This window comes from Calypte anna, chromosome 2 (assembly GCF_003957555.1).
Source record: "Calypte anna isolate BGI_N300 chromosome 2, bCalAnn1_v1.p, whole genome shotgun sequence".
Lineage (NCBI taxonomy): Eukaryota > Metazoa > Chordata > Aves > Apodiformes > Trochilidae > Calypte > Calypte anna.
This window is the reverse complement of record NC_044245.1, coordinates 143,896,590-144,023,970: the sequence shown is the minus strand read 5'-3', so window position 1 is coordinate 144,023,970 and position 127,381 is coordinate 143,896,590. Positions and strand designations below refer to the sequence as shown.

At 38.1% G+C, this 127,381-nt stretch overlaps 1 protein-coding gene across 1 annotated transcript; it reads left to right on the top strand.

Moving 5' to 3' along the window:
- The first annotated feature begins 19,589 nt into the window (after nucleotides 1-19,589).
- ZFAT (zinc finger and AT-hook domain containing) lies at nucleotides 19,590-102,097 on the top strand. The gene is made up of 16 exons (XM_030445099.1): nucleotides 19,590-19,922; nucleotides 33,796-33,966; nucleotides 42,936-43,196; nucleotides 50,466-50,639; nucleotides 54,077-54,227; nucleotides 54,494-55,962; nucleotides 57,104-57,336; nucleotides 65,626-65,713; nucleotides 69,524-69,673; nucleotides 71,575-71,748; nucleotides 76,162-76,250; nucleotides 78,658-78,796; nucleotides 83,543-83,661; nucleotides 85,168-85,294; nucleotides 87,309-87,439; nucleotides 100,551-102,097. The coding sequence occupies exons 1-16, from the start codon at nucleotides 19,904-19,906 to the stop codon at nucleotides 100,788-100,790; spliced, it is 3,735 nt and encodes a 1,244-aa protein (XP_030300959.1). The 5' UTR covers nucleotides 19,590-19,903; the 3' UTR covers nucleotides 100,791-102,097.
- The last annotated feature ends 25,284 nt before the right edge of the window (nucleotides 102,098-127,381 follow it).

Below are 127,381 nucleotides of genomic sequence, written 5' to 3'. Positions count from 1 at the left end.
GCCAGAGGCCAGCAGTGACCTTGTGGACACAGAGTTGGTAAATTTGGGTGGCTGTGCTGTACGTATAAGTGCAACACAGAGCTACCTTGGCAGAAGGAAGGTGGGGAGGAATACAGAGATCCTCACTTCCTGAGCTAGTGGAGTGGCTGTGAGCTACTGTTTGGGGTCTGCATTAGTTGCCTATGGTTTTGCTCTGGCTGGTTTTTATGACTTAAAAACAATACATCAAAGTCCTTGGTGACTTCAGACTGCCCTCTGTCAAGTGCTGTCTTCTCTTGCTCTGCATTTAGCAGAGAAGCTTGAGATGGTGTTTTCCTTCATATAAAGAACAACTGTTAAACACCTGGTGGGCTTCCCTCCCTCCTCTGTGTATGAAATCGTCAGCATCAGTGATTCCTTCTCCCCAGTAAATCTGCAAAACACTTGTTCAGACAAGAAGGCTGAGACTTGACCTGTTGGCTGATCGAATTTATTGAAGTGTTATTATTTGCTGGACTGATGAGATCATCTTTGAGACTGCAAGCACTAAGGTAAACCACTAATCTGTAAAATCTAAGATGTTGAAGCTAAAGTAAGTGTTCTGCTCTCTTGCTGTTACAAGGACTTCTGAGTAACTAAATCCATGTGGAGGGAAATAAGAATGAAAAAGACTGAAATACTAGAGTACCCTTAAAAATTGCTGGAGAAGGAATGGGAATCAGTTTAAGAAAATGCAACACAAAGAGGAAGACATACAAATGTATCAAGAAGAGCTGTTAAATTTATCACACTGATGAAACTGTTGAAATGTTCAACACCACAAAGGTTTATCTTTGTTTAAACAGGTTGGAAATGACATCTATGAGGAGTGTTACTCAGTTTGTACCACCCCATAAATCTTCCAGGTATATTTCGATGTTGAGTTTGTTTTAACAGTTACTTGAATTTGAAATTTCTAGAAGGTTTCTACCCTGAGCATCAAGAGCCTTGGCAGGTAAGTGCTGATATGCTGACTGCTGCTATGCACAGGCTGTGAGAAACTCAACTCCTGTTTTCCTTCTTACACCTCTAAACCAGCAGGGACTGTATGTGTATATTTCTGTGCTCTGATATTTAGAAAATCAAATGTTAAAAATAGGTGTTCCAAGTTGTTCATGTCAGTAAGGTTTCATATGTGTTGCCTGTGCCTTGTGAGTTATGCAAATTGCAGCTCACACAAAATGTTGAAGTGTATCTGTGCAGATTCATTTTTTGGTATCTTGAAAGCCAATGGTGTATTTATATTGTTAAACTAGTTTTTAGTTCCTGTAAACATCCTACACTCAGCTATAACAAGTGGCAGGGCTGGGGGGTGGATGTTTACTTCAACTGACTTGGGAAGGCAGCTTTCTGCAATGATCAAGTGACATATTGGCAAGAATGGAATACTATTTTTCAGTAGTATTCAAATAAGTTTATTGTGTTGTAAATACTCCAATTCCTGTGGAAGCATTTCTATAAATGTCTTAATACTCAAATTATGATTTATACTGACTGTATAAAGGCACACGTGTTTATTGTGAAGCAGGCATTACCTGATTGAAGTCTGTATCTTTTTCTAGCTGCAAATAAACTGTGACAATATATCTTGGTCTTGAAAGGTAACTTCTGATGTCCCTAGCAGACTTAGGATACCTTGCTAATAGAGAAATAATCATAAAATCTGACACTGAATATTCAATTCTAAATTGCAGCAGTGATTTATTACTTATTTACTTGCTTGTTGTCAAAGGAAGAACAGATATATTGGATAATGCTGAAAAAAACTCAAACAACCCAAGCGATCACATCATTAAAGTAGCAAAACTACTAGATTTAACCCTTTCTGTTGGCCTTTATATCTAATAAAATGAGAAATGTGCCATTTTGATGGGGAAAATCTGGATAGGAGAGCAAGGAAGAAGGTGAGCACATCTCTCTTTCCTTGTGACTCTTCTTATATTCTTGGAATATAAGAAGTATTCCATCACTCTTGGAATTACATTCCTGCTAGTGATGGATGTGTCATTAAATGAATTATGGCTTCAGAATTTGGAGAAATTAAGTACCACATTTATCTGTTAAAAAACTCAACTATTTTTATTCTAATGGAAAAATAAAGGATTTGTAATCATTGTGAACCATAACCTGGTTTCTTGATGATTATTTTTACAATTTTATATCCCTGTGAGTATAGGAAAGGTTCAGACTCTGGCATGTAACACATTTCTTACTTGAAAGGCCAAATGTTTAAACAGCCAAAAATGTAAACAAAAATTATCAAGATGATTTTTCCTCATTTCAGTTCATACACCTTTTTGTATAGCTAAGCTTTTTGCCATGCTTTTGTTTTTCCTTCCAAACTGAGGGCATCTTCTTAATTTGTAGAAGTCCTTGTTGGTAGGACATACTGAAAATATGGCACTGCAAACAATTTCAAGAATATGCATCAATTCTGTATTTAGGGATAATTCTAGTGTGAACACTGTGTTACAACCATGTATTTGCTGTTCCTGCATGTATATATTCTAAATTTTGATTTGGTTTATCTGTTTAATTGGCACAAAACTCTGACTTCTGCAGTTGGGGTGAACTAAAAATTATGAGGGATGTGAGTTCTCCTCGGGGGACATCATGTCATTAAAAATAACTCCAGAAAAGAATCTGCACATCTTCCTAGTCTGTTCCATTCCCCAGAGTTAGATGCCCTGTGGCATCCCTATATCTGAGAGGACCTCAAGTCACTGTATCCTCTCCATCCTAAAAAAAATCATCCTGCCATGGGTTGCTGAGAAAACCAGATTTTGACTGTGGGCAGAAAGCACAGAGAAGGCAATGAGAGGTGGGAAGGGTGTAACTGTGAAGCTGTAACCTGGAGCAGCTCTGCTGTCATCTGTAATGGGGTGAGTGATGCTGGAACCAGCTCCTGACCTATCTCACTAATGGTTTCTGCCCTTGCTTCTGTGAAGGAGCACAGAGCACGTGCACATCTCTGTCCCAGCACTCAGATCTCAGTGAAATGCAGTTGCTGTTCTTTTCCCATCTGGATCAGTCCCATTGCTTGCTTTATTGTGCAGTGCCACGTGCTGATGTAGCCAGGGGATAGTGCAGTAACAAAAACCACAAGGGTTTGATGGGAGGAAGGGGTTCTCAGATCAACATCACCACCAACCAGAAGATGTAAAGGTTCATCTTTTCAGCAAGTGCTGATCTAATCGGTAGCATAGATAGGGGGTAAACAATCTGAGCAGATCAGGTGCAGGTGTATATCTGGTGTTTCAACAGGTTTGTTTGAAATGTGCTTGAAATACAGAATTCAATTTAAGGATGAACCAAACTAGAGTTACAGTTGTTTGATTAGGGAAAGGACATTTGTGACTACTTTTGGTGGGATACTAGGTAGGAGTGAAATGTTAAAATTAGTAAAAGCAAAGAGGCTGTTGAAGCTTGAAGTTTAATTAACATATTTTGAATAGTTGAAAGTTTACAGGAGTTTGTGTTCTACAGTGGTTTCAGGCTTGGGAGGTAAAGCTTTGTTTAACTACTCCTTGGATAAATGGGCAGTGGAATAGTGTCATGACATGAAATTTCTAAAGGGAAGCTGAACTTGGGGGTATTTGTTTGTGCTTGGTTTCTGTGTTTGTTTTTAGAGAGGATTTGATAGTATAGTGAGCTTTGTGTCAGTGTGCATGGTCCTGTGTGCTTATCTGCACATGTGGGTCTTTTAAAAGTATAAGCCACTAATTTGCTTTACTTTCTGTCAAAATATTATTTTGACAAGTAAACAGACTAAATCTGATACAATTCTTCCTCACCCACATTTATTGGGTATTGTTTGTCATTCCAGTTTCTGATAAACTAAAAAAACAACAAACAAACATTAACTTTTAACCTAGAATATGTGTTCAAAGATTCCAAGCATAAAACAATACTGCGGAATAGGAAGCTCTGTTTTAAATCACATAGTTTGCTTTTTTTTTCTTCGATTGTTTTGGTGCTTTTTAAACAGCTAAGTCAGAATCCCATGGTGCCAGTAAAAGCATCAATGAAATTAGATAAATATCTGGGAAAAGGATACAATGTGTGTGATTTATAAGATTGTCTGGAATTTTGCATAGAAATCAAAGTTAAGGTAAATCATTTAACATCAGTAAAAAAATGAAATTTCTCCTGAAAAGCACATTGGCACATGCATTTACTTTTCTGTCTAATTCCTGGGGTTTTTTTAATGCTAAGAATCCAAAATCTTACTTGAATAGTAGTCCACTGATACCCATTTTTCTTGTCCATTGCCTTCACTAGGATTGTTCTTCCTGTAATTCAGTGCCCTCCCTCTTAACCAGCTATGCCAGTTCTTAACCAGCTTAGTTCACATTTTTATAGGGGTTCTCTGTGTGTAGTGAATCAGGGCATATTAAAACTTCCATGTAATACTCTTTACTCACTGTTGAATCCACATGTTTCTGTAGTAGCTAAGTATGAGTAGTAAGAGTCTTAACTCTAATGCTGAAATCTGTCCAGACAGCTCAGGAAAACTCTCAAGTTGTTTGTTTTTTGTTTTTTTTTTCCTCTGTTAAGGAATAGGAGAATGTAGGAAATGTAATTTATGTCAGTCTGGATCATTTCTTGCCTGATAACAGAGGACTGATTTCCTGTAAACAGTACAGCTTTATCTATCTTAAAGATCTGCCATCTTAATAAAGTGAAAGATTATTTTTCCAAACTTTATACAGTCCTTATCTGTCTGACAGGAAAAAAGGGAGGTGGCAGGGATGAAAGATGCTTTGTGAAATGAACTCTCTTGACTTAAGGTTATGGAAAACATGTTGAAAATGTATTCTTTAAATGCATAGATAGTGCCTTTTTATAAACATATCTCCCCAAATATAACAAAATCAGTTGAACTAACTACCAACTAGTAGAAAACATGATATATGCATAATATCTTTTTTTTTTTTTTAATATATATTTCATGCTTAAAGTCTAAGGAATTTGTTAGCTAGAAAATCTCTCCTTAACCTGAATTCCAATTGAGGATCAACAGAAATGTTACAGCTGAGTGTGGTTTCATGAAATACCAGATCATTGGTGCCCACTACACACAAGGCTTTGTCTACAGTATTAACTGTGTGCAGTACCTACTACAGGTTCCTTCCTTCCTCCCACCTGCACTGGATTTGCAGCAAACCACCAGAATTTCCACTTGCAGCTCCTCTGGCTCTCCAGGCACAGGCACTTCTCACTCCATCACATCCCAAGGGTTTCACTGGTTTAGCTCTGACACAGACTCATCCAGTCTCTTCAGAGAGGCATTAATGAAATCTTTTATTATTCTATTAAGCAAATAACCCCTTCTTGCATCACTTAGTCTTATAAAAAAAGCTGATGTTGTGGGATGGAGGCAGGAAAACATGAAGCAAAGGGAATTTCATTAAAAGGAGGAACCTTCGTGAGGAGGGATGGAAAAGGAAATTTAATGTGTGTGTGTGTTTGTGTGTCTCTGCGTGTGTGTGTGCATGCTGTTGGTGCTAGAGGCAAGGCCAAGACAACATCTGTTACCTTCTACAAGATGCCAAACTAAGTGAAGTGAAAGCTTCAGGTATGGCTGAGACACAAGCTCTGAAAAATCACTTCATAGCTTTCGTTTGTAAAGCTGAAAAATGGAAAAAAGCATCCCAGGATGTCCATCTTGGTAATCTGCTCAGTTTCAGAGAACTGAGGTATTCTCCTTTGTATCTGAAATTTATTGCTGCTTCCCATTTTATTTGCTAAAGCTGATTTTAAAACCAAAGAAAAGCTAAAAACCAAGCAACCAAAAAGAAACAAACCCCCCCAAACCCCTAACAACAAAAAACTGCATTTTTAAATGTGTAGAGACTCATTTCCTAGAAAAGTTCCTTCCAAATAAGCAACATAGTGTAGGGAAGCCCAAGTGCTAAAACTGAGGACTAAATGTTTTGAAAATCTTACATGCAACCTGTCAGTTTCAGTATTGGAGGTGACAACATTTTTATCCTCTTTTTGATGTCTGTTAACAAAATTCAGCTTTTTAAGGATGAAATAGGTTGTTTATAATTCCAATCCAGGAGCATTTTGGGTAATATGCCTGCTCTGTATTCTCAATAATGATTTAAGAAGATTTCTTAAATCTTTGCTTGCAAAGCCAAGCCCTGATTCTCAATAATGTGAGTAAATGCTTAGTTTCTACAAGGGACATTAAGTGTAAGTAGAATTTATTTATACTGTTAGTATATTACCTCTGTAAACAATGCTGTTGAAGCCACTTTAAGCTCCAGGTAGAGCAGAATTGGGTTTCTACTTTTGTCTTCTTAGGATGACATTAAAATGCTGAGCTGTCTTCTGTTTTATTAAGTTTTGCATTTTCTTTTCCATTCTTAGTGCCTGAATACCACTGTTCATGCAATGTGTGCTGCTAAAGAATAAGTAGGTGTCAGTGTGATAAGAAATTTATTTTACTTGCACATCATGCTTCATATTGACCATTGGGGCCAAGAATGGTTCTAGAATAACTTCATATGCAGTTATGCCCAAAGTGAAAGTATTTTAACCTAAATGGAAACAAGATGCTCATTTTCTCATGTGCAGTTAACCAGGAACAGCAAGGGGTTTTAACTAGTAGGAAATACACTTTCAAGTGCTACTGATGTTCATTCTCTTGTATTGTTTGTTTACTTGAAATTTTCTGCAATACTTAAAAGCAGCTGGCAGAGAGAGAAGTAATACATTTTTTACTGGGAAAAGGGCTAAAACTAAATTTCTTTGAGATATCTAAGAATCGGTATTTGACCATACTATAAACTGATATTTCTGATGCAAAAATGGAATCTAATTTTATTGAAATACAGATTTAAAAAAAAACAAAACCCTAAATAAAAACTAGCAGTTGTAGACTTTATTTTTCTGTTTTCAACTGAGATACTAAAAAATGTCAAAAATTATCCTCCTTCCCCCCAAGAAAAGAAATAACCCCATGCACAAAGTGAAATTCCATATTTATGTTCTAGTAAATCATGATGTGACAACCTACACAAGCACCCATCTGTATAATGTCATTATTTACTGCCCCTGTCCTGAGCACAGCTGCTGTTTGGGGTTGCTCCCTAAACAACAGATGATTGTGGGGAGCAAACATATGTTAAAAATGGACTCAAAGCTCTTGAAAACCTTCATTAAAACTTTCTCTTGTGTCAGATCTGATAAGGTTGATGTTTTCCATTAGGCTTAGGTATGTTCTGAGAGTTGCCTCATTTTTATGGATGCTTTCTCTTTAACACTCTATTGTAAATGGTGTGGGCTAAAGACCCTTTTTAACTTCTTTACTTATATTCTTTCTTTTCTGCAGGACTTCTAACAGCTACCTGGCATCTTTTAGTAATAAATATATCTCTATGTTTATTTCTGGCTTCCTTCCAATAGAAAAACTCAGTGAACACTAATTTAAGAAGGAGTGAGGAAAGTTTTCCACAGGTATTCTCTACAGTACAGATCTATTCTTCTTGAGCAGCTAAATTGATTGGTCTTCTGTGAGCTTTTAGTGCAGCACAGACTTCCCAGATTTCTAAATTTTTGCAGCTTTCTGAACCCTTTTGGTTTTTTATTACTGCATTTAAAAGTTCCTAATTTTAATCAGTGAATTCAGCAAATAGAGACTTTGGTGATTTCACATAATAATTTTTAAAATTATATGGGATGATGTTTCATGGCAAGAGTAAAGTTTTTGGTATAGTTTTCATTTTTTAGCAACCTGGTCTAGTGGGAGGTATCCCTATCTATGGCAGAGGGTTGGAATTAGATTATCTTTATAGTCCCAACCCAAACCATTCTGAAAATTCTGTGATTCATCAGTTGAAGTAGTAATAAGTTAATGTTACCATTCAGAAATTATGCACATAAGTCTCACACACACACACACACACATACGCACACACATACAGTCTTTATGGAACAGTACAATAAATTTGCACTTTAAGCAGTCAAAATAATTAGAAGAAAAAGTTAAAATAAAGATCTGTATGGAAATTATTTTTGATTGTTCGACATGCAATAAACTTTTAAAACTTGAAAGAATCATAGAATGGTTTGGGTTGGAAAGGACCTTAAAGATCATCTGGTTCCAACCCTTTGCATGGGCAGGGACACCTTCCACTAGACCAGGCTACTCAAGGCCCCATCCAGACTGTCTCCAAGCACTTCCAGGAGGGAGCATCCCAGGCTTCTCTGGGCCACCTGTGCCAGTGTCTCACCACCCTCACAGTGAAGGATTTCTTCCTAATGTCTGATCTAAATCCACCTTCTTACAATCTGAAACCATTCCCCTTCATTCTACCACTCCATGCCCTTGTAAAAAGTCCCTCCCCAGTTTTGCAGAAGCCCTTTCAGATACTGAAAGGTGGCTCTAAGGTGTCCCCAGAGCCTCCTCCAGGCTCTTGCAGCCTGTTCCATAGCAGAGGTGCTCCATCCCTCTGATTATCATGTGGCCTCCTCTGGACTTGCCCCAACATCCCTGTGTCCTTCCTGTGCTGGGGGCTCCAGAACTGGACACAGTGCTCTAGGGAATCACCTCCCATGACCTGCTGGCCATGCTTCTTCTGATGCAGCCCAGGATATTGTTGGCATTCTTGGCTGGCAGTGGATATTGCCAGTTCACATCCAGCTTTTCATTAATCAACACCCTCCAACTCCTACTCAGGGCTGTTCTCCATCCTTTCTCCTCCCAGCCTGTTATTTGTGCTTGGGATTGCCCTGACCCCTGAGTTCACACTAAACTAATAGCTTCCCATGCCTTGTTCTTAGTGATAGCTCACCTCTAGTCATTGGGTTTGAGGGTTGTTTTTATAGCACAATAGTAGTGCTGGCTTGAGAGATTTAATCAGTCTGTAGTTGTGACTGAAGACCAGATTGTGACTCCATTAAATTCCGTTGCATCTGGGTGAATTCACTGTTTTCTAAGGTATTTTCTTCTGTCTTTCATTAATATGAATATTTATTATAAATAGGTATTCAGTTGTTATTCTGAACATATTCAGTTTAAAGTACATGAGGAGATATTAAATAGGAGCAAAAATAAACAGTCATGAAAGGATGTGAAGTGGGTTTGATTATAAGCAAGTTTTGCATATTGATAGTTGAGGCATGACAGGGGTGACCTATTTATTAGCATAGCTCCACTCTCTGTCCATGAAAACCCAACTCTTGCATTTTTATTAGATATTTAAGTAAGGGTGTCTGTCTTTAAAAAAAAAGAAAAAACAAACCCAAAAAAACAAACCTTGATGTGGTGTACTAACAAAAGCAGACTGAGCAGATGGTTTTTAGGGCTGCACCTCATGTATTATGCAACTGTACTGTTTTCCCAGAGAGAGAGAAATTTAGCTTAAGCTTTTTACTCATTGTTAAAATAAAACAGAAAATTACCTGAACACCCACCCCCACTCACTTAATAGGGAAAATACTCAGGTGTGCAAGCTACAAAATTTACTTTCTAATTAGAGCAGTTTATGTCATTAGACCACTGGAGTTACAAATTAAAAAGACTCTACAAGGTTTTAATAGGTAGGAGGGGAGGGACCATTTTTGAACCAGGAAAATTGGTAGCAAGGCCAAGAGAACAATTGTAGATATTACAATCGTAGCAAACAGCTGCTTGCTTTTGAGCTGTAATTTTGTGGTATAATCTCTAAACTACCTTCAAAATTCATCTGTAAGAGAGAGAGAGGGCATTTGGTTAAATTTCCAGAAACACAGGGTTGTGTATGTGTTTTCCTCCTTGTAAAGAGCAAAAAACTAATAGGTAGGTGGTGACTGAACTTTTTGCCAGCCGAGCAATACTGCTCTGAAAAAGGAGTTGTTTACAGCTCTTCCTCTTATATGGATTTTTTTCTGTCATCAATATTTATTTTGCCAGAGTGTTAGGATTGGGCTGTGATAATTGTGAAGCTGTAATGTTAATAATATGTGAAGACTAATGAGTGAATTGATTATATTGACAGTGCCCAAGTTAGGTAAGATACCTTAAATTTTTTTTACCTTGTTTCATGAGGGGGCATCTGCTCCTTTAAAGTGCAGTCCCATCAGTCTCCTGCTGCAGTCAGTGGGAAAGTCTGGATGCTTCTGAAGACCTCTAGAAGCTGTAGACAGACAAGCTTTGGAGAATTTTGCTGCAGAAGTTTTTCTGTATATATTTGCATGCTTAACCATCAGATTTGAGTGTATCATGTTCTATTTAAGCCTATTTGAAAACAAACAACAAAAATCCACTAGCAATAAATAAAGTCTGAGATATGCATTTTAGTAGCACAAAGTAAATGTGTGAAAGAGAATGTGGGTAATTGGGTGTGCATGTAAAATATATATATATGGATGTATGCATTATTTAACTGGAGAAGCTAAAATTATTTAGGTAGGAAGTGGTGGTGGTTCTCACTTTCTCAGGAAGGAAATTAAGGTATGAATATTTAATCACATGCTAATCTTGCAGAAAATTGATGAAGACTAAGAATAGAACAGTGGATGCTGAAGCCAAACATATGATGCAATGTCTAATCAAATAAAAATCATACAAATCATGTAGGAACTGTCAGATTTGTATAGTTTGCAGTTTGGATATGTCGTGGTTGTCAAATTCTTACAGCAGAGTTAATAAATCAAACCTAGCATGATTGATGCTGTTTTTCCTCTCTGCTTTACTATCCTATAAATAGCTTGCTCTGTTCAGTGAGAGCTGTGGCAACTTTCCCAGTAGGAAGAGGATAGCAAAGATGTCTTTCTTCTACACCTATCTTTGTGCCTTTTCCCATTCCCCTGTTTCTCAGTGGTGTTGAGAATGTGCTTTCTTATAGCGTGAATTTACTTTTTCTAGTTGGTGCCATATATTTCCTCTTTCCCTGAACCACTGTAAAGGTAATAAAACAAGAGTGCTGTTTTGATTGTCATGCTGTATTATTTTTATACATAATCACACATATATAAAAATTCTTCTGTTTTGACAGTGCTAAATTCTGAAAAGCTTCTGGTGAAACTGGTTTTCTTGCAAGCATTTCTCTCAGTCCCTCTGCACGTTTTTCATTTTGTACTAGGCTGAGGAAACAGCACATAATAACAGTTCTTAACTTCCATTTTTTAAATATAATTTGTTGTCTTGGAAGAGCCTGTGTAAGAAAGCAACCCCCAATCAAAAAGTCCTTAAAAGAACAAGGAAAAACACTACTTGAATCTGCAGTGTTCCAGCTGTGCTGCTGTCTCCAGAAAGTCTGACATCACCCACCAAAGCAAACCCAATCTGTACAGCTGTAATAGGATTAAGCAGTATAAACCTGCAAGCAGAAATGTGATTAATACAGGGTATTTCTAAGTCCTGCAGTGATTATATTGCTACACTGAGAAAACTAGAATCCGTTTATTAGAAGCATTTTCAGTATGTACATATATTTTTTTCTGAAGTTAAATTTATAATTGTTGCCTTTCTCTCAGGCCTGCAGGAGGTAATTTTTAAATTAACCATGCAGTGTAATCAGTATGAGTAGACTATACAATCCTGAGGTGACAAGAATTATGATAAGCCTCATACTAAGCACTGGAGAGATTTGTAAGTATGCAGTTTGCACTGACTCATTTTTATTAGCATTTTCATTATAAAGTTGTTACTGGGAGCATAAAGTTAATGTTCTGTGAAAACAAAGCAGCAATTACGCAGTTCTAAACACAGACATCCACATTAAACATAGCAGATAAAAATAACAAGCAGATACAGTTACTCCAAATAGATAATGTGGAAAAAAAAAGTAAAGTAAATTGTACAGTAAAGCAATGACAACTTTTCTTTCTTAGGCATAAAACTAGTTGCAAAAAAACCTCCTATAATTTCTGAGCATTCATGGCCTTTACATTTTCAAGTAAGACTTCCAAAAGTGCACAGCATCAGCTTGAGTTGTTTTCCCTTTGAAAGCAGTGGAAAAATAAAAGGGAGGTAAAAGATGTGCTGAACAGCTTTGAAAATTTTTCTTAAACCTGTATTGTGGTGCATTGACTCCTGACACACAGATGATCAAACTGGTTGGATAGGGATAAGAGGCTGAATTATTCACAAGAAGGTGAAGGTGAATTCACTTTAAATACCTAATGTTTTATTTAATATAATGCCTTGAGTGTCTCTTTGGAGGAATTCATGGCTTTATTCAGATTTTTTTAAAAAACACATATACCCTAAATTAAAAATGTAAAACATTTTTAGAGTGCTCTCCTTCATCTTTCAGGACCTATCTTTAAAGGACACCTGAATACCTTTACAGCTGCAAATCTGGCAAGAGTTTACCTTTAGTGGATAAACATTAAAACTGTAACACCTTGGGCTGCAGAAGTTAAGGTAGGAATTAAGTGTCCATATCTTAAGTGGCAGGACTTGTGGCTGAGGAACTGGTATGTCTGATTTCAGGTCTGTAAAGTGGGCATTACTCTAGAGCATGTTTTAAGGGTGTAGTTTGTGCATTCCTGGGCTATATGGAGGCTAATAGGGTTCAGTGCCTGCCCACTGTCACTGTGTCCCTACTGCATCCAAAGAAGCATGGCCAGCAGGTTGAGGGAGGTGATTCTCCCCCTCTGCTCCACTCATGAGCCCCACCAGGATTGCTGTGTCCAGTTCTGGAGCCCCCAACACAGGAAGGAGATGGGGCTGAGCACAGAGTGAGCCACAAAGATGATGAGAGTGCTGGAGCAGCTCCTGGAGCAGCTCTCCTGTGAGGAAAGGCTGAGAGAGTTGAGGTGCTCAGCTTGGAGAAGAGAAAGCTCCTGGGAGACTTTATAGTAGCTTTCCAATACCTGAAGGGGCTTTGGGAAAGCTGGAGAGAGACTTTTACAAGGGCATGGAGTGATAGGATAAGGGGGAATGTTTTCAAACTGTAAGAAGGTGGGTTTAAATTAGACATCTCAGAGAAAATAATTTCTTTGTAAATGGCCCAAGTTTTCCAGAGAAGCTGTGGCTGCCCCCTACCTGGCAGTGTTCAAGCCCAGGTTGGATGGGGCTGTGAGCAACCTGGTCTGGTGAGAGGTGTCCCTGCCCATGCAGAGGGTTGTCACTACATGATCTTTAAGGTCCTTTCCAACCCAAACCATTCTGTAATTCGAGTGTCCTGGTGTAACTGCTTGGGCTAAGCTCTGGCGAAATAGTTCTAGTCTGCAGTGAGCACTGTGTCTTCAGAACACCCCAAGGGAAGTCTAGAAATATGAACTGCAGTGACACAAGAGGAATACAAAATATTTATGGAATGGTGCTACTGGCAAACTGGAAAATATTTTTGTAATTTTTTTTTTTTTTTTTGGCGTGCTTCAAGCATTCAGTATGGGGGGAAGAGTAACCTTTTGCTCTAGCAATTAAAAAAATACTAAATTCCAGAAGTTTGTGTTTTTTTTTAAAGCTCACCAGTAATAAAAATGCATTTTAAAGGAGGAACATGAAAATGTGGCTTCAAGTAATAAAGAATTAGTGTTAACAAATCAGTTAAAAAAATATCAAAGATCAGTTCTATTAATTTAAAATATTTTAACTACATGAAAGCATAACAACTTCATTTATCAATGTTTTATGCTTTAAATAACATCAGATAAAATGCTTATCCTTAGAGAAAAAAAATCCTACTTCCTGACGTGCTAATCAAAAGGAGGAAAAAAAGTATACAAGTAGTGCTGTTCATAAGATTTCCTTTCTGAATTATCTGATTTAGTTCATAACTGTCCCGTGCTGCAGTGCCCTTTGACATGGGAGATGTGGGAAAATCTTCACACGAGTTTGTTCTGGGATTTCATCTGTTAAAAGAATGTACCTATTGTGCTGATCTACAGCTGGTTATCTACCACTGCTTTTTGGTCAAACCGCTCTTCTAAAAATATAAAATCTTTAGGAAAAAAATATTACCACTGTGATTTCAGACTTATCCAAAAATTGCCTGCAAGCCAATGCAGTAAAGTGCATATGCACTGTAGTGTGTCTTGTGTCAGTAAAGAAGCCCAAACAATGTCAAGGTTGGTTTCTTCAATTCTACAGCAAGCTTGCACAAAGTTGAGGATTTCCTGCAATATTTATTCTCTCATACTGCTCATTTCTGCACTTCTCTGAGAGTGCTTTATTAGTTCTGCTTTATAAAATGCTAAAGGTTTTCTCTATTGTAAAAACACTAACATTAAAAATCAAAAAGGTTAGAAAGTCAAGAACTGGAAGCTCACTAAGTGTCAGGCTCAAGACTGTTGGCATACTTTTGTTTTTCTCTTCTTGCTGATATTTTTCATTGCAGATTCTTAGGTTTGTGATCACATATTTTACAGTTTTCTCTCACAGGGCTACTCCTTCATATATGCAATTAAATATCCTATAGAGAGATTTGCATCTTCCCTGTAGCTTAATTAATTGTCTTAGGTGTGTGTACGGGATATTGCCAATACTTTGCTTCATCAGTAAAATCAGCTTTTCACAAAATGCTTGTGGGGAAAAAAGGTAAAGTAATGCACTGAAGTTTAGAGTTAGGGAAGTCTCACATTTAAGGACAGATACTGAGTATTTCAGCTACAGAAATACATGTCACTTTTCAAAGCACACTGAAAGATGCCATGGTGAGCAGCCAGAAAAGGAGGAAGACACAATTACTGAACACCATTTCTATAACATGAAGGTACGTTTTGAGGAAAGTATCTTCCTCCTGAAAAATCTGTTCCTAATTTCCCTTTGTAAAACTTCGTGTTTGCTTCTCAGTACTTCCCAAATTCTGTAATAAATGAGGCAGAATCTTGTTTTACAGACACAACCTCCCCAGGCCCCTCCTATGTGGCCCTGGTTCATATCTAGGTCAGATCCATCACCAATGCTAAATGAGTCAGAGATCCTGCACAAAGGCAGGGTAGGCTGTGATGCTGAAGTTCCACAGAAGTAGCTTATGCAAAACCAAATGGAAGTGAAAGCTGTAAGACAGTATTAATGCTGACTTCTTGTTGATTTCATTGCTTTAATTCTGTGGGACCACTCACAGGGAACAGGTAAGCAAGGTGAACTCTCATTTGACACTTATGAAAACACATTTTTAGTTAAGTGTTTTTTATTTGCTTGTGAATAAAGCCAAGCCACCTGACTGGGAAAAAGAGGACTTAATATCTGCTGTGCCCTCAGTAAGGACATCTGCACTCTCTTCATGGATTCCAGCTCCAGAAGGAAACAGAAGACCTATGCAATACTTGATTTGCTCTATATGTGAACTTTGCATCCTCCAGCAATTTAACTGGGTTCTTCAAGATTATAAGAGAGTTGGTTAAGAAGAAGTCAACAAATACTGGATAGACACCAAGGGAAGAATGAGGAACTGTTCAGTGGACTGAAGAGAGGAAATCAGTAGATGTATTTGATGAACATTTGTTTGTGCAGGAGCTTATCTGTGTGTTGAGACAATAACTACAGAAAATAACTGGAAAGAGCCTTTGAGGAAAGAAATTCCCGTGAAAGAAAACTGGAACTGGGAGCAATAAAAGGCAGTTAAAGAGGTTAGACAAGGAGATACACCGAAAATATTGGGAATGCACAAGTAGAGAGGGGACCTTGAATTTTGTTGGGAAACTAGGACAGAATGAGATGAATAAGCAGACTGGGATCTAATTCTCTCTTGAGGTGAGCAAAGGATTCAGTGTATCAAGACCATACTGCCCTAAGGAGCTGGACTCAAGATGCTTGAACACTCTTACCCCTGTGTTTTGAAAAGACACCAGTGGAACTCCTGTATATCTTGTCATCTGTGTCCATGCCCGTGGCAGAGGGGCTGGAACTAGATGTTCTTTTAGGTCCCTTGCAATGTAAACCATTCTGTGATTCTATTTTCCATTGTTGTCTGCTTTGAGAGGGTACAGACAATTGATGGTAGTTCCCCTGTTGGCTGGGTGTGGGGAATCTGAATTCACGCTGGTGATGAGTTATATGGGTTAATTATGATGGTATGTGGTGGGATTTCTGGAAGAACCTGAGGATATTTTTGTTTAAGATGTGGAAATTATGATTCAGACTTGCAAAGACTTGGCTTTACTCTGGCTCTGTGACCTGGTCAGGCATGCCAGCAGTGAGCCTTTCTCCTTCTCTTCTGCCCTCCAACAGGCAGAGCTCCTAGAACATTTTGATAAGGTCACAGAGTCAGACACCCATGCTCAGAGATTCTGAGCTCTGACTTTTTGGCCTTGGCACAGGACATGCTTTTATTAATGTGACCTTTTACACAGGGTTGTGATTGTGCAAAGCAGAACTGGATGCAATAATTCTGTGTGAAAAGCAGCAAGCCACGTGTCATTGATACTCAACCAGTGGGTCCTAACTGTGTGAAAGATTTGGAACAAGCAATTTTCTTAGTAGGAGAATCCACCCTACTTGCTGCAGTGAGGCCTGATGATTCAAAGAGCAGAGAATGTTCTTTCAAAGCCAAGGTAAGGTTGAGCATTAATCACATCCTAAAAAGAGCACAATCCCTTCCTTTCATGGGTGGTGTGAGTCAAGCACGTGTATGCTTTCATCTTATTGTTCCTAGTAGAAAACATTCTCCAAAAGATGGTAGATGCAGTAGCAAGCAGGGGGGGCATGAGGCAAAAAGGAACACTAAAAATAGGAGTCCAGAAAGTGAAATGGGTCAGTCAAGGCAGCAAGCTAAAGGCAGGTTCCTAAATACTGCTTCTCATCAGGTCAGAATATCCATGCATAACTCTGCTGTAATGTTGCTTTGTCATTAAATCTAATGAGACAAATTAAGCAAATTATCAGAGAGTGTGACCATAGCCTCTGGAAAGGTCTGGTCTTCCTCCCTTTGTTCCTTGTATTTGTGTCCCCAGTATAAATTCTAAAGAACATATTGTTGTGCAAGATGTCTCACGTCCATCTGATTCTGAGCAAGAGGAATCTTGGTGGGGTGAATCTTGGCAGATTGCAGCTTCTCAGTCAGTGTCTTTCTGCTGGGGCCCAAGTCTGGCTCTGGCCCAGCTGTCCTCCTGCATCTGCAGCAACTCCTGAAGGCAATTAATAGACGACTGATGCTTCAAGGAGTGCAGCAGAGCAGAAGGTGACAGCTGGGAGGGGTGATTTTGTTTTACACAAAAGATTTCACTTTCTCACCTTTTCACACACCTAAGCACCAAGGATGTTTGCTCAGACAGTCCTGACAGAATTACTTGTGCAGACAACCAGAACAAGGGCCACTAAACCCCATCAAGCTTGGGTTTCAGGTGGGTCTTTTGTGCTGTTTAGGAGCTGACAGTGTTCACCTTCTGTGTGTTCACCTTGCCCCACCTGGGGAGCCATTAGGCAGCACTGCTCATTTTCTGTCTTTTGAATTCTCTGACTGCTCTCTGCTTTCCTGATCTGAGGAGCTACACCTACACATGCCACGGAATCAACAGCCTTCTGAGCACACACCCTTCCTGCTGACACATTCACACTTCCACTTGTACTCATCTTAAAGTGTGTCTGAGAAACCTCTGTGCCCCCACCACTGCTGGTTCCTCGGCTGCTGCTTCCCAAAAAGTGAGATGGCACAGAGCCACCTTTCTGTTGGCTGAGCAAGAGTTTGTTCAATGTCTTCTTTCGTATCTAATCTAAGGTTGTTTGCTTCAATGAGCCCTTACACATGATGGATTCTTCTGTCCAGACCAAAAGACCTAAAAAAAAATAAAGGGGTAAAACTGTGAGGCTGGCTGGTTATTTCAGCATCTGGCAGAAATGGCCAGAAAATGAGGAAAATTCCAGATGAGGTGCAGAGAGATTGGGTCTGCCCCAGCAGGAAGTGCACCAAAACTGCACTGATAAGGTGACACTGGAATAGAGCAGGAATGGCCAGAAAACGCCCAAGGCGTGGCAGAGGTGGCTCAGTGCCAGTGCTGAATCTGGTTTGAGGCTCTGGAGCCAGTATTTATGATGTGGGACATCATAAACATTTTTTCTAGGTTAAAACCTGTGGTCTGACTATGAAATGTCTAGTTTCTGTGGCTGGCTGCCTGCAGCTTTATTTTACTGATCACAATGTTATCAACAGTGATGTTTAAAAAAATATTTATACAAGCTATTTCTCAGTCAATAGGTATGCATTCATTACAACAGGAAATTACATTAATTACTGTAATTAATACTGAAATCTTGTTTTTAGAATTTTTATTCTTGAGTACATCTGCAGTATGACAAAAAAACCCCAAACATAATACTGCTGTTTATGAAGGGTAATGAGATTCCTACACAGTCATCTGGATGGAAATTAACTTTGGTGACAGGCATTACAGAATTCAACACTATGTTTGTTAATACTTAATAAAAACATCATTTAATGATGATTTAAGAGTGAAAGAGACAAAAACTGTATTCACAGGTTTAATGTAGAAAAATAAAAAGGAACAAAACTGGAAAACAGGAGACATATGTGGGTGTTTATGAATCATAGAATCATAGAATTGGCTGGGTTGGAAGGGACCTCAGAGATCATCGAGTCCAACCCTTGAACCACTACCGCTGCAGTTACCAGACCATGGCACTGAGTGCCACATCCAGTCTCTTTTTAAATATCTCCAGGGATGGAGAAACCACTACTTCCCTGGGCAGCCCATTCCAATGTCTGATCACCCTCTCCGTAAAGAAATTCTTTCTAATATCTAATCTAAACTTCCCCTGGCACAACTTGAGACCATGCCCTCTTGTCTTGTTGAAAGTCGTCTGGCAAAAAGAGACCAACCCCCACCTGGCTCCAACCTCCTTTCAGGTAGTTGTAGGGAGTGATGAGGTCTCCCCTGAGCCTCCTCTTCTTCAGGCTGAACACCCCCAGCTCCCTCAGCCTCTCCTCATAGGGTCTGTGCTCGAGTCCCTTCACCAGCCTAGTTGCCCTCCTTTGGACCTGCTCCAGGATATAGTCCAGCAGCACTCATGTTGCATCAGTACCTGTCTCCTGGCACCTGCTAAGAAAAAGAACCAGAAAAAAAAACCGTAATGTCAAAATTCGTAACTTAAGAACTAATAAAAAAATCAGGGTGATTCACCAGGCTGTTGACACCCCTTGATATATATATAGCTCCCTGGGGCAAATGTAAAACTTTTGAAGCGCTTCAGTTAAACTTGTACAACACTCATGGCTTTAGCTACGCGGCTCAGCAGCCATCTGGAGTCACAAGTCTTCACGGACACCTTAATGCGTCGGAAAATATATTTTCCTTCGAACTTTTCCAAACGCCCTGTAGCGAATGGTGGGCTGAGACACATCCGTAACCACAAACGGCTCCGGTCAGCGCGGGGCCTGCGCGTCCGAACCTTCCGGACTCTGGGGCAGAACCGAGGCTGCTCCTAAAGCGGCACACGGAGACTTCACCCCAGCAGCCAGAGCCTGGCGTCACCTATGGCTTGTTGGGAGAGGGGGGGGGGGAGGGCGGTTCTCTCGCTGCTCTCCACGAAGCCCGGCCCGGCCCGGTTCGGTTCGGATCCCCGCCCCGAGCCGTTCCGGTGCCTGAGGTAACCGCGGCCACGCGAGGACGCAACTGCGCACGCGCGCGCTCCCTCCCGCCCTCCCCGCGCGCCCCTCCCTGCCCTCGCGCTCTCTGTGCGACGTCGCCGAGGAGGAAGAAGCCGCCGTGTCGGACGCGGCAGATTCGCCATAACCCGCCGCTCGGTCTGGCTTTCCCACCCGTTAAAATAATTTATTATTTTTATTTATTTTTATTTTTTTTTAACCGCAAGAAAGCCTCAGCTCTTCAGCTGGCGCGGAAGTGATTTTTAGTTTTTTTTGTTTTTTTTTTTTTCCCCCTTCCCCCCTCCCATTTTATTTCTAACCCAGGCCACGGCGCTCGGCCCTCCCTCAGCTCCCCCGCTGTCCCCCTCTCTTCCCCCCGCCCCATCCCCGCCGCGGTTATGGAGGCTGCGGCTGCAGGTGAGCGGGGCGGCGCGGGGCCGCCCGCAGGCGGCGGGGCCGGGGCAGGCGGGGGAGCGCGGAGGGATCCGCTGGCAGCTGGGCAGCTGCTGACGGCGGAGGGGCGGGGGGCAGAAAGTAGTTCCGGCTTGTCAGCTGCTTCGCTGCATCCGCAGGAGAAATAGTTCCGTCACAAGCTGCCCGGTTGCGGGTCGCCCCCTGCCCCGAACCTCATCGCGCCCTCGCTAGGGGCAAAGCGGGGGTTTTGGGTCTCCCTGGGGGATTTTGGGACTCTCTGGGTGTTTTGGGGCTGCCTCTCCAGGGGAGCTCGGGCCTAGGCCGCGGGCAGCCGTGTGGCCCTGGGTAGGCGGCGGGGCTGCTCCTGCGGGGTCCACGCGTGGAGGAGGCGGCCAGAGACCCCCCGAGGGCTGTCCGTGGGCACGGACTCCGGGTGGTGCCAGAGAGGGCTGCCTGTCCCCTCATAACTGTGGGAAGAGGGTGTCAGAGAACGCCTGGGAAGGAGCAGCTGCCAGGCTGCTTGCTGATGGTGTGGAAGTGAGGGACATCTGGAGGTAAAAGCGCTCCTGCTGTCCTGTGGCGGCTTGTGTGGAGCTGAAGAGTTAAATTCAGCTGCAGAAGGGAGATGACAAAGTTGGATGCTCCCACTGCACTGTTACCTCAGTCCTTATGTCCCTTTCTTACTTTCAGGGGGTTTGCAAGTGCAAGTAAAATCACGCAGGCACCATCGCCCCAATAGTACCGTGGAAGTGCTTCTGCGTTTCACAATCCCCGGGTGTTCCTTGCAGTACAGGTTTATGAAGTGGTGTTGCAATAATTTAGCTCTAGTTAATTACCTGGTGTACTTGGATTTTTGATGTCACTGCCTGAGATGCTTGGGTTTTTAGAATCAAGTTATTTCTAGGTTTTCTGTGGAGTATTTACATAGATAAGTTCCCAGCTCAAATGGGATTTTACACCAGAGAGAGCAGCACTATGAGTACAAAGCTTGCATCTAAATAGCAAAAGATCTAACAGGTGTTGGCTTCAGTTACAACAACCCCATCCAGCGCTACAGGCTGGAGACAGAGTGGCTGAGAGCAGCCAGGCAGAAAGGGACCTGGGAGTCTGGATTGACAGGAAGCTGAACATGAGCCAGCAGTGTGCCCAGGTGGCCAAGAAGGCCAATGGCATCCTGGCCTGTATCAGGAACAGCGTCGCCAGCAGGTCTAAGGAGGTGATTCTGCCCCTGTACTCAGCACTGGTGAGGCCACACCTCGAGTCCTGTGTCCATTTCTGGGCCCATCAATTTAGGAAGGATATCTAGGTCCTGGAGCAGGTCCAAAGGAGGGCAACCAGGCTGGTGAAGGGATCTAGCACAGTCCTGTGAGGAAGGGCTGAGGGAGCTGGGGCTGTTCAGCCTAAAGAAGAGGAGGCTCAGGGGAGACCTCATCGCTCTCTACAACTCCCTGAAAGTAGGGTGTAGCCAGGTGGGGGTTGGTCTCTTTTGCCAGGCTACTTTCAATGAGATAAGAGGGCATGGTCTTAAGTTGTGCCAGGGGAGGTTTAGGTTGAATATTAGAAAGAATTTCATCACCGAGAGGGTGATCAGACATTGGAATGGGCTGCCCAGAGAAGTAGTGGATTCTCCATCCCTGGAGATATTTAAAAAGAGACTGATGTGGCACTCAGTGCCATGGTCTAGCAACCGCAACGGTGGTTCAAAGGTTGGACTTGATGATCTCTGAGGTCCCTTCCAACCCAGCCAATTCTATGATTCTAAAAGCATTTCAGGACTGCTTTATATTCCCTGGTCCGACTTTAGATGAGAAACAAATTCAGGTACCACTACTGCTGCTAGTAAATCCACGTTTCTTCAAGCACGTTTGTCTGCTCGACAGCAGTGTTAACACTTAAAAAGTGTTCTGGGGCAGCTGATCCCAGAACTGTCGTGTTGTATCTGCAGAACTGTCTCTGGCTACAGATGCATTTCTGCCAAGTGTGCTGCCAAAAATCAGGTCCAGAGCATTTCTACCAGGGCATCCCGATGCCTGTGGCTGATCACAGTTAATTCTTTTGAGAGGTGCCAAATGTTTTGGGTATCTGGTAGCGTGGGTTGGGTTACGATACTGTCTCATGGTGTGTTTTAGTGGTAACTCCGGCAGTGTTGCATTTAGCCACATGAGGGCGATCTTAGTACACTAAAAACCAAAGTCTTTTTGTAAGTGTATTTTTTTTTTTTAACGAGAAGATACTTCGTATGTTTGACAAACCGATTATTCTAAACTTCTGAAGATAAATTAAACTAGTAGTTATCAGAACATAGTTTTGATGTGTGTTTAGGCAGTGCTTTCTTTTGAAGAACTTAACTTTTTCCGGGAATATTTGTGAAGTTGATGTGTGTAAAAGAAAAACAAAACAAAACAAACAAAAACCCCCACCAAAAACAAACAAAAAACCCCCCAAACAACAACATAAGCTTTTTACTTGCTTGCATCAGTTAAATTTCAGGAGTTTAAAATTCAGCTTTTGACAGTCTAGTAGCAGACTTGGCAAATACAGTACACTTGGTTAAGTAGAGAGTGAGGAGATGCTTCAGACAAATTAAGGAGATCAGAGCCTGCCAGAAGAGCTGTTTTGTCATGGGGAATGAGGCTGGGTCTGGTTTCTGATAACACCTTATAGGCAAAGCTGAAGTCAACAAGTCAAGGAAGTCTCCCAGTAATTCAGGTTAATCATCTAAAATTGATGTTCCAAAAAGCAGAACACTAGCCCATTATTAGCCTGTTTCTCTGCCTTTGTATTGGAGATGATGTCTTTATGTCAAATATTTGGAGATTTTCAGAGGTTTTGTGTTATGTTGGTGAAATACTATAAATTTTTAATGCTGTATTTAACTGAGCTGTCTTAAAGTCTGTATTGTGTAGCTTTGTTGCGACTTGGAAGCAATCTGAAAAAGCATAAATAATCAGAGTCTTAATTTTGTGCCCTGCCTGACACATCATGTCTCTAAAAGTGGCTCAATGATGGAGGAATAGAGAAGAGTAACAACAGGGCAAGTGTGCAGTGGTATTTGTCCAGAATACTCTTGCAGAACTTGCTGAGTCTCAAGTAGTGAATATTCACCTACTAGATCTTCATGGACTTCCCTTCCAAGAATTTCAACTCCAAGTGGATGTGTTCTCGTGTTCTCTGCTTCTTCCAGAGCAGGGAGAGATCAGGTGAAAGGAGCAGACAGGGGCTTCAGGGGGATCCATGACACATGTCATTTCATAGTTCTGCATTTTACTCTTGTCTTTTTCTCCATCCTTTGGCTCCATCCTTCCCAGGCAGCAAAATTCAAATTTATTTAACTGTTGCTGGTGTGGAAGTTTGCTATATTGTTGGTTGTCCTTATCTTTGTACTTGGTAAGGACTGGTTTTGAATGATTATTCTTATAGTTTTTTAGTTTTTCAAGTTAGAGGAACAATATCCAGAGGTGTAAGCCCAGTGTAGACTTTTGCAGAACTAATCTTCTGGTTTTTATAGGTCTGTGTGTTATCAGACCATCTGTTTTATAGGACTGTTTGTTTATTATAATTGCTTTGTGTTAGTATTTGTATTTGAGTAATGGAGATTTTTGTTTTGAGGCTGTCTTTAAAGTGTTTGCCAGAACTGAGAGAACCTTCCCAGAAAACCTTTCATAGGAACCTTATAAAGGGACAGAAAATTGAAAAGCTTGTTTTGCTACAGCCTCACTTTCTTTGAAGGGTCTTTTCTTACTTCCATAACTTTTTGCTACACAGACTCTTGGGCAGGCCTGTTACTCTTGAGGTATTAAAAAAACCTGTCTGCATTCTGCTTTTTATTTTTCAAGTTGATAAAATCATCCTTATTGACCAGCCCCCTTATATTTTTACATCTAATTTGTTGCAATTTCCAATATTTTCCTGTTTCTAGTTTGACAGCATCTTATAAAGATCTTCTGCTGGAGCTTCCACCCGCTAGTATTTAGCTGTGCTGTGTTTTTCTTCTTCCACTTTCTAAAATCTTCTTTTGATGATTAGCATCAAATGTGATGCTTTTAAATAGTTTTTATGCTGCTTTCAAGGATTTAGCTCTTCTTGAAACCTTTTTATCCTTTTTGTGGTTTTGTCTTGTTAAAGGTGCTTTTTATCATGATGTAGTTCACATTGTTGAAGTTAAACACAAACATTTGGCTCTTTATCACTCTCTTAAAAGATTGCTGCTTTAATTACAGAGTGACAGAGTGTGTCACTTTGAATGGGGTCCTATGCTTTACTTTAAAGACAAGAACTGTTTCTCCTCCTGTGGTTTCCCTGACTGCTTGCTGGGTGAAGCAGTCATTAAGAGTGTCTAAACACTTAATCTTGGCATCCTGTCCTGGCTTGACATTTAACCATTTAATACCTACAGTATTTTATTGTTTCTGTCTTTGTAACTTCTTTTATCCCCATCAGTGTGTCACAGTCATTCTTACCATTGTGGTGAGACTGTTGCTAATGTGGTCTGAGCACTGTGCTTTTCTGTGCAATTCAAATATTTCAGTCTTCAGGGATCCTGTTACTTGTTGGAAAAGTCTGTTAATCAGATTTAACCTTAAGCTGCTTGTCGCAGATGGCACTGCTTCACAAACAATACATCCTACTTTCTATCCTCAATATTCTGATGTGTCCCACTGGCATTGTGATAATATTTTTCAGAAGCTTTTTTGAATGCATTTCTGCCAATTTCCTCGTCTACAGATAGGCCTTCTCATTTTAATGCCTCATTAGGTTTGCATTATTATACTAGATTTGATTAATTTTTTAAAAGCAACTACAAAGAAATAGAAAACAAACCCAGCAATTTGTTTCAGCTGTTCTTTGTTGTTTGTTTCCCGTTAAAATTTTACTTTTTTGTCATCCCTCATTTGAAAATAGTTTTCATGATTTTACCACTTCAAGAGGAGTGACTTTGATCTTTGTGTAGTTTTGTACTTGTCATCTACTCTTCAGTCTTTTAATTTTAAAACATTTTCACAAGCTTTTAATTTGGTTGAAGCCTGTTGCTCCTCCGTATTTTTTCTCCCTTAGGTTTATACAAAGCTATCAACTTAGTTCTGCTCACAGCAGCACCCTCATGCATTCATATCCCAAGTACATTAAATAGTGGCTTTTTTTCCTGCTTTTGTTTTCTCTTTCGTAGTATATTTGAATTGTGTAGATTTTTAAATGCAGTTAATTTATTAATCAGAAACATTCCCAAACATCAGTGTAATTTACTCTCATACTCCCTGTAAATTACTCCCTGTAATTTCTGAGAGCCTCTCTAGATGTAGTTTAGCTTGCAAACTAAAATTTGAGCCCTGTTAGAAAAATATTGAATGTATATTGATAGATTTTCCATAATACCATATTAAACAGAATCATCTTTTAGTTTTTGCATCTGATATCAGCATTGCCATAACTTTCTCAATTTTAAAATTAAAAATGTGTGGCATTTGAGTAATGAATGATGAGTAAATTGTTCTGGTTTTAGTTAGAAACTGGAAGTGAGAACAGACATGGTCAGGTGCTTCTTTTCCCTGACTGAATTGTGTATTGAGGGTTTTTTCTCAGTGAGCAATAAAAAACATTATTCCTCTCAGTGAACAATACAGTTACTTAATATTCAGAAGTGTTCAGGTTCAGAAGAAGGAAGCCCTAAAATAGCTTGCTAGTCTCTTTGGTGTAGTACTAAACTGCTTTTAGTGCAGTTGATTTGTTAGTTTTGAGGATGGGATTCTTGTGATGCTGCTGCTCTAATGGTAGCAAATAGTAGCAGGCTTTATATACTTTTTTTTAATGCCTATTGAGGATAATAATTTTGGAGATATGCCATAATACTGCATGTTAATTTCTTGTTGAATCAAAATAGAGAAAATAGGAAAGGAAAAAGCTATTGATTTTTTTTCTTTTTTTACTCTATAAAATGAAGAAGAATAAAATTAGTTTATATCGGCTTCTTTATTAAAATGGTAACTAAGATGTTATAAGGACAAAGTCTAGGCAATAAACAGATGGCTAAGTATAGTCTTTTGACGTTTGAGTGCATCTAATCAAAACTTGCATTCATTTAAAGCTCTTTGCTCATGACAGAAAAATGCATCTGACAGTTAATTACATATTATATTTTACTGAAATTCTGAAATAGCACTGATTACCTGAAGGTATTAAAAGAACCATAACCATGCATTTTATAGTATTTTAAAAAAGATGTATTTTTAAATAAAGTGAAGTATATTCTAAGTAAAAAACCACAACAAAGAAGTCTTCCTCCAGTGAAGCATTAATGATCAGAGTACATTAAAACATTTTTGAAAATATGTATTTGAAATACCATTGAAAACAAAAATCTCTAGGATGCACAGAGGAGTAAGATCTGATATCTAAGAAAAATATTTTTAATGTATTTGACAAAGGATATCAATTCATTGTACTGTATCCACCAGTTGTTTCCAGCTTAGTGGAAACCATTTCTTTGGCTCAGAAATAATATTGTATTAATCACAAATTACTGGTGTTGCTCTAATAATAACTGTTGCTTCATGATTCCAATACTTTTACCTTAAGAAGCTATCAAAGAAAAGTCTTTTTTATTGTTCTTGGGCACTTCAGTATCTTACATGCTCAATATTTGTGTATGAAGAGTTCTTTAATAAAAATAATAGTTTTCTTAGAAGAATTATTTCCACTTTTTATTGCACTTGAGTTTTGAACAGAAAGCCCTCTGTTTTCCCAGGAATTCTTGTGGTAGTTTATTACAATGGTATTATAATACATTGGTATTATAATGGAAAATCGATCTCCATTGAATAAAGACATCTGGTAGTTAATAGTTCTGTGATCTGCTAATTGCAGATACCAAGATAACATAGTGCAGGGGCAAAGCAGTGGGAAGATGGTGAGGAAGTCACTTTCTGAATAGCATAAATATCTTTTTTACAAGCTTGCTGGAGAGCAGTGCAGTGTTAAGCTTTGGTAGAAACTACACCTTGGGGCCAGCTGTAACTTGCTCTGTCTGACACGAGGGCAGCTCCTGATGTCTGCTCACAGGAGCCACCCCTGCAGCCTGCCCTCCACTACCAAAACCTTGGCACTTAAACCAAATTCACATAGTCCCACAGACACTCCTAAAGTGTCCCAAATCTCCCAGTGTCTCTTGTTTCTCTTTTATTAGTAGCTACATAGTCCACCTGGCCTTCTCCAACACTGTGCCTGCATTTTCCTGGTGTCCCATCAATTAATAAGTGGCGGTGACCTTTGGTCCTTGGCATTGTCAAATATCTCTTGTCTGACAGCTTTGTGTCTCTGTGTATTCTTGTTCATTTTTCCCATTAACTTATTGACCTCCTTTAAACTGAAAATACCATGGATCACATAGCTTGATGAATGAAGCACTCTCACCTTCCACATACCCTTATAAATGTGAAGACTAAAATCTTATTTAAGAAGTTGACATTTCTCATGACATTCTTGTCTCACTGCATTGTTTCCTGGCAGTGCTGTTGTATACACAACAGAAGAAGGACTTTAATTCAGGTTTTAAAAGAGCTTTAATACAGATTTATGTTAGACATTAGGAAGAAATTCTTACATTTTGAGGGTGGTGAGATGCTGGCAGAGGTTGCTCAAGGAATTTGTGGCTGCCCCCTCCCTGGAAGTGTTGGAGGCCAGGATGGATGGGGCCTTGAGCAGCCTGGTCTAATGGGAAGTGTCCCTGCCCATGCAGGGGGGTTGGACCTAGGTGATCTTTAAGGTCCTTTCCAACCCAAGCCATTATGTGATTCTATGATACAGATAATGTTAGAAAACCAAAATACATTTTCCACCTAGTAATTGAATTTGCAACAAGTGGTGTGTGCTGTGTCATGACTTACTCCAGAGCTGGAAAACCTGAGTGGTGAAGAGGAAGTGATTGGGTGAACCTGCACATCAGGCTGAGTGACAGCATCTGGGCTGCTGTGTGCTCTCTGCTTCTCTCCCTGTTGTTAGCTCCTGCTGAGCTGCTGGTGAACTGGAGCAGGGAGGTAAGTGACCTGTAGCAAACTGGAAGTGCAGCCAGAGACTGGAGAAGAATAGACCCAAGGACATGATTCTGAGCTGAAGTCATGTGTTTTGTGTTTCTCATAATTCTAGCAGGTTCTGTTAATAACACCACCAAAACGCCTTTCTCTGCAGCCTTGATGTGCTTGTACATAGGAAAATAGAAGCAAATGGAATTTAGGATCCAAGGGTATGAGAAGCCCCATCTGCTAAGTACCTGGAGGTCCTCTAGGTGATTTGCTGGAGTAGAAAATGTCAAATCACTTTCTTAATTTATGTCTTTACGGGATGAGGTACTGCTGGAGTACCAAGCATAGTGGGTTTTTTTCTGTGGTTTAACTGGGTGTTAACCCTGGAAATAAAGATACGTGTCTAACACCTGAATTTTCTGACAGGATTCAGTAAGTGTCTGCTGGTGTATGGTACAATATGCATAGTGAAGTACAATATGCACTGTCCAAATCTTGTAAAACCTGAAAGTTATGTTTACCTCTGAGACTTTAATCCAGGAACGAGTACTTTTGGATTACAACCAGGTCTCACCAGAGGGGGGCAGAGTTCTTGTACCTGCAAGAAACGTGTGAAATAGAAGTACAAATTTACATGAGTAGTTCTTTTGAAAGCTTGGAAGTGTGTACTAAGGAACAGGAAGAGAGAAGACAGTCTGGTAGAGAGCGTGGAATGAGAGATGCAGGACACAGAAATGGAAAGTTTAAAAATGCATGATTTGCCCCTCTGCTCTGCTCAGCTCTTGTGAGACCCCGTCTGGAGTACTGTGTCCAGTTCTGGAGTCCTCAGCATCAGAAGGATATAAAGCTCCTGGAAGGTGTCCAGAGGAGAGCCACTGAAATGATCAGAGGGTTGGAGCACCTCCCATGTAAAGAGGAAGCTGAGGAAGTTGGGGTTGTTCAGCTGAGAGAGGAGGAGGCTCCAAAGTCACCTTATAGTGGCTTTCCAGTATCTGAAGGGGGCCTACAAGAAATCTGGAGTAGGGGTTTTTATATAGATGTGTAGCAAGAGGACAAAAGGAAATGGTTTAAAATTTGAAGAGGAGAGATTAAGGTTAGACCTGACAAAAAACAATGTTAATTTAAGTGATCTCTCCAATTTAAGAGCTTCCTCCTCTCTCTTCTCTCTTACACCTTCTGTGTTTAAAGTGAAGCAGCTCGGGTGATGTTTTCTGCATTGTGAAGGGGGCTGGGAATAAGGGAAACTGCTTCCTAGTCTGCAATTTGCTACTTGTTTTAGTAATCTTTGATGTGTACACATCATGGCTTAATCCCAGTCAGCAACAAATCCCCACACAGCCAGTGGCTCATTCTCAGAGAATCAGAAGGGCAAAAGAGAGAGAATTTGTGGACTGAGATTAAGACAGTTTGATAGGTAAAGGACAAGCCATGTGCAAGCAGAGCAAAATAGGGAATTAATTCACTACTTCCCATCAGTCTGCATGTGTTCAGCTGTCTCCAGGAGAGCAGGGCTCCATTGTGTGTCATGGTTACTTGTGAAGACCATCACTCTGAACATCCTACCCCTTCCTTCTTACTCCTTTGTATGCTGAACATGATATCCTATGTCATGGAACATCCCTTTGGTCAGTTGGGGTCAGCTCTCCCAACTATGTCCCCTCCCAGCTTCTTGTGCACCCCCAGCCTACTCATTGGTGGGGTGAGAAGCAAAAAAGTCCTTGAGCTGTGTGTAAGCACTGCTCAGTGATAATGAAAACATCCCTGTGTTATTAGTGATGTTTTGATCGCAGATCAAAACCAGCCCCATACCTGCTACTGTGAAGAAATTTAACTTGAACCCAGCTAAATCCAGCAGAATATTCTTCTTATAATGGAAAAAAACAAGACCAAAAACAAACCCAAAAAACAAACAACAGCCACTCATTAAGAAATACCATGAGATCTTTGGAAGAATTAAAAAAAAAAAAAATTGAAATTGCTTCACTTTAAGTTATAGATTGATTTGCCACTTTTCTACTTGAGAAGAAAGTAACTGGTATTATTTATGTCTGTGTACTCTTAGCACACTTTATATGGGTAAACTGAAGATAATAAATTAATACAAAGCATGGTTAATGAACGGAATGTTCCAAATCGGTTTTCACTGAAATTTCTGTGGTTTGTTTACCTGCACCCTTGATTATTGTGTCTTTCTTTCTCTGCATATTTAATTGCTGTCTAATTAATTGCTCTGCTGAGTTTCTATGTAATTAATTATTCACTAATTAATCATTGATTCCCTGCATAGTTAATTAACTTATTGCTTCTTTGCTTTTTACACTGGATTGATTAAAATTCATTACTCTATTGCTAAACCACCTAATTAGTAACTGGTTAATCAATTATTGTTTGCTTACTCCTAATCTAATAATTTAGGCCTCTGATCAGTGTGATTTATTCTCTGCTTCATGTCTTACTTTTCCAGTCAGTCTTACAGAATAATTTCTTCACTCAGTTTTGTTTCCATCTCATCTCTGAGCAAAGCACATGCATCATCTGGGGTCACAGTACTGGTGAACAGGGGGAGAGCAACTGATGGAATCTACCTGGTCTTGTGCAAAGCATTTGATGCTGTCCCTCACAACATCCCTGTCTCTAAAGTGGAAGCACCTGGACACAGGGACTTGATGGATGGACCACTTGGTAGATAAAGAATTGGCTGGATGGATTGGTGTCCAGCTTGGTGTCCAAGTGGAGACCAGCAGCGAGGGGTGTTCCTCAAGGGTCTGTGCTGGGACTGGTGCTGTTTAACATCTCTGTCAGCAGCATGGGTGGTAGGACAGGATACACCCTCAGTATGTTTAATGACAACACCAAATTGTGTGGTGTGGTCGACATGCTGGAGGGATGGGATGTCATCCAAAGGCTTGAGACATGGGCCTGTGCAAACCTCATGAAGTTCACTGAGGCCAAGTGCGAGGTCCTGCACCTGATTTGGGGCAATCCCAAGCACAGATTGAGGCTGGGCAGAACTGATAAAGAGCGGTCCTGAGGAAGAGGACTTGGGGGTGCTGGTTGATGAGAAGTGCAATGTCCACTTGCAGCCAACCTTATCTTGGGCTGCATCAAAAGAAATGTGGCCAGCAGGTCGAGGGAGTGATCGTCCCCCTCTACTCCAGTCTTGTGAGACCCCAGCTGCAGTCTTGTGTTCAAGTTCTGGACGTAAGAAAGACATCAAGCTGTTGGAATGAGTCCAGAGGAGGACTACAAAGATGATCAGGGAGCTGGAGCACGTCTGCTGTGAAGACAGGCTGAGAGTTGGGGTTGTTGAGCCTGGAGAAGGGAAGGTTCAAGGGGAGACATTCCAGTGGCCTTCCTGAACCTGAAGGGGGATACAGGAAAACTGGGGAAGGACTTTTGACAATAAAATATAGTGATAGGATGAGGGGTAATGGTTTCAAGCTGAAAGAGGGTAGATTTAGATTTGACATTAGGAAGAACTTCTTCCCTGTGAGGGTAGTGAGACACTGGACAGGTTGCCTAGGGAAGTTGTGGATGCTCCCTCCCTGGAAGTGTTCAAGGCCAGGTTGGATGAAATGTTGAGCAGCCTGGTCTGGTGGGAGGTGTCCCTGCCTGTGGCAGATGGTTGTAAGTAGATGATCTTTAGGGTCCCTTCCAACCCAAACCATTCTGTGATTGTGTGATTCTATGATTTACATTTAGAGAGAAGTTTGTCATCCACTGGGTAACATTTTTTGTTGTTTTTTTGTTTTTTAAGAATGTTAACTAGAGCAGGACTAGTTCAAAGGAACATTTCCTTTATAAATGTACTGCAGTCAAACAGAAATGTGTGTGTGCTCAAGACAGCCAAATGCCTGAGAAGGAACCCTACTGAGCTCCTAAGAGCATGAGAACACAAACAGTATTTGTTTTGCTTTTCAGAGATCTTTTAGAAGAGATGAAGGCATACACTGCCTTTTATTTTTTAGATAGTGTTATTATTTCTGAAGATGAGGTTGCTTTTCCTTGGATGGGGTGAACCATTTGATTATTATGAAGGAAGGAAAATAATGTTGAATAGGGGTAATGGTTTTGGCTGGCATGGTTTTGAAAAGAGGTCCCAAAACACAGCCTCTTCTTTTGCCCCCAAATTCACCTCAGAGTTCATACCTTTATTTCTGTACTTATTTGGCTAATCCTTGGTTTGGTTTGTACCTCAAATAGCATTGTTTTTTCCACTTTGATTGCAGTGTGTTTAATTTTCCTTAGGGAGGCAGAGGAGCAATTGAAACCAATCTCTGGGCCAGGAGTTTATATATAAAGAACAAGTGTGCTGTTAAAATTGGTTCCTGGTTGCTGTTAGTGTTCATGGGACACTGAGGGGAGCAGGGACATCATTAAAACAAAAGACAGCAGTTTTAGAAAGCAGACAGGCCTCAGAATTATCTCTCTGCCAAAAGTTTGTGAGCTTCTTTTAACTGGATTTTTCTGAATTATTAGCTTTCTGTTAACTCTTCTTCATTGTTACTTACTCTCCTGTGGTTTTGCTTTAACATCACACATCTGGTACCTGTGGACTGAAAAAAAACCTCCAAACATTATGTTTTGTCTAAAAAGTACTGCAAAAATTCTGTTTATAAGATTGACCAAGGAAAATTTTAATTGAAATTTGTTTGTTGCTGCTTCAGAGGCCCTTAGTTTATTGGAATTTTTTTGTTTTGAATCAACAGGAATTTTTCATAGAATTTGTGTCGAAGCATACTAGAGGTTTCCTGTTAATGTCAAATGTTAATATTCCTTCTGAAGCTGATATATTGTGTTTATTTTTTGAGCAAAAATTTTTTTCCCATCCCGCTCCGTTCCTCTTCCTTCAGTAGATGAGCTGAGTTGAAGACAATTTATTTTCTTTTAATTTTTTTTTTTTCAAAACATGGACATAGAAGAAGAAAAACAATTATGTACAGCTCTGAAGTTAATAGCCAGGAGGACAAAGGAAGAGTGTGTGATTGTATAGCTTTAATTGTCATATGATGCAGTGTTTTGTGGTCTGCAGCACTGGATGTTTTGACCTTCTTCCTCACTCTTTCATCAGTGGCAGGGCCATATAATGGCCCCTGGAACCAAGCACAAGCACTTAACATTTATAACTCACAGTGTATGCTCATGGTAATGGGCAAATGCAAAATGACACATCAGAGGATACATTTTTGTGAAACATTTATTTCCTATCAAATGTCACTATAGTGAAGGCAAAGTTTCCTTTTATATTTTATGGCATTTAATTTTTCCTTCTTTTGTTTCTAGCACTTGCATGGGTAATTAGAGAGGTAGGCTTGCTTAGGTGAGGTAAGTAGAGAGGTTAAATACTTGTAGAAAAGAACAGTGAAGTCTGTGAACATAAATTAGGGTTTGGGGTCCAGCTTCTCTGTATATCAAAGCAACTTTGTAAAAGAGAAAATGTTTTACGTTTCTAGCAAGGTGATATATGTAAATCCTGGACAAATGACTTAAAACCTTAGATGATTTTATCAGATCTTTGAAAAAATATGAAATTGTAACTTTGAGTCTGGAAGGGAAAAAAAATTGGTTTTAATCTCTCCTGTTTCCTATTCAGTATTGTTATTTCTAGGATCTGAGCCAGAAGAAATTTTTTACCCTGTGAAGATCTGGGTAGAAATTTAACTGTTTTGTAAATGAATTAAGTTTGAGATTTATTGTGAGTGTCTTCATGTAATGGTGTAACATTCTTCCTTCCAGCTTATTACTTTTTGTTAAATGCTTTGAGATAATTCATCCTTACTGTGCTACCTGAATCAAAATCTAAATTAATAGTGGAAATCTAAATAAAAACCTTAACTTTTCTTTTTAAACTTGTTTTTCAGGAGTCAATTCCATCTTCATGTGTAAGCTGTGTAACTTATTTTCACCAAATCAATCAGAACTATTATCTCATGTCTCTGAGAAGCATACGGAAGAAGGGACCAATGTGGACGACATCATTATTCCACTCCAACCTCTGACAGTACCCACAAACAGAAACAAGGAAGGAGAAGGTACCTTCATTAATTTAGAGGGATGTAATTTGCAAAGTAATTTTTTTTAAAAAGCAATTATTACTGTACAACTACTAACCTGAATTTCCTTCAATGCATTATAGACAGATGTGAATAAACTCAGCATGGGATAGAGGATGATGACATTCATCCATTAATGTAAATGTGAAGTAGAGCAAAGTCTGCTTCCTACAGCTTTGAGCTGTGTAATAGCAGTGGGAAGCAGCCAGGGCAGCAGGTAGGAGCATGTCTTGTGCCTTAGGAATGGTGCTGTACTTTTTGAGTTGTTTGTTGTGATTCAGAGAGTATTAATCTTTTTATTCCAAAAAGAAAGTGGCATGATTCATAATTTATAACTGTGCATTGATATTGGCACTGGGAAATAATGCACTCAGCTCAAAGGTTGAATTAGATACAGAGAATAATTTTACCCTGCAGTGTAAGAATTTACATTCATTCAGTTTTTAACTGATTAGAATTGTAATCTCTTGTAATATTAGTAATGGGTTGAAAATGATTTAGAATCTTCTTTTAGATCCTCACTGAGCAATGGATTTATATTGTTGGGAAACCTCTTAACAAAACTACGAGGATTTTCCAGTCATGATTTGTGGATTTTAGAAAATATGTGCTTATGAATAAAAAATAGTTTAATATGATACTTCAAAAAATTTCTTTGAGATATGTGTGTGATATTTCTTTATTTATCAGCAATAATTCAGCAGTTATATTACATTCATCAGCATAAGAAGATATTTCTAATATGCTTACACAGTATTCTGCTATAGCTGCCATCTCCTCAGATGGTTGGTGAAGAAAATAGCACCAGTTAATTATTTTGTATAATGCCTGAAATAAAGATCAGAAAAAGATGAATAATTTTCAGTTCTACGTCAAGCTTCAGAATACCATGCTAACTTTATTTTAATTGTACAAAATAAATTTCTTAGTCATGCAGAATGCATCTTCCTTTCTGAATAATATTTCTAAGCACAGTGAAACTGGTGCTTTCTAACATTCTTATTCCTTTTGGTAAAAAGGCTCTTCTGTAAACTTCTTTCTGTATTTGAGTAAGGGATTATCTGTAGTTTCTGTGTTTTATATTGTTAGCATGTATTGTACATTTATGAGAATAGTATGTAATTATTATGTTCTGAAGCAACAGAAGTTAGGCACATATTTTTAGAAAAGAACTTCAAATCTTAATTTTCTTTATTACATAAAGTATAGCATTTATATGTTAAGTCATGTACTCATAAGGTATGTTTTTAATTATTCTTGGTGAATGCTCTTCATCATTTGATATGATCATACAGTGCCACTTTTTCAGATTATGTAGCCCAGCTCTTTGCCATCTGCTGTCAAGAATGTCAAGGTAGATTACTTTCACATAGATTTCAGCTGATATTCTAGACATCCTTTAATATTTCTTCTTTCCTATCACAGAGATTGATCAGAGAACAGTTTGTTCTGAAGTCTTATTCAATTATTTCCTGTTTTCTGCTTAAAAAATAAAGTATTTTGCAGTTGAACATAGGAATTTTAAGAATTCTTTCAACGCATAATTTTTTTCCTCCTATTATGGAATCTAAAGCAGATAAAACTTGAAAAGTTTATAATACAGACTTTTTTCTCAGTGTAATATGCTTTGTAATAATCCTAAATTGTCACTAAAAGGACAAGATGAATAACAGTACTAGAAATTACAACTTCCTTTTAGTAATTGTTGGCATCTTTTTGTCCTTTGAAAGCTTTGTCTCCCAAGTTCTGGTAAACACTGAAGCTACTCTAGAATTAGTGCAGATGAGTGAGTGATAAAGTAGCAATTTTATAAGTACTGTGAACAAGTGAAATGCTAGGCAGATAATATGTGTAATATTACTCTAATGTTATTTTATTGGCAGTTCTCCTTAATGATTTGTATTTAGTCACACCACTTACCCCTTGCAAGGTCATTGTATGTTTAGAGTTGATTTGTCCTAACCATTTCAGTAGGATGCTAGAATTTTTTTATCAAAGAGAACCAATGATTCTGGGCAGATGCTGCTGTTAGGCAAATTATGCATAGGTCACATTTACCCCAGGGCTGGAGTGTGGCACCTTTGTGTGGGAAATGACTGGTATTTGCTGGTTGCCTACAGTCACTCACCCTCCACTTTTGCATGGGGTTTCCATTCATAAGTTTTGACAATGATCTCTACCTCTTTCAAAGTGCTTGTCAAAACTCTCTGCTTACACTTGCTCCTCTACTTAGTTAATGATTTGAGAGACAGATTCATCTGGTCAGAATATTATGACTATTATGTGATCCAGGAGGGAACAGTTAGCAACCTGCTGAACCACTTGGATCCTCACAAGTCTATGGAACCAGATGGGATCCATCCCAGGGTGATGAGGGAGCTGGTGGAAGAGCTCCCTAAGCCGCTCTCCATCATTTACCAACAGTCCTGGCTCACTGGGGAGGTCCCAGATGATTGGAAGTTGGGGAATCTCACACCAATCCACAAAAAGGGATGAAAGGAGGACCCAGGAAACTCCAGGCCCATCAGCCTGATCTCAGTGCCTGGCAGGGTTATGGAGCAGATCATCCTCAGTGCAATCACACAGCACCTACAGGGTGGACAAGGGATCAGACCCAGCCAGCACAGGGTTAGGAAGGGCAGGTCCTGATCTCTTTTTATCATCAGGTGACTGCCTGGTGGATGAGGGGAAGGCTGTGGATGGAGTCTGCCTGGACTTCAGCGAAGCCTTTGACACCGTCTCCCATAGGATTCTCCTGGAAAAGCTGTCAGCCCAGGGCTCAGACAGGAGCACTCTGTGCTGGGTTAGGAACTGCCTGGAGGCCACCAGAGAGTGGTGCTGAATGGTGCTGATCCAACTGGTGTCCCCCAGGGATCAGTGCTGGGCCCAGTTCTGTTTAATATCTTCATCGATGATTTAGATGAGGGGATTGAGTCCACCATTAGCAAATTCACAGATGACACCAAGTTGGGGGGGGAGTGTAGATCTGCTGGAAGGCAGGAGGGCTCTGCAGAGGGACCTGGACAGACTGGAGAGCTGGGTTGATTCCAATGGGATGAGGTTCAACAAGGCCAGGTGCCGGGTCCTGCACTTTGGCCACAGCAACCCCATGGAGAGCTCCAGGCTGGGCACAGAGTGGCTGAGAGCAGCCAGGCAGAAAGGGACCTGGGAGTCTGGATTGACAGGAAGCTGAACATGAGCCAGCAGTGTGCCCAGGTGGCCAAGAAGGCCAATGGCATCCTGGCCTGTATCAGGAACAGCGTGGCCAGCAGGTTCAGGGAAGGGAAGGTCCAGGGAAGCGCTGGTGAGGCCACAGCTTGAGTCCTGTGTCCAGTTCTGGGCCCCTCAGTTCAGGAAGGATATCGAGGTCCTGGAGCAGGTCCAAAGGAGGGCAACCAGGCTGGTGAAGGGACTCCAGCACAAGTCCTGTGAGGAAGGGCTGAGGGAGCTGGGGGTGTTGAGGCTGGAGAAGAGGAGGCTCAGGGGAGACCTCATCACTCTCTACAGCTCCCTGAAAGGAGGTTGGAGCCAGGGGGGGGGGGGGGGGGGGTCAGGCTCTTCTCCCAAGTAGCTTCCAGTAAGACAAGAGGGGATGGACTTGAGCTCTGCCAGGGGAGGTTTAGGTTGGATATTAGGAAGAAATTCTTTACAGAGAGGGTGATCAGACATTGGAATGGGCTGCCCAGGGAGGTGGTGGATTCTCCATCCCTGGAGGTTTTTAAGAAGCGACTGAATGTGGCACTCAGTGCCATGGTCTGGTAACCACAGTGGTAGTGGATCAAGGGTTGGACTTGGTCTCTGAGGTCCTTTCCAACCTGGATGAATTTGTGATTCTGTTTTTTCTGTGATTATCTGCTGCTGGATCATAGCTCATTAAGGTCACTTGCAACTGTGGCAAATGCATCAGCCTCATCTGTACTGAACACAGGATGCAACTAGAGCATTAATTCAGGCTTGGGGCAAAAAGAAGCGTTCCAAGAAGTGTTCCTGGGTGCCATGATATATATATGCCTAACAGGAAGTCTGTGCATGAGAAGAATTTGCATATATTTGTATGACAAGATGTGCAGAAGGTTTGAACAGCCATATGCTGTTGTAATTGACTAAATAAAATACAAGCTTTTCATACTGACATTTGAGGAAGGATTCATGTGGTATAATGCATCTAGTGGTTAAACTTTGATCAGAATGATTAAGGGAACACAGGCGCAAGTGTTTTGTGATTTTTGACAGCTTTTGTTTGAGTTGTACAAATGCCAGTACAACTGGCAGTATGGTGACTGTATTGAGCTACTCACTTGTATAGGTTTGGAGAAAAAGGACCATTTAACATGGTTGTCTTGTATCTTCTGTACTTCTAGAGTCAGATATTTGTCCTACTAGAGGATTAAAAGGGTTTATTGAAGATGTTTCATGCACAGGTAACTGTAATTATAAATGCTGATTTAAGGGGGAGTGGTAGAAAGCCAGAGGGGAAAATTCTGCGATACACTTACAGTGTGTCATCTCAACCATTTATTGCATTTTCCTGCACATAATAAATTAATTTTGGAAAATCCTACCCTTCAAGGGTGTTGTCCTTTAGTGAATTAGTTTTTATAAAGCTTGCTTTTAGGCAAAAACTGCTGATAATCATTAAGTTGGATCATAGCTCATCAGTGCTGATGTGCCAGGATCTACATGGTCTACAGCCTAATCTATGATGAGTTAAAAATACTGAAAAACATGTTACTGTTATTTTAATGTTATGTTGCCTTTTTTTCAACTTTATTTTAAAAACGAACTTTTAAAATGTTATCTGAGCCCTTGTGTTCTAGTGTTCTGGTTGTGGACCTCTATTTTTATGTAGTATGATCTCAGATGAGAAATCAATGGGAATGATTACAGACCTCAGTACAATTCAATTGAGATGTGTGTGTGTGTGTATTACTTAGCTAAAGTTTAGGGCACTGGTAAATGTAATGCTGCTGCATAGCAACACGAATGCTTCATAAAAGTTCTGTTTTACTTATGTTCTAAATGGAGTGATTTGGAGAGAATGATTCCTGTGAAGGAATAGCATATAAACAGACATGTAGTTTATTTCATTATTGTCTTTTTGAAGTGTCTTTTTATTTCTTTTGAGTACATAATTATATAACATGGCAAAGAGTGTCTTCCCCAAATCATGCCATTGCTCATCCAATAGCAGTCAACATAAAGGTTGCTTTCAGTAAGTCTGTGAGTGTAAAATCCCTGTAAACAACTAAATTGGTCTTAGGGGAACAAGATTTTACTTTTAAAAACTTTTTAATGATCAATTTAAAACTTCTGACTAAGCATCCTTGAAATATGTGTGGGGTTTTTTTTGTTGTTTTTTTTAATTTATTTAAAATATTAATTTTTTTTTTAAGCAGTTAACGGGTTCTTTTTTTCTTGCAAGTGATGATGTTTCTTTATGACTTGGTTATGTGGTGACATAGCAATGACAATGTACTATTCAATAACTGGGCATTGTTAACCTTAGAAGCAGCATTGTACTATGATGAGTTCAATCATAGGTGATGGTTATGATTGGTATAATGCAGCATGAATCGTTTGCTGGTAGCGAGAGACATCTGGAATTTATGGTGAAATGCATCATTAAAAATTTAATTCTGGAACTGCTATCTTAAAGCCCATGTGAGTCATCCTCTTCCTGTGGATGTTGCTACCCAGCACAGGCCACCAAGCTGTAAATTATCCTCCTGGTAGGCTCATTTGCAAACAGTAGTGAAATTTACACATTCTTTGTATGTTTGCCACACTATTAGTAGACACAGTATCAAGAACTACAAGTTTGTATTCCATAGATGAAGGATATCTCTGACTCTACCTGATTTCTTTTTGTTGGGTAATCTGATTGTTGCATTGCAAAAGAATGCAAAGACTATCATGCACTAGGAATATGGTGGCTGAATTTACTCTTAATTTTGTGGTAACCTGAGCAGTAGCCACATCTTTATTCCTCATGTTGTGTTTGACCCATTGGCAAACTGTGACCTTTTTACAGGTTGACATGAAGATGGATAATGTTTGTTTTCTTGTTTTAATTGCATGTTAATTTCTTTGACTCAGGGCACCAAATACTGATTGCTGCAATTAATTGATGGGTAGAAAATGAATGTGAATTGTGACAAAGAGAAGTTTCAAGAACACAGAAATCCCCCCTCTCTTTTTGGCTGATAGTTGACCAAACTACTTGCACTGGAGTGCAATAGCACAGAAGCTCAGAACACTGCTGGTGGAGGGTTTCAAAAACTTATATGAAAGGATTGCTTTTCTCCTACTCATAGTGAGGCTTTTAGTGTTCTTAATACATTATAATTTTCCAGACAGATATTCAGTCAGCCCTATAACAAGATAAAATGCATTCTTTTTCACTCGATGCTACTAATCAACTCAAAACTATGGTCTCTGCATGTTGGTTTCTTTTTGTCTGGTGTACTTAAGGGAAATGTTGAGCAGATTTTGAATAAGATGGTGCCACAACTTCCTGTTCTCTTGCACCATGTTCAGTTAAGGTTCCTTGAGGTCATTTCTTTTTCCATATGCTGTAATTCAATCAATTTGATAAGGTCTTTGGGCACATTTCCTTGAATTTTATTCAGGGTTTTTTTGGGGGGTGTGGTTTTTGTGTTTGCTTGTTTGTTGGTGCTTTATTTGTTTCTCTCTTTTTTTATATTCTCACAATTTTTCAGACTTCTACATTTTAGGTCTCAATTGATCAGACAGAAGGTAGGCTAATGGCTTGATGAGTACTTGAGAAAAAGCTGTAGCAGCTCTTAACCTTTATGCTTTGTACACACTGGCTTTGGTGAAAGTTTCTGGAATAGGAGCAGAAGAAATGTAAGTTTTTCATAAGAGGCATAATTTATGTATAGTAGTTATATTCTGGTTTTGCTTGAATAATCTCAAGCTACTTTTAAACAGCAACAGTTGCTTAATTACTGGACATTTTTTTCTTTGAACCCAGGAGTCATATTTCATACTCCTTCCATCTGTGCTGTGCAAAAAAACCCCAAACCCACAGTGAAAGTATGGCATTCTAAGGAGAATAATTTTATTTTTATTTCTGCACAAGTACCAAAGTTTGGAAATGTATTAGTGTAAGTGATCTTTAAGGTAGCTCTTTGCCATGACTACCATAAGCTGCGACATGCACGAAGTTTATTTTTGCTTTTTCTTTCAGAACACTGAAAACTAGGGTTCTTTGCAAATTTTACCATGTGCCAGTCCTTTGACTTTTTTGAGGATCTTATAAAAGCTGGTGGCTGGCAGGTACTTCATACTTGCATAATTTCACTTAGCACATTTTAATAGACATTATATTCTGGAATTTTTTTGCAATTATGAGACCATATCCAGCTCTCTTACCTTTTGATTCTGAAAGCTGGAATTAACTACACATAACTGAAGGTTCTTCAGTTCAACAGGATGACCATAAGCCAGCAATGTGCTCTTATGGCATCCTGGGGTGCCTCAAGAAGAGTGTGGCCAGCAGGTGGAGGGAGGTTACCTTCTCCCACTACTCTGCTCTGGCAAGGCCCCATCTGGAATACTGCATCCAGCTCTGGGCTCCCCAGTTCATGAAGGAAAAGAAACTACTGGAGAGAGTCCAGCACAAAGCATTGAGGGTACTGGAGCATCTACCACATGAGGAAAAGCTGAGGGAGCTTGGTCTGTTCAGCTTGGAAAAATCTAAGGGGGGATCTTATCAATGCCTACAAATATCTAAAGGGTGGGTGCCAAGAGGATCCAACCAGACACTTTTCAGTAGTATCCAGTGACAGGACAAGGGACAGTGGTCACAAACTGAACACAGGAGGTTCAACCAAAACATAGGGAAGAACTTTACTGTAAGAGTAACAGAGCAGGGGAACAGGCTGCCCAGAGATGTGGAGTCTCCACATTGAATTGAGACATTTAAAACCTGCTTGGATGCTCTCCTGTACAACCTACAGTAAGTGAACCTCATCTGGTGTGTGTGGGGGGTGGGTTAGGTGATCTCCAGGAGTCTCTTCCAACTCCTAACATTCTGTTTCTTAAACGGTGAGCTTGATGCAGAAGACCATTCAAGCCTCATATGATCTGAACTGTGCTCTGGTCAACAAAGGCAACTGTTCTCTCAGTGGGTGAGTGATAGCAAGTTGGCTTCTGAAGTAACTACAGCAGTGGTGAGAGGAATCTTAAGCAGGAAATACAAGTGTGATGTTTTATAGGTTAGAGTACGTTTTTATGCTCACCACATCTCATTAATTTTATCAGTGTTTCCTCCACAGAACTAAGGAAATGTAAAATTATGTTGTATTTATTAAGAATTGTTGATGTCTCCCGATCTTAACTGCTTGAAATAGTCATTAAGGAAACATTTTTTTGCATGACTTCTTGAATTTATTTGTTGCCAACTGTTTTTTATACAATCTTTTGCCTAAAAAGTGCCAGCAATAAAGAACCGTGGGAAAATATTAGAGTAACAGTTCAATTTACTAAAATGACAAAAAGCTTTTGATTTTAAAAGAGAAACTGTTATTTTTCTGCATCTTAATATTTAAGCAATTTCTTTGAGAGTGATTTAAATTGAAAAGGCTTTTTGTAGAGTGTCTGAACACAGCAGAGCAACTTTCTATAACTCTATTAGCATAAATTCTACAACAATTTAAAAAGAGTTCTTGCAGTTTAATTTCTGTAAAACTGTGGCACTTCGACATCTGTCGATCTCAGTAACACAAATCTTACTGATTTGCAGCTTGCAGAAGTGCCAACAAATTGGTTAAAAATAATTTGGTGTGAAATTATTTTTAAGGTTTAGGGACAGAAGGTCTTGAACTTCATTTGATGTTCCTGTTTTTCGAAGATCAAATGTATGTTAGCTAATTACCTTTGGAATTTAATTATTTAATAATTCTATCTTTAAATTTCTTTTATAGAGCTTATTGTAGTGAAGAGGAAAAGGGGCAGACCAAAAGGGTCTACCAAGAAGTTTTGTATAGATGAGGATGGAGCAGAAAATAATCCTGTTCAAAGTGAAGAAACTCCACCTGGGACAGAAGAAGGACAAGAACTGTCTGAGGTCTCACCAGGAAGCTTGGAATGTAGGAAATGCAGTCGGAAGTTCTCCAACACTCGTCAGCTGAGGAAACATATCTGTATTATTGTTTTAAATGAAGGAGAGGAAGAAGGAGATGGAGGTAAGAAAAGATCCAACAAAAATAACATGAAGCATGTTGTAAGGCAGTGTGTTTCTATACTGTAACCTGATTGATAACAGCTTGCAATCCCTAGTGTCTAGTGTGTCATTATTGTACACAACTAGAATGACTACTTTACCTTCAGTGAGATGTAGGGATTAAGTTTTGTGTCAAGAAATAATTAAAATGGGCTTCGAATATTTTGACAGAGCACCTAATTCTTTCTTTGATAAAATACGTGTTGGTTTTTGGTTTGGTTTTTTTTTGCTGTCATCAGTGATAGGATTTTTAAACTCTACATGATGGCCTTTACTCCCATTGTCTTATCTCTGACGTCCCAGGTGTCTGTATGCTTTGCTCTTTGTATATGTTAGGTATTATGTTAAGTTTTGGCAATATTGCCTTTTCTAATAACCATTTAAAGTAAAATCTCAGATCAGAGTATAAACTCATCTTAAATGTTCTTGACCTGCTGGCTTATTAGATCTACTAAATCTTATCTTGATCTGTTTTGGAACAAAACATACTGGGAGATTATTCAAAGTAAATGACTTATCCTTTTCCTTCTTTAAAATGAAACCAGCCTAAATTTTGGGCATATAGAACATTTGTTATTTATTCTCTGTCAAAAGCAAACCAATCAGGCCAAGTAAATCATTCTTAACCAGCAAGTAACAAGGGCTTCCAGTTGCTAGTGACTAGTGCAGATAGAATGTCTTCATCTCTCAAAACTTTCTACTTTGACCACAAACTATGAAGGTATTTCAGTCTGTTTTTATCCTGAAGGGATAATTCTTCCTTGGAATACATTTAGGAAACTCGGTCTTTATCCATCTACTGATTACAGGAAAAATTTTTACTCTTGACTTTACCATATGAACTACTTTGGGACAAATTTTCTGTTTGTGAACATGTAGATGAAAGTAGCTCATGCATTATTATTATCCTTTAAGAAATGCAATTACATTGAGTAGCTTCAAACTTTGTGAGGAGTGGACAAGAAAAATATGGTCTGTGCCTATGATTGTTTTTCGTACTTGTGTTGCTTTACCAGCTCAGAAAACATGTTTGAGCCCTTGGATTTCAATTGCTATCAGATTCAATTTACATTATGAAGAAAATTTTAAGGGTAATAGGTGAAACTTCTAAATGCAAGTAAAAAATGTAACATTGAAAAGGCAAGCAAATAATGAAATTGTAAATATATTTTTATCTGTTCATGTAATTCTATAAAGACCTTTTCATAATCTGGAAAAAAGACCCACAGCACTTACTGACCCAAATGCACCAAGATTCTTAGTTGTCAGAGTTGTTGACAGAGTCTACACAAAACTGCAACTCTTACACCAGGTGTTTGTTTTGTGTGTGCATACTATTTGTTGAACATCTCAGTTACTTGAGCAGATGTGGTTGGTACCAATATATTCTAAAGCAAACTACTCCTGAGACCAAAACTTCTTGGAATCACACTTAGTTTGGTGTTGATGAGGAGAACTTAAACTTCTAATTTTATGAGATTTGTCCATTGCTGAAATTCCTGGAGCTAGATGGAGAATTTTAGTAAAGGTTTTTGAACCTTCCAGAGTTGCAATATGTTTTCAAAGACAGAACAAGAAAAATTTGCAAAGCTCTTTGACCTCTTACTTTGTACATACAAGTTGTTTTCTCCCCCTTTTTATTGATGGTTTTCCAACTTGAAAATCCTTTTACCTGTTTTCCTAATGCATCTGGGACTTCTTTGTAGTATTTTTTTAATACTTTCTCCTGTTTTTAATTTCTTTCAAAGTTCAGCATTGTGTGGACATACTAATTATCAAGTATGTTTTCACTGGGCGTGGAGTCTGTCTGGGATAGCATTAATTTCTCTTTAGCAGCTCATATGATGTGGTGTTCTGATTCATGACCAAAATAGTGCTGATAACACACTGATATTTTAGTTATTACTCAAATATTACTAAAATAAGTTGCTTATTTAAGCAGAGCTGTATGTACAACTATTTCTTGTTTTCTTTGGTTAAACCAAATTGCAGGTTTTGACTTATGATTTGGATTTGGCTGGATGCAGGTACTGCCATCCATTCTTTTTATCCTGGCACAAAACCAGAAGAGTTGAGAATCTTCCTGAACCACCCTGTTGTCTTCACTGTGGTTGCTTCAGGCCAGAAAATGGAACTTATTTCAGCCCCTGCCACTGGGATGGCTTTGGGGATTTTGCCTGTTACTTTTTTGGATTAGGTCCCCATCAGCTGCCTCTGAACTCACCTGTTTTGAGAAGTAGATGCCAGAAAATTGTTTTAACCACCATCCTTCTCCCATGCTGCAACATACCAGAGTATCTGTCAGATACAAGAGAGGAGATTTGATGGCTGGGGAGTGGGATTTGGGTGGGCAGATGACAGCAGTGGGCAGCCCACAGTCTCTTCTCTGGAGTGAGCCATTCATTTCTTCTGAATTAGGAACCAGCAGAATTCTTAAAAATGATAGTTTGTCCTTTAGCTTAGAATGGTTTTGCCATCAGCTGGATTCTAATTTAAATGAATTCTTTCTACAAGTAGTATGGCAATCTGCAAGAGGAGCAATTGCATGTGTTTGTTTTGAATAGCCAATTTACTTATTTTTTTTTAATTTTTCAAGCTGCTCTCTTGCTACTATCTATACCATCGTCTTTTGGGGGCATAAAAAAACAGTAATTTGAATGAAAAGTAGTTTAAAAACATGGCAATTAGGGACGTGTAGTTGTGCCTGCAAAATGTCATATATCATAACAGTTATGAATGCAGGGAGCAGTAACTTCATTTAATGACTCAAACAGAATCCTGGGACAGATAACAATCGAGTTTGAGGGGGCTCTGGAAACTGATTAATTCAGAGGTGGCTTTACTGAGCAACACAGATAGCACCACTTGAACGTGTTAGAAGGCACAGGCATGGCATTGTATTTCTTGCACAAACAGCAGGAGGCATTGAAAGTGCTTGTTGGTAGATAGGGGAGGGCAGTTTGTGTGTCTGTTGAATGGAAGTGCAGGCTGACAAAGTGCTAAGCTGACTGCTTAGCAACCGAGGTGCAAAGTGTGGCAGTTTGTATAAATAAATCTGTTCAGGAGCAAGCAAAGATCCTTACCCCTTGGGGAAGCTTTGCTTGGCTGTTCTAAGTTGCATGTACCCTGTTTTATCATAAGTCATCTTAAATCGCTCACAGGTGTTCCTTTGTAATAAAACAATTGTATTATTCGGGTGAATTGTGCTATTTGTGAGAGACAAAACACTTTGATACTCAATCCCCAGTGCTGATGACACTCAAGTCATTTTTTCCAGGAAGACAACTAAATTGCTGATGAGATGGCCCCGTGTTATAAAAAGGTAGTTTCAACCCTGTCATGAAAGATGAAATTCTTGTTTTTCACTAAAACGTGCTTCTGTCTCCCCTCTTAATCCTTCACTAAAGCACATTTTCTGGGTGAGGTTTTTTTCATGTAGAGACAATTCAGGAAGAAAGCAGCTCTCATTGTTAAGATTAAGATTTTTTTAAGAGTGAAGTTTCTAAAAGCTTTTTTGGTTTGGTGATTTGATGGGTAGGTTGTGGTTTTTTCTTTTTTTTTTTTTTTAATCTCTCTGGTTACACTCATTGCCTCTGTGTGCAGCTCCAATTTATCAGCAAATAATTCCTGGAAGATGCTTGTTTCTTTCAGGAAAGGGAAGTGTGGGGCTACTGCCATCAACATGCATCACATTGGTGGATAAATTCTGGTGTTTAAGAACTTGACCACTCTGTAGAGAGAAGACACTGTTGGTTTTTTTGTGGATCATGTGAGTGTTGAGAATGTTGCACAAAGACTTGACACTAGTTGAAAATATGTGATCAGTAAATCAGTTGGATTTTCTTGCTTTCCTGTTTTTCGGCCATGAATGTACTTTTTTAAATGGAATTTCCATGGTACTCAATACCTTCCTTGAATGTTTGCAGATACTTATTGTAGTGCTCCTGTTAGTTGCTGGATATTTTTGTTCATATTAAGAAGGTGGAAGTTGACATTAGTTCCTTCATTTTAAGGACTGAATTCTTAAGAAAGCTTTGAATTTATTAAGAAAATATTTTCACATGGCCATAATCTTCATATTTAGTGCTTAGCATCTGTGTACCAGGTTTCTATTCATATGAATTAGCAACTTTTTAATAAAGAAATATTTCAATATTTCAATTATGTATGAAGTTCTAATAGCTTTTTAAATAGCATTTGTGATGTTCTGTTTTGAAAGGAGGAAATCCCAGCCAACTGTATTTATTGCAACACATCTATTCTTTTCTGCAGCTCTTACCTTTGGAGGGACTGAAGGAACTAACAAACTTACCTGCCTGAAAGAGGCACGTAGGAAAGGAAACCAGCATGAAACATTTGTTAGCATTTTGTTATAAATTATTTGGTTCACTGACAAACTCAAATCTGTGGTTTATCCTTCTATATTCCCTTTTTAGGTATTAGTATTCTCTTTTTTGGTTTTAGTAGAATTCTGAAAAGTTCCAAAATTCAAAAGTTCATAGGGTTGCAGATAATAGGTTTTCATGAGCAGCATGAAAAGGTAAAAAAAATATTTTGTTGTTTGATTTAAATCAATTTATTTCCTTATTAAACTGACCAACACTTATTTTGTAATGAGAAAATTATTTAGGGGTAAGGTGCAAGGATTCTTCTCATAAGCCTGCTAGGAATTCAGTATTTGATTCCAGGCATTATGGGGAAAATTATGTTGCCCCAATCACATCTTTCCCTTCAGTGTGTGGTCTGGATTTCTGTTACCTAAAACATGCTAATAGTGGTTTATTGGTTTACCTACAAGTATATATTTTTTTTTCCCTAAAAATATCAAATAACTCTTATGTCTTCTGAGCAAAGAGTAATTAAGCAAATTCACTTTTGTATTTGTTATTTAACAGTATGTGCAGTAGCCTCAGGGAAACAATTTAATGAGCTAAGCAGCTTACATTCTTTTTTTCTGATTCTTTATGAGAAGACTTTCTTCTGTTGTCCTACTGTGAAAGTTGTGACAATTCATTTCATTATTGATAATAAACTAACAGAGGTTTTTCATAAAGAAAATATGGAATAATGTGGTTGTTTCCTTCCACTCCCTGTATAACCCACCAGAAGAAAACACTGCACAGGCAGTTTCTGGTCAAAGGGGATATTTCTTTATATTCAAATATCCCTTTGAAGAACTGATGTGAAATGTTAGTGTTTGAATTTCTAGGATTCACTATCAGTAAATAATTTACAATATATTAAGGAGGTAAATGGGGACCCTTTATAAATGGTAATGAGACCCTTGGTAAATAAATGGTAAATAAAATGGTAAATAAAATAATGGTAAATAAAATAAATGGTAAATGAGACCCTTTATACTTATAAAGCAGCAATAGTTTCTAAAATCATAGAAACCTATATAGAAAAAAAGTAGTTGGGAAGAGGAATCAAGGAATTTATTTAATGAAACTCAAGAAATCATTAGCAAGCACTGAAAAGCAGGGGGCTCTCAAGGCACAGCATTATTTTCTATAATCTAAAAACTAGAAGCTGGGGCACAAGCACTGCTGAGGTGACTTGATAGAAAGATGGCTTGCTAACTGTGTTTGAATTCCATTTGCTGTTCATCCCAGGTATTGTAAATGTGAATTTCAGATTTAAAAATTGGCATTAAGTCAATAATAGATGTCAGTAGGCACATTTGCCTCAGTATGCCTGAGAAATCTAAACTCATTCCTGCATACCCTGTTTTCTTCTGCTTTTGTATCTAATAAAGAGTTTGCACTTTATGAAGGAGTTAGTTACATGGTCAGTCCTAATTATGATACTTTGAGTTTATGTTCTTCAGCTTCATAAAGAAGAGCCACACTTTAACCTTTGTTCCATCAAGGTCAGGCCTGGGGGGATAGACTTGTTTGAATCTTAGTTGACTATTAAATAAAAATATTAAATAAAAATATTTATACACTGAAATATTGCTGAAATTAAAATAAAGCCATTTCCATGGATCATATCTTTCCACTGCTTTTGCTATTTGCATGCCATAAACAATCCTAGACACACTACACCTCTGCTGTTCCTGGTTTTTATTTATATATGGTTTCCCTATCTCAGCAGAGCAGCTACAGCACATCATAAATATACATTTAATACCTTATTCTGGAGATTGTGTCAGCTGTTTTATATTCAAAAATAAAAAAATCCAAAATTCACCAAGTTAATTTTTAGCTTTCTTTCCTCAATTGCTTTTTGCTTTCTTTATTCATACTCTGGAACACTTGCATAATGCCTTAATTTGGCAGGAATGTTTTCTCTAGACCTCATTTTCTACCAGTTCATCTAATATAAAGTTTTGTTGGCATGACCTCACAGCACTCTGTTTTTATTCTTGATACTGATAATTCTTTATATATAAGCAGTTTTTTTCAGTTAATTTTATTTTCAGAATTTTGATAAAGAATTCCTCATTTGCTTTAAAGAAGAAATAGTTTCACGATCAACTTAACTGACTACGAATTATTCATTCTTAGATGAGTGTTTTGAATACAAGAATTGCATTGTTTTCTAGTTAACAGGTCTATAAGTTATCCATTTCAAGAGCCTGAAGGAATTCTTAACAACAATAGGTAGATATGATTTAGAAGTGGAGGTCTTCAAAAGGAAGAATTGCATCTCAGGAGTTAGGATGAACCAAAGAACTGATTTGAACCTTAATTCCTGAATCTTCATTGAAAAACATTGACTCACAGTAAAAGTGGGGAAATCCAGAGAGACTATTGGAGGTTTTTCCATCAAATAAGATGGTTAATGAATCTAGCAGTAAGTGAAATAATGCTAAGTCATCAAAAGAGTTACATATGGACAGGAAGAATTTTTTAATTCATAGTGAAATCGTAAGAAATTGTACAACAATTTTATAGTTTCCACAGAAATCTGCAAGAGTTTCAAAATAATTTAGAAACAAAAATGCTTAGAAGATTCTGGTTTTTAATTTAGATTTTTTCTTAATTTTCTTGCATTTTGTTTTTTAATTTTTAAATTTTTTGTTAAAAGTGTCACAGGAGTTTTATTAAATAGAGAGCAAAAAGTTGCCCTTTACGGATTCATGCTGTATCACTTATTATGATAACATGTATTTCTTTGTACAGTAGCATTAATCTTCTCATAGTTCTTTCTTACAGAGTTAGTGACTCTGTTACTTGCATTTCTTTTATGCATAGTTACATTCTTTTTGATGTTTGCTCTTTAGGTAATGATTCTGACGTTGACCTTGACAGGAAGGAAGATGAGCGAGAAAAAACTCCAAGGAGGCCAAGAGTTCAGAAAACAGAGAAAACTCCATCATCTAAAGAGACTGAACAGGTTCCAGGAGCTAAAAATCCTATTATAAGTGTGGTTTTGACAGCCCATGAAGCTATTCCAGGTAATGAAACTCACCAGTTAAATAACTATATCCCTTTTGGGCAGGGGGGCTGGAATTAGATGATATTTAAAGTCCCTTCCAGGCCAAACCATTCTGTGAATCTGTGATTTTTGTCCATGCCAACACTGTAAAATATTCATTGATCTAAGACTGAACTGTTTAGGACATTTATTATGTGAAAAGTATTTAGTAGTATTTGGTTACCTTGATACAGAATTTCTGCATCTGGCAGGTAGATCACTTTAGAACTAGCATCACATCCCTTCATAGGTGCAGCAGGTGCTGCACCTGAGTGTAGTTACCTATGTTAATATCAGTTATATTTAGTCTGTGAGTGGTTTTAAAGAAGAAATTGAAAAAAGAAATCAAGAGAAGGAAAGTGATTTTTATAATCTTTATTTCATCTCTTGATTTGTGTGTATATTTCTAATAAATGTGAATTTGATTATGAAAACACAATCAACTTTGTATATACATAACCTAATATTTATGCACACAAATGGTTTCACAGAAAATACAAATACATAATTGAAAATAAGTAATGTTGCTGTGTAATGATTAAAGGATTCCTTATCCATAGTTTTCTACTCTGCATTTCCATCAAGGGCTTTTGGAATAATTTCAAACTATTTATTTTAAAAATGGACTTTCACTTGCTGTTTTCTATAAAGCAGTCACTCACCCTTCTGGCAGAATCCTTTTTTTAATAGTTTTGTGTGTTGCTTTCAGCCTCCTAGGTTTATTGATCTCATCATCATTATTGTTAGCATTTCTGAGTGTTTGTTTTTGTAATAGCTCTTACAACATCTAGAATGTATTTATTTATTTACTGTTGTAGGTTGGAAACTAGCTGGATTTTCTGTGTTGTTCTTTAATATCTTTTGTTATTGAGATCTGTGATATGCTTGGCCTTTGTTTGCTAAAATGCATTTCTAATTGTGGTGGTAGAACAAGCTGGATGAGCTCACTTGTGTTCTTCAGGATAAAACATGATTTCAAATTCATTGCTTAAGAAAATTTACGCAGGGTTTTGGATTTACACCAAGCTGTAAAAATTTTGTTTCTTCAATATTGTAAATACTGGGGAAGGTGGAATAGAACCAGTGAGCAAACCAGTGAGATAAACAGTGTGGAAACTTCAGGGTGTTACGAGGTTTCACTGCATCAGCTGCAGGACCCTTTCTCTCCCATGATGTAACCCTGGGCTCTTTCCTAGCTCTTGCTAAACACTTTTCTCACTGTGTCTCCTGGCTCTTCTGCCTCATTCCTCCTGCATGTTGGTTCTTCCCCATCCTGGTGCCTGTTCGCCTCGTTGCCACATGTGAGACTCCCCTCATGCCCTCTAGGACTTGGTCAGGGTGAAGGGAAACATGTGACACCTGGTTCATATGGTTCATATGGGTTCATATAGGTGTTAGTTCATGGATTTATACACACATCCTCCCTTCCTCAGGGCTTTTGGGAAGATCTGGAATTTGGGGTCTTCTCTCTCCAGGTGCTAAATTTTATGAACATTGTGAGAAATTTTGTCTTCTGACAAGGACTAGAAAAATTTTCAAGTGAGGAAGGAGAGATATAGTTGGCACTACAGTCAAAGACCCATTATTTTAGGAAATAAACCTAAAGAGGTGAACAAAATAATAGTAAACACAGACAGTGGAGAAAGTATAGTAAAGATGGGATATGGGAGAGGAAATTAAAATCTGGAGATTATTGCCTTGGTTATTACCTAGTAAAAGTTTTCTTTGGACAACAAAAAGTTTAGGTTTTCTTTATATATATGCTTTTTGAGTGGCTCAGAATATTAAAACAGTTTTGGAGCTCTTTGGTCGTAGTACCTTTTGCATTCAAAAGGCTTTAATGAACCAAAGAGATTTACAACCAAATGTGAACCAGCAGCTATTTTTGAAGGTCCTCTTATTTATTTGGTTGACAATTTGTAGGCTTACTATGTTCAAGTTTCAAGATAGACTATATTTAATAAGTCATTGCTCTTAAGACAGTTCTGAATTATATGTACTTAGAGTAGAATAGCTTGTTCATCATTCTTTGAACTTTCTTCTCTTTATTCAGTTATTTCATTTTATACTTACATATGAATAGCAGTGAGATTCTGTTGAAACTACACTGAGTATGTTGTCTCTTTTGATTTCTACAATCTTCCTAGGCTTTTGTTACACAAATTTTTTTGATTCTTATTGTAAATTCTTTCCTCTATCAAGAAGATGTATTGTACTTTTCCTCAGCTTCTCACCAGGTAAATGAGATCAGGTAGTAAGGTAATATCCAAGAAAATGAAAATAAATTGAAACTTACCCAATTTCAGTTTTAGCTGAAGTCATTAGCCATGTTATTTAATTCAAAAATGTTTTCATATGCAGCCTCTCTTGCTTCCTTATCACTGGTTTATGCTAGAACAATCTTTATTTACAGGTCCTATCATACATTCTACCTGTTCATCTATTACTGCTATTCAATGTCTTGTTTTCTTTTTGTTATCCAGCTTACTATATTACCATTTGCTATTAATTTTTCAGCATCAGACAAAAAAGCATTATTTCTTTTTTTTAAAGGTTTCTCTATAGTACTTGTTACTGTTGAAGAGAATAGCATTCCTGTTGAATATGTGGGTAAATGAGTTACAGACACACAAAGAAGTTAAAAAGGATGGGAGGAATCAATAATGCATTCTTTGTTTCATATATATGAGGTTTTGCTTCATTACATGAATTTTCATTACCTTCAATGCTAACTACAGATGCCCAGCATTAAGATTTTCCAGCCAGTGTTCAGAAGATAAAGAATACCCAGCTAAATGATTTCAACTAAATTGCATCTCAAAATGGGCTTATTTTTGCCTCAAAGTTATGAAGACTAGAACCTGATCTTACTATGTTTAGTAAAGCCCCTGTACTCCTGTTTCTAATAGAGACTGAAATGTGCACATGGAACATAATCTTTTACTTTGAGGGGATGGCAGCATGCCCCAAAATATCAGCAGTAAAAGATTTACCTAAGGAAAAGATGTGTAAACTTTTAAATATAGACTAAGCAGTGTCTTATGCCCACCTTTATATGTGGATCTGATTAAACAGGTTGGCTGAAGTTTCCAAAGGATGAGCAAGAAACAAGAAAATTGAAATTTTGTATTGAAAAGTTTGTTTTTTAAAGGTGGAAGTATTTGGATATGTGATCTCAGAACACTAGGTATCAAGCAGCACGAATAACCCTCAGAACCAGGAGTGTTCCTTAAGATCTGTGGTGTAAGTACTGATGTCTTCTGGAAGTGCATCCATCATTCTATGCCCATCAGTTTAACAGAAATTAATGCAGTTGAATTTAGGATTAACTTAATGTTTTGTTTACACTTGCATATTATAAACCATGTACATTTTAATATAACATTTTTAATGAGCAACTGTTGTTCTTGCTTTTAGGAGCCACAAAAATTGTTCCTGTTGAGGCTGCTCCCCAGGAAAGCGAACCTGCAACTCCAGAGCCAACATCTCAAGACCCATCCCAACGGAGAGGATATCAAGAATATGCCATTCAGCAAACCCCTTATGAACAGGCAATGAAATCCAGCAGGTAATTTTGAAGTGCTTATATTTATGATCATATAAAACATGACTGAAATGCTTCCCTGTTCATTTTCATGAAGCGGAAATATTTTCTGAGCATTTTAAATAACGGAACAGCTGAAAATAAGTTGTAAAATTTAGAAAGCCAGTGGAAAACACATTTTTAGAATAAACTAAACAGTTACATCCATTATGAGTAACTAGGGAAATATTGACATATTGTGTCACTAATTTTCGATATTGTAAATATACCTGGTTTGATTTATTTTTTAGGTTGGGTCCAACTCAGCTGAAGATTTTCACATGTGAATATTGTAACAAGGTTTTCAAATTTAAACACTCCCTCCAAGCACACTTGAGGATCCACACAAATGAAAAACCTTACAAGTGTTCATACTGCAGTTATGCCAGTGCTATCAAAGCCAACCTTAACGTTCACATGAGGAAACACACAGGGGAGAAGTTCAGCTGTGATTATTGCACGTTCACTTGTCTCAGCAAAGGCCATCTCAAAGTCCACATTGAAAGAGTTCACAAGAAAATCAAGCAGCACTGTCGCTTCTGCAAAAAGAAATACTCAGATGTTAAAAATTTGATCAAGCACATCAAGGAAACACACGACCTGCAGGATAAAAAAGTGAAAGATGTTTTCGATGAGCTCCGCTTGATGACACGAGAGGGCAAAAGGCAGCTGCTCTACGACTGCCACATTTGTGAACGCAAATTCAAAAATGAGCTGGATCGAGACCGTCACATGCTGGTCCATGGTGATGAGAGGCCCTTTGCCTGTGAGCTATGTGGTCATGGAGCCACCAAGTACCAAGCCCTTGAGCTTCATGTGCGTAAGCACCCTTTTGTTTATGTGTGTTCTGTGTGTCTGAAGAAATTTGTCAGCTCTATAAGGCTTCGTGCTCACATCAAAGATGTGCATGCGGATTTGCCTGAGACTTCTGTTTTCAACAGTTCTATCAATCAGAGTTTCTGCCTCCTTGAGCCAGGAGGTGATATTCAGCCAGAAGCCCTTGGTGAACACTTAACACAGAGTGCAGATGACTTGACTATCATGAGTACAGGTGCTGCTGACACACCACAACCATCTGCTTGTGAAGGTGAAACAACAGCTGCAGATGTAAACCACAATGGTCAGCATAATGATGACTTAAAAATTGATACAGTCCCTTTGTTAGAATTGGAAAATCCTCCAGTGGAGAATGTAACTGAGACACTATGTCAGACAACAGACATACCAGACCCAAGCATTCAGTCCTGTGTAGCATCAGATTGCTTTCTGCTGAAAGACAGCACTTCTGGTTCTGATGAGTTAAAAGTTACCCCTGCAAATGAAGAGGAAATTAATCACTGCAGCTCTGTAAATGAGCAGGGTGAAGAAATTCAGCTTTTGCTCTCTGAAGACAAAAGTGTAAATCTGAGTCAGAATAATGCAGTGACTGAGAACCTTTTGGTCTCTGAAGAGAGAAATCAATCCATTCCTTCTAATGAATCAGAAACAAGCAACCTGACAGTTCAAAATTCAGCAGAAACCACAAACTCTCCACCAGCAGCAGAAGGTAACACAGCTGTCAGTCCAGAGGCAGCCTCCTCTGCCACAGGGACATCAGAGAGCAGGAGTGGAGCTGTTGCCTTTATGCAGATCCTGGACAGCTTGCAGAAGAGACAGATGAACACAGAGTTGTGTGAGAGGATACGGAAAGTTTATGGAGACTTGGAATGTGAATATTGTGGTAAGGATTAGTAGTATGATGGTTTTTGTTGTGTTTTGTTTTGTTTTGTTTTTTTTAATATATAGTGGGCCATCTTTTTCTTGCTCTTGGTTTAATTTTGATATGTTCATGCATTTTTGTATCAGTATTAATTTTGCAGTGTAATGTGGGTTCTGGAGCCCAGCAGCATTTACTCTGGGCTGTATCAATAGTATGAAATTGTTCAAATCTCCTAAAAAAACCTGCCAAACACTAGCAGAATATATCATAACAATGTTTTGCTATGCTGAATTTTCTGTTGTTTTGAAATTTGATACAATTAGTTTATTTCTGTCCATGTGCTCTGCTCACTTTGTAACTTTCACTCAGGCCAAACACAGCAGATTTAGGAATGTGACCAGTGTTAGTCAGTCCATGCTATTATGCTTTATTATCAGCTTAGTATAAAATTCAGAGTCCTTTTCACATAGTATGGAAGGTTGTATGCTAGTATACATCCTTTACTAGTAGATGGGTACACAGGCATATATTTTGACTGGTTTTGAACCACTTTTTTGAGATAAGAATTTTCATTACATAGTGCTGGATCAAGACTGGTCTGATTATAGTCTTTTTGAGTTTATGAAAATGGGAATACATTACTCCTATTTATCCTAACTTAAAATCTGTGTGTTTGCATAGCTGGAAAGGGAACAATTTGGGATTTATTTTCTAGGCTTCATTCTTGAACAAGGAAAAGGAATTAAAGTTTGGAGAAAAAGAGTTCTTGATACACCATGACATTGTACTTTAGATGAATTGCCATGCACTTCTTTTAAAACTGTTATGCCAGAAAAGTCTTTAGGAAGGAATAACATGAAAGTAAAAAAAGATTTTGACAGTCTTTTCTAGTCCTTTTCTAGTCTACAATTGAATTCAGGGTTTTGTATAGAACAAATTTAAAGAACTTCTTCCTTAGGAAAAAAAATATTGATATGTATGAAAGTTGCCCCTGTTAGTCTGTTTCAGGACACGTGACAATCTTTTTAGACAAAAATGGATTTGTAAACATACTTTCAATAGTGAAGGGTCTTTAGGACAAGGTAGAAAACTGAGTATGGTTTAGAATTATCACTAAAAATTGTTTATAAAATAGTTCCTTTGTGTCTAATTTTCTTTTCAGGCAAGTTATTCTGGTACCAAGTGCACTATGACATGCATGTTCGTACACACACTCGAGAACATTTATATTATTGCTCCCAGTGCAATTATTCTTCCATCACCAAGAACTGTCTGAAGCGCCACGTCATTCAGAAACACAGTAATATTTTGCTGAAGTGTCCCACAGAACATTGTGACTACTCTACTCCAGATAAATACAAGCTCCAGGCACATCTTAAAGTTCACACAGAGCTGGTAAGTAACAAACTAAACAGTGTTTGTCTGAGGTGAGTGTCAGCATCATAACTCACAGAATCATTGGCAATATTTGAAGACACAGGTAAGAGTTCATACCTGAATGCTCTCTGCATACTTCTGTGCCAGGTATACAGAAGTTACAGTAAGTAGACATTTTCTTCCTATGGTAGAGTAGGTCTGTATCCATTTTCTCCCTTTGGTTTCCCCAGTATTCTTTGATTCTTTGCATCTTGAAAGAATAAGGCCTGGTGCTGGTGCTATTGTTACTTTACTTCATTCCTTGGAGCTGAGTTCTCTTCCTTCATAAACAGATGAATGTGGTAAAATGAATACAGGTTCCTCACTTAATTACTACCTACAGAAGTAGTTTAAGTTGTTGAAGAGTTCTATTTTTTTGTTTCAAATTACTCCAACTTGTTGCAGCCAATCTCCAAACATCTATAATTTTCTGGTTCTGTAATTCTATAATTACAAAGACATAGACATTGTCTTTTCAGATTTTCCATCTTATTCACTAAACCTTCCAGCTCTGAATGTCATGGTATTAAAAGCAGGTCTGGTCTGCTTCTTCAGTGTACCCTGTTGCATGTTTTCTTTGAGACTCTGCAAGGGGCTCCACACCAGACTGGAAGCACACTTTGTGCAAGATGCTGCTTTCTGATCTTGCTATGATCCAACATTCCCACATGAATGATCTTTTGATGAAAAATGTTTTCTACAGCAACCCTGCTTGCACTTGTTTCAGAAATATGTTTTAAAAAATATATTATGGTATTCAGAATGTTTTAAACCAAAGGAATTAGATTTTATTCTTTGTTGTTAAGAAGCATTTTTAGAAGTGAAATTATTTATGAGGTTTTTTTGAAGATTAGGAAAAAGCAATTATTTTCTTTACATCAGTGTTGCCTTCTTTTCCTACCACGTGGTGGGATCCTTTCAGGTTTTTTCATAGTTCCAAACTGACCTCTAGAAAAGCATGGTTGGCAAGTGTGTGTTCTCCCAGAACAATGAATTTAGTCCTGGTTAGTCCTGTTTTGACTGTAGTCTTTCTTGAAGGCCATCGGGAGAGCTTAGGTGGAAGATATGACCTTATGCTATTTTATATGAAAATAATGGAATTGAATAAATTACAATTAAGGATTTATAAAATGTTTGCCAAGGATGCTTATTGTCATTAATGACTGTGCCAGAATAATGGCATGAGCTACACCCTTGCAACTTGAGTTTTTAATAATTTATGCAGTAAAATGCTTCTGAAAAGTGATTTGCCCTTCTCCTGAATTTGTTGTTACAATTATTCCAACAGAGGAGAAAATGCCAGTTGTTACCTTGCAACACTCACTCTTCTATCCTTTGAGGACAAGGAAATACTCATACAGAGAGGTCTCTCTTCAGTCTTTACATAATATTGTGGTTTTTGATGACATTATCTTGTAAATAAATATTACAAACCCTTCATAGAATGCACCATGTGACACATAGCGCATAATCACTTGAGAAAGCAACATCACAGCTCACTTAGTCCTGTGATATTTTTGTTATCCTTCCTTTTGCTAGTGAAATGTAATGCTTGAATTAAGTATTTATTAATTTTTCCACAGATGTGGACATTTTTTGCATCGCTACTTAAAAATGGTTAACAGGCTTGATGGTTTCAGGTCCTCTTCTGCAGTCAGCAGGTGGGCTCTTGCACAGTATTTGTAATACATGAAGTTACCTTAAAGGTGTTAGTGACAGAACAGAACACTTCCTATTCTTGTTAAGTACCAGTCATTTGTAACTGCAGGACAGCTTTAAAAGCCAAAACAGGTGACATAAAAGGGAATATTTTGTCCCTTTTGTCCCCCAGTTCTGTAGAATTTCAAACAGAATCTGACTTTGTTGTGAAATGTTTAGAAAGCTCACATAATGCACATTCTTTAAGGCTGCTTTTGAATTTATTATGTTTATGGTGTCCATCTGACAGCACAAATCTGTGTAAGTGACCTCTGAGACTACTTAAGAAAGAAGATTCTAAAAGTAGATGTCCTGTACCCTATTGTAAGTACCTGCTTTTCAAGTGTGATGAATGTCCAACAGCTCCCACCAGGAAGATCATTTCCATGATACTAAATGGAACTGAGAAAATGCACTTCATAATTAAAAACAGTGTGACAATGAGATCTCTCAGAAGGATGCTTACTGATGCTTACTGTCAAATATGAGTCTTCAAATGGACTGAAAAATTCATATATTAGAACTCAGTCAGTAGCTGCACTTGGCATTTTTCATATTGGCCTTTGTGCCCACCTCTTGGTGTGTTTAGTTATTGCATACCTCACTGAACAGGACCACTCATTCTAAAATGTGGTACTTTATCAGACTGCATAGTTAAATGTGGAAAGCTACTTAAATGTTAATTTTAGTTTGCAAAGTCATTTCTCAATAAATATTAAAATTAATGCTTCCCTGGAGATAGAAGATATCAAAATCTCAGTTCAGTTCCTTGTGTGAATGCCTGTCTTTTGTTACCTTATTGCTGGCTGCTTTTCAACTGGATTCTTGTCTTATTTGGTGAATGAGATAAATGATGGTTATTAAAAAGCAGCTTACTGTTCCTCCCTGACACTCAGTATATAGCCACCCATTTTATTCTCCATGCACTAAGCAACTCCTGAACTGAGTTTTGGATCCTTAGTTCCCTGGGAGATGATGATGGGACTGTGTATGCACTGCCTGTTGCTTCGATATTGGCTACACATTGTGCCTGCAGGGAAGATTTTTTCCTTTTGAAGTCTGAGAATCAAGGCTCAGCTTGATTTAAAATGAAAATTTTGTGATTATTCTCTCATTTTCAGTATCTGTCTTAAGACTTGCGTAGTGGTTTCTGACAAATCCTGGCATCTGTGGGGCTTTTTAGAAGTTCAAACCACAACTATGAATCGTGTCAATATACCTAGGAAAGGAGTGGGCAGTTTATAATGACTTTAGGATAATTTTTGTGAGCTATGTGGTAACATTAGGGACCAGGCCTGGAACTAAACAATGCTGATGCAAGTACCAGATTTTGTTTACAATTTCTAGTGGGTTTTACGTGGTATGCTGAACAGATAAACATCACAGGGAGTTTTGTGTCTGAAATTATTTAAAATCTCTATGGGTAAATTATACTCTAAGATAAGCAACTCTGTAAAACTGGAGTTCAGACCCAGAACTGGCACTTGCTCCTAGGTTTCTGGAGATAAGTGACTTCTGTCTATGGAAGGGTGCTTAGAAATTTCATTATGCTGCTGACCTTTCGTGTAATAACATAGAACTGTTGGTAGGAAGTGGGATACTTGAGCTCTGAATGCTTGTGTCCCCTTCCTGAGAAGTGTTCGTTGTCAGACCATCACTGCTCTGGCTGGGATACCTTACCACTGCCACTGTGTAGTCAAGAATGCAAGGTACTAGAGAGGGAAGGAATTAACAAAAGAATACATTATCCAGTGACTGATAAGTGGCTTTTCTTCTTGGTCTGTGCTTCCAGAATGAATTTCAGCTAGCTATTAATTTTTACTGCTTTTTTTTTTCATGGAAAATACTTAAGCAGTACAATATGCAGGTGCTTGTCATTTTGTGAGCAGATTTCTGCTGCTTGGCAGACTTCATAAAAATCTGTCTGACAATTCACAAATGTTTCTGTAGCCTCCTTCACAAGTGTGCCTGGTGACTGCCTGGGCACACCAGATCTGTTTCACTAAATTGCATTTTAAGAGGAGATCAGTTTAATTCAGGAATCTTTCATGAAAATTTTACTTTAGACATCATGACAACTGTGGTGAAGATTTCTGGGTGTCTTCATTCCTCAGAAGTGTAATTCAGGGGCTTAATTCTGCTTTCATAGGCAATAGAAATTAAACTTCTGTTGATCTGAGTAGGTGCAGGAGCAGGCATTGGCTCTCCATTCCTCTACAAAATAGCACAATCAAATGTTTTGTTAATTGAGTTGCAGAAACTTTTGCTAGAAGTGCTCTCACAGTACCAATACTTAGGAAAGCTTGGTTTTATTTCCTGCTTACAAAATCACATCACTACTTTATAAAGGAGGGGAAGAGATTGTTGATTTTATAACATACTTGTATGATTCTGTGCTGAACATTTTTTACTATGACCATGGTCTTAATTTTACACTATTGCACAATTAATAAAATACACTTACATACATTAATTACACTATTAATGAAATAGCACTAATAATGAAAAATCCACCCAGAGAACACACAGTTTCTTTTGACATTAGTGGCAAAAATGCTGTATAAATCATAGGAGAGATTATCATATGTATTCTATGTATTTTCAGCCATCAGAATTTCTCTTTACTGATGAGTGCAATAGAGTAGCTGCTAATGTTCCTGATGTTTTTCAGTGTAGGTCATATTTAGTACTATTTGATTAATTAAATAAATTTCGTAGTAATCTGTTGGTTTAAATTCTACATATACAGAGAATTTAAATTTTCTTTTCATGACTCTACACTAATACACCTACACCTTGAATTATCTTGAAACATGTGCTTTAGAGAAACAAAATTCTTTTCAGAGAGCTATAAATTGTTAATGCAATATAGCTGATGCCTTCTTAACAGTTTTAATTCATTTACATAATGAGACAGGCACAGTGATTCCTCTGTAAGAGTGGCCTTATTTTATAATGAAACATAGCATGAAAAGAAAATTCTGTATTAGATCAGTTTTCACTGGATTTAAGAGTATTTATGGATGTAATTCATACACAATTTGTGCAATTTGAACAGTGCTTTCAGTCAGAAAGTTAATTTTATCTTGGAATTATTTGAAGTCTCTTATACTTTCTCAAGTTGACTAATAGGGGGATTAAAAAAATATCAGGAAGTATGGATGTGACTTTGAAATTTAAGTAGCTGGTTGGCCTCTGCAGCTGGTCTCTAGTAGAGGTAAATCCAGCTCTCTTGATTTTTTTCTTTGGTTTCTGTCCTTCAAAAGAACCTCAAAGGCATTTTAAAGGCAGGTGCTGCAATAGAGCATAGGAAGAATATTTTTTATTCTTAAAAAAGAGGAAAATTTGCACACTGAGATTATGATGGGGATATTACTGCAACCTCAGTCGAACTCCTTCAAAGTGTCTCTGTCATCGCCTATGACAAGGGCACCCTGAAGAGCTAAAGCTGTGATGGGGGAGACTTCTTTGAGGCTTTGTGGTATGGCCTGGGTGCTCTGAAATACCTAATTTGCAACAGAGGATTTCTTAAAGGCTGTTTTTGAGAGTGATAGGATCACACTGAAGGACCAGTGCTGTCACAAACTCTGAGGGCAATGACAGGAGTACACTTACACGTTCAATACTAATAACATAAACTCCACAAGTCTGTGGCACTGACCTGGACAAGCAACTGTGAAGGGTCTGACTTCAGCTGGATGCTTTCTGTAGGTTTGCAGCTTGACAGATACATGTTGAAGGGGCTCTGTTCTTAGGAGCACTGTCTTTTACACAACAAAGAATGCCCCTTTTGAAAAGCTACTTACTGCAGAACTTGGTATAGATAACTTCCTAATTGCTTGAAGGAAACTGTTTATATTTGTTAGCATCAACAGGTGGAAAAATGCTTTCTTGCTGCCTATACTTTCATTTTTCTCTTTAGCTCTTGGTGCATTTACTAATTATTCTGTATTTGGTTTTCCTCTCAGACATCAATTTATAGCCTTGCCTTCCTGAACTGTCATCACAAGAATGTGAAGTTGCCACAATTACAGCATTTTACTTAAAGCTGTGTGTGTGGAGTGGAGGTTTAGTTGGGTTTGGGGCTTTTTTTGGTGGTGTTTACTTTTTCTTAGTGTAATTTTTTAATGAATCAGCAAGGTAAATTTGACCTAGTGTGATAGACACTTTAAGAAATACTTCATACAATGAATGAGTATTCAAGACCAGTATTAAATGAGTATTAGAGACCAGAATGAGTATTAAAAACCAGAAACCCAACTGTACATTAAGTGTATAGTGATTTTCCCCCCCATTTATTGTATATTTTGAAACCAGTTTTATAGCAAGCTTGACAAACAGTATGAGATTTTCCCAACATATTTCAGCTGGATCCTCAACAGCCCCTAAATAATACTGTGCTTATGTTTTTATTGTATGTGCCAAATTATGAATGTGACTGTGGAACCCAGTCTTTGAAAAGATATAACCGTTGCTATAGCACTTTATTAATCTATCAATTTTCATTTAAGCAACATATTTGTGTAGAAATCCAAATTCATCATACTCAGGTTTAGGAATAATAGGTTATATGGAACAGGCTCTCCAGGGAGGTGGTTGAGTCTCCATCTCTGAATGTGTTTTAAAAATAGCCTGGATGTGGTGTTTGGGGACATGGTTTAGTGGTGGATCTTTGGGAATATGGTAACAGGGTTAGGACAAGGCTGCACTTGATGATCTTGTAGGTCTTTTTCAGCCTGAGAAATTCTATGATTCTATGATTTTGTATCATTTGAGACACCCTAATTCTTCAAATTATTAAGATTTTTTTCAGCATTGCAGTTTCCCTGAATCTCTTCTTCCAAAAACCAGCCAGTGTTCCCTGCTGTTTATTCTGCACTTGAGATTCTCAGGGTTCAAAATGATGACTGTCCCAACTCCATCACAGTAAGATACTCTCCCTACCCCACTCAGGTGGCAATCCTTTAGTTGCTGCCATCCTCAGTCTCTAGTGTAAATTTCCTCACACTAATGAATGACTTTCTAACAGTGCAGGCAGAATTTTCCACAATTTGCCATTCCCATATTAATGGCAATGAGATCTTCATATCCCATATCCTACTATCATGAAAGTATTGATTAGTATTTCAGCCCATAAGTTCTAGGGCTACTTCTGTTTTTAGCTTGTAGGTACTTCAACACAGGGGCTTCCTTCAGAGAGGCACATGATACTGAATGCAAATAACTCCATCATATTGCAAAATCTGTTTGCTATGCTTTGCTTTTCTTTTAAGTTAGATGTCCACTTATTTGATGTATAACTGTGACATATAGGCAATAAGAGCCTTGTGCCTTTTTTTGCACTGTTCAGAGATGCTGTTTGGTCTCATGTCACAAGCTCACGGGATCCATATTTCTTGTTCTCCTGTTACATCCAAATATATCTTGCATAACACAGGGGGCTGCCTCTTTTTGGTAAGGTAATATTCCTTCCATGCTCTTCAAGAGGTTTGCTATTCTCCTGAAAACAAGAGTGAATTTTCTGTTCTGTAGCTTCAGCTTACCTTTTACAGTGATCTCTTGGTAGCTTGGTAGGTACACATCTCCCACCAGGTAGTAAGTTACATGGTTATCAGCCCAGTAGTCAGGATTAATTAGACTTTCTTCACTCCTTTAGTTGTTTTGATAATCCATTCATGTGTTAATCTGGGCAGTGCAGGGATGACTACGTGACCCATTTGTTTGACTGAGCATCCAATCTGTTGTGTCAGCAGGTGCTTCTAGAAATGAGATAATATTCAATTTATTGGATAATCAGCAAAGATTATTTTAAATTTGGCAATTTACCAATTTGTAGAGACAAATTCTGTATTTTTATGGAGAGTCAGATGTGCTTAATAACACATTAAAATTACATTCTGATTAAAATTGCATATAGGAAGAAATTGAATCAAAAATCTCTGATTTATTTGACAATGCTATATCTTCTGTAACATCAGTGACACTGATAAAAGCCAGATAAATCTGTAAGTTCTAAAATCAAAATAGTAGAATAATATTTTATTGGTAATATATAAAATGTTGAATATTTATAAATTAGTTAGAAATGTAGATAGCAAATAATTTATAGAATCTCTTACTGTTAACTCTTCTGCTCAATTCCAGGGCATTCTGTAGTATGAACCCACATCCTGGCAGATGTTTTCAGAATGATGAGAGCTGATCCTAAGGTTTTAGAACAAGAGACTTGTGAATAACTGAAAAAATCCTGAATATTACTGCATGTATCAAATATTTTTTTTTCCTTCTATGTGACTTGATCTTTCAGCTCTTAATTGTCTGGAGTCAGAAGATAATATTTATTGTGCATATCTCATGTGCTGTAACTTGGAGCTTCTCATTCACGAGGATTAGTAATGTGCTTGGAATACTTAATATTTCTCCATTTATTTCACTATAAATATTTTCATATTTTCTTTAAAAACTGAACCTTCAATTATGACTTTGTTGGGAAACATGTATTACTGAATAATTACTTCCACTGATTGCACCAGAGGGCTGATAATGCAATCTCTTTCTTGCTTGCTCAAGGATAAAAAGAGTTATTCCTGTCCTGTGTGTGAGAAGTCATTTTCTGAAGATCGACTTATAAAGTCCCACATCAAGACAAATCACCCTGGTAAGAAAAATAATCAAGGAAAATTTCTGTGTCTTTTGCAATAAAATTATAAAGATTTAGAGTGAGCACTGTAATGTGATTGTATTCCAAAGAAAGAGAAGAGTCTGTGTCTAAAATAACTAGTTTAGAGTAACAGTTGTATTGGGTTTGCAGATGTTAAAATTTAGAGTGAAAAAAGTTATTGTTCCAGCTTGTATATTGTGGAGTACATCAGGTAATTGTGCTAATAAATCCATCTTCATCTGTCAAAGAACTTATTTCCAAAAGAGGATCTAGGTGAATTCAAATTACACATCGAGGAGTTTGGAGCTTGTCATATAGATGTCCTGTAACAGCCATAAAATTCCCATTGGCCACACCTAAACTGACAGAAATGCATTAATCACACCTTGTTTTGTCTGTAGGTAATTCAGGTGAATGCAGAGGTCCCTGAGCTGACTCTATGTGCTTAGTTAGTGTGTGGCCGGGTTTTACCTCCCAGGGCCAACTGGAGTGATCAGAAAGGCTCCTACTAGAGCCAGCCCTGATGTAGTGTGGCCAGGAGTAAACTGGAGCTGACAAAGCTGCCTGGATCCAAGCAAACCACTGCAGTGCATTCAGACTCAGTTTGCATTCCAGTGCTCTGGTTTATCAGTACAAGCACAGCATACAATGGATGTGGTAAGTCAGTGTGCTGTGCCTGAGTAAAGAATCCTTCTCCAAACCTTGGGAATTCAGTGCCAAAGGACCCAAGTGGCTGGTGCAGGGACTGATTTAAATCTGACTGATGTGAGCTTGGCAGGGCCATATTTGTATGTCCATGCTTTCCTCCTCAGTATCTGTATTACATTGGATAGAAAGGCCCACTGCTACTGGAGAGTTGGCTGCCTTGGACAGTATACTTTAATTAACTCATCTGCGGTGTCACTTACCACCTGATGTAATTTCATATTAAGAAAGAAACCTGCTAATGAGTTTGGAGAAGGAAAAATGCAATTAAAATTCTATTGCCTTTGAAATACAACACAATAGGTAAAGTAGTCATTTCTTATCATCCACCTGCCACTGGGTAGTGCTAGACCCATGTTTTAAACAATTTCCTTCACTTTAATTTCAGAGTGATTCCCACTTTAGTTACCAAACCTTTTTATTTGCAGACCACTCTACAACAGTGTGGTTGGTGAAGGGCTTGTCATCTGGGGACATGTCTGATGCAACAAATTGAGATGAGGAAAGGCTTCTGTGCTATACTGTAGTCAGGAGGTATGTCACCCAGTAAGAACAGAAATTGAGTCTGAAGAGCTGTGCCTCTAAAGCCTTTATGCTGTCTCAGTCAGGGAGTATATGAGACCTCCTTAAATAATATGATCTGTGAGCCAGTAGTACATTATGTACTGTGGGTACCTTCTGGGTAGCCCATAGTCTGCCCTGCTCCATTGACTTCTGAATTATTAGTGTGTGCTGTGTCTGGGGTCCAGAAATACCAGTTAACTCTACTGCCCTGATGTGCTAAACTCAGGCATTTAAATACTTATGAACAATTCATTTGTTATCTGAATCCCTTTTGGAAGCATATTGTAAATTTTTTGAGCCAGGAAAGTGGGTTCTTTTAAACTTTGGGTTCTAATAGAAGTAAGGTTAAAAAAGAAAATCTGCTCAGCCTGTTATTTTGTGTTCTCATTTTTAATTCATATATTGTAGACAAATAGCATTTAGAAGCAAAATACAAGGTTTATTGGATATATCTCCATGGTGATAAAGAAATGCTACATGTAAGATATGCCTATGCAGTAGTTGTACATTATTTTAATACAGAGAGGAGAAATAATGCACAATTTATTTCTTTTTTCCTGTGCATGCTGTCCTTGCAATCAGGAGGAAATCCTTTATTCATACAACACACTTAATTACAAGCCAAATAAATGTAAGAAGTCTTATGGTATAAACTATCATGTACTGCAGTGAAATGAGTGCAGTTGTTTTTAAAATTGTAAATGGAAAAGAATTAAGATAAAAGGGAAAATAGACACTTAAAAGGAATTGAATTTTAAAATGACATATCAAATATTAATTTGAACAGAAGCACTTTCATATTTATCACTAAAATGCTACTTCTGGAGTTCCTCTCTCCTTCCCTTCTTAATGTCATTCAGCATGACCCCTCTCTTTGTGTCTTCTTTTGCATGTGGTAGATGCAGTAAACGAAGTAGACGATGCAGTAGACGAAGTAAAACACTACTCCTTCCTTTTCCAGATTTGGAGAGAATAGGATTTGAATTCTGGTTCCATGAAGGCAGTAGAAAAAAACTCTGTGTAGACATTTGTAGAGCAGTATTTCAAACCAAAAAGATAAGAGAGAATGTTCTTATTGAGAAATTATTTGAATACTCAGAAGTGAAGGAGTAGTCTTGGCTTTTGGTCCCAGTTCTCAGAATTCTCCACCTTTCCACCACCTGTCTGATTTAATGTGAAATTATGGGGGTCATCAGCTTTCATAGATCCCTACCAAGCTGAAATACTAGCCTGCAGTCATGAGTAGAGGATCTAAGCCATAGAAGGCAGACCAGGGTTCAGACTTGGGTTTGTATTTTTCTTTTTTGGGGACCTTCAGAAGTTATCTCTGCTCAGTTCACGGGGTTTTATATTTCCCTTTTGATGTTATTTTCCTTATGCATATGAGTTCAGGCATGATTTTGGATTCCTACTCTGGACCCAGTTATCAGGAGACTAGGTATGGCAGTTTGTATTGGGTAAAAATCTGAGTTTAGACCAGAACTTTCAAATTTTATAAGCTTTTGAGCATGATAAGTCATCAACTTTCATGTCTCACTGTTAAGATTGCACGAGTGCTGTGCTTGCACTGAGTCAAGTGAAATGCATTGAGTAATTTGATTTATTTTATAAAAGCATTTGGCAATGTTTTCATTATGTGTGTTTGGGATATTGTAGTTTCAACTTCATTATTTTGAGCTGTTGCACTGTGACAACCAAAACATCACATGTGTGAAGGAAAAACTTACTGAGTTGAGAGCATTCAGCCTGAAAAATCAAAGCCCTGTAGAGGAATCTCTTAATTGGTGTTTTCATCTCTCTAATAGGAGATTAAGTACAGAGCTGGAATCTTTTTGGAACTGTCCTGTGAAGAGAAATGACTTGAAGCAAGGAGATTCTGATTAGAAATTAGGAAAACATTTTTTACTATAAAGATGGTCATACATTGAAATGAGTTGAGACACTGTAGAACCTTCATCCTTGGGTGTGTTCAGAACCAGACTGTGTATGACCCCAAGCAACTTGATGTAACTTTGAAGCTGAAACTCCAAAATTGGACATTTTTTTTTTTGAGGAAGTGACCTTGGAGGTCTCTTCCAATTGTATTTATTCTATTAGTCTGTTTTTAACTTTAAAATTTCTGATTATCAGGCACTTTTGTAGTTGCAGCTGTGACTAAAAATGCTCTTCAGGTCTTTGTTATCTGATAACCTGAGGTGAAATGTTGTATGAAGTCTTTTGAAAATATTGGAAGGAAAAATGTGCCATATTAAAGTTGGGAAAGTTCATACTCAGAACATGACTTCTGAGACACCTTTTTCTTTTTTTTTTTTTTTTTTACCTGGCAGACTAGGAGAGGAAGGACAGAACATCCTAGAAGCTCTAAAAGAAAAAGGTCACAATGTCCCTTGCTCAGATCATACCTACATGGCAGTAGGGAAGGTAGAGCTTTTTAAAAGTTGGAATGAGTCAGGATCTTGCTCTTCAATATTAGATGTATAACATAGAATGAATTCTCTCATGTCCTCAGGTTTTTATTCTCTTTAACTTTTCCCTCAGAGGTTTCTATGGCTACTATTTCTGAGATTCTTGGCAGAAGAGTTCAGCTGAAAGGACTTATTGGAAAAAGAGCTGTTAAATGTCCCTACTGTGACTTTTATTTTATGAAGAATGGATCAGACCTTCAGCGTCATATTTGGGCTCATGAAGGTAAAACTCTGCATTTAATCCTTTGAGTATAAAATCAGTTGTATGTTTCACACAAGCTTTGCTGACATAAAAATGTATTCAAAGTTACTGCTGTACCTGAACAAAAAACTTTAGACTATAGGAGAGGTTAAATAATTAGTTTAATCAATTCTGGATCGCATGTAGGACTGCATGATCACAACATGAATAGGCAGCTTTGATGTTAAATAATATTAAGTTTATGTTTCCATTTTTTTTCCAAAACTGTTTCATAAACTTCCGTAAAATGTTCTGTAATAAATGCGAGTGAGAAGTGAATGAAATACATTCTCTGTCTCTTAAAACTAGTTATTTTCTGTAACTTCTCATGAGTAACTTCTGCTCCTTTCACAGCTATCCCAAAACACTTGACCTGGAAATCTATTTGTAAAATAATTGAAATCCAGTTGCTTTTATATATGCATATAGCTTCTGTTTGTGGTTTAATTACATCATGCTGAGCATGGCAGCTAGCTGAATGGACATAAACAATGATGAAAAACCTGTAAGATAATGCTGATCGTATCAATCACTTTTTAGGGAGAAATTCCAGTAATATGGCAACACACAGGTTAAAAATCCCTTGGAGCTAAATGTTACGCCCAATAAAATCTTGTGTCTTCTCAATCTGTCTATTTTGGTAACAGGTGGAGGACCACTCACATGTTCTTTAGTCAGTTAATAATTTATGGAACATATTGCCTGTGGTGTTTGAGCATTATTTTGAATTCTTTAGCCATCCATCTGCATAAAGAGAATAATGGGATTTGTTATTGTCAAGCTGCTATGTTGGTTCCAAAGTTTTTCTTCCCAAGCAGATAGTTCCAACATTTATACTATCACTGCACATTTGTTTGAAGGCTTTAACTATGAGTTTACTTTCCTGTGTACTGTGGAAGAGGTCATCTCCAGTAGCATTTACTCCAGTAAGGAGTTCAGGTGATGCAAAGTTGTAGGCTTAGAGCAGTTACCCATGTATTCCATAGATACAGTTTTTATATTGTACCAAGAAAGCTTGGAACCCATCTCATCTAACTAGCAAGAGAAAGAAGTGAATGGAAATTTATTCCAAAATCAAAGTGTGCAATCAAGTCCTCTTAAAGTAGGCTGTAATTCCTCATGCTTGTAAATCTAGTTTTAAGGTCATGAATATCAATCTAAAACTACCAGAGCCTTCTAAAGCCTGAACTACTCTGCCAGTTCAGATTTATTCAGCTTCTCTTTGAAGGATTTACGTTGTTTTTGTAGACCTTCTGCTAGATGACATATTGAGCATCTCTCTAGTATATGCTTTGGGTGTTTTGAGACAAGTGAAATTTTAAATTATTGTATTTTACCAAGAGGAAAAAAAAAGAAGTACAACTCTGTGAGGCATCTGCAAATCTTGTTCTAATAACAATAAAACACGGCTTTGTACATTTAACTTGTGCTTACATACTAAGTGCCTAATGAACCTAAAACAGGTTTCTTCACTTGTTTTTGTATTCAATAGAGAATGATACTTATCTGAAGACTTGTAGAGGGAGATTTGGTATGTACACCAGCCAGTCATCAACCTAGGCAGTCTGGATTCTACCTTTAAATGAGAGATGAACACAGCAAGACTGAAACATTTGTGTTTGCCTGGTTAAACTCAGTACCTGGCTTTAACAGAAAAGTCACGAGTTCTGGAAGAAGCCTTCCTCTTTCATTGAAAGTTAAATGATGCCATCAACACCTTGGTATCATTCATGCTGAAGCTATAAATGAAGTTTGTGAAATGTAGATATTTGACCTTTTGGTCTATTTTGCTTACATGATCTGCAATTTCTTTCAAGCTAGTGTCCACCTTCTTATCAAAAAGAACAGCTTGTTTGTTTCATAGTATGTTGTTTTATTTTTAGGTGTCAAACCCTTCAAATGCTCTCTCTGTGAGTATGCCACTCGCAGCAAGAGTAACTTGAAAGCCCATATGAATCGTCACAGCACTGAGAAAACACACCTCTGTGATATGTGTGGGAAAAAGTTCAAATCAAAAGGCACTTTGAAGAGCCATAAACTCCTTCATACTGCTGATGGTAAGTGGGTGTTTATTAAATCCAAGTTCATTTTAGAGCAATACGTACTGGCTGTGCTAACCTAACAATCATTTAAGTACTACTTACAAAACTAGTTTATTCCCAGGAAACACTGGATTGTGAAAAAAATCTCAACTTTGCAATTAAAAGAGCTGCCTCTGATATACTTGATTTTTCTGAAATTTTGGGTTGGCCTTACTCCTCTCCTGCAGAGAATTGTTGATCTCAATACAAATTTGAAATGTTTGATCCTCTTACTGGTTGCAGTGAAAATATTGTTAGGAGTTACCAAATCCAGTAGCACAGCAGAGACAAAGCTGCTGCAGCTCTGTTGTCACATAGGCACACATGCACCATGTCCTTTTGTTCCATGATTTTAATATTTCTGGAAGGGCAGCAGAAAAAAGTGAGATACAAATCCAGAAAATGAACATCTTTTGTTGAATCTTACTTTTTGAAATAATACATTACTCCTCTGAGATTATAAAAATGAAGTGATTTAGCAAGATAGCTGTACAGACTTAGTCATTAGTAGTCATAAGTATGATTATGTCATAAGTCTGTCATAAGTACAGACTTAGGACTTACTAGCTTGATCCTTGCTCCTCATGCAGTGTTGTGGAAATGTTGTTACAGTCTTTACTGACCATTTAATTTAAATAATTTTGAAAAAATTTGCATACTCATTAGCTTTGTCCTTTCAGAGAAAGTGTAAATGCTCTTTGACATTTCTAGACTATACATGAATTTTTTGTCAGAGATATTTATTTTTACATATACTTGTATCCTAATGTTTATTATTACTGAAAGAGATTATTGCTTTTATATTTACATGATGCATATTATAGGAAGCATATAGTTACTGTAGTATTATCCAAGTTACTGTAGTGTTACCATGAGACAGTATATCACTCGTTATTCAAAAAATACTTTCCAATACTCTGGAATAATTTGGTCAAGCTGATGTTGTCCATCTATCTAAACTACAAAGGTAATCCTCCTCTGATTCCTGGCTGGTAGAAGGAGGCAGGTTTTATGATAATTAAAGAAAATTTGGAATACGATCAGACTACAAAGACAAAAAAAAAGCCTCTCTGTGGTGCCATAAAAGAATCTCTGCATGGGGTTTCATTTCAGAATCTTTCTGTTTTGTTTTCACCATCTGGCATAAAGAAGTGAAATACAGCAATGGAAGCTGAATTTGTTTTACCTGTGAATTAGTTCTATTTCTAGAACAAAATACGTATGTGTGCATGCAATTACTGCAACTCATATGAGGCTGCTTTGAAAATTTGGCACATTTAAGAACATAATTATAGTCATGCAGGAGATACACTTGTCTGATTTGGTTTAAAGGTGTAAAGTTCTAAATAATGCAATTGCATGCAAGGAAACACATTCTCTAATCCTTTACTGTTAGGTCAAGCTGAAGCCTTGGCTCTGGAAGCAATGTTGGTACCAGGAGCCTTTTTCATATGGCCTCAGACTGCCTTCATCTTCTGGAAGAATTGAGATAACTGCATGTTCCTTGTTGATCCACGTTCCTTTTTGAATGCCCTTAATCAATCTAGGAATTAACGTTCCTGTATCTTGCTTTTTGCACTTCCAAAGAGTTTCAGGGAATTCCCTAGACCTTTGGAAAATGTGCTTTGTCGTTGTCTGCAGTGGAAACAATCTCACTACTTGTTGGAGTCTTCCATAATCTTCTTCACCAAGTCCACCCTAGTGAACTTTTCATGTATTTTGAACAACTGTGGAAAATAAGATAACATTTGTCACTAAGAATATAGTGTATTATTTATCAAGGGGCTCTCACCCTCTTGAAGGCTGCCAGTTTCTCTTTGCCAAATGTCCCTTTCTATAGTGACAGCACTTGAAAAGTTCTTTATAGCCCACATCTACTGTTCTTCAGTTATTTCACAAATAAATGAATTTGAAAAATGCTTTGCTGTTGATGAGTCTTGTCTTTCTGACTTATGAATCCAGGCAATTTCTGTTCAAATATCACCCTGCAAGGTCAATTTAACCAGTGGAATATAAAGTAGTTTTCTGTCTGCTTTGTTCTTCTCCAGAAGACAGACTTCTCAAGAGTGGCATGATGGAAAACAATTCCATAGTGCAGTCCTGTTACTGTTTGTGATTAGAAATAAACCAGAAAACTCTGCTTTTTATTATTTTAGTTAAATTCAGAAATTGTTAGATTTTTCTTGACTGTGTTTATAAACTCACTATAAAATGCTTGTAACTTTTTAGAGCAAAATCAAAAATCTAAAGAAACCTCATGTATTCAGGATAATGCAGAATATTCTGTTTTTTACTTCTCCATCCTTCCTTTTGCTTCTTTTGTTTTTGGAGTAGTTTTTAGCACACACTTATTCCATGTCAGTCAAGTAGTTTTTGCTAGCCATGGCCACTTAATACAGGAATGCAGTCCTTCTGTATTTAACACACCTACTTCTTTGTCTGCAGATAGCAGGACTGATAGAATCTTAAGATTGAAATATGTAGAAAAAGGGAGCATGAACCTCAGAGAATAACAGGGAGAAAACTGTGTTATTTTAAATCATAAGGAAAGCAAAATCTGCAAGAGAGAATAGAAGTGAAAGTAAGAGAGACCTACAGAATAATAATATATTTGGGAGTTCCAGTCTTTGCAAAGCCACAAACAGCAACATATGTTTGTTGGAGAATCCTAAAAACCACGACAAAATCCAACCATCTTGATTTAAGAAGGATGCAAAATAATGATTTCAGTGCAAAAAGCAGACTCTTACAATCACAAAGTCTGATCTTTTGCAGAGGACATGCCATCTTATTATTTTATCTTATTCCCACTGGATTGCAGTATATCCTTCTAGGAAGAGCAAAACAGACTTGGTATAAAGACTTCATATGACAGATCATCCATCTGATTTCTAAGTAAATTATCATAGACAGTAATCATGCACTCTGTTAAAAATATTGACTTTATTTTAAACTGAATGTTCTGTGTGTCACCTTACATTAGTTGAAGATCTTGTTTTTCTTCATTTTTATTGCTGTTTCATGGTGGAGGTGCTTTCAGCATTGATGCCTGACTAGAATGCTCACAGGCATGTAAACAAATTTCACATATGATGTCTTGTCTGTAGAACTTAAAGTTACACCTTTCATTGGATGACACTTCTGACAGGAAGTAATGTTTTCTTTCCCAAAGCATAGAAATTGCATTCATTGGCTCTGTTGAACTGTATTTTGTTGTATAGAAGACCTGCCTGTGATGCAGTCTGTCAGTCTGTCAAGTACTCAAGAAACAAAACCTGTCTGAAATCTGCCAATGACTTTTTAGGTTGATATCTGAAATATCTTTTTAGGTTCCTATCTGAAATAGCAGTGTTTATGCACATATATGCCCATTGTCTTTACTCTCTACAAATCCACTTCATTATTTCTGAAACAAGCAATGAAGAAGAGTAAAAGTCCATCAGTTATTTTACCTCCATACATTTTGGCAAAATTTATTCCAAATTAAAATAAATCAGCAAGAACAGATATAGAACCTGCCCATCTTCCCTGGGTAGCTGCCAGCATGTAAGTCACCACTTAGAAAGTATGAACTGGTCCCAGTAATTGCTTTCTCTTGCCTTGTCTGACTCTATGTGAGACTTAAGGGTGCTGCAGAGATGTAGATAGGAGAGGACAAAACAGCATGATGAACAAGGCAAGAACTATTTTTTTTTTTTAGTTTTCTAAGCAGAAGTGAAAGGTTGAAACACAAAACCTCTGTATTATTTGCCATTCTTATCTTATTTTTCTCTATAGCATATTTTATTTCTCCCTGTATATAGGGTTAAGGTGTAGAAATCCCTTTTATGATATTTTGAATCATTATTGGGAGTGTAGTGCTAAGCACATAACCAAGTCTTGTGGTAAAAATCATAGGTCGTGTCATACCTTATTAGAAATACATCAAGAAAACTTAGACTAGGAAAACTAAGGAAATTTAAATGTATTATAACAGTTCAGTGCTTGGGACAGAAGTAGGAAAAAAATATGTGAACATGGCCAAGCTTCTGTGTTTTTAGGATTTCCAGATCTGCTTTACAAATACCAAAAAAACTGTGTCTGTAGTTGTGGAAAATCAATTGATTTCCTTTTTCTATTCAGGTTACCCTATAATGATTCTTTTTCTTCTTTCCTAAGTACTGTTCCAGGAGCATCTAGACTATTTAATCCCTATAACTTAAAGATGACAGTTGAGCCTTTTCTCTACTGTACTTAGTTCTATTTAACCAGAATTCTCCAGAGCAAGTACCAGGCTTCTAGTATCATTCACTGTTAGCATTTTGGACATCAGCTTTTTGACAAAATATAATCAGTATTTTTCTGTACTTACATAGAAAAAACTCATTCCATTTTCTATTCTCATTTCAGGAAAGCAGTTTAAATGCACAGTGTGTGACTATACAGCTGCCCAGAAGCCACAGCTCCTGCGTCATATGGAACAACATGTCTCTTTCAAGGTAAGAAAACATAAAAATCATGCTTATTGATAAGTCATTTAGAAATACATGAAGCTTCAGTTTTAAAACTGGCACATTTTCCTGTTTGGTGGCAATTATTGTATCTTACACAGTTTTATATTTTGGGAATTTTCTTTTTCGAGACAGAACTATTTTTTTCCTGAACAATTTGTAATCAGTATCTTTACTTGGCAAAGTCCTTGAGAGAACTGATCTAATATGGACTTAAAAATAAATGCCCTAGGGAAGTAAGAATGTGAATTCCATATATCACTGTTCATTGCCCACCTTAATTTTCTCTGAAAGTTTGCCAGTCTAATGGACTTTAGATGAGTTCATATACTTGAAGAAAATTGAAGAGAATTAATTTTAAAACACCCCATTTATCTGAAACGTGTCTTGGAAAGAGTTTTGAAGATTGTTAATGTTTCTGTAAAGTGTTTAGATTACAGATACAATTTATTTTAATAAACTGTAACACAGTTTTATTCCTAAATTTCACACTGATTCTCAGCATGATAGGTCTTGATATAATGTTTTGTGAAATGTTATGTTCAGGAAATAGAAATTATGCTAGTTTCTTTTCTGGAAAAATCCAGTATGAAAACGTTCATTTTAATCTAACTTTTTTTCTTGGCAATGAGCATAATTCTAACTGAAAACATTGAACTCTTTGTATGCAACAGCTTCCATTATCAGACAAATAATTTTGCTTCTACAAAGACTAGACTTCAGCCACTTGTAATAAGCACCAATGCTAAATACCTCTGTAAAGCAAAAAGGAAGACAGTCCTCTCATGGTTTAAATTTTGGAAGATAAGGCATTAAAGAAAATCAAGCAATTGATCTAGAGATAGGATACATTTTTAAGAAATATTTTTTCTTTCTTAGTATGTTGTTTTGCTGTGGCCTTACCTTTTAAAAAGATTTTTAAAAGATGAAAATACATAATTTTCTTTTATTGGCTAATGTAATGAATATACTCATAATTCAGTCCTTGAAACAGAGCTGGTTCTGGCCTTAGGATCAGCTTTAGAACTGTTGACTCAGTACCTCTCTTCAGTCTTCTGTCAGCCTGCATGTAAGTGTGACCCTTCAAAGCATTGTCAAGAGAACAGCAAACACAGAAATAGGTCAATCAGGAGTATTTGTCAAAAAGGAGTTCAAAAGCTGTCAGTGAGTAATGTTCTTCTCTCTTCTGGGACAGCTGTTTGCATATGTATCAAACTCAGGGAAATGTATAAGTAGCTATGCAACTGAATTATAATTTAATCCATCATATTTCCAAGCTCCAAGAATTTGCAACCTTGCTATCCAGTAGCAGATAACATACAGGACAGGCAAGTATTTGGACAGTGGTTACAAGAATACTGCAGTCTGTCTGGACTATTTCCTTCTAAAAAACATAGTTTCAGCAATAGACAAAGAGAGTCTGTAAAGTGGAATAGCTGAATATCGCAGTACCCCCTGAATTGTCAGGTTAATGAAATCTGAACATCCATTTTCTTCCATACTTTTGCTGTTTGGAACCTTGAGGAAGGTTATGAGCAACAAGCTTAGGGGAATGCTCTAGTCAATGGACCCTGCTTTAAATTCAACTTCTTAATAAACATTTCTGTACCAGCCATTTTTTGCTGACTTAACTGTAGGTTGCTTGTGCTTGAAACATTTTGTGTCCCATTCTGAGGGACTTGACTTTTCCCCAAGGACTTGGGTCAATATCTAAATTCTTTTCCAGGACCCTAATGTTACTGTGACTGTCACATATCTTGCTCAGAAGGTTATGCTCAAAGGCTTACATGAGCACTTGATTTCCTTCACTCTTACACAAAATGTTTTTTTTTTAAAACTTTTTAAAAAAGCATCTCTGTCTGCTGAAGGGAGATATTTGTTCTTAAAACTTAATTAATTTAGTTCCTAAAACTTAGCCTACCATAATGAATGTAAGTGCCAGTGAAAGGGGAGCAGTTGGAAATATGTTGAAGAGGAAAGGAAGCATAGAGCTCAGTCCTGTCAGGTATTTAAGTTGGCTGTACAGTCACATTAGACCTTCAGGTTTTTTACCTTTCTTACTCTGCAAAGCTCACGCCAGCTGAGTCCTTCCCTTGTAGCAGAAAGTCTTCATGTAGTCAGATCTCTGATCATCAATCATGCAAATCATGCATTACAAATAACAGAGTAATAATATTATAATGTTGAGAAAACTTGGTGTCTTGCATATCATAAAAAATACCAAATCCTAGGTAATGTTTAGTTACTACTTCCATCTATATTGAATTTTTGGAGGTCTCCTTGGAAGATGCCTAAGCCAGAAATTAATATGATTTCTTAGGATCACATTGCAGCTCACACATGTATCCTAAAGAGGTCAGGAAATACGTTCTAACATTTTCCCTTTTCCTCCTAGCCTTTCCGTTGTGCACATTGCCACTATTCCTGCAACATTTCTGGTTCCCTGAAGAGGCATTACAACAGAAAGCATCCTAATGAAGAGTATGTAAATGTAGGCTCTGGAGAGCCTGCAGCAGAAGCCCTTATCCAACAAGGTACATCACCATATAGGACTTGTTATTTTTTGTACTGAAGTAAACTCAAAGTAAAGGTAAATTTTTGTGTGATATGTAGAGTTTATTGAACGGTATGTGATAATTCATTGCTAGTTTTTAGTGATTCTGAAATAGCCACCTTTCACCCTTCATTCAGTGTCCTTTGTTCTCACCTTCTAAGGGTGAACCAAAGTTTTGACTGACTTTGCCTGTGCTGTTCATTGTTAATTTGTTCATTCAAAAAATGAGTGATAAATTTGTAAGTATGATTGAGCAGATGTAAGAAAAGACTAAGAAAACAGCACCAAGGTATTGTTCCATTAGAAAAATTAAGCAGGGGGGGAAGTATAGATAAAACAGGTTAGAAGTTACTAAGAGTTTTGTTGATGGGGAAATAGAAGCACACCTTATCTAGATAGGTATTCAAGCATTTATTATTAATATAATGTAAATCTTAAAAGTCTAGGTCAAGAATCACCCATTTAGTTAGACTGTTTATATACAGAAGTCTGAGTGGTGTTATTACAGTTAAAATGGTAACACACTTAATAGTTTCTACTCCTTTTCCTACTGCTATGGTCACCTTTCCACTGTTTTACCCATGCTACTGCTAGTGCTGTTCCTGTTTTCCATATGTTCACCTACTCTGTGGAATTTTAGAGAAGTTAAGGGGCTGAAAATCCATGTAGTAGCTATGAAATCAGTACCTTTTATCAAGACCTATCACGAAGAAGGCCATATTAGTGGGTGCACTTTTCCCACATAAAAGCTCCATTGCCAGCTCCATTTTCTGTGTTGTGCTACATCCCATGAATCTTACACGTGGGCTCAGAGTAAAAACAGGAGGTCTCCAGTTTTCTGATCATCCTACAGAACTGTTAGCTTTTCTTAACATTTTGGTATTTTGTTCCTTGTGGGAGACTTGAATTAATTAGAGTGTGCATATGGAGTTGATAAACATGGGTCTTGTTGAAGTTAAGAAAAATTTTCCTGTTTCTGGAACTGTATCTGGGTCACACATCACCAACAGTTTGTTGTGGACATACAGGTTTTTCAGACCTGTTTTGGCCAGCAGTTGCAACTCGCTGCTTGAGTAGCAACTATCAAATTTCAATTTACCATATTCATAGATCTGAAAAGCAATTTTGGAAAATTATTCATGTAAGGGAAGAAGACCCTTCAGGCCTCATATTAAACAAGTCGGTTGAAATTAAAAGACTGTAGACAAGAAGGGAAAAGAAGGAGAATGAGCAAATGAAAGAAGAAACTAGCAAATATTAATGTCTGATGAAAGTTGTCTCTATCTATTCATCTTCTTGCGTTCTGCTTGTTTTAAGTTACTCCCTGAGCTCTCATACTTGCTCATCTTCTCTACCTTAAGTTGTTTTTTGACTGCATTGAAGGCATTGCTAATAATCTTAATTGGAAATATTAAATGAATGTAGACTGCTGGACTCTACTTAAGATTCCTGGAATGAGTTTATAAGTAAATGAATGATTCATAGAACAGAAGAGGCAACATGCTTATCTGAGCAACTGCACTGCCAGGGATAGGCAGAAGTATTTATTTTCTGGGCTTATATTAAGAAATTAGGAACAGCCAGGATCAGACAAATGCTTGCTGTTTGTGTTTTGGTTTTTTTGTTTTTAAGTGGGATGGGTTTGCTTTCTTCTTTAAATAGAAGTCTATGATCTGACATTTAAAGTAATAAGGGAAAGTAAATATAAGAATTTCGTGTATTCTTCATAGTGGAGTATTATATGTGCATTACCCATTAAGTTTTTTGTGAGACCCTACCTACTTGCTCATTTGATAGCTTCTTTTTTTTTAGTTTTATTTGATTTATGCTTGGCAAGTCACCTGAAAATTTTTCCCCCAATTATTTTTTTTCCTTCACTGATACTCCCAGTGATCCATTGTTTTGCTTATGTATTTCTGCACTCTCTGAGAGGGACAAATTTTCTGCTTGTGTTTGTGCAGCATCTTTTGCAATACATATGTGATGATCAAGTTGTGGCCTCTGTTTCATGATACCACTCCCATCACAGGCTTTCCTATAATAATTGTCTTATGGCTATTCTAGGCCAATAAATAGATTCTTTGAAGTGCATGTGTCAATGCCACGATGGAAAAAAGTTGTGAAGCTGTATCATATTGATGTGCATTATTTTGTTGCAAACATCAGTTTTGGTACTGAAGGTAGATAATGTGTGTAATTTGTTGACTTTCTCTGTGTATTACCCATTGCTTTAGGAATCATCTAGAAATTAGTTTTCCCAAGCTTTCATATTAAGTTACTGACATGGAGTTACGTATTGCCAATTGAAATCTATGCTTCCATTATTTGTTCTTTAATTGAAGTCACCATGATAGAAATTACAGCCTTAGTTTATCTGGTGTATTTTTATAATAATTTCATTATCAAAATAATGCAGAAAAGTTTTCTCTCTTTCATGACATCAGCATTTTCATAATACTGCAGATCAGTTTGAAATGAATATCTGATTTCATTTTGCATAACTAAGAATGTCTTTGTCCTAACCTAAAGGAAGGTATTTTGCTTTTGTGAACTGTGGAGTGATAAACCCCTTGACAGGGCAACTGTTTCAGTTTGTATAGAAACACAGTATTGAGCATCTCCTATAAGGCTTAAGATACACTGAGAGCAAAAAGGGAAAATTTTAGAGAGAGAAAAAGTGTCAGTGACAGACCCTAGTGATTGAGTGTAGTTATTTTTTGTTTTCTCAAAATAAGAACTTTGTTCTCTGGCAGAATACCAAATGGTAGGTTTCTGTTACTGTAAAGCTGAATGCTTTTTCTAGTCACCTTATTTATAAAAGACTATGTGCAGTGAGAACTTGGCTTACCACCAGCTTATGAGAGTACATTTGAAGCATGTGAACAAGCAGGGTGAGAGCCATCATTTGCCATGATAATGTGCAGCCATCTGGTGGCTTAGGTCCTTAAGTGGCAGGATGCCCTGCCCTACTCATTGGATTTGTTAGAGTGAATTCTGGTCACCTAATGCAACAATTTATCACTTGCAGATTGTTTCTGTTCTGCTTTACTCAATAGAGGGAAAAAAGAGAACTACCTATTTGCATAATTACAAGCAAATGATCTGACATTTGACCAAATTACTTTCATAAGAAAAAGAAGTAAAAGCTGTTTAATGTAGTGCAGAAAATTGGATGCTTATGGTTTCATCATGCTTAGTTTTTTACCAGTAATGCTGCAAACTCTGTCAACATTGTTCTAAATTCATGCTATCCATCATTTTGCTGACAATCAAAAAACTGAGGATTACATTTTTCTATGTTAACCTAACTGTAGAAATGCAATAGCAAAGATAGTTGGCAGAAGGTGACAGTAGACTGTTAACTCTTCCTGGTTTACTTTGATAATGTGCCAGAACCCTTAATAATGTTTGTTTGAAACTTGAGAAAACTAGAACAGCTACATTAGAGAATATATATTTTTAAAAAAAACTAATTATGCCACTACTGTGCATGTTAAATATTAAACTCTCAGTATTGTTTATAAGCATCTTAAAAAAAATGCCACCACTTACTGAAAAAGTGCAGTGCATTATGGTTTTGCTTTGTGTCCTGAAGAGCAGCCCAGCAGGGCTTTGCAAGGCAGCAGGGAACCAGTATTTAAAGCTGAAGCATGTCAGAAACCAATCGTGAAGATTTTTAGGCTAGATATACAATATACATTTGAATCTGCAAGTAAATGTAATGGAGTAGGCATTAAAACTTGTTTGTAAGGAACTCTGTGATTTGAAATAAACAGTTTTACAGGGTAAAAGAATTACTTCAGAATTATTTAAAACATGTGCAAGGTTTTGGTGGGCCGAAACTTGGACATAAGTTATAGACCCCCTCAGGCTTGAAAAAAATTTCAGTTGAAAACTATGACTTTTTAAAAGGAAACCCTTTTAAATTACACTCTTCTCTGGTGCTCCTAACATTGGATTTCAGCCAGATCATGAATTTCAGACAGAATCATGAATGTGGGAATGATTCTGCACAGGCTGAAGCATCCCTGAGGTTTGCAGTATTTCCTGTGGCCAGGAGTGGGTCAAACTCAGCATGTTGTCATTGCTTGAAAAAACTTCCCCCTCTCTGATGTACATGACATTTCTAGAATGGCTTTTGTTAGCAAAGCAAACACAAGTTCTCCCCAGTAGGTAAGTTATTATTTATTTTTTTTTGCAGCTTATGTCCTCTCTGCTATGGTTTAAGAGATGAAACTAATGCTTCTTACAGCATCATTTCCTCAGCTAGGTCCATGTGTCTGAGACAAACACAGATAGCTGGCTGCTTCTGCTTTTTCTGTCTCACCAGTCAGTGGTAGGAGTTCTCCAGGGAGAGAAATGTAAAGAGAGGGAAAGACAGGAACAGCATTCCCACAATTTCACATCCACCACAGGAAGGCATGCAGGCCTATTACAGCTGCTACAGCTTCCCAGATAAAGTTATTTCAGACAACTTCCACTACTGTTTTCCAGAATTGCCCTTTAAGCATTGTGACAGTTCAGCTACTTTATATTTTGCCCTTTTTTTTCATGCTGGTTATATGGTTAAAGGAAACCCTTTTAAATTACAGTTATGTGGCTTGATTGAGGTGGGGTCAAATTAAAAGGGTTCTTACTACCTTGAGAAAGAATTTATTTGAGGAATTTGGGGAATTTATTTGAGTAATTATTTACACTCAAGGAATTTATTTCTGTTTCCTTATAGGTGGTATCAAGTGTCCTGTTTGCAGCTTCGTGTATGGTACAAAATGGGAGTTCAACAGACATCTTAAAAACAAGCATGGAATGAAGCTAGTGGAACATGATGGGGAGGCCAAGTGGGAGGTAAAGCAAAGTTGCCTTGGATTTGGCCCTAAGACTTTAAAATATTCTTTGTAAAGTAAAGATAAGAATAAGAAGTATTCAAAATGTGCCCTTGACTTTATGGAAGGTCATGTTATCACATCTCAGTTTTGAATGCATACATTGCTATGACTGTTACGCTTGACTGCTTTAATATCTAGTAGGATTAACTGCTTTTTAAGTGCTTATTTCTGCATTGCAGGGCTCTAGTCTGCAGCAGAAAAGGTGAAAGTTGTAGCAAAAAATGTGAAACTGAAAAATTTATTGCATTTTGTTATGTGCCAATTATTCACTGGTGTTAACTTCAAGATGTGCAAAGCTTCAAGATTCTATTGAGTTAATGAAAAAAAGCTTATGTCTTCATCCAGAAAAGGTTACAATCTGGAAAACTGAATATGTAAGTTGATCAACTAAAAGAACAGTACCATTATATGGAGTAAGTCTGGAATTTGTTGGCTTCAGCTTCAATCCTAAGTACATAGGAAATCTCAATATCACTAAGATGGGACCTTAAAAAGTTCAAGTTAGACCTAAGAAGGCAGAGTTATGAAAAAACAAATCAACAACCTGAATTTTCTCAGTTTGGGGTGAGGTAGGGCAGCTACCTTGGGGGGGTTGACCCTTTCAAGCTTTCCTCTTCTGTATTATGCACAACAGTTATTTATACTAACATGAAAACTGCTACTCTTACAGAGCAGAGCTGACTCTAGATGCAAAAGCATTGGGAAAATCACAGAATTATCTAGACACTTTTATTAAAAAATTACAAAGCTGAGTCTTTTCGACTTCCTGAGTAGGCTGCTGTTGATGTCCAGTGAGGTGAAAAAGCCAGAAGTCAGCTGCTTTGGGCTGACCTCCACAGTTTATGACCTGTTCTGCTAAATTCCAGGCAGTCCAGGCACTGCTATGAATCTAATGCCTGATTTGGAAGAGCCATCCTGCAGTTCTTGTTTAACAATTCTTGAGTATCCACATACAGAATACTAAATCCTTGAAAGCTACCTGAGTGAATTCTATATGGACAATTATTCATAGACAGAGCAAACATTTCAGAATGTAGTCCTTCAAAGTCCTACCCACAAGCATTGACAGCTTATCTTGAAAAGAAATAGTTATGGAAAGCCTAATTTTTCTAAAACAAAAGGCAGCTTTCAAACTTGAGGCATTTTACCAGATCTGCAAGGATAAACTAATTTTGTCCAAAAGGTCTTTACTAGATCCTGATAGACTTGGAGTCTATTTTTAGTTTTAAAATAACTGCAACAAGGTTGTTAGCATGCTTAAAACAACTATTGAGGTAGAATTTAGAATAAAACTATGGGATGGTATCCCCACTCTTGAGTTATCCTTCACTCGGTCTTTCTATAACTCATTTTACAGAATTTGTTTTACAGATCTCATTACTTTAAACTCAGAGCTTTCATTATTTTCTGTATTATTCAAATGAGAGTGAGATTATTCATAGATTGGCTGGGTTTTGTTTTTAAGGTAACTGCTGAAATTTCTGAAGAAACATCCACTCAGTATCTCCATATCACAGAGACTGGAGAAGATGTTCAAGGCACTCAAGCTGCTGTAGCTGCATTACAGAACCTTAGATATACTTCTGAGAATGGTAAGTTACCATTTTTCCACTGAAACATAAAATACACCTTTTATTAATAAATATATGATTCTTTTGTGTATACTGGGCAATATAAGATACCCTGCAAAACTATTGAAAATGGTGAAATTTGACATCCAGAACTTACTTCTGTAGGGCTGTACTTTGAGGATAAACAATGAGAAATGACCATTCTTTATGAATTTTTATGTCCTTAAGTCATTAATACTTCTTACACTCAATTTTGCAATTTATTATTAAGTGTGTGGAATTTCCTGCATTCATCATTAAATATACTGGGAAATCAGCCTTCCTGGCAGGGTGTATATCTAATGGCAATTCTGTAGCTCTTATTGTTCTCCCTCCTCAAGTCCCACAGACCTCAGAAGTGACATGGTGGAGTAACTCATTTGTGATGTTCCCAAGACAGTACCAGCAAGCTTAATTCTGATGATACACAAAACAAAATAAGTTATTCTTTGTCAAACCAAGGATGAACAAGATTGAGATTAGACAGTGATTGCTAAGTGGAAATTAAAAAATTTGGAAGAAAAAAATGTTCAAGCTTCTAATACATGAAAGTCCAGAGAGGGTGTTTAAATGCTTTGTGTTTATACATACGAGTAAATGCACAGGTTATCAGAAGTTAACATTTTACTCTTATTTACCACTGTGACCTTTATAGTTCATAATCAATACAGATACATTCCATAAAATCCCATTTTTAATGGAATTTCCAATCATGTTGCTATTATTTTAAAAACTTGGTATTCTGAATGACTAAAAACATCTTGGAGACATTTTCTTAAGCTTTCATTTATTTAAATTAAAGTAAAATGATAATTGGGATATGCTATATGTAAGTTTTGTTTTTAAGCTTGGGGTTGTAGTTTTCAGTGTAGAATGATTTGCTTTTTAATGCATCCAGATCCAGATATTCTTTCAGCATATTCCCTCTAGGTATGAAAACCCATAGTCTAAGACAGTTATACAGAAAAAATCCTAAAGAAAGCAAACATTTTTCAGTATATAGATAAAGTTCTTACATAGTTAAGAAATTATAACAGCTTTTTGTTTAAAATGAAATTATTTCCTCTAGATCCCCATCACAGTATCAGCCTCAGTTTGAAAGGGTTTGGGATGAAGAGATGAGGTGTTAAACTATTTACTTTCTCTTTCTGAGCTCCAGCATTGACTGCAGAAAGCATAGGGCAGCTTCAGCATGACCCTTAGAATTTCTTTCCCTTACTGAAATCTCTCTCATGCTGACACTGGAGGTCTGGGAGTGGTGGGCCACAAGAGGGGTATACACATTCCTGCATAACAAAATACATTTTCCAATGAATGAATCTTTCCTTTTCATACTTGGGGAGAAGGGAGAATACAACTGTGCACAGGGTCTTTTTTGTAAAATGGCCTTTCCTTTGGCAGGGCTACACACAAAAGGATCTTTTTTTAAAAGGTCAAGCAGGCTCTGATCCCATGCTTATAAAATGATAAACATGAGCTCTCCCAACCAATTAACTTTTCCCTTCAGCATGTTGATGACAGCAGTACCTCTCCTAGGTTGAAAGGTATTGCAGATGGCCAGACAGATGGTAAACACAGGTTTGTAATACACAAAATAACTATCATGGTTATAGGTTTAGAGCTCAGGGTCTGCTGAAGCTGGATGTCTGGCGAGTGCACATTTGGATGTGCAGTCTTGGCAGCTTCTTAATTTGCAGTTACTTCTATGAGTTGCATCTATTGTTTGTTTCTTCCATGGTTCTTTTTAGTTCTCTTTCAAATAGGCATAAAAATGATCAGTGTGGCTTCACTTGCTGATTCATGGATTCCTCAGGCAAACTTGTTTTGTGAATACCTTCCTGCCACAGGCTGCTGTTGTTATGAGCTATTTGAAATTTATAACAGCTCTGTGAGCCAGAGTTAAGGCAGGAGGGGAAAGTGTCCATAGCACTTAGATTCTTATACCCCTAGAGCTGTTTTACTGTAATGATCTTCTGCTTACTGTCTTTCTGATAAGGTGAAAGACTTGATCCAACAGCTGTAAACATCCTGCAGCAAATCATTGAGTTGGGTTCGGAAACCCATGATGCCACTGCAGTTGCTTCTGTAGTTACCATGGCACCTGGCACTGTGACAGTGGTAAAGCAGGTAAGAGCTCTTTTCTTCTCAAAAAAAGGTGTAATTAATTTCTGTATATCTGTTGTAAAATGAGCATTATGCTGCAAGGGTTAAATTTGAATGTCTGTACAAGACATGTATAGAATATTTCCTAAACTGTCTTTTTGTTACTTTATGTGTGCTTATATGCTCCCCCACATGCAGGTTTATACATCTAGATACATATGTTTATAAAAACAGGTACATTTTTTCATGTATATGAAGTATGAGTGAAAAAATAATTGTATATGTGTACATGGGGTGTGTGTGTGTGTGTGTGTGTGTGTGTGTGTGTGTGTGTGTGAAAATGCAACTTTTTTCCTGGAGGTATTTTCAGGCTTTTTAAAATAACATACCTATATTGAGGATAGGCCTATTCTCACCTAAAAGAATCAGGAGATCCTTGGCACAGCATGCATCTGCATGCAGAAGAGCCTGAAAGATGATGTTTTGTGCACAGCTGTGCATGCTCTGCAACCACAATGCTGCAGGACCAGACCCAAGGAGTAACCATTGCCATTGGGCTTTGCAGTGCTGTCCTGTGGCTGAAGTTATAAAGGTTTGCAGGGTTCTAAAGTTTTGTACCCTGGGGACAAATGGGACACTGCCTTTCTAATGAGGGGTGTAACACAAGTGTTTTGCAGATCTAAGAGTATTGCAGGTGCTCCTTACAACAGTTTTGCTTATGTGAGACAAAAGTCAGTGTGGCCAGCCATATCTGAGGTAAATAAAAATTCAACTGAATTGTAGTTGGTTGAGAAGGGCTATAGTTAATTTTGTTGTTATGAGGGAAATTGTGCAAGACCAGAAGCTACAGATCAATTATTAATTTCAGTCTTTTGCAATAATTCTCTTTCCAACAAACTGGTGCATTCAAGGGACAAGTAAGTGACATAATTTCTGCTGGGCAATATAGTTCCTCATAAAATCACACAAATCTTCTGGTAAAAGTAACTTTAATGTATGTATTTTTTTTTGAAGTTTGCTACCGCAGTTTTTTGCAATATTTTTTTGCAATGTACAGTATTACCAAAGCACTTTAGAAATTGAGAATGATAAGACATACAAAATGGACAAGAAAAGGAAATAATTTTCAATTTGAGATGGCTATATAGTGCAGACTAAAGGTGTTTGCTAACTGTGTTGCTGACATTTTATGTTTCTCCCTGTAGTGTTCTTCAAGCTCCACTTGTTCTTCCTGTATTATCATAACTCTCTGCTTATCCCTTTTCCCATTCTATTCATTGATTCACTGGGGTCTCTGCACTCAATAGATGAGGGAAGAAAAATACATTAAAATCAGAGTCATAGACATCTACCTGATGAGTCTCAAATTCCTGAAGAGTTTGACTCTTTTAATTTGAATGAACCTAAACTGATTAATCTGAGAGCTATAACTGACTTCTAGTTCAGTATTTTCTGTAGTGTTGTGGATGTTGAATTCATGACAGTGCCATAGAAGTGGCAAGTCTGTAGTCTCAATGCAGCATTTGGATAATTCCTAATTCCATCCAAAGGTCAGGGAGATCAGGCATTCTGAGATTTTCCTTTCCAATACTTAACAGGTGTCTTGATTAGAAACCATGTTAAGAGTTTTGGTATTTTTTTAAAGAACAGAGGATTCTAATTTGGAATCTAAATTCATCCATTAAGGAGAAGAGAAGTTTTTGCCCTCATTTGGTACAAATTTCAAAGCAACTTTAACAGTAGTTCCACTTCCAATGTGCACACTTTGCTAAACATGCAATTTATGGAAGTGTTGAATTCAGTATTAACCACTGATATTTGTCTATGCTGTCTGTCAATATTACTAAAACATCTTCTTCCCTTAAAAATAGATATTTTGAGGGCCTTCTAAAAGCCTAAGAGAAAAATTATGGTTGAAGTAGCAGCTACCAAGGTGAAACTATGTTTTGGTATTTGAATGCTAAAAAATGCATAGTGTTAAAAATTCAGTGATTCTTCTTCCTTCAGGTTCTTAACCTGATCAATGCCTGATTCATCTTAAAACCTATCATCTTCCTTGTTAGACCATCTTACCTTTTTGTAAGTAAATGCTTCTATCCTAAATTAATAATTTCCCTCAGTTTTTAATCCATGTTTCTGGCCTTCAAGTTTACAAACTGCTAAGTGCTGATCACTTGATTTTCCCTTGCCTTGAAGACGTCAGTGACTGTCACAGTTCTGATGTCAAACTGTTACAAGCTCCACTAATATATCAAGGGTAGAATTTTCACAGCACGGAATCTCTTTGCTGCTTTCCTTTTTTTTGTTTTCTTCTGCCTCCTTTAGAGCCCTCTTAATATAAAATGCTGCTTTCCCCCTAACTTTACATTTCACAGAAGCAAAATTGGTGAAGAATTTCAATACATCTCAAGCTGATTGATCTTGCCCTGCCTCTGTTTGCACTGGATGTTACTCATGCCTTACTTTGGTGCTCAAAGCACTGTTCCTTTATTAACATGTTTCTTGCATGTGCTGGAATACCTTTTATTTCTCTGTTAGCCTCAGTGACTTGTGACACTTTGTGTGTGCAGAGATGGGGTGTCCCAGGGCAGAATCAAGTGGCAGTTCCCTGCTGACACCTGACTGACTGCTTAGTTACCTTTGGTGGGCTTTAGGGGAGGAGACCAAGGATCAAGGGAGGTCTGTAGATGGTGATGATTATTCTTTCTCTTTAAAATTTTTCTCCTTTCATCTTTCTCTTTAATTTCATTCTCTTTTATAAATAAATTCTTTATTTAATAAAAGTCTGTTTAATCTGTTATACATCATTAGTGTCCAGTTCTTGTCTTCCCACCAGAAGATTGCTTCAGGATTATAGACACACCCATTTTTAATTTGAGGGAAAGAAGTCTTTAAATGGCATTAACATGACTGTAATCCTCTCCAGAGTTGTCAGCTTAGCTTTTTTCTTGAATAGTGATTTACTTTCTGTTTGATCTCACTTGTATGTACCTATAGCTTTGTCCGTTTTTAATTATTCTGAGTTCCTAATTGTTAACCTTGAACTGCTCTAAAGACATATTCATTTTTCATGTCCCTGCTGGAAAATGTATTCCCCAATTTCTTCTGTGACCTTCAGCTTCTCTTGTGGATTGAGAGACAAAAAATTTATCCAGCAATGTATCAGCATCATCTGTCACTGAATTTTCACTCTTGTTCCTTAATGGCCTCACTGAGTCCTTGCTTGGCAGCTTGGTTCCATTTTTTTCCTTAACATTTATTGTAATTTTTCTGATATTTATGCTGTTATGTTGATTTCTTTCTTTTTCTCTAAGGACATACATTATCCATTTTTTTTCATCAGTTATTACCTTCATCTCTCATTTTTAGCTAGTCCTCCTGTATTTGCACAAAGTAATTTCAATCCTAAATTATTGGAATGTTTTAAAGGTATTTTTCCTCTAAACATTACACTATATTGTGGCTGTCTTTGTGTCCCATTTCCTTGCTGGAGTTTTCTCTCACAGCTGTCTCCTTCCTTACTTTTCACCCATAAAATTGCCATTTACACTTGATCCTTACAACTCCAGATGTATCTGTCAGTAATGTAGCCAGCTTCACTCTTACCACTTCCTCTCTCCTGTGTGCTCAGGTACCTTCAGTGTGTGGGATCTGTAGTGTTTCAGGTTAATGCAAAGCTTTGGTCTAAAGAAACCACCTTTGTCTCTATCATGTAGTCCTTTTCAGCATACTGCAAGATATCCAGTTAGATAGCTCTGACAAATTGCAAGGCAGAAAAGATACCACTTCTGTGGTGTTCTGTTAAATTGTTCCTCTGTGGTGCATGTGCTCTTACTGCTTTTATACTAAATAATGAGTAAACGTTGTAATGGAAGTGAAATCAATATCATATTGTTTGTTCAAAGCCCCCAGCTCCTGAGTTGAGTGTTGAGAAGAAAAAAAAAAAACAGTTCTGACTTTGGAGACTATTTTTTGTTTACAAGAATGATTTTGTAAAAGAAAGCACTTTGAAAACATAGCAGTAACAAATCTCAGCCCGAATTAGGATTCAGCTGACTACTTTAAACACCCCCCAAAAAAGCAAAGTCAGCCCTATTTAGCTTGAATTATGACTGGGAAATAGGAATAACTGTTGACTGGTCGTGTCATGTGTATGAGGCCTTTCAAAGGTTGTGTCTAGAACCTGAAATAACTTACCCTTACTTAGGACTCACTATACTAACCTATTATCAAGATTAAACTTTTTCTGTCATCTAATTTTGGAGAAATCTTGTTGTCCAACAGCTATGAAAACATACAGCTGCCCAAGAATGTAATATACATCAGAAGACCCAGAAAAAAGCAAGTTAATAGTGTGAAGTTTTACCAGTGTGATCTGAGATTGGCAAAATCCACACTGAAGCTTTGACCACAGCTTGAAAGAAGTGAATCATTCTCTGTGTGAGTCCTTTTCAGATTCCAGTGAGTCTGGATCTCTTTCTGAGACAGAGCTTATGAAGATATTTCCTTATGGCATGGTATTTGAGTTGTCCTGCTCATCTCAAAGACCAAAAAAAGGCAGCAAGGTGGGGAAAGGGTGAAAGCACAGTGGTAAATTTGAAAAATAACTTAGGAAAGAGGCTAATAAATGCTTAGGAGATACAAGAAATGTCGCTCATAATGGATGGTGAACACAGAAAAATTTGGGGAGAAAGCAGTGTTGTGGGAACAGAGCGCATAGCATGGTGGAGGGACTGGAAATGTGAAACAAGTCACTTTATGTTCAACAGGTTTGACTCTGTGTCCTATTACTCTGAAAGAAAAAGTAGAAACTATATATGGTTCTCTTTCTGAATTTGAATTTTTCTTTTTACCTCAAATTACTGAACTAGAGCAGCGTATTTTTTATTCCGAGTCTCAACCAGAGTTATACATCGGTATACTTTAATGACCAGTTAAATTTGATTGTATGTTATCTGTTTTTCAGACCTTTTTCATTTAGATACTGTATGCAAAAAGGTACTGCCAATTTGCCATCTTTAGGCCTGTAATGTTTTACCTGTTATACTGGCAAAGAGATTATTGTCCTGATGGGAGAAAGTCATTTAGCAGATGATTGTGTGAAGCTTTACATCTTGTCTTCAATACTATTTTTCCTGCAAGAAGACACTGGGATCCCTCTTCATTAGGAGCACATCCTTGCTATCTCATATACAGAGAACTACCAGAGAGCAGGGCAGTATTCTTTGTTCTCTCAAACAAAGCAAAACAACTTCCCAAAAAAACAACTAACCTGTGCCCATGGTCTTGTTTGCCATGTCAACTCCACATTTGTTTCCTTGATTTCAAGTTTTTCTGAACAAGGTGTCTGATGAGTACTGCAAACAGACATATTGATGCCGCTTTACTTGGAGCACATTAGCATGTAAAGGCTTTATTTAAAAATCCATGGCTTAATCTCCTGAGTAATAAACAGACATTTGAACTTGTTGATCTTTGTTTCAGGGGTGACATTTTGCAAAATTACATTACCACCTTGAGTAATCTTACTCTGACTCTATAAAGTTTTCTTGTGGCTCTGCAGCTATCACATCAAGCTCACTCTGAAGATGGCTGAGAAGATAATAATTAGTCATTAGCTAATCATCAATCACAAAGATGGTTATATCAGTCTTTCTGCACAAATGTTCATCAGTGGTCCACTCTCTTTTAACCTAATGGAGTATAAGTCCTTCCCATTATTCACCCCAGAAAGCTGATGACTTCTTCAGGTAGGATTCTTGGGTCCAGCATGCAGGTGATTAGCTAAATGCTGCTGACTTGTTCTGCATGATGACTTTGGTAATAGTCTTTAATGTCAACCACTTATCTAAAATGGTTGTCCAAGCCATCATTATTTTATGCTACAGTTAACAGTCTTCTTTTACTGACATTCACAGATTATATTTTGCTCCTTTTATAATCTTTTAGAAAAATTCAAACATTACTCTTCTTTGTCCCTCTTGACATCACCCTTTCTTATTTTGTTCACTTGATGTTCCTTTGTTGCCACATCAAACAAAACCTTGTTTTCATTTCCAGGGCTTTTTACTCCTTTCTGACTTAGTGTTCCATTTCTCATTAGCTATCTTTGCCCATAACATGAAGATTTAATTGCTCATTACTTTTTAAAAACAAGTTTCTTAATGCCTTCCTCCATATTGTGCTTAGTTATGTGGATTTTTAATGAAGAGCAATTTGTACCTCATTGTCTTCTCTCAGTTACTCTTCAAAAATATGATGACAGTAATTATCTGTGGTTAGGCTATATTGCTGTACTGTCACTCCTGCCTGTCATGCTGAAATAGCACTGTCTTGTTTATTTTGTTCTCCCCCACCTCCCTTTTTCTGTGTCTGCTTAGTGTCTCTTATATTGAAACTGTGAGGCCTTAGGGCCAGGAAATACATTTTACTTGTAGCATACCTGGTACAATCCAGCTCCAAAGCACTACACGAATATTAAAAATAAAGAGCAGTAATTGAATACTGACTTATTTCTCTTTTTCTCACATTGAGAAGTCAGAAACAGATGTTCTTACCACCTCTATAGCTTGAGCATAGGGTAAACTCTTTTCCTGAAAGCCATAGTAACCTACTTCCAGCCTAGATTTTTACATAATTTGCCCTGAAGAGTAAGTTTATTTGCTTAGTTTCACTAACTAAGCAGATCTTTATCAAGCTTAAGAAAACACTGGATTTCCATGCATTTCACCCTTTACTTTAGTTCCTTTCATGATTTTGTTCTGTGATCTCCTCAGGCTCCAGTACAATCCTACCATGGTAACAGTCATTTCAAAGTGGCAATGGTAGAAAAGCACAGCCAAGATCACACATCAGTGTGAAATCCATCACAGAACAAGATTTTCTAGTGTAACACATCTTCAAAAATAAATATCTAATAATATTAGCATGACTGACCATGTCAAAGGCTACTGCACATTTTACTTCAGCAGCACACTTTATATTCAGGCTGGCTGTATTTTCTACCTCCATGATGCTAGGAACACTCTTCATCTGGGAAATTTGCCAATATATGGAGTTATACACAGGCTGATTGTCAAGATTGCAGTTCTTTTAGGATATAGAGCAATTTGATTCATCCCTTGATGGTACTTGCAAAGGAAAGTTTCAGTTGGGGCTGATGGTCCTGTTTTCTCAGACTCTGTGGAGTCCCTGTCATCTGTGTAACCTGTAGATGAAACCTCTTACCATGATTTCTGTCTTCTCTTAGAGCTTTTGAAATGATGGGAATCTTGTCATCCCTCCACCAGGAAATGTGGTTAAAACAGTGTCAGTTGAGTGAGTTTGCCAGCCAGTGTCTGTCAAGATAAATTCAACCAACCAATTGATACAACTTTTGAAAAATCCACATCACCAGTATGAAGATTAGTTTTTCTATTTCATGCAAGGAAACTCTTGCATATTCAAGTCTCTTATTATTCTGAAACTATTGTGCACCAGATTGTTTTGTAGCTCATTATAGAGGTTTGTATGATTAAATTACAGGACTTTTCTCTGTGTTTTTCCACACATTGTATCTATATATAAACTAGAACTGAGAGTTCAAGTAATTTAAATGGCACTGAACAAAATGGTTGAGACAGTCCTGTAGGCACCAATTTAAGGTTGTACATCACATCCAGGTGCTCTCTGTGATCTAAAATGCTTATATTCATTTTTCCTTTTAATTCGCTCTGTGGATGTTTTGTATGTTTTCTTACTGTGGTGTCTTACAACATAAATGGGAACATCTGTAACCTAGTGTAAGGTTTTGAAATCCTGTGAGATCTCTGTGATTAACTTTTCTTCTTCATGGTAACCTGAAAGGTAGCTTTCAGTCTCAAATCAAGGGAGAGGTTCTGTGAGCTCTGGAATATGAAAGCAACTTTAGCACTTTACTGAAAATATTTTTTCTTCTTTTTAGAGAAGAAATATATTTTCCTCAATGCTTTGAATTAGTTTCTCTCAAATTAAAAAGGACTCACTTGCTTTGAGAGGAACAGATTCCTCTTAAAGATACCCATTTTTAAATTTAATTTACATATATTTGGATGGTACTCGGATATGTAAATGAAGAACTTCTATAATTTAGAAGTGTTGAGTGCTGAGACATGAGAATGCAACTCCCACTGGCTTGCTTGAGAGACACATTAAACTAGTAAGGAATATTTATGCAGGTACTGAATTGATTTAATATTCCAGCTGTGTGTGGTTTCAGCTTCTTGCTGTCATTCTTTCATGAAAGATAAGCAGCCAGATGCTTTTCAGCTGGCTCTCAAACAGAAAAGAGGTCTTGGATGCTACTCTTCAAAAGATTTCAGATGTCAATAAAAAGAATTGAGTGTAGTGACTTAATTCATTCTGATGGCAGCTGTCCCACTGTTTCATCAATTTGAGGGATGTTAATTAACATTTTGAGATTATTCCCTGTGGAACAATCTAATAGGAACCAAGCAGAAGCATGTAAACACTGAGCTGATTTGAAATGTAAATATCCAAAATAATGTGATGATTTGTCAAACTAAAAGGATTACAGATAGCTGTCCAGAACAGATACTGGAAGCTAGAAACACCAGAAATAAGGTCATTAGTTTTCTTTACCCTTCATGGCAAGTGTAATAAAACTCCATCGATACAATCAGGTAGGGAGGTTAAATTAACTCTCTTTATTGGTCATTTTCATTTCAAAAGCACACAAAAATTGAATAAGTATTAGATTGCTGCTATTGCATTGAATGAGATTCTGGTTTCATTTAATTTTCATGTCAATTTTCCTTTTTTTATTTTCCTTTCATTATTTATGTGCAATCACAAAACTATATTTACAATTATTTATGGGTTTTGATTTACAGTCACTAAAGCAGGACTGTAGGAGATCCTTCTCAGACTGCTGTGCATTCTCGCAGCTCTTAGTAAATGTGCTGTAATTTTTCTGGCCTGAGGCATGCTGTCAGAGGATTATGTATAACACACCAACACAGAAAAAGTTAGTGTCTATGACCTAATTAAAGGTCTGCATTTTAGACAATTTGTATGTATATATTTGGCTGAGGATATCTAGCATAAAAGGCTTTAATCATAAGCTAATTCATAACAAGCTGTGAGACTTTAATTATCAGACATCTTTAACTGCAGCTTCCTATCTGATTTTGCTAGTGATTAGACTTTTATCTGCCCATTATGATCTTTGTTAGTAGATTTTATGTATGTCCTTTCATACAGGAGCTGGCACTTGAGCAAGTAGCCTCAGGGAGGAGCAGAGGACAGTTATGAAAAGGGAGTCTTGTGTATAAATTTATGGATTTTTGTGAGGCTTTTTTTATACTGTTCCTCATAGCATCCTTCTGGACAAGTTGTCTGGCTGTAAGGTGAGGGTACTCATGATGTGTTAGGTGAAGAACTGGCTGGAGGGCAGAGCTGGAAGGGCTGTAGTGAATGGGGCTATACCTGGCTGGTGACTGCTCATCAGATGTGTTCCTCAGGGTTCAGTTCCAGGGCATTCCTGCTCAGCTTTGCTGATGATACTAAACTAGGAAAGGCTGCTGACTGTCCTGAGGGACAAGATGCTTATTTAGAGGGATCTAGATAGATTGGAGCACCAGACTTTGTTTAATGGGGTGAAATTTAGCAAGTCAAAGTGCTGAATTCTGCATCTAGGATCAAATAACACAAGTATAGATTGGAAGGGGAGAGGTTGGAGAGCAGAACTGGAGAAGACATCTGTTGGGTGCTGCTCAGTAAGACCCAACAATGTGCCCTGGCATTGGGAAGGACACCTCTGAGGGGAGACCTTACTGCTCTCTACAACTGCAAGAAAGGAGTAGCAAGGTGGAGGTCAGTCTCTTCTCCCAAGTAACAAGCAATAGAACATGAGGAAATGGCCTCAAGTTGTGCCTGCAGAGGTTTAGATTGGATATTATGGAAAATTGCCAGGCACTGGAATAGGCTGTCCAGGGAAGTGCTTGAGTCAGCATTCCTGGAGATATTTAAAAGACTTGTACATGTGGTGTTTAGGAAAAGGGTTTAGTGTTGAACTTGGCAGTGTTTGGTTAATGTTTGGACTTAAAGATCTTTTCCAACCTAAACGATTCTGTGAATCTGAGAGGGCAAACCTCATTCTTGGGTGCATCAAACACAACATCACAAAGCAGTCAAAAAGGGGGTTTCTTGTTCTATTCAGTGTTGGTGTGGCCCCACGTTGAGCACTCTGTGCAGTTCTGGACTCCACAAATTAAGGTTGTTAAGGTACTTCAGTGTGTCCAGAGGAGGGCAGTGAAAGTACTGGAAGGAATATCTATGAGCTAAAGACTTTGGGCTTGTCTTGTCTATGGAAAGGAAGGCTGAAGGGTCTCCACATTGCTCTCTGCAGCTTCCTGAGGAGGCAAAGGGGAGAGTGAGGTGCTGAGCTCTTCTCCCTGGGATCCAGTGATAGGATGCATGGGAATAGTTCAAAGCTGCACCAGGGCAGATTCAGACTGGACAGAAGAAAGTGTTTCTTTACTGGGAGGATGGTCAAACAATAGAAGATGCTTCCTAGAGAGGTGGTTGGTGCCCCAAGCTTATCAGTGTGCAAGAGGCATTTGGACACTGTCCTTGGTAGAATGCTTGAGCTTCTGCTCATCACTTTAGTGGTCAGGCTGTTTGTTGGATTAGTTGAGCACTCTAGGTCCTTTTCAAGCTGAAACAGTCTCTTGTGTTCTAAGTAACAAAAATCCTATTGCTTTCAGTAGGATTTAGGTTTTTTTTAATAATTAAAAAAGTAATAAAAAAAAGAGGGTTACATGGGGAGGAACAAGAGAAGGAAGTCAACAGTGCTCTTTTCATGCTGTTGCTTTTCAAAGAGAGGCTCAAACTTCCACTAGTTAAAGGGTACTTGATTGATACCCATATTTCTGACAACATAAATTAGTTTTTCAGTGGGTGGCTGTAACTTTTATTGTGTCAAGCATCCCGTATCACCTACTTTTGTAGGATGTTGAGCTTGAACTTCAGGAGGAGCTGTTTAAAATAACTTTCAATTAAAACACTCAGAAATGCTTGGTAGAAGAAACAGAACATGGAGAGTATTTCAGCTTATTCCTGTAGTTTTATACCTAGAATCTGAATTCTGTGCAACAAAGCCAGAGTCAGCATCAGCAGGTATGATTGCGCTCTTTCATTAAGGTCAATGACAATAGCAAGATTCTCTTTGGATGTTAAATCTATCATCAGATAAAATCCAAATACATTTTGTCAATGTATCACAAGCATGCTGACTCTGGGACCTCTGAATAATTTAACACTTGAATATACTTGTTTTAGTTCAAGAAATAACTTTGTATAGCCTGATCGAGTGGAAGTACAAAGTGATATGAAGTCCTAAGAGGTTTGTGTGTTTCTGAAATCTTTGTGATCTGACAGATACCCTAAACACGGAATAAAAAAGTTAAAAGAAAAGTCAATGTATAACAATAAGTATGGTTGCTTAGGGGAAAAAAAATCAGGAAAACAAATACACATTCTTTTTGTTCTTGTTGGTCTCTAAGGACTCAAACTTATTTTTGGAAGCTTCACTGCAGTTCTTCCCTTTTGTTCCCATCTTAAACAACTGTATTTAGTTTTATTTCCTTGAACTTGATTGTTCCGATATAACTCTGTAAAAAGCAATGTTGTGTAAATGAGAATTGGAGAAGAATTGTTAAATCATCTTCTACAATAAAAAATGTCTCCTTTCTAATTTGCATTATTGAGATTCCCCATGTTTTGAAATCTACTGTGTTTGACCTATTCTTTTCAAAATTGCTTACAACTTTACCTTGGTCAAGAGCACTCTAAGAAACAAGGGTACATAAATTGGTATCTATCAGGCCTTTGTTCTCTTCTTATTACACTTCATACGGTAATTGGAAGTACCAGGGAGTTCTGCTTTCCATCATGAGACAGAGGTGAGCCAGTAATTCTGTCTTTGTTCCCTGTTGTTTGCATAAGTGGACAATTTATAGATGATATGAAAAAAAGTGCCTGTTCTAGAGAATGTGACCTCTTACAAATTCAATCAGCTACTTTCTTACAGTGTGGAATAAGCATGATTTATCTCTGGAGCTTACTTCATAAAGCATTTGCTAAGCCTAAATGAAAGAGCAATAGGCCTTAACAAAAACAACCCATTTTCTGAAAAGAGAAGGAAGAGAGGGTTTGATTCACTGCATGTTGCATTCACAGGTGCGTTGGCATTTATGATCCAGCAAATAAAACAGCTCCTTTCAGTGAGCACCTGGAGTGGTTTTGTGCTGTAAACATGAAGAAAGGCTTTTGCATATATCTTCCATGCCAAAAAATTGTTATTCTACCCTCTCCTCAAAAGTACATTATTTTACCACTAACATTTGAGAGAATGCATTACCTCCACATGACTTATTGTTTTCTGATGTGTTTTACTGGCCTGGAGTATTTTGCATATGCATTTTCTATAGATCTGCTAAAGAATTGAGATTTGTTTTCTAATTCTAGGAAGTACTGAGTTTTAATTGACAGACAGCTGTTTGGACTCCTTGAAATTATATCAAACTGTGCTGTGTGTTTTCTTTTTGGCAAGAAGCAGATGTTCAGTAAAAATTCTGTTATTTTCAATCATTTCTGTGCCTATCCTTTCAATAATTTAAAAATTGCTGCCTCATAACCCCCAGGTCTCAGGGATCTAGTTCAGTAATATTTCTATTTCACAGTTTTCTAATCAAAGTCCATTAAGGTTTAGAAAGAAATGGATGCATCAGATGTTTTTTTCATGTGGTTTTCAATGGATTCTCATCCAAGTGCTACTAGAGGAATTGTTTGACTTCAGATTTATTTAAGTAAGGGTGGTTTTGAATGAATGACTGCTGAGAGATTAAAGCTGTCTCCAATGGCCTGTGTTGCTGGAACTTTGCAGCTCTGTGCATACAACTGAGCTGCTGTGTTACTGCATTCAGTATTCTGTCTGGCTCTGCTCTTATTAATCAAAAGAGCTCACAAAAAAGTGGTTTGTAAAACTGACTTTTCCTTTCAAAACAATCTGATTTCTAATTTTCATATTTCCATTAAGCATCTCAATAACATCTCCTTATTGGAAATTTCTGTGACCTCTTTAATATCTCCTTAGGTAAAAGAAGAGGAGCAATCAGCCAATCACACTTTGATGATTCAAGAGACACTGCAGCAGGCTTCAGTGGAGCTGTCTGAACAGCATCACCTGGTAGTCTCATCAGATGAAGTGGAGGGAATTGAGACAGTGACTGTCTATACCCAGGGTGGAGAGGCTTCAGAATTCATTGTTTATGTTCAGGAAGCTATGCAGCCTGTGGAAGAACAAACTGTGGAACAGTCAGTGCAGGAGCTCTAGAGAACAGTGTTCAAAGGAGGTGGCTGCTTGATTTGCAAAAGCCAAAAATTTGGACTTTTTTTTTTCCTAGCCCAAAGCAAGCAAACTGTCAAATTTTCAGTTAGTTTCTCAAGCCATACGTTGTGATTAGATTGTGAACTAACTTGTTGGGTTGTATCAGTAACTTAGACTTACTATGTGCAAAACCTCCTCAGGCTTTTCTTTCCCCTGAAAAAATGTTCATATTTTGAGGAAAACCTCTTCTTCCCTTTCTTAGAAGATCTCTCACTTGATTTCTGTAGATCCCTACAAGTGCTGTCTGTTCAAAACAGTGACATTCCGTAACAATAAAATATCTATAGAGGTATCTAGAATATCTAGAAAAGTCCATACATCCCATTTTATACATACTTAACACGTGGTTTACTTGACTGAAGCAGAGTTGTTTTCTCTTTAAAGTAGAAGGGCTTCTTATTTCTGACTACATGCTTAGAATGTGTTTGAGTTGTGGATCTAACCCAAGAAAAGGCTTCAGAGTTTAATTAGAAACATACTGTAGGTGAGCTTAAATTTGTACTTGTGAGATGATCCTTTGAGCACGGGAGGTATTTAAAGCCATATAAGATAATTCTGGGTACCACTAGGATGACTGTTACTTAGATAATTGAATAATTTTAACTCTTTCTATCCTACTAGATAAATACTGATCCAGTACCATACGATGAAACCAAATCTGTCAAATCAATGAAATATTCTTTTTTTATTTTAAGAAAAAAAAATATTAAAGTGATATTTAAATGCTATAAAAGATGTATGTTTATATGTTTTAAGCAGATATTTGTAAATACAAATGTGTGAAAAAACTTGTATAAAAAATTGAACTAAATATTGACAAAAATCTAGATATTCTTAATTATGCATGTATATAGTTCCAGATTTTTCTTCATGAATCTTGAATTCTTTGTGATTTAGTATTTTTAAATTTGAGCTTAAAAAGTTATTAATTAATAAAAAAGTTGTCATGCTTTCCTCTAATGATCTAATTTTTTACGTGTTGGCTTCTCTTTCACAGCTAAGTGAAAATGCTGTTTTGCATTGATTCTGACAAATTATTCCTCCAGTTAGTAGTCTTTAATCAAGAAAGTATCACAGTTAACTCTAGGTGGACCTTGCTATGTAACTGAACTTAAATTTAAGAACATTCTGGGTAGAAAAGTGGAAAAAAGATTTTTACTATATTAATGTGATGTAGTGAGTTTTCTAAGCAGTTTTTTATGTACGCTGATCTCTATGAATACTATAAAAAATAAAAGTGCAAACATTTACTTGTAGCCTTTCCCTCAACTGTAGTGGTAGGGAATTTAATTATGTTAATGTGAAAGAACTGAAAATTGTTTGACTTTGGTGGCAGTTATGTTTTCTCTGGCTTAATCTTGAAAGTGCACAGAGAAGCCCCAGGGATGTTACATTTGAATGGAGATGTTTTTGATTTTTGTTGTAACTGACAGAAGCTGATCACAAATTTCAATGTTAATTTCTTCTAATCTGACTGGAATGAGCCATGAAGTGTTTGGTAACATTTGCAGCACGATGGAAACTGATGCACCAGATGTATCAACTTGCTTAGTGTGCACAAGGAACTTCAGGTTTGTAATTAATGGTTAAAATTCAGCTGTTGAATTGCAAGAATAAGGCTTTCTATTACCTAAAAGAGAAGGAGGAAGTATCAAAATTTTCTCTAAGAATTTATTGAATTTATTACTATTCACAGCCCATTTGCTGTTAAAACCACGTTTGGAAGAGGATCATGATTGCATGAGGTAACAGCTGTATTCTTAACATAAAGTTTTTTTGAATCAGTTCAACAATGTATTTTTATCTGACCATGGGGAGGGGGAACAGAAAAGTATTTTACTGTGTGTCACTTTTAAATTATTTCCAGATAGACTCAGTACTTAACATCTATGAGAGGTCTGTCTGCATTTGGAGAAAGGGTTTTGCTTTTGTTTTTTTAGGTTGAATTCCAATATATCATATATGCCTACTGTAATGGAAGGCTTGACATGTAATTAATGAGTTATATCACATTTTCCTACACTAAACCATAAACATATTTTGTGAATTTTCTTCACTTTTTTAAATATTATTTTAAAGATACTTTTCAGCTCAGGTCTTCTCTTAAGTTCCAAGGTTTTTTTCTCCCAGCTCTAGTTTAAAATGCAATGGTTGAAAGCACACAAGGTGTACATCAGGGAAGACCTTGAGCTTTGTCAGTTCTGCACACTTGTTTCTTGCCTCCATATTTAATGCATTTTCTTCTCTCTAGAGTATGCAGTGTCTGTAATTCTATGAAGAGAGAAGTGTTTCCTCTTTCATGTAAGCCACTGTACTTTACAAAGTGAATGTCCAAAGATTTGTGTTTTTTCAGAAGCATAAAGAAAACAAGGAGAACTTTGTTTATACCAGGACTCCAGCCACAATGTTTCCCGTTGTCTTTTGTCTGAATTTAGAACCACTCAAAAAGGTAAGAATTAAATCTTTTTCTTGGCAAGGTTTTCATACAGCACCTAAACAGCAGAGATTGGTTCTAGTGCAGATTCAGCTCCTTTTATCCAATGAATCTTTTCTGAAGGTTGGATGACCTTTTCACTTCAGGTTAGACAAGCAGATAAAGTTTTAAATTAGGTAGTTAATGTTTCTGAAGTTTATGCAATCTTTCCCCATGCTAGCAATGTTCATTGTCTTTTACTATTCTGTATGATCATCTGTTTTTTTTCTTATTTGACATCTGAGGAGTATTTTGGCTAACCCTAGGCAAATACTACTCTTTAAAAGCTTAGTCATGCATAAATCCATGATGGATTAACTAACCTGCATGTCTAGGAACACATCAAACATTTCTGGGGAATGTATTGATCACAGAGAGGAAATATGTCTTGGAATCATGCCAAATTTTTTTTAATAGAAAAAAGAAGCTGGAAATTGTTTTAGTTGCAGCAGTCTGGTTCAGTGGAAGGTAAGATTATGAAGCTTGAAGTTGACTTCTTCAAAAAGGTCTCAAAGAAATGTAGCTGGGAGCAGTAGTTCTGGATGGGCCTCATCCTACAGAATTAAGTAAGAAACTGTACACAAAAGGGAAAATTTAGACCTCACAGGGCAAAAGGCACAGGAGAAGGTGTGGGGAAAAGAAGTTCCAAAAATGTTTATGCCCCTTTCTAATTTATTATATCCTCAGAGGGTAATTTCTCATTCCTGAGTAGAGGACAGGATCTGCCTTTCTTTCTGATGTGGTTTGGTTGTGGTGCCTGTTGATTCTCAGAAGCATTTCTTGATACTGGTGATTTTAACCAGCTTTGATAAACTCTTTGTACTGGATCTCTGTGTCCCTTATTTGGAAACTGCATGGGATCAAAAGAATAAGGATCTGCATACTTCTACTTTGCTGTTTTACCTCAAATGTTGGGCTGTACAAAATCACAGCCAGAGACAAGAGTAATGCAGAGCTGATAATTTTAGACCAATTGTTCCTACTATAATAAATTACACTCCTTGAGCATATTTACTTTAAATGAATGCTTTGAATGCCTGTTTTAAACAAGATTTCAAAAGTGACACTGCTGCAAGTCTGAGTTTTCTAAATGTTTTAATATATTTCTTTTAAAGTCATAAAGATCTGAGTCCACTCAGCACCCTTGCACTTAATCCATATGCAATCTGGCACTTAATCCATTTTCTCACAATAAAAGAAAAAAAATGCTTTCACATTTCAAATAAATATGCTCATGACATGGACATGTGCATTACAAAGTTTAAAAAACCAAACCAAATCAAAGCTAAAACTCACAATTCCACCTCCCATTGCATCACAAGAAAGGAATAATATTGCAAGATACTGAAGGTTTCAAATAACTATTTTAAGCTCCCAAGTGGGCAGAAAGTTTAGCATGCAAAGGAAACTTCTGGAGCTGTGTTCAACTGCAGGATCAGGACTTAAATTTTGTCTTGTAGTCTTCATACCTGCCTGTGGAAGGGTCTTATCATTAGCTGCTCCAGATTGTTGAAGCTTTAGAAAAGTTGAAAAGTCCATGGAGATGTAAAAATTCACCCATTGAGGAAGTTTTAAGTACTGGACCCTTCTGAAAATAAATACTGGGGGAGCAAAGACTACTGAATAACTGAGACTTTACACTTTGGGGGAACATTTTTCCAAAATTATACCTAATTTTTTATGGAGGTAGGAGAATTACCAGCCAGTCTTATGTCTTAAAAGACTACTGCAAGTGTGCCTTTACTTCTCATGCTTTCATGTTGAGTTACATTACTGTAAGACCAGTGGGATTCAACTGGGACTGTTCAACTAGGATTGAAAAGAATATTGATTTTTATTTTTCAATTCTTTTGATCTGGAAATAATGATGACTGACAGAGTGCAGATGGCAGAGTTGAATGAAACAGATGGTGTACACAAATTCATAGTATATTTGTCGGTATAGTTTGTTTTCTGGTTTGTTTTGCTTTCTTTTTTTGCACAAGATTACAGTTTCTGCTTTTAGTAAATATCTTTGAGCTTTATTTGGAAGTTTAAACAAGGAAAGACATGAGCTCATTTGCAGATTGCATCATTAGCAAAAATGTACTTTCTTGTTAATGGTAATAATGCAGCCTTTGCTCAGAAAGTGATAAATTGCAGATGCTGTTTTCCCTTTTTTAAATCTGATCACAGTGAGTTTACTGAGTTGTACTGCACATGGGTTGACAGTTTCTTAATTTGTATTTCCAGCTTTCCTGTCATTAGCAGACATCATTTCCTTCAATAGCATAAATCCGTTTGTCTTTTTTTCTTTCTTGAAATGAGGACAGTTTGTTCATCTTGAAAGACTTATGTTTTCAAGTCACAGAGATTTATTTTGGCACAGACAGTATCAGACTTGATATTATGACATAAATATGTATTATTATATTCATCTCTGCTGTAATCCCAGAAGGTTCAGGTAATTGGTTAGGTGATCTTTCATGTATTCCTCTTCTCAACTTGCCTCTATTGAGCTTTAAGTGATTAAAAGCAGCACCACACATTTCAAAGAACAGTGCAAATTACAGAGCCCTTCTTGTGTGTTCTGTTCAAGTCAGTTGCAATTCCCACTGTCAATCTTCAAGATGTCTGAGGCAGAGAAATGAAACCATCACACATTTCTCTTTTGCTAAATACTTATGATTCTCTGCTTATATGTAAACAGAATTCCTTGGTTTGGAACCCTTGGGTTTAAACTCTGCTTTGGACAGGACTGAAAGGTCCTGTACAGATCCCAGTGCAAATTCACCATCCCAGAATGACTTTTTCTTTCAGTGGAGTTGAAGTTCATGACAAGAATGCTAGAAAAAGGCTAATGCAGGCTCAGCAGCATCTGGTCAGCAAGTGACCCCTGCCAGGTAGCACATCCCTGAGCTGACATCAATCTGTGCATGGGGGGAATTCAACTGAAGAGTTCAAGAGTTGCTTCCTTGTTTCTCTGCAGATTCCTGTTGTTCCTCTCTCTGGTCTCTAAAAGAAGCTCAGGGTGCTGGCTAAATCTTAAATTAGTTTGTAAGCCTTTGGGATGGATGAAGGAGATGGCAGGAGTTATCCTACTTTAAAAAAAATAAATAAGTCTTTCTCCAGCATTGCTTCCTCCTTCCCGGCTCCTATCCAGGAGGAGAGGAGCTGGGGGTTGCTGGGGAGCTGGGCTGGGGGTTGTGGCCACTCCATCCCAGCCCCTCTCTTGACCAGGTGACTGATTCCAAGTGCTTCTGTGTCCCCTGATCAACAATAGATAAAGATTTCACCAAAAGAGAAAGGGCATTGCTTAATGTGATACCAAGACATGGAATGATTAAATTGGCAATGAGTAAAATTAGACCAAATAACAAGATTAATGACCGGCTGGGGGGGATCTCTTAGCTTAGAAGATAGTACCTGAAGTACTAGAAGCTCCTCTTCTTGAGTTCCTCTGTTATTGCAATGAGTAAAATGCAGCCTCATTGGGATGAGCCTGCTGGAAGAGCAGGGCTGTTGACCTCAGAAAATTCTCTTACACCTCAGATTTCTGGGCATTTAGTAACAGCAAAGGATTGCAAAGTGATGTAAGATCTGTTTTATATTCAGAGTCACACCTAACAAGGATGCTTGTCAGAGCTTACTCTGAAGTAATTGGTGGGCTGGGTATTGGTGGGATGTTAAATAAGAGCAAAATTGTCACTTATGTCTTCTGTCATTTATTCATGAAAAGTCTAGTGCAAGATTTGAAGTGGGTAATGGTTGCAGTAAAGTACAAAAAACAAAATAAACATCTGACAGTGCTGCAAATGACCTTTTTATTCCCCATAAAATATTTTTTACAGTCTTGTTTGCTAAAAGTGGGTGAAGAGGGAAATTACAGTCATTACACTGCATAGATCTCTGCCTGATTTTTATAAATGCTGTAAATTTTTCCTGAAAAGCTGGAAATAACCTTTTATCAGCCTAGGTAAATTGAAAGGGATCAAAAGGTCTTTGGTGTTTTGGAATGAAATCAAATGGTTAATGGGAATTTAGAGAACGAGCTTGGTTATGTGTTTTTCTTCAGTTTGAGGAATTTTATCTTCTGGAAAATAAGTGATCATTTTGTGCTGGACACCCAAATGAAATACACTAAGCATATTTTACAGGAACACGTAAGATGTATGACAGTAAACTAATAAGAACTACCTTATCTGCAATATTATTGATGGGCTAGTAAAGAAATAATTGGAAAAATGTGACAGTGGATTACAGAGCTAGTCAGTGTTTTTACAGTTAATTTTTGAAAATGGTTCTGGTTTTTATTAGCCTTGATAGCATTTATTTTGTTACTGTCATTAGGAGTGAAAATACTTCCTTGGAGCTGGAAGCTGAATGGGCTAGGGGCATTAAAAATAGAGTTCAGACTTTTTAGTGGTAAGTAGATTGTTAAAATCCATATTCCAATGAGAGTAATCAAGTATTTCCTTCATCTAGTGGTAATTGAATGAGTTAGAGTTCAAATCCAAGACATGATAGAAATGTTCCAAGTGAAAAAAAGTTTCCATGTAGGTGTGAATGAAGTAACGTGTCAGTTTTTACTGAAACAAGAAAAAACTTCAAGCAGCCACGTGGAGCCTGACTTCAGGTCATGCTCAAAGTCGTTGAGAAACACATTGGTAAATCAGTAGGAAATTTATGTGGCTGTTGTGATGCGAGTTCTGTGCCACACCTGTGATTTACAGTTTCAGTCAGGTAGTTGGCTCTTTAGGTTATTCTGTCTGAAAGCAAACATCCAGTACAGAGATATTGTGTGTTAGAACTAGCCAGTCCAAGCTGCTGGAATTGTATTTTAACAAAAAGGGAAAAAAAAAAAAAGAAGTTTGAAGTGGTCATGGTGCTGATGGGAGCACTCTTCACTGGTGGGACTGAAATTAGAGTGGGAATTAAAATAACCCTGGGGCAACTATGAGAACTTCAGACTAGAAAAAGAATGGAAGACAAGTTAAACTTTTTCTTAAAATAATCATTGTATCAGTTTTCATTCTGTAACAAGCTCAGGACTTGTAATACCCAGGGGAATGTCAAGAAAAAAAAAATGGTGATTTTACCTTGTGGCTCGAATTGTCTCATCATAACAGGTGCCTGTTCATGGCTCAACAGAAACAGGGTATGTGAGGGGTTCTCAGGAATACCAGTAAATTGTAATTCTCTAACTGATGTGAAAAAGCCTGGGTGATTTATCCCCTCTCTTCAACTCTGGAGATTCTTTGTGCATACCTCTTAACCCATTGAGCAAAGGTCAGCCAGTTTGCCCAGCAGAAGCACACATTCTTCACTTACCATTAAGTTATCCTAGGTGGTGACAATCTAGTTAAAGTTCTGTGTTAGGCATTCCAGTTGCATTTTAAATCCCTAAATAATAAACTGCATGAGAAGCCTGGTTTATTCAGAGTGCAGACCCACTGTTATGGAGATGCTTTCCTTTCCTAGTTGGTGATTCTGTTACTTTGGGCATGTCAGACCTCAGTAACTTCTTGCTACAGTCATAGAACTTGCAAGTTCTTCTGGTGTAAATGTGCTGTTGTGTGAGGTTAGAAAACAGCCTGGTGGGCAGTACCACTTGAAAGTACCAAAATTATTTATTGAAGTGCTAGGCAGGTGTCCACTTGTCAACCTATGGGTGTTCACTAAGAACAGTGTGATCCTTAAGTGATGTTGTCTTCCATTTGTTAGAGTTTACTCAATAGCTTTGGCAGCAAAAAACAAAAAACAAACAAAAAAAAAACAAACAAAAAAAATGTAGGAGCTCTCTAACCCACTCCCAAGGAAACTGAGGGATTAGCTTAATCCCATAGATTTCCTTTGAAGCATGTAGAGAGTGTCCTCTGAGCCCACTGCTCACAGAGTTATTGGTCAGTCTCAAGGAGGCAGCTGATGGCAAATGTCTGGGGACTTCACTGATATCACCCACTCTGGTCAGCTATGGAAAAGGGTACAGTGATGAGAGAGCAGAACTCCTTATAGCTGAGGCTCAGAATATAGTTATTAGATCCTTTAGAATTTTTTAGTACTCAAATATGCTTCTTATTGCTATATAGTTCTCATATTTGCCTGAAAAAAAAATTATATATATATATATATAATTATTATTCCCTGGCAGCAGGTCTTGCTAAAATAATAGCATCTACATTAGAATTGTGATCCACTGTAGTTCTCTCTTTGTCTTTTAAGATATGGTTAAACAAACAAACAAACACACAAACCTGTGAGAAAAGCTATAGATGGTACACTTTAGCCAGTCCCAGTGCTTTATTTTCCTGGGTCAGAATGCAACAAAAAACCTAACAAACACCCCAAACCAATTAAGTGACATAAAATTTAAATTTGTATGTACTTCAGAATAAAAAAAATTTAAAAAATTAAAAAATAAAAATAACAAAAAAGAGGAACCACAGAGAGCCTGCCATGGTGATTGTGTAATACTTTCATTACTAGTCTAATATTTTTATTTTACTTTTCCTGAAGCTTATATGCAAAATATATCAAATTTGGGGTTTTTTTTTGAGTTTTGGTTGGTTTTTGTGTTAATCATCACCTAAAAATTTTTAGAGCAAGAAGAGAAGCACAACACAGTATCTGGCAAGAACTGATAAAAAGGAAATCTATTGCTAAGTCTTATATCCTGGAGATAATATAAACCTGTTGATTTTACTATTAGTTTGTATGAGAGCAGAATTTAGTCTCTGGTTAATCTGGTGATAGGTGCTGTAAAATCACACCAGAAGTCCTTGCCCCAGGGAGCTTAATTTTAATGTAGGCAGGATTGATAGGAATTATTAAAATACAGTTTTTCCATGCCCTAAATGGAGAATTAGAGTCAAGGGGTAGTTTTAGATCTGTAGCAGAGCCAAGAGAAGCCAGGTATCCTTGTGAGCAGATGGTGGATGTCTTCAGCATCATCGTTCTGTATTTATACTATTCTATGGGTGAAGCAGTCTTCTTTCCCCCTGCTCACCCCTTAAAGCAATAAAAGTGCTTTGTCTTAAACTGCAGACTTTGTTTTCTTACTTTCTTCTGTTTTCCCAGCATGGTTTGCTAGCTGCTAGTACCTGTACTTCATGCTTAAGTTGTTTCATAAAGGCTCCAGGGCAATGAGTGCTGTGAGGCATCAGTAAGGTTTCTACACTAGATGTCAGGATGTCCTACATCACAGCTCAGCATAAAGCCAGATTGTCATTTAATTGCATATTTCCCAGTTGAGCCAAGATCCATCTGAACTGAACATTCAAGCTTATTCCCTCGTGCTGTACACTGAGCAGACCTGCCTTGCCACTTCTGCTCTGCTTTCAGATCTCTTGATGTTCTTTAGTTATGCTCAATGCTTAGGTTGGTCCATTTTTCAACCTTTGTTCGAGGCAGTTTGCTTTATGCACATACTCAGAAGTTTAAAAGGATTCTGTATATTAAAGGATTTCAGTTGTTCCGAGATGATAAATCCTGCTTATAAAACAGAAAGCACTGAGGCTTGGATACTGTGTGATTTACTGCAAACCCAGACTATTTCACCGAGGCTGACACCACAAGGGTGTATGAATTTGTGTTTAAATCACCCTCCCAGTGATTTAGAAGGACTGGTTAAATACCTGATTTAGAAACCCATAATTGAGGCAACGTGAGCTGGCAATTATGCATGCTGTAATTGCGTGTGTTAGGAGCATATCTCATGGAAATGGGAACCAATGGGATTGTGCAGTTTCTTGGGAGACCTTGGAGGAAGAGCTAGTGTGCTTAAAGACAAAATTAACTATGCAAATTTAGAAGTTATAAAGCATCAGCACACTAACACAGAACTGATTCTCCAACCCCAATCATGGTTCATCACCACCAAGTCAGGATCCATCTGCAGGGTGGGTTGTGGTGGGAGCTGGGACATCACTGCTGCCCTCCTGGCACAGGGGTGCCCGGGGACTCTTGCAATAACTGGAATATGAGATGAAACTGATGTAAAAATGATGCTGAAGAATTGCTTGGGATTTGCTTGGGAACCACAGTGCTGGTTTCTCAGCATCCAAAGGTCAAGTTTTATTTGCATAAACCAGAGCATGGCAGCAGCTCTCCATGCAGGGAACGGCCCTCAAAGGTCCCAGGTAGTTTAAAACTTTCAGCAGTAATATTTAAGTTCTCCTAGAAGAAATGCACAGGGGGTTTTTTGGGGTGTTTTTTTTTTTTTTGTTTGTTTTTTTTAAGCATTTCTTTCCAGATATAACCCTCTTGTACAGTCAGGTACACCAAACTTGCAAAGCTGTAACTAATAAGGTTGTCTGCTGACTGCAAATAGTGTCACAGTCCTCCTTGGAAGTGTTCAAGGCCAGGCTGGATGGGACTTTGAGCACCCTGATCTAGTGAGAGGTGTTCCTGCCCATGGAGGGAGGTTGCAACTAGATGGTCTTTAGGTCCCTTCTAACCCAAATTATTCTATGATAATCCTTCTGGATTATTCTTAGTTGTTTGCAGGATAAAAATTATTGAGGTTAAAGCAGTATCATTGTTTAGTTAGTGTCAAGTTAGGCTACAAGTGAAATAAGAATGCAGTTTCTTTTTAGATTGAAAATGAATTGTTAGTAATCATGAAAGGGAAATTCATACAATTATGATCTTGAAGAATTCACAGAGCTGGAGGCTCTGAGGCTTTTAAATCTCATGAAGCTTTTGAAAATCAGCACCATGTAACACAACCTGGGCTTCAGTCTGAATTTTTCCTTTCTTAGCATGAGTACCAAGAGTGATTGAGTGCATCATGACTGGTGTAGCAGGATGGGTATTGAGTCTTTAGAACAGAAAGCCAGCAGAAGTATTTTGAAAGCAAGGATATGTGTGGGAATTTTGGAAGACGTGTCTGGCTGGTTTCCTAGAAGGACCTTGGACCCTGTTACAACCACCTGTCTCTGCCCAGGCATTTTTAGGTCTGATTGAAAGATTGAATAAAGAAGTTGGACCCTGGTGTGTAGTGGGCCTGCAAGTGCTACTGCTATATGAATATCTGGAATAATTATCTTGGCCATTTAAGCACTTCTGATGCTCTCTGTGCCTTTACGTAGCTACAAAGTACAAATACAAACCAAAGGAAGTACATCTATCCCCATTTCATTATATAGTTAGAATATAATTTATATATTTAGAATAAAAAAAAAGATTTCTAAACACGTTTAATATTTGTAGTGTAAAACTAGAACTTCAACTCTACATCCAAAATTAATTTTTTTGGCATTAAAAAGGAGCCTGGGAAATTTATTCATCTGTACTTTAAGAACTTTGAGCATTGCAAGACATCTTCTAAACCATCAGTCTGTGCTTCAGCCTGAGCTGTCACTGAAATTTTGAAAGGAAAGTGATGCTTTAATGAAAAGTAAACTACTCTATTTAATTTTTTTTCTAATCTACATATTAATTACTGTCACACAGCTGATGCAGTGGGCCGCAGCTAGACTCATCCCATTGAAATCAGTTTAATCCTTTGCAAGCTTGCAAAAGTAATTATTCTGCATTTCCATCTAACACTGTGTAATAGAAACTTCAGTCTGTTCAGCTCCTTCTCCAGACCCTTGGCGACCTTTCTGCTCCTTCACCAGCAACAGTGACTGCAATTAATTTCTTCTTTCATTGGGAACTTTCTCACATTGATTTACTCCTCATGGTAAACCCTTACTGCTGGATTACCCTTTGAATAATGTCTCTCTGTCTAATTTTTTTTACTTTGATAAGCAGCAGTTTGGGTCATGCTTTTCAAGGCCTGGCTTTCCCATTCAGCACGTGGACCATCTTGCCATTTATTTCTGGTAGCCTTTCCCCATGTTGGCCACCACAGCTTCTCTGCATCTGCTCCCAGTGCTACATTTCTGCCTTCCCAAGGGTATGTTCTGTGCTGCTTAATTTGTCCTTTGGCTGAATTCATCTGCTTTATCAGCTTGATTTAATTGACCACGTAGTGAACCTGAGGTGGGAGCTGTTTCATCTGACAGGAGGGCAGAATATAACAGTGAGCATTGCTGCTTGGGGCTGCTGGTGCAGCAAACATATTAATGTGGCTGAGATCACTCTTAAAGGCTTGAATTCCTTTCTACTTTAGGATTATATAGCCCACAGAAAATTTCAGTAAATCACTTGCTCATGGATTTGGGTTTCAGATTCTCCTATTTATTTCTCACCTCTTTCGCAAAATTCATTTCCAATTCAGAGCTCACTGAGCCTGAGTCTTTGTTCTGTGACCATCATTAGCACAATGATGGTAATCACTCTTTCACCAGTGTTGCTATCATCTTGCCTGTTTTTCAGAAGCATTAAGAGAAAACAACAACGACATCACTCAATGCCAACCATTATGCCTCTAATTGGATGACATTCAGATGAACTGAATGACTTCCAGAGCTGACTGTTTCTAGAAAGTGACCCAGAAAACTGGAGTTATCATTACACCTTTCTTGTAGCCCATCTCTTGGGTACATGTGAGTTTATTGCAGTCATTCTGCACAGCTAAGATGTAGAAAATATGAAGAAATTTCACAATTTTTCAGCCTTCACAAGTGGTTCAGGGATTGGTCCACCTGCCCATTTTTCTTACATTACTTAGGATGTTATTTTTATGTGTATGTTTAATCCTTTTGTATAATCCTGCTTCCTTGGTAATCTTTCAAGGCCAGATAATTACAACTGTGAACTGATGTGGAATCTCAGCCATCGTGACCTCTGGGGATCCAACAGTAATGCAGAAAGGTGAGCAAGATGGAGCTAACTGCAGCTGCTCTGTTTAGATACATGCATATTATTGACTAACAGATGCCATTTTATTATGCGTCATTAAATTACAGAGCAAAGATAATTATTTACTTACCAATATTTGTGTATCTACAGCAACTGAAACCTCAGTTGGGGTCTTTCACAGTGGGTGCTTCCTGAGAAATTACAGTCACTGTCCAGTCAGCCTGTAACTTGAATTCTGGCAAATTGGCCATAAAGCACTTCATGTGTTAGCCAGAGTTCCGCCAGAACTGATCAATCTCTCCTATGAAGACAGCCTGGGAGAGTTGGGATTGTTCAGCCTGGAGAAGAGCTGGCTCTGAGAAGACCTTATAGAGTATCTGAAGGGCTACAGGAAAGCTGGAGAGGGACTTTCATGATAGAATCACAGAATCAGCCAGGTTGGAAAGGACCTCTGAGATCATCAAGTCCAACCCTTGATCCACTACCACTGTGGTTACCAGACCATGGCACTGAGTGCCACATTCAGTCTCTTCTTAAAAACCTCCAGGGACAGAGGTTGTGAAGTGATAGGAAGAAGGTGTAGTGATAGGGCAAGGGGGAATGGTTTCAAGCTGAAAGAGGGGAGGTTTAGATTAGACATTAGAAAGAAATTCTTCACTGTGAGGGTGGTGAGACACTGGCACAAGTTGCCCAGAGAAGCTGTGGCTGCCCCCTCTCTGGAAGTGTACAAGGTCAGGTTGGATGGGGCCTGGAGCAACCTGGTCTAGTGGGAGTTGTCCCTGTCCATGCAGGGGGGTAATACTAAATGATGTTTAAAGTCCCTTCCAACCCAAACTGTTCCATGACATTGTTATTGTGCTGCAAATAAAGGACCTAGTGTCATGGCAACTTGACTGTGATATAGAGATGAAGATCCTCAGCTGCCCACACTTCCCTCATGGTTTCTGCCTTTTGAAGCAGCTGCTGAACTTCTCCTGTTTTGCTTTCTGATAATACAAGGTATTCTCAGATCATATTGCTGTTGTGTGTTGGGTTTGGCATTTACTTCAGGAGCAGCTGAGCTTTTCATGCAGCAAGAGAGGGAGCCCTTAACAGAGGGTAATGTCAGCAGCTGCTGCAGCAGTCCAGGCACGCTGCCTCTGCTCACTGATCAAAGCCCTGTAGGTATAAAAATTAAAATTTTACCCTAAATAATCAGCCAAGTTATGAGAGGAAAGAAAATTTTCATTTCTCAGCAAAGTTGCTACTGGATCAATTTTTCACTCCTGTTTTGTTTGTAAATTCAGAGGCAAAAACCTGTTGCACTTTCCTATCATGGGACGAGGACAGTCAGGATGAACATGGAAAAATGTAATATAAAATAAAATTCTCTGTCACTTGAGTAATAAGTTTCATTTCGTATAAAGGAAAAACCCATCTGGCAGCTGCTGATGATCTAAACTGTCAAAGATTACATGTTAATTGACTCTCTACCTAGGAGCTGCTTATTACCTTTCAGCAAAGTCTGTGCACAAGACAAATTAAGCTTAGAGAAATGCATGGAACAGCCCCAGAATTACTCGAATGGGAAAAAACATCATGTGCAAAGGACATCGAAGGTCTGCCCATGTTTGCTGTTCTGCCTCATTCTTTCTCTCTTTCTGGTTTTTAATGGTGCCAGCCCTGCTGTGCAGCTTTTTAATTAACATCTCTTATTTTGTAGAAATGGTGAGGGTAATGCTGTTCCAAGCTCTTGTCACTGTTTTGAAAAAAAGTTTCAAGTCACAAACATGAGATGCAGAAGTAACAAAGGAATTAAAAAAAAAATACCTGCTTTCTAAACTATGAGATCTTCCTGGGTCTGCTGCAAAATCCAATGAAAGGAAGGGGATCCTTTATGCATGAGTTGCAGTCAGCACTGGAAGGAGCTCTCTGCTTGAACAAGTGTCAGCAGTGCTGCTGTAGCTAAGGATAAAGTAATCAACATCCCATGGTTTCATGGGGAAAAGGATGCCCTTGTAGCACCTTGTCCCCTGTGTTTCTAACAGCAACCTATAGGGAACATTTGTATGATGGTTTCATGCTGGATTTGTCCCATCAAGGTGCTGCAGCCTGCTTGGAGGGCGCATTGGGTGCGCTCGTCAGGTGTTGGCATCACTGGCTGTGATGACTTAATCCTTGTTTTGCACTTGCCTGCATCCATTTTTCAGGAAAGATCAAAGTGCTGAAAATTAGTAAACTCATTCAGGCTTCCAGCCCCTTCCTGGAACCAGCAATTTAGTCTGAATACCTCAAGCATGTGCTCCCCTATTGCAGCGAGGGGAGAGGGGAGGAAAGGAAGGGGCTGCAAGTGGCTGGTAGAGTCAGAGAGAGCCCCAAAACACTTCGTGCAGGATTGTTTTCTTTGCAAACCTCTGCAAAGCAATTTGTGATGCTTCAGCACAGAAGCAAGGTGCAGTCTGTGACTTGTCCTGCCCGCACTACCTTGGACAGGTTTGGGGACACCTCCAGCAGTGCTGGGGGTTACACCACGTTCTGTCAGCTCATGCCTGTATAGTGCTTCCCATCTGTGGTCTTTTCGTGTCTGTTCTAAAATTTGGCATCGTTTCCTCTCACTTTGGCTGAAAAAGAGGGCTTTTTTTTTTTTTCCTCCTCAGCCCCCTGGAGACACCATTATCATACAAGCTTTACAGCTGAGTGTTGATTCCAAAGCAGCACTGGAAGTCTGTGATTTTTGAATCACTGTCAACACAAACACAGACCTGGAGGGAACACAACCAGCAGAAGCAGCCCTGCCTGGCACCAGGCATCATCAACATACAGCTGCTTCTTTTCGGGGGACAAGGGTGGAGACCTCACTTTGAGAAGTGGCAGGTTTCTGTTCCGGCAGGGTGAAGGGAATGACAGGGCATGGCAGCATTTGTCACAGCTGTGTCAGGGATTGAATGACAATGGAAGGACAGCAATGTGTCTCCCCGGAAGAAAGTCGATGCTGGTAGCCTGGAGGCAGAGACACCGATGTCACTCAGACATTGGGAGATGCAACAAAGAACCAGAGGCTGCCCTGCCATTAAGAGGCAGCTTGAATTATTAATGGGCTACTCATAAAAGTAAGTTGTATTAAAAAAAAAAAAAAAATTCAGCATGCCATGCTGTGAATTCAGTGATAACAATTCCTTCCTCGCTTCTTTTCTCTTTTTAATCAGAAGATGGAGCATTCCAGGCTGGCTGCTTCTGTTTTCTTTTAATAAGCAATTAGGGTTGGATGCAAATGGTAAAGTTTCCCCCCCTCCTAGTCCCTTCCAATAATGTAAGCTGTCTCTTTTGTTTTGTTTTGGGTTGCTTTGATTTTTTTTGTGGTTTTTTTTTTTTGTGTGTGTGTGTGTTGGGGTTTTTTTGTTGGGGTTTTTGTTTTTGTTTTTGTTTTTATTTTTGTTAATTTTGAAAAGTTTTTCACCCTTTGCAAACTGACAACATACAGGGTATGGTCTGTTGTATAAATTTAAGTGGAATACCAGCCTTTCTCTTCACAAAGTTTAGAAGATTATGGGGCTGCAGTAATGAATTGCATTTTAAAGTTTAATCATTGCTGGTCTGTTGTCCAGAGACATTTCTGCTTGGATGCTCAGACTGAAAGGCAGTGGTGCAGGCAGGCAGTAAATACCAAACTTGAGATGATTGTCATTAGTTTTTTTAAAAGAATCAAGAATTTATAACTTTTTACTTTGCACTGGTGCTTTTCTAAATCTGTGCTGCAGGATTCCTTTGAATTAGTGATGTGTTAGTGCTAGACTTTAAGTTTTTCTCAACTGCTCTGAAGTCCCTTCCTTCTATTTCACCCTCTCAAAGATTCGCAGCTTGGGTCTGACAGCCTAAACAAATTCTTGACAGGTTAAAATGAGCCGGTTTTTTCGCCTCCTTTGTGTCTGAGGTGTAATGCTGGAGATGATTTGTAACTGTGCTGCCAGCAAAGTGCAGGGAAGTGGAAGTTCTGAGTCATCATTTCCATAATTGTGGTTTGGAGGACATGGTGGGGACCTTTCTAGGGTGTGAAGGGTTTCCAGCTCTGCTGAGTTGAGGGAAGTGCTCTGTGTGTCAGTCTTCTAATTCATGGTGGTTTTCTGCCAAGCATTTGCTTGTTCCTGCCCCTCTCTAATCCTCAGCTTATAAAATAACTCACTCCTTTCCTCTTGTGCAGCTGCAGAAAGGCAGCTGAGCCTGTCTGCAGAGTAACAAAAGGTGAGAAAACAGAAAAGAGCATCAGCAGCATTATTGGAGGTGGCTGTGAATCCCTCAATGTGGTGTTTTATTATTAAGTTCATCCTCAATACTCATCCTGAGGAGTTGTTTAACTGGGCTCTGAATATTCACCTTTAGGAGCAGGAAGGATAAACTTCACACCGGTTAAGGGAGGGCTGTGATAAATCTGGGTGAGATTAAACATGATATAAGTATCTATGTTAACAAAAGAGCAGTGTCTGTATCTCACAAGGTGAGGTGATGGGAATGATCTGGTGCCCACAGGGGCTCTTTCTGTGGGAGGAGGGCCCTGCAGCCCTCCCACCACTGTGCCCCAGGATAGAAGCTGAGGAGGAGCATCCCTTGGGCATGGGGTGCTGCCCTGGCAGTGTTATGGACAGATGAACAGAGAATTTGTGTTTATGGCATTGTCTGGCATCTTCCAACAGCACTATGTACAAACACATTTTAAAAGCAAAAATAAAATCCTCACCTCCCACTAGAAGTGAATAGAAATGTGTCTGCTGCTGCTGCAATGCTTCCTATAACATAAATAGAGCTTCATGCTCCTCCAAAGGCTCTTTCATAGCCATAAAAACAGATACAATAAACTCTTCTTGGTAGTAGATTATAAACCTTTCTTTGCATGTGTCTTACTGATAAACAAGCAGAAATGAAAATACACTGCAGCCACCTATGGAAAAAACCTGCCACACTTTGGTTTTTTCAGTTCAGAGTTATTGCATGAAATCTTCAGATACGGTTTTGGGTTTTTTTACAAATCATTTTAAAATTAAATGAGCCCTCCTCAGCCTGGAGAAGGAGGCTAGAAATACTGTCCTGCTTTTCTCAGTCCCATCCTGTGCCAGTGTAGTGCTGAGTCCCTGGGTCATGATAGTAAGGTTCATGAATCTGTCCTGTTGAAGAGTGGAAAAGCAGGAAAGACCTCAGCCCACCTGTGTCCCAGAGCCTCAGGATCTGCCCTGTTCTGCACAGGCTGAGCAGTGGCATTTTCTCATTGTAAGGGATGTTTTATGCATGAATTATGATAAGAGAAAGCAATTTTCTTTTCAAAATCTTGGTAACATTCCATCCATCTGAGATGTGGCTGCACAGGAGCACAGGGAAGTGAAAACTTACTTGGGAAGAAGGGGATTGAACTGAAGAGCCAGGCTCATCCCAATGACACAGCAGGGTTTTGGGAACACAGACAGTTTTCCAAATGCTGCCTCACTCACCTCCATTCACTGGCCCAGTGGCTGGGACACTGGTGAGACCGGAAAAGAGAGATCATCTTCTCCATACCTAAGTTTATCAAGAGGGCTTTGTAACGGGGTAATAAGTAAAAGTAATTCTCTGTGGGAAAGATGCACAAGTGATTAATTTACCTTGTTCTATAGAGATGTATTTCAACAGTGATTTCCTCACAACGTAGCTTGCTGAGAAGATACTGTGTATGGGGGAGTCTTGAACCTTTTTACCTCTGCCATCAATAATACATAAAAAAGGAAAAGGGGGTGAGGGGAAGCCAATAACAAGACATCTTTACCCACAAGAACTTTCATGTGCACCTTGCAAAGAGATGTCTCTCTAATATGAGGGTGGATGTGATCCATTTGAGGTGGTATATTGGTAGCAGGACAGAAGCAAGTCAGCTGGGGACTGGGCAGGCTGCCATCTGCTTCTGGGTGGACAGTGGTCACCCACTTGCACTTAAATCTGAAAATATAAATTATATTTAAACCTGATCAAAAATTACATTTCTGAATTACTTAGCTCTTGGCTTGGAATGCTGTAGATCAGAAAGCTCACCTGTATTATACCCCAACTCCTTCACCTTGGCATTCAGCATATAAATAAATGTATTTGTTGCTTCTTTCCCTCCCTCAAGGCACTTAGTCTCTGCATGACAAATGTAGAAGAAAAATCAAATGTTATTGTTCCTTTCTGAGATGGCATCATTGAGATTCACAGCAATTACAGTATCTGAAAGAACTTTGTTTTCGATTACCTGGTCATGACTGTTCCTATTTCAAATGAACCAGAACTACTTTTGAGTTTCATCCTTTTGAGTTATCACACTTCACCCTGCTGGGCTGAATGTAGCAAAAGCTCTTGTTTGTCAAGAGACTTCAGAAACTTTGACATGAAGCTTTTAAAGAGAATGAATAAATAGATGTCAATCATGAGCACAGGCACCAGAGGCTCTCTCCTCCTCCTGGCTTTATTACTCAGGTGATTTACCTGTGGTTTCTGAACAGCTTTCCAGTCTTCCTTCCATGAAGTCACTGGGATATTCATACATCTTATTTTAAGCCTGAGCAGAGACTGATGGTTTTAGCAGGGGGGAATGTTTGGCACCTTCTGAAAAACAGAGCACATTCCAGCTATTTGAATTGAACAGTAGATTGGGCTCTTGAAATAGTCTGCTATTTTGGGAAAAAAAATAAATTCTTAATATATATAGTTGATTATCACTTTCTGGGTGCTGCCAAATTTATCTGCTGCCTGGGATCACATAACTTGTCAGTCTTTTAAAAGTTATTTTTCTTGAATCCAAGTTACTTTCTCATAACTTAAGGAAAAGTGTTCAGAACAAATTTTCCACTTGGACTTTACTGAAGTTCTTCGTACTTTTGCTAGCAGTATATATGACCTCTTGCCCTTAATTTAAAGAAGATATTTTGCTTACAGAGACATTTATCTAACAGAGACCTGTAAGGGAAGAAAAAATTTGGTTTACAGATGACTTGATTCCCTGAAGGTACACGAATCAATCACATAAATTGCAGTGTGTCCTGCACTTCAGCTTCAATCAATAGGGGATTAAAACTCTGCTTTCAGTGTGGGGAAAATAAATGCCCATAGTGATGCTATTAATAACACCTGGGATTACTAAAAGTGTAGAGATGTTTTAAAAATCTCACTTTTTAGCACCTATGTGTCTTGTTTGGTATTTCCACTGTTCCTCTCTGCTGGGAGGGTGAGAACATAGGACGAACTTTGACTTACCCTAACCTGCTGTCAGGCATTGCTAAAAAGGTTTATTTTCTGCAGCTCAGTACCCTGTGTGTTGTGTCTGGATTTGCCAGGCTGCAGCAGAATGTTAACATGAAAGTAACTTGTGAGCAAAAGTAAGAAAGATCTAGTTTAACAGATTTTTTTATTATTATTACTATTTTTAGAGGGTCTGTGCTTTGCCATTCTGGTCCTTGTGTTGCCACACTCATCCCACATTGCATGAGTGTGCATCCCTAATTCAAAACTCTGTATTTCCATAGACCAATTCATGATATGTAAATTTAATATTTTTTGTAATTTCAATTTGTTTAAGGAGTATAATCCTCTATAAAGAAAGAACCATTCTTTGTTGGGATTAAAAGCTACTGCCCAAGCATTTACTACACATTCAGGCAGGTATTTCCAGTCCTGGACAAAAAGCCAGATTTACTTACATGTATTTTTCCTGGCCCACATCTACTATCATATATTTTCTTCTTTTCTATGAGCTTAAATAATATATTTCTTCAGAAATGAAATTGCTAGAATATATTATGCAAGATCAAACATTATTTCCAAATCAGTTGTTTTGAACTAGTAAATCCATTGCAATTGTTAGTGAGTTTTTGAATGATCTCTTGTCTCCTTTAGATGGCTGTCATTAATTTTGAAAAGTGCTTGATGTAGACTGCTTGGTTTAAACTTTGGAGACTTCTGCTTTAATTTACTACAGCTTTCAAATGCCTTTGGCAAAAGAAGTGGTCTGCCTCACGTTGGTCTGAACCCAAATGTAATTGGGAATGTTTCTCATTAGGAGGAGTCTGTCCTGGCTCTGTACATGGCAATTCTACTATCATCATCTTCTGTGAAAGCTGTCTCAGGGAGCTGGTATCTGTCCTTGCTGTCAGCTGTCAGTGACAGGGAATATTATCAGCTTTTTAGTGAATTTTGGTTTGCCAAAGACAAAATCAGCTTTAGCCAAGGCTTCCTGGTAATGACCTAACCTGCTTGTAAATATCTCTCAGCAATTTGGGCTTCACAGCTGTCACAGGCAGGTTCCCCCTAAACTGGTGATGCTGAAATTAAAAGTCCAACATCCTTTCACCAATCTCCTTTCTCTCCTCAGTTACCCAAACCTCCAGCTGAGGTCCTGCAGGGCTGGCTGAGGAGGAAAGATGTAACCATGTGGATGTTGTCATCTGCTCTCAGTGCAGTGTCTCTTGGCCCATGGCCTTTCCTCTCACAGTGGCGCCACAGGTGGCAGGGAATTAATCCAGGTTTATGGGTGTGGTGGATGTGGTGGATTGATCCTGGCTGGACACCAGGTGACCACCAAAGCAGATCTATCACTCCTTCTCCTCAGCTGGACAGGGGAGAGAAAAATTTATTAAATTCTTGTGTGTTGAGATAAGGATAGGGATCACTGAGCAATTATTGTCATGGCAGAACAGACTTGACTCAGGGAAATGGATTTAATTTATTGCCAATCAAATCAGAGTAGAGATAAGAAGGAAAAATGGTCCAGTGTGTTCTCCTCTCATCCATAGGAGCTGCCAGGTGCCAGGTGCCTGCACCAACATGGACTTCCCATGGGGTCACAGCCTCTTTTGAGTGCATCCACCTGCTCTGACATGAGGTTGCAGGGGGACATCTGCTCCACCATTAGCCCCATGGGCTGAGGGGCACAGCCTTCCTCACCATGGTCTTTACTATGGGCTGCAGGGGAAGCTGCTCCAGTAGCTGGAGCACCCCCTCTTCCTTTTTCTTCACTGATTTTGGTGTCTTCAGGGCTGCTTCTCTAACATATTCTCATTCCTCTCTTCCAGCTGCTTTTGTGCAGCAGGTCTGGGGTTTTTTTCTCTTCCTAAATTTACTATACCAGAATATATATATATACCTCCTATATCCACCTCTGTGAATTTGACCTTGTTCTCAAAGAGAACTCAGCAGTATCTTCACACCATTTGAAAACTCATTAAAGATTCAGTTAAACACTGAGCTGAAGGGTGGAACCCCACCTGTTGCATTCTATCAGATTGCTAAAGAAATTCTGATATAAACCCTCCCTGACCAACAGTATGAACAATACTACTATGAAATGAAGGGATGATGTCCTAATATTTCTGCACCTACTATATATGATTTTGTCTTGAATGTGCTCTATCTTATTTACATAACATATTGGAAAATAGTGTCAAAACCCATGCCAATTAAAGTGTATGAAGTCCAAACATTTTCTGCTGTATGAACTTGTACCCAGTTTTGGATGACTAGGTAGGATCACTCATGATTTAATTCTTTGCACATAGGTAATTTTCTTATCTGGCTCCTTATCTTCCAGGTTCTTACATGTGGCTGGTCTGAGGATTTAATCCAGAAATTCACTGTAGATTTAAGCCAAGCTGAAAGGTCTATATTTTACTCAGGTCCTCTCTAGTCCCCTTCCCAGACTGGGAATGCTTTTGGCCTTCACAGTCTGTTGGTTGTTTACCCACTCTACAAATTCTGACCACTAACTGATCCCATGGTTAACCTCAGAAGGTCAAACTGGAGTGAGAATATCCAAGGCTCAAATGAAGTCTTTAAACAGAGTGGCATTTGGGAGGCCTGAGCATGTCTGAGCATCTGCATGATGTGTGGGGTATGGCCCATTTTACTTCACTGTCTGCTAGAGGGCAGGTGAACATCTCAAAATTGGCTGCTCATGGCCAAGTTAAAGCCAGCTGTATGTACCTGCCTTCTGAATGAACATGCTCTGTACACAAAAAAAACCCCAAACAAATCCCCTTCTAAGTGTCCAACCATCATTTGTCAGCAGTTTCCCCTGTCCACTGAGAAGCTGATCAACAATTTCTGTGGCCTTTCTTTTACCACTAATGTAAACCTGGTTTCCTCTACCAGTTCTTCTGTGTAGAGGCAACTTTCTACCTTCCTTTATCATAATCATAGCTCATACCTTTGCTGTGTGTTTTCTCTGAGGAACTGCCAATCATCTTTCGCTTTTCTCTCCTTCAAATCCCCTATGAGATACTTCAGTTTGTGCCCCTGAGATATGTTCAAGACTGAGTGCTAAAGTTGTCTGTGGAGTGAGTGAATATTGTGGCTCTGAGATTTCACTGAATATGATTGCAAATTGGGAACCAAAATCCCCATAACTCTGTTCCACCAGGCTGATCTTCTTCCCCACTGACACATCCTTCTGCACAGAGGCATGGCCTGCTCCTGCACCTTCAAGAAGAAAATCTTGAAGGATGTCCAACCTTCCTGAACCTTCCTCACCTTTCAGGACTGCCTCCCAAGAGACTCAACCAGTCTCTTAAACAGGCCAGAGTCTGCTCTCCTGAAGCAGTTCTGCTGACTGTCCTCCCTAATTCTCCAGGAATGAAAACCTCTGTCATTTCATAATAGCTATGTCCAACCACCACATCACCCACAAGTCCTGCTCTGTTTGCAAACAACAGGTTTAATTTGGCATCTTCCCTGTTTGACTCACAAACCAGCTGCATCAAGAAGTTACCTTCCACACCCTCCAGGAACCTCCAAGACTTTTATTTTCTGCTGTATTTCCAGCAGACATATGGGAAGTTGAAGTCTCCCTTTATGAACAAGGGTTAGTGATGATGAGCCTTCTCCCAGCTGCTTATAGGATATTTCATCTGCCTCTTTGTCCTGGTTGGGTGCTCTATAACCACCCCTCACCATGATATCTGTCTTGTTGCCCTTTCCCCTGATTCTTACCCATAAACTCTTGACCTTTTCATCAATGCCATGAAGCTCTAGACAATCAAAACTTTCCCTAACATACAGGGCAACCCCACCATCTCTCCCTCCTTGCTTGTCTCTTCTAAGAAGCTCATAGTCCTTTATTTATCACTGCAGCTGTGTCAGTCACCCCACCAGGTTTCACAGTTTTCCAGTTGCACAGTTCCAGCTTCCAGCTCCCCCTGTTTGTTGCCCATGCTGTGTGCTTCACCTGGCTTATTGATCCCTCTGCCTTTTCTGAGGGAGAAACCCTACTTCTTATGGGACTTTTCTCAGGTCTTCTCATGATTTCTGTTGCATCAGCAAGACATCTTTGCTTCCTTGTGGAATGATTCTGTGATATTCATGGGTTTTTAAAAAGCTGGTAATAATGTACTGCTGAAAACCTCCTCCCTCTGTGTTGGTGCCACAGCATTTCGACAGTGTGGATGTGACACCTTTTTTTACAATTAAAAGCAGAGGCTAACACAAAATTAGTGAAAACTTCAACCAGAATAAGCATACAGGAAATTCTATACCTGACCCATTTTTAAGTTTCATATTTGGATGATATAAAACGTCTTTTTTCTTTTAGTTAGGAGAAGCCACCACCAACTTTCTGCTGTGAACAATAAAATCAGTACTTGCATTGTTTATGTTGTTATTGTAATCTTAAATTCAGTTTATTTTATGCAGTTTTTTCCAGTTTTTCTTTACGATTTTTTTTATTAACATCGCAACGTTTCTTCACAAAAATGAGTCCTTGTTAAATACATCAGCCTGCAGCGTTTGTTAATGTTCTCATTCACCCCATTAATTAAATAGCTGTATAATTCCTGTATAATTTTCATGTCAGTCACAAATAAAGACAATTTCTTGAGTCATGGGTCACTGTTCTTTGGTATCTCAGGAGATCAGACTGTGCTATTTTACTTTACCTGAAATCCTAGACTAGAAAGATCATCAGGATCTGTCTCAAAACTTGGTTCTTTTAATTGATGCTTACAGATCATGATCCAGGCTTTTGGTACCCAGAGAGCTGGAAACTTTATCCTGGTTGCTATCTAAATGTGTTCATGCCCTGTTTATTTGTCTTGCATTAATGTAGTTCCCCTCCCTCTGGTATTGAAAAAGGAAGCAATTTTAAATAAAATCTTTCTTCTTGTTGTCATGACAGCTCTAGCAAGCTGGATCCCCACTTCCCTTTTACTCTGCTGCCCAGCCACATTCCCAGCTTTTTCTTCACCATGCCCAGAGATCCTGAGTGTGGGACCTCTCTGGCTCAGGGTACTGCAGGAATAAGGACACCAAGGAGCATTGACCTACAGTGGCATTTCCATACAACCCAGCCTTCCTCCTCAGTTGTTCCAAGTTATTACTTCCCTATGTAAATTATCTCACTAGCTAATGGACTTAACAACTGAATGTCTCCAACCACTTCCAAATAGCATACTTAAATTTCCACTCTTACTGACATTATTATAATATATTATCTAAATATTATCACTGTATCAGTCAGATGGTGGTTCTCTACACTGTGTATTCCTTTTGCACACCTTGAAATTTTTCTATTGGACTTACAGGCCTTGTCTGGCATTATTCCACTTTATCCTAGACTTTTGGATGCTAATGTAGATCCTCTTTCTTGTCAAAGCATTTGCAAGGGCCAGCAGAAAATGTGCCCCTTCACAGAAACCTGGTATGTAGGTAGAGCATTCATTAGGCAAAAATAATAAAATAAAAAAGGGTTTAGAACCATTGTGTTATTGAACTAAACTGTGGCTCCTCCAGAGTGCTCCAAGCTTATTTGTTGTTTTTCTAGAGCCAAAAAAATTATGTCTAAATATTTATCCATGAGGGAAATGCATACATTAATTTATACATATATATAAAACAAAACCAAGCAAAGAGTAAAGCAATCATTATTGAGAATTAAATTTCTGAAGACTAAGAAAATACTGTGGAGCTAAAATGGGTGGTGTACTCATTCATGTCTCTATGAAATATTGTACTCATTCAAATCAATTATCCTTTTACAGATGTGATTTCATAAAAGGATAATTAGTTCATGTCTGGAATTGCATCAGCAAAGCCAATCTATTTTAATTGTTTCTGTATCAGTGAACTGCAGTACATTTTTTTTCTAGCCACAAAACAAATTTAATCAACTCTGCCAAATAAGATGTGATTTGTCACTTGAAAGATGAAATTGTTTATTTTTAATGTCAGCTTAAAAAAAAAAATTATCTTATATCTGCATACATACGTTTTTTGCATCTCTAAATTCACCTGCTTTCACCTTTGTAAAAACCCACTTGCACTGGAGAATCATGGAAGTGATTCTTCTTTTCTTCCATTTCCTTTCATAGAATTTGCT

Excerpts from the sequence above, each read along its gene's own strand:
- ZFAT (XM_030445099.1), top strand. Across the intron at positions 57,337-65,625 it reads TTAAAGTTCACACAGAGCTG|GATAAAAAGAGTTATTCCTG; the intron begins GTAAGTAACAAA and ends TGCTTGCTCAAG. Across the intron at positions 65,714-69,523 it reads CATCAAGACAAATCACCCTG|AGGTTTCTATGGCTACTATT; the intron begins GTAAGAAAAATA and ends CTTTTCCCTCAG.